This window comes from Malaya genurostris, chromosome 2, assembly GCF_030247185.1.
Source record: "Malaya genurostris strain Urasoe2022 chromosome 2, Malgen_1.1, whole genome shotgun sequence".
Taxonomy (NCBI): Eukaryota; Metazoa; Arthropoda; class Insecta; order Diptera; family Culicidae; genus Malaya; species Malaya genurostris.
Window position 1 is genome coordinate 351,540,665 of NC_080571.1, and position 111,660 is coordinate 351,652,324.

Here is a 111,660-nt window from a genome sequence, read left to right on the forward strand (position 1 = left end):
AGACAGTTTACGTCGCTTTAGTACGCAGTATTTTGGAATACGGAGTAATAATCTGGGCACCCTACCACAACGTCCACATCGATCGAATCGAACGAGTTCAAAAATGTTTCATTCGATTTGCACTACGACGACTTCCATGGCAAAACCGTCTTCAATTACCTAACTACGAAAATCGCTGCGCTTTTATTAATCTTCCTACACTACAAAACAGACGAATTTTCCTTCAGCGACTGTTTGTCTTCGACTTGCTTTCAAATAACATCGACTGCCCAGCGCTTTTGGAGAGATTGCATTTTAATATTCCTGGAAGATCATTGCGGAGAACAGACTTTCTTCGACGATCAGTCCATCGCACACAGTACGGTCAAAACAATCCTATGGATGTTTGTTGTCATCGCTTCAATAGTGTTTATCATTTATTTGATTTTACAATGAACAAAAACGCATTTAAAATTAAAATATTTATGTTAGGTTAATGATAGTAGTTGTATAGTAATAGTCTGTGCGATAATTTTATTTTAATCGAAGACAAATTTAAATAAATCAATGATATTGATACATCATGTAATTTTCATTGGAATTTCCAATAGTGCAAATATATTAGAATCTCTTATAATGTGAAAATGAGAATTTAGCTCAGTGTAGTGCAGAACCTAAAATTCATGTCCAGAATGCAGGAGTAAGTCGAGAGTTCAATATTAGGGCTCAGGTTCATAATTCATTTTCAGAATTCAGCTTTCCATTCGGGATTTCTGATGTAACACTCAAAAGAGCTACAAGTGTTTACTAAAATTGAAAATGTTGCTTGAAATAACCTAACAGGAAAATGGAATAATGTGTGTTCGTCTTTGTGGTGTTTGTTAAAAAATTGGAGGGGGCGATTATTTTTGAGTTTGCCTCGGGCGCCAAAAATGTTCACTACGGCTCTGTTTAGTGCCCTCACCACCCCCTTTCTCCGCTCGAAGAATCTGAATATGAGTACCTCGCTTCTAAAATTCAGAAATTTATCCGATATAAAAAATATGAAAGATCAGAATATTAGAGCATGTTTCGCGCCAGAAGTGGCGACATTTTGTGGAGAATTTACGACAAGGCGAAAAATCGTAATCGTATCGTGGGCGATAAGAACGATGAATATTCGAATATTGTACAATGATTTTGCTAAAACAGCTTTTCCAAAATATTGTTCCCGCTCTAAAAAAAGAAATCCGCGAGTTCCCAAAAAATAATGATCTTATTGACTAACCCGTTTTCAATGATGCATTTTTCATTAGCACTTTCGTCTTTTATTAGTATTGCTCCTGGGATGGACAGAAATAAATTTCATCATAATAAGTTTAGACGTTCGTACAAATTAACGGGACATTGCATTCAACTGACATCCAAATTGCTTTTGTTCAAATACAAATCAAATGAAGGTTGTGTCCTGCAATGACAGAAAATTTAACATTGTATTACAAATAAGTTGAATTTCAAAAATCAATCTGAAAAAATCTCTGCTACCTTTTAAAGTACACTCCTAGTTGCGAATTTTAATCATGTCTCAATCAAACACGGAAAATCTGATTTTGTGTTTTCAAGTGAAAATTTATCGTTCGTTGTTTTCGGTTCCAATACCAAAAATGTTTGAGTTGCAGAAGATGGTTTCACTTGCGAAATTAGCTGTAAATTGTGTATCAAATCAATTTAAATTTTCTCTGGCCTCCTCATATTAAAAGGAAACTATATCGATAGTCCCACGACAAAAAGGGACTAACTGCAAATGAGAGCCTTTCTTTGTTCACTTTCTCTTTTGATTATTACTGCAATTTTTCGACAGTTTGCAATATAATTCGAAAGATTGTGGTTTTACCTTGATATTTTTGCGAAAATTAAGTCGCTAAATATGAAATCAGTGCGGTAAATCGTGAAAGAAAAAGTAAACAAAGAGAAATAAACAGTTAGGTCCTTTTGTCGTGGAACTGTCGATATGATCAACAAAGCCAGCGACGGTTAAACGATTCAAAGAGGATTCGAAATCACACAATAAACAGCTTCATGCAAGGGCCACTAAAGTTGATACTATGACGTACAATTCAATGGTATGCCGTCCATGTAAATGTTTGTGAATCTAAAATCCTACCTTGCTAGAAAAAACTTTTACTCTTCTCTGTATTGGTAAAAGTGGCGCACTACACCAAATTCAATCTGTATGTGAAAGTTACTAGTGGTGTTCGTGTATGCCAGTGTAAAGGCGTACCGTCGGCACATGTCACACAACTGTCAGAGACAGTACCGTGTGGTGTGACGGTCGAATGGTATGCGTAACGACCGGTACGCGTCGCCACCGTCGCCTCGGTTGGCGGGTGTCGCTTTTTTTGACTTTTCATTAACATATATCGATTTTTTAGATCAGTGGTGCGCGAGTGGTGTGGCAGTGAAAAGTGGTGCAGTGATATTCGAAAGTTTGCTTTCCTGCGGGCAAAACCGAAACACGGGACAAGCACTGTGCTCCTCAAGAGTATGTCAAAATCGACGGAAAACGGCCACACCTTGCAGAATGGGACTGCCAATGGGCACAGTGCCGTGCGGTACCGGTTTCCAGACCATCAGCAGACAAACGGAAAGATCCCGGTGAGTAGCGAATTTTGCAACAATTCGGCAGGTGAATCATGAGCTGATAACTGTATCACCTCATACCACTGATATGTGTTTTAGGCAATGAAGCCGTGGAATGTGTCTCCAGTATTTTAGTTAACACAAACACACCCCTTCACGTAATTAATATCTTCTTCCATGTTCGTTAACTAAATGGCTTCTCTCTTTTCGTGTCTTTTTCACTGATTCGTCGCGCGTGCATAGAATGGTTTTAGCAAACATCAGCACTTCGAAGGGACTGCAAAAAATGATTGGGTCAAAGAATCCAAGTCAAAATCATCGTACGAGCAGGTGCCACTCCATACTGCCTGTTTCACCTACCTGGGATTTTATCTGCTCATGATACTCGGTTACATAAATCAGTTCTTCTTCACTCCAAAAGTGGCAACTGAGAAGCATCGTGATGTGAGTATCGATTGGCCAACAATGCGACCAATGAGACCCTTGTTGTTTTCGCCGTTCTGTTTCACAGGGCTACGTTCCGCTGTACGACGCTTTTGAGAAGTTCTATCTGAGGTACGTGTACAGGCGAGTGAAGGATTGCTGGAACAGGCCAATATGCAGTGTACCTGGCGCGGAGGTCACTTTAAAGGATAGAATAACCAAAGATTATGGGTGGTCTTTTGAGTGAGTGTTTATTGAGACGCTTTTGTTTTTTTTGTGACATTCGAGTAACAATCATACATCATTTTAGGTTCACTGGGACCGAAACGAGATGTTTGAATCTTGGTTCGTACAACTATCTTGGCTTCGCTCAAAACGAAGGCCCATGCGCAGACGAGGCTGAAGCATCCATCAAAGCCTATGGACTGGCGGCATGCAGTTCACGACGGGAAATCGGTAATGTATCTCTTTTCCATCGGACAGTGTTTTGATAATGCGCACGCCACGCAAATGAGCAAAGCAGGCGTGATGCTCAACAAAAAAAATACTGCTAGGTGTGATTAATTTATGAGTAATAGCAGAGTGGCCTACTGTGATCGTAGTAACGAACAGGTTTTCATGGATGTCAATCCGTAAAACAAAAATGTAACCTTGAGATTGAGCGACTAATTACTCGACTGCACTGATAACCGTCCATCGCGTGGGTACTATACTTAATTGACATCTTGAATATGACGTATCCGTTATCAGCTACATTTGCTGATTCAGCGAAGCTTGCATAATCGGTTTATTTACTTACAAGTTGTTCCGCATTTTTTTGAATTGTTGGTTGTTTCGAAACGATTTGAAGTCGATTTGTTCGATCGAAAAAAAATAAATAAAACCAATGCAAGCATTTTACCAGTGTGGAATTTATTGAAATAAATTCTAATGCACCGTTTCAACGATTTAATGAAATCTGAGATTGTTGTTTCTTGTTAAGGGGAGCTGCCGGTTGACTGCTGTTTCATTCGTTTATCGTAACACTTCGGTGTAGGTGGGATGTTATGAATGGCATAGAAAAACTTTCCAATCATGCGCGAACTGTTTCTAAAGTGTCTTACTTAAGAGGCGGGTAGGATCTAACACTTTTGAAAATTCATTTATAATTTTCTTTTTATTTTTTGAAATTAAAACATTTCAAGAATATTCTGTGAAATTTTCAAGCCTATCGGAACAAAACTCAGCAAGTTATGGGCCTTTATCTTTGCTTATCTCATACTGCAAAGAAGTGAGAGCTTGGCACATTCAAAACATTCTTCAATGATTCATTATAACAATTTATAAAATAAAAAAAAAGATTTTTCGAAAGTGTTACGGGCTCCCTTGAGTAATGAATTATTTCCATTGATTTTATGGACAAAAAACTTTAAACGCGTTTTTCTCGAAGGCAGATTTTGAAAGTCCGTGTCAATCGTCATTCAAAAACTACTGCAACCAATTTTTTTCAAACGTTGCACACACTTTCTACGTATCAAAATCCAGACTCCAACATTTTTCTTTTCGTTGTTTGTAACTTTGGGGAGGTTTTACAGCTACAAAATGGCGGATTTTTTTTGTGAAAAATGGTAGTTTTCACTTTGAACAACCACCAAAAATCGAAAAAAAATGAAAAAAATCAAACAGAAACGTTGGGGTCTAGAAAACCTTCTACTCTAACTATGCTGCGTTCATTTGTTCACTTCTGATTAGTTTGCGCTGAGATACAGTGGACACCGCAAATTATGATTTTTAAGAAACGTTCTCAAAAATACCTCTTCACAGACTTATTTCTCAATATTTTTCCACGAAAAAATTACAAAATGTTGTTCGAATGATGCTTTTTATCATACAAAACATTTGAATTTATTTTGTTGAACGAAAGTTCTGAAAAAAATTAGCAAAAATGGGGATTTCTTTCATAATTTAGACCCTACCCTCCCTTAACAAAGCTCATTTGTTTCGATGAAAAAGGGCGGGTGGGTAATGTCAAATGCATAACTGGAACATTTCCGAAAATCAATAATCGTTCGTATTCGCTTCTAGAATTGTAACGGTGTATTTACTTAAATATGGCTTTTTGAGGACAGACATTTTCTCTACAAGACTCGCTGAACAAATGATACACATTTGTGCAATACAAAAAAAAACAATGATACAGTTGTTTAATTTGTAGTAGATTTACGTTCTCAGCGGAAAAACTTTTCGTTTAGTTCCTAGGGAATATTCGAGTAATTTTTGCTACCATTTATTCATCTGCAACAGAACCTTGAATTCTGGACATTCAGGAACTGGAACTAAATTTAATACTAAAGTTCGGAACCTGGGATTGGCTCCGAATTTAGTTACAAAATTCAGGGCCGCCGAGAGAAGGGAGGGGGAGTGGAATGCTCGGATTCCCCCCCTGAATTCTGATAGTGAATTTTGAAATCAAATTCTGAAACTGAATTCAGGAAGTGAATTCAGATCTAGAATTCATATCTTCAACATTTTTCCAGAACTTTGAAGTTGAATTGCTGAATCAGAATTCTGGATACAAATTTCGAACTCAAATTGAAGCTGATGCCAGGTAATTGAGGGAACGTGCCACGTGAGCCAATTACACTAAGGTCTTTTTCATGCGGTCTTTTTTATGAGTTTTTTTTTGAGACTTTTTTATGCGAAGTTTCGGAGTTATGCGGTTTTTTTATGCGGTACGTAAACTCGCATAAAAAAGACTTCAGTGTAGTTCTGATTCCTGATTGCTGTTCCAAAAATCGAGTTCTGAAATCTAGAATTTTGAAACTGAATTTTAAAACGAAATTCTAAACCTTAAATTAAGTTCAGAATCCAGGTTTTGATTTCAGTCCCAAAATTCAGTTATAGAATTCAGTTCTCGAATCTAATTCAAATGAGGCTTTTTACCTCGCAGACGGTCTGTTTTGTCGTGAATACGACTTACTTTACTATGGGGCGCCTTTTCAAAATTAGCCATATGGAAGAATGGGCAGAACTTAATCGTGAATATCTCGACTTGCATTGATGGCAGCAACATGATTCTTTCACCATTCCATCAAAAATATGAACAGGAATTTAGGATAATATTTTGAACAGTGTGAGATAACCAAGAATTAGGTTTTCTGATAATTTTAAAACAACGCGTAAAACTACTTTTGCTTGAGTTTTTTGCGCAAGGACGACGATTTTGAGGTAGTCAGGCACATATCTTTAACTGAACGTTATAAAAGGGGAACCGTGGTCGAAAATCGATCATTTCTTCTTGTGCGTTGGATGGAAGCAGATGTCGGGGCGAGAAGACGCATTCAAACAGCAGCATCGGAGAGCGCAGGTTAAAAAACCGCAAGCGCTCAGGTCGTAGTTCTCATTTGCTTTCCGCTCGTCCAGGCGAGAAGACGCATTAAACCAGTTTCGCATCATTTGGCACTGCGAGCTTGTACGCAAAGCTAGTTTCAACTCAAGCAAGAGCGATTGCATCATACAACAGAGCTGCTGGTCGTTTGCAAAGGAGAGAAAGAAAACGAAAAACTAAAAGTGGATAACATTATATAAAATCAGCCGTTCTAATGGCTCTAAATGTGATCTAAAGAACTATTAAGATTACTTCTTTGCAAATTGAGGTTAAAAATCATCAGTTTAGTGAAAATCCAAAATAATTTGATCTGCTTCGTGCACTTTTCGCTGTGCGAAAATCGTTCGAGAAAAATGTTCCGAACTGCGCTAAATATCGAAAGTTTCGCAATTCACACAATCGATCAACTATCAATTCGAATTCGAAAGTGTAAAGGAATTGTGTCAGTTTTATTCGTCTTCACGACATCCAGTTATGTCTCTGACATTACACACCCGTACTTTTTCACTGCTGGTGATTAAAGGCAACTGAGACTACCTCGTAACCATCGTCCGAGTGCGAAGAAGGCAAGCAAGCGTGATGAATTTTTGAAGGGTAAATTTGGAAAGGCACACGATAGTAAAGTAAGTCGCATTCGTGACAAAAATCAGTTTTTCTTGTCTAACCTGCATTCTCTAATAAGTAAGAAAAGACTTCTTTCTACAAGTGTCTTAAATCATGGTAAAACTTATTGAAAGCATACGAAAACTATCTTATATTATGTAAAAAAGTCTGGAGAATCGAATGGAAAAACCCACACTGGCTGCACGAAACGTTCTGGTGACTATTTTACCCCATTTCTCCATTTCATGATATCTTATTGTAAATCGTCCTTAAATCTCGGTAAAATGATCACGAGAACGTTTCGTGCGGCCAGTGTGGGTTCTTCCATTTGATTCTCCAGACTTTTTTTTACATAAGAAAAGCTAGATTTAGCCAACTTGAAAGAAGTTTTACCAAGATTTAAGGACAATTTACAGTAAGGATCTCATGAAATGGAGAAATTGGGGTAAAATAGCCACCAAAACGTTTCGTACGGCCAGTGTGGGTTCTTCTAATCGCAAAATCAGCAAAATAAAACAATTTATCGTTAAATTTTCAGTTTTCATTGCAAATTTTTCATAGCAAGACCAGATTTACTCTCTATTAATTAAAGTTCACAGAAGTGTTCGCTCACCATCACGCGCCAGTGATCACTTGGATGTATTTAGGCGAGAGCACGTGAGAGCGATTCGTGCGAAGAGAATGTTATTCTCTCACACCAGCTTCTTTCAACACAGGCACGCACTCAAAGTCTGTCTGTCTGGACACTGAGAAGAAGTGCGCTTTCCTCTTTGTGTGGAGCGGAGCAAATGTATCCGCAGTGTTTAATTGAAACCTACGCCCTGGTGTATCACTCTAGTGAAATGCCATTTCTGCTGTGCAATGCTTGGGAGCAACGTGAAACACGATTTTTATGCTGTTACATACAATTGTTTCTAAGTACCAAAAAGACTGTGTAAAGCAAGGGTTCCCAAACTATATTGGGTCATGCCTTTACTAAAATTAACTTAGGCCTCAGACCCCCATCAACAAATCCCTTTGAAAATTCAATTTCTTGCTTTTTTAATATTGATGTAAAATACTAACCAATTTCTACGGATGATCAAATAAACACAACTTTTTTGCATGAATATTTCAAATAACAACCTATATCACGCAATAGGGGGTCGATTTCTAGACCTCGTCGATCCCCATAGTAAGTTTACGTTTACGTCGACCCCCGCAAAAAGGTTATTGACACCAAGGGGTCTATATCGACTACTTTGGGAACCCCTGGTGTAAAGCATCCTTCCTTATGACATTTTGCGTCCGACCAATTTTAGCACGGTTCGTTTTTGGCAACATAATCGTTCGAATATGAAATATGTAAACCAGATGATGGCAGAATTTTCGAGTAGAAAATAATTCCATAATTATATTGTTTTAAACTACTTAAGCAATAAATGCTAGAAGAACATAACACCCATATACCATTCGAATCAGTTCGTCGAGATTAGAAATGCGTGTGTGATAAATAATTTCACTCAATTTTTTTCGGAGATGACTCAACCGTTTTCTACAAACTCAGATTCCTATGAAAAGTCGTACCTTATGATAATAAAAAACCGGAATTTTATTAAAAACGTGCTTAATCCACCTAGCAGTGAGATGATACCTTTTTTTTTATCAATCCGCATGTGTTTTTTTACATGAATATTCATCGGTGTTTTTTGGTTCTCATCACATTATTTTAATGATCGTCGTTTTAGCCGGCAATTTGAGATTTCAATCGTAAATCGGATCGAAATTTATTCTAAGCTTGTGACAATCGATTGAACATTCCATGAGATGTTGAAGTTAGTTCCACTTTAGAGTTTTTCGCCATTATTCACGCACGGAACGACCGAAATTAGCTCTGCGCCTAATTCGTATTACTGTTTTTGAATTAGTTGATTTTAATAACAAAATTTCCAAAATAACTATAAAATTAGCTAAAATTGAGGATTTACTTTGCTGAAAAAACTCTTATTTTTAGAGAATGTGTTTAGTTGGTGAATATCCTGGACACAAACCAGCAATATTTCAATCCAACACGAAATTCTCATTGACAACTAATTTTGTTATTAAAATCAGAAAATTTGTTTCTATTTATCTATCACCATCATTACTGAAGGACAGCACAAAGAAAACAAAACTGAAATGGGTATTATTAACAAGTTTATTAGTCAAAAACTCATGAGAAGTGTCAAAGCAAAACAATCCATTAAAAAACTAAAAAGAACAGTCTTATTGAAACTGCTTGAAAATTGTTTTGATGTTTTTCGCATGTGTTCGATATATCTTTATTTAAATTTCTAAACCGATATGTAAAAATGTCGTAAACTGTTAGTGGAAATCGTATTTATTCAGAATTTGTGCGCACTTGAAGCGATTGTGCGTAATAATGTTTTTACGCGGAACAGTGAAGTGAATTTCGAATGTTTCACTCTAATTGTGATGAAGTTTTTTTGTATCTTCAAACCTTCCGAGCTGCGCCGTCCGGTGTACTACTTGTATTCGGTTTTTGTTTTCCGAGTGCTCAAAGTTTTCAGTGAGAATGAAGAAAACAGTGACTTAGAAGAAAAAAATTCAAAAAGATGTTTATGTTTCGTTCATGTCTTTTTCTCCAATACAACATCGTATTTATACCTGCCAATATAGAAAAGACAACCGCGTCTGAATTTTTTTCGGCAGTAGTGTGCCATCTAGTGGCTAGTAGTCATTACGGTGTTACCGTTTCGGTGACAGGGCGCCATATAGCTGCAGATTGCAGAAGCCAATTCAACCATTCATATTGGTTGAAAACAACATTTTATTTCTTTAATTCAACTAAAAAATTAGTTGAATGGAAATGAAATGTGCCTTAGCTAAGAAATGACAGCACGTTTAATTAGTGAATTCAACTAAAAAAATAGTCAATTCAACAAATACTTTATTATTATTAAGGAAATGAGAATAAAAAATCTAAATTAGCAAAAATAAGATTTTTTTAGTTGTCTCAAAAAATAACTAACTAAAATCAGCAAATCAACTAAATTTTTCGCGAAAATGCTGATTTCGGTCGTTCCGTGCGGTACTTCCAGAGCCGGTATTCAGCAACCAGCATAACCCGCAAAGATTCGTATGAACATAAATAAATATGACGAATAAATTGCAATAGTGAGGATCGATTCAATACTGTAACCGCAATTCGAAAATCGGTGTAGCCGAAGTCAATTAAATTAACCTGAGGAGCTGAAATGTTTACATTTAATTCAAAGTGTTTGAAAATCAGTGTAGACATCTTTGAGAAATCGTAGTGCGAATAAAATTGTTGGGATCGGAAAGTTGGATCTGACTAAAAACAAGATGTGTTATAGGATCTTGAGACCTTTCATTTGAATCTTAGATGGTTTATCTACGAGAAAAATGAGTTACACAGTTTTAATTTCGTTTCACATATCATCCTGTAGTTCCGAAACCAGGGGTGGGAACCAAACATAATTCAGGAACCTTGTTTGGGAATATACAACTTTTCATATGAATCTGAGTTTGTACACGGAACGACCGAAATTAGCTCTGCGCCTAATTCGTATTACTGTTTATGAATTAGTTGATTTTAACAACAAAATTTCCAAAATAACTATAAAATTAGTTAAAATTTAGAATTTACTGTGCTGAAAAAAACTCTTATTTTTAGAGAAAGTGTTTAGTTGGCGAATATTTTGGACACAAACCAGCAATATTTCAATCCAACACGAAATTCTCATTGACAACTAATTTCGTTATCAAAATCAGAAACTTTGATTCTATTTATCTATCACCGTCATTACTGAAGGACAGCAATGTCAAAGCAAAACAATCCATTAAAAAGCTAAAAGGGACAGTCTTGTTGAAACTGCTCGCAAATTGTTTAGATATTTTTCGCATGTGCTACGATATATCCCTATATAATTTTCTAAATCGATATGAAAAATTGACGTAAACTGTTAGTGGAAAGTGTATTTATTCAGAATTTGTGCGCAGTTAAAGCGATTGTGGGTAATAATGTTTTTACGCGAAACAGTGAAGTGAGTTTCGAATGTTGCACTCTAATTGTACACGTCAAATGATGTTTTTTTGTATCTTCTCATTCCGGGCTACGCCGTCCGGTGTACTACTTGTATTCGGTTTTTGTTTTCCGAGTGCTCAAAGTTTTCAATGAGAGAGTCGATTTCGCGAAGTCGAATGAAGAAAACAGCGATTTAGAAGTAAAATTTTCAAAAAGAAGTTTACGTTTCGCTTATGTCTTTTTCTCCAATACAACATCGTATTTATACCTGCAAATATAGAAAAGATAACCGCGACTGAAATTTTTTTCGGTAGTAGTGTGCCATCTAGTGGCTAGTAGTCATTAACGTGTTAACGAGCGCCATATAGCTGCTAATTGCAGAAACCAATTCAACCATTTATGTTGGTTGAAAACAACGTTTTATTTCTCTAATTCAACTAAAAAATTAGTTGAATGGATATGAAGCGTGCCTTAGCTAAGAAATGACAGCACGTTTAATTGGTGAATTCAACTAAAAAAATAGCCATTTCAACAAATATTTTATTATTATTAAGAAAATTAGAATTAAAAAATCTAAATTAGCAAAAGTAAGATTTTTTTAGTTGTCTCAAAAAATAACTAACTAAAATCAGAAAATCAACTAATTTTTTCGCCAAAATGCTAATTTCGGTCTTTCCGTGTAGAAAACGGTTAAGTCATCTCCGAGAAAATTGAGTGAAATTATTTGTCACACACGCATTTGCTGATCTCGGCGAACTGATTCGAATGGTATATGGGTGCTAAGTTCTTCCAGCATTTATTGCTTTAAGTAGTTTAAATAAATATAATTATGGAATTACTTTCAACTTGAAAATGCTGCCATCATCTGGTTTACATATGTCATATTCGTACGATTATGTTGCCAAAAACAAACCGTGCTAAAATCGGTTCGAAGCAAAATGTCATGAAAATAAATGCTGTACACAGTCTTTTTGGTACTTAGAAACAATTGTATGTTACAGTATAAAAAATCGTGTTTTCCGTTGCTCCCAAGCATTGCTTTTTCATACAGCGCTCAAAACTCCTACTACTGGAATAAGCCTTGCACAAAAATATCGATATCTCCGTTAAAAATGGACGGATTTTAACAATCTACGGCTTGTTGGATAGCTATTACCGTGCAAAATCTAAGTCTGAAAATATATTCTGTTTTCAATTTTGACATAAAACTTCGTATAACTCAAAAAGTAAACATCCGATCTCAAAACCATTCAATAGCGTTCTGGGTGACGAAGAGACCTTTCATTTGCGGCTAGTTTTATCAAAATCGGTCCAGCCATCTCTGAGATCTCGACCTCTTTGTTGACAACACACACACACACACACACACACACACACACACACACACACACACACACACACACACACACACACACACACACACACACACACACACACACACACACACACACACACACACACACACACACACACACACACACACACACAGACATTTGCTCAGTTCGTCGAGCTGAATCGATTGGTATAGGACAATCGATTGGTATAGGACATTTTTCTAAAGTTTGAGCGAATTCTATACCTATTTTTTATATATATAAAAAAAAGGTAAAAACGCAAAATTTCAATTTTTAAAAAAATTTTTTGATTATCGCCTTCAAAGTACTTTCCTCCTACGGCAATACATGCATGCCAACGCTTGATCCAATTTTCCATTCAAGTTTTATAGGCCGCCGAAGGTATGGCCTTTAGTTCACGCAGCGAATTCTCTTTTATGGTCTCTATGGTCTCAAAACGCGTTCCCTGCAAAGGCAATTTGAGTCTGGGGAAGAGGAAAAACTCACACGGGGCCATATCTGGAGAGTACGGTGCTTGGTTTATGATATTGGTTGAGTTTTTGGCCAAAAACTGTTACACAACCAACGTTGTGTGAGCCGGCGCATTATCGTGGTGTAAAATCCATGAGTTTCCTTCCATAAGTCTGGGCTTTTTTGCGAATGGCCTCACGCAAACGACGCATAACGGCCAAATAATATTCCTTATTAACCGTTTGAACGTCCGGAAGGAATTCATAGTGCACCACACCACGAATATTGAAAAAAAAAAACAGTCAGCATAACCACCTTTGAAGCGTTTATACCACTCGTATGCCTGTGTTTTTCCTAGACACGATTCACCAAAGGTCTTTTCTAACATTTTCAACGTTTCGGAACACTTAAATCCATTTGCAACACAAAATTTGATGCACGCACGTTGTTATAAATTTTCATCCATTATAAAAATCGCCACACGAAAATTTTTCAACTTCTTTGTATAGCCACCAAACAAAAACTAATCGTACGATATGCGTCAAAATTTGACAGAATGTGTATAAAAGTGTTGCCTATGTTGAGAGAATAAAAGTTTACCGATTGGACAAGCGCGGGAATTTTAAGATGAAAATTCCGGTTCTTTTTTTATCATAAGGTATGCTTCCAAACAAGGTTCCTGAATTATGTTTGGTTCCGACCTCTGGTTCCAGAACTACAGGATGATATGTGAAGCGAATTTTAAATTGTGTAACTCATTTTTCTCGTAGATGGCTGAATCGATCTAAGATTTAAATGAAAGTTCTTAAGATCCTATCAAACATCTTGCTCTTCAGTCAGATCCAACTTTCGGTTTCAGAGATACAGGGTGTTTAGTATAAAAATGTTTATTTCACATAAATTAATCAGGTTTATCGGGTTGGCAGATTTGGATAGTCGATAACCAAATTAACTTATTTCAGAGTTTTCGATTCGGAAGGTACCCAAAAATTTAATTCGCACTACAATTTCTCAAGGATGTCTACACTGATTTTCAAACATTTTGAAACAAATGTAAATTATACAGATCCTCAGGTAAATTTATCTGACTTCGGCTACACCGATTTTCGAATTCCGGTTCCAGTATCGAATCGTTTCTCAAAGCTCAATCGTTTTATCAAAAAAAGCCAAATCGACAAAGACAAAAAGCATTAATTTTATCCAATTCTGACTTCCGATTCTGGAATTATAGGGTGATGAATTTTTAAAATTCAAACCGACATAGAAGATGACACTCCCGAAAAGCTTTAAAGTTGGAATCAAAACTATTGCAATTTATTCGCCAAGTCAATTCATGGCCATACGAATCGGTTTGGGTTATGCTGGTTCCTGAATACCGGGTCTGGAAGTACCTTAAATAACCGTATACTCTAAAGTGGAACTTACTTTGACATATCATGGAATGTTGAAACGATTATCACACGTTTAGGTTCAAATTCGATTCGATTTGCACTTTCTACATTACAGGGTGATAAGTGATTAAGATCTTAATCTGCCGTTTAAAACGACGACCATTAAAATAATGTCATGAGAACAAAAACACCGAAGAATATTCATGCAAAAAACACACAATGCGGATCGATAAAAAAAGGTATCATCTCACTGCTAGGTGGATTAAACACGTTTTTATTATGAACTTACTTCGTAAAAAGAGGTTTTTGCTACTCTTCACATCCGTTCCGAAAATAGCAATATGATTGAGTGTTTCCACATTCATTACACAAAACTTCTTTTACGAACCAAAATCTAAATACCATAAACTTCTTTTACGAACCAGTTGGATTTACGAACCCCCTGGTTAGTTCGTAATTGGAGGTTTCGATGTGTTCGGTTATTAGATAACCTCACAATACTAATGGCCGACGATAGAATCTAATAAATGTTTTAATGAGACTACTATATAAATGGCAAGATAAAGGCTTTATTACACCACTAAGTCCGTTTTGTTACTCCAGGTATAACGTAACATTTATACCAGCAGCAAAAACATAATAATCATCTGGCATAATCTACTTTTGATTTTCTCTCAGATCTCAGATGATTGGAACAGACGCCAGTGCTGTAGTTGCAGTTAGTCACAGTTAGTCAGTGACTAACCAACTCTTGAAACTGCAACCGAAAAAAATTATTTTTGGAAATTTTGATAATGACTGATTCAAGTAACCTGAAGGGTGCAAAATAAATAATAATACAATTGAAAAAGGTGCTCATATAATTGCTCCCAGGGCGCAGGATGAAAGTAGTCTGGATTATAGTGAAATATCCTTCTGAGGGAGCAAATCATTATTTATTTTCAATCTAAATCAATAACACTCTTTTTTTACAACATATACTAGACATTAACATAATCTTACCGAACGGTGGCCGATAAAAATTCTTCGACTTTTGATTACTCTGCTCCGTATTGAAAATTTTATGATTTTCAGTATAAGACCGAGTTTCGACAACTATTTCCTGTGCGCATCAAAATGGTATGAACGTTGCTTAACATATTGTTGACAACAACGCCACCAAAACAAAATACGTTGGTTCAGGAACCAGCTTCCATAGCAGGCGGGTGGCTCACACTTGCTAACACAAGAAGCATGCGAATTGTAGTTTAATTTTTCTCGATGATGCTGAACATCAATCCGCTGATTTCATCAGAAGGTACTCATCGCTTTGGTAGCTTCGGCAAATTTCAAGAACTATTCGCTATCACAATTTTGTCAAAACTGTTTGTTTGAAGACACTAAAACTGTTACCACGTTACCATATGAAAACGTCACTATTTACAACATTAAAAAAAACAAGAATTTTCTCGCCTACTGCGCTCTCCGTTTTTACACTATAGAATAAAGCTGAGAGTTTGAAATTGCGCGTAGTTGACGTTACGGTTCACTTCCAGGCACCAACCCGCTGCACGCAGAACTGGAACAGCTGACGGCCAAGTTTCTGGGTGTTGAAGATGCCATCGTGTTCGGAATGGGATTCGCCACCAACTCGCTCAACATTCCAACCCTGATCACGCCCGGTTGTCTGGTGGTTAGCGATGAGAAAAATCACGCCTCGATCATCCTGGGCCTGCGGTTGTCTGGGGCCGCTATCAAAGTGTTCAACCACAACAGTATGCTGGATCTGGAGAGGGTCCTGTCGGATGCGATTGTCCATGGGCAGCCGAAAACCGGCAAACCATGGAAGAAAATTCTGATCATCGTCGAGGGAGTATTCAGTATGGAGGGATCGATCGTTAAACTGCAAGAAATCGTGACACTGAAGAAAAAGTACAAAGCCTACATCTACCTGGATGAGGCACATAGTATTGGGGCCACGGGTCCAACTGGACGTGGTGTTCTCGATTTCTACGGTGTCGATCCGAACGATGTTGATATTTTAATGGGAACTTTCACCAAAAGTTTTGGATCTGCGGGTGGCTACATCGCAGGAAATAAGGTAACGAAGGGCTATGATCCGAAATATTCTTTTGAAGGTTCTGATTTTTTTTTTACTTTTAGAAACTAATTAATTTCCTAAGGGTAAACAGTCACGCTCACTGTTATGCCAGCTCGATGTCACCACCGGTGACGCAGCAGATTATTACTTCAATGAAAATAATCATGGGCTTAGACGGCACCAACGAGGGTATGAATCGCATCGATCAGCTTGCGAGGAATACCAGATATTTCAGAAAGCGCCTTGCTCAAATCGGAGTCATCACTTACGGTCATGAAGACTCTCCCGTAGTACCGATGTTGGTGTATCTTTTCTCCAAAATTGGGTAAGTTCCTAGAAGCCTTTTCACATGTTTGAGAAATATCCAAAAGGTATATTATCTATCGATCCGCAGGGCCGTAGTCCGGACACTTACTGCACGGAATATTGCCGTCGTCGGAGTTGGATTCCCTGCCACGCCAATAATGGAGGGTCGCATCCGGTTCTGTCTGTCGGCATCGCACACCAAAGAACAGCTGGACTATGCGTTGTCCGTCATCGATGAGATCAGTGGAACCCTCGGACTCAAATATTCGCGCAAACCGCGGGATTTTAGACCGATAGAATACTAGTTCGCTTAGATTTTTAGAATGCATTGATATGAGAGGGGTAACTGAAAACAATACCACGCATCCCTACACTTATTAAATAGGATAGAGAGCAAAAGTATGCCTTATTAAGAATAGTTGCAATCGAACAAAATGCACACCAGCACTGGCACAGAAACACGCAAACATTTTGCTGTCGCATTTATTCGATAGGATGCTTTTTCTTTGTGTATTATTATTTATGAAGTTTTTTTTTTTGTATTGCCGTACGATTTTGTTGTAAAGTTGTTTCTTCGTTACAATCGAAACCATTTATTGTAAGACGCAGTACAGTTGAAACCAGAAAATATTATTGGAATGCTTTCCGCTTCATTGGAGAATGTGATTGGTAATTAGTTTGGTCCGAAAACTTCCTGAATAGACATTATTCTGATTTTTGAAAAATTAATAAGAGGTCCAAAATGTTGGGATGGCAATCATTGCTCAGTTTACCGCTACTGTTGTGCTACGGCACTGATATATACAAATGTCATTCCTTTCATTAATTCTGTAAACTAAACGCTCCACTGAAACGAAGACCATAGTAATCGTTGATATTTTGGAGAGTTACCAAGAGTATATCAATGAATTTTTGCAGACAACATAACAGGTTTATCGCGGATAATTTCTGTCACTTCTACCATGCCCATTCAGACACATGCACATGGTAAATTTCATTATATCATAGTACAATGATAGTAAATTTTACCAATGCTTCACTTTCAACAAATGATTGCAATTATTGTGCACATGGTGATATTTCATAATAGATTTGATGCAGTGCATTCGATTCGTCAGGTAAATGTTGCGAATAGGTCGTTCGTATGCTTGATAGCGTGTATAAAAAAACAGTTTAATTCCGTTTAGCTTTCCTTTCCGATGTAAGTATTGTTTGCATTCTATTTCTAAATTTGTAAATTGAAATAACTTTTCTTAGGGAAAAAAGATACAAAACACAAAGCACCAATTAAAGGCAGTATGATAAGCTCGTGGACGCATTGAGTGATCAGCTAGATATTGCCAAAGGCTTTGCGAAGTTTGATGTTAAGCCATTTTGGGAGAATCTTGCCACAGATTTAAACAGTCTTGGTCCACCTATGAAAGATTATGCTGGCTGGAAAAAAGTAAAAACTATTAAAAAAGTATCAAAACTATAGCAATATTTTTATTTAATTGAAATCATCAATTCTAGGTATGGTTTGACTGGAAATCAAATCTCAAAAGGAAAATGGCACACAACAAAAAGCCATCTACAGGAGGTGGCAAAAGTAAAATTATTGAGTTTACAGCGCTGGAAGAAAAAGTAATTTATTTGGTCGGACTAACAGCTGCGATCGAAGGTGTTAAGGATGCGGTTTCCTTTGGAATACCAATGGCATCAGACGAAAATAATGATGCTATGGAAAATTGCAATTTGGAAACAATCGAAAATCGTTCAGATGAAGACCCCCTGTTATCAAGACCAAAAAAGAGACAAGTAATGAAAAGTTTGAACTTGTTAGAAAAGCAAGTAGAACAGCAAGAGAAATTTCATTCGAACATGATTGATGCTGTACTTGCTAGACTAAGGAAACTATGCAGAAGAGCTTGGAACCACCGTCGCAGAAATGGGTCGGAGGCATTCGTGTTGGCTCGAAGGGCTTACAAAAATGCTCTTCGATCGTCTGAGCGAAGTGGTTGGAAAAGCCTCTGCACAAATGTCTCTAGTCTCAACGAGGCTAGCAGATTAAATAAGTTACTTTCGAAGTCTAAGGACTTTAATGTCAGTTTCTTAAGAACTTCAGATGGTGAACACTTGTCTGATGAAGGTGATGTACTTCACTATCTTTTTAACACTCACTTTCCAGGATGTATGGATCCATCACCGACAGCTCTTCCCGAGACTTTTTCAGGTAGTTACGATTCTTGGGCCCTTGCTCGAAGCGTTGTGACGATTGAATCGGTCAAATGGGCAGTTGAGAGTTTTGCTCCGTACAAATCTCCTGGAAAGGATGGAGTTTTCCCAGTGTTACTGCAGAAAGGGTATGAACATTTCAAACATGTTCTGAAGAAAATACTTACTTTTAGTCTTGCGACTGGATATATTCCAAGAGCCTGGCAGGAAATAATTGTCAAATTTATTCCCAAAGGCGGTCGCGACACTCATTAGGAAGCGAAGAGTTTCAGGCCTATCAGTCTTAGCTCATTTCTTCTTAAAACAGTGGAACGCATAGTCGATCACTATATCAGGAATGTTAGTCTGGGCGTGCAACCGCTACATGGAATGCAACATGCTTACCAGCGTGGAAAGTCCACTACAACCCTGTTACATGATGTTGTGTACAACATTGAAAAAGCTTTCTCACTAAAGCAATCTTGCTTGGGAGTTTTCCTAGATATTGAAGGTGCCTTTGATAACGTGTCTTTCAATTCAATTCTGGAAGCAGCCCGTGGTCATGGCATACCTTCAAGTATCACAAATTGGATACACGCAATGCTTAGCAATCGACTTCTTTGTTCATCGCTTCGGCAAGCAGAGATTAGAAAGCTAAGTGTCTGTGGATATCCTCAAGGTGGTGTACTATCCCCACTTTTATGGAACCTAGTCGCTGGTGGTTTGTTAACGAAACTTAATAACCTTGGATTTCCGACTTATGGTTTTGCCGACGATTATCATATATTGATGACCGGTATAAGCATTAACACTCTCTTTGATTTAATGCAGCAAGCCCTGCGATCTGTTGAACAATGGTGTTGTCAGGTTGGATTATCTGTAAATCCGAACAAAACATCAATGGTGCTTTTCATTCATCGTAGGATAATCACAGGAGCTCGACCGTTGCAGTTCCTTGGTTCAGAGGTCACTGTGGTCGATCAAGTTAAATACGTCGGGGTTATTCTTGACTCAAAACTGAATTGGTCTGCTCACATTGATTTCAGGATTAAAAGAGCTTTCGGCCAATGCAGACGAGCTTTTGGAAAATCATGGGGACTCAAACTCAGCTGCATTCATTGGATCTACACAACTATTGTTAGACCAATTTTAGCATATGGATGTCTTGTATGGTGGCAGAAAGGAGAAGTCGCGACAGTTCAGTCAAAGCTAAATCATCTCCAGAGGATGGTCCTAATGGCGATGACAGGAGCATTCACGACAACTCCTACTGCTGCTCTAGAGGCGCTACTGTGCATTAAACCACTACATGTGTTCCTAAAACAAGAAGCATTATCTTGTGCATACCGTCTTAAGGTTACAGGGCTTTGGAACAGTAACCCATTAGATTATGCTACCAGCCACACTCGCTTGTGGTCTCAAATGGTTACATGGGATGAGTATTTACTCGCTCCTAGTGACCTAACTCTCACATGCAGTTTTCCTTTCAAAACATTCCATGTGAGCTATCCTCTTCGTGAGGAATGGTTGTCTGGTTGTCTGGAATGACAATTTGATGAACACATAGTTTGTTATACGGACGGTTCTCTGTTGAATGGTCGTGCTGGTGCTGGTGTCTACTGTCGTGAAATGAGGCTGGAGCAGTCTCATTCACTTGGTAGATACTGTACTGTGTTCCAAGCAGAAATCTACGCGATTCTGTGTGGAGTACAATCGGCACTTCAGCAGAGGATCTGTGGTAAACGAATTTATTTTTGTTCCGACAGTCAGGCAGCCTTAAAAGCACTCAGTTCGAATGACTCACGGTCGAATCTAGTGATCGCATGTAGAACTCAAATTGAAGACCTCAGCATTTCAAATGCTGTTTACTTCTTATGAGTACCCGGCCATTCTGGTATTACTGGAAATGAATGGGCTGATGAGTTGACTAGAGCTGATGCAACGAATGATTTCGTTGGTCCTGAACCAGCTTTACCACTTTCAACTAGTTGGATAAAGCACAAGATTCGTTCTTGGGCTGCATCCAAACATGCCAGCTACTGGCGCAGCTTGCAAACTTGCGCTCAGACAAAAGCATTTCTACCAGATTTAAATCTGAAAATGTCAAAGTGTCTACTGCATTTCTCCAAGCAACATTGCAGTATTCTGGTCAGAGCTCTGACTGGACATTGCAAACTCAATTATCACAGGGCTACTATTCAACGTGCTGAGTATTATTCGTGTGATTTGTGTAAATGCGATTATGGTACTTCATATCATCTGATATGTAACTGTCCCGCAAAAGGATATTCTCTCGTTTCTCACCCAATGTGGTAAGGAGCTATAGTCAGAAGGGTTCATCGTTCTTCCTGGAGTGAATGAATCCCTTCTGTATTCACCTTAAATAGGGTTTAGCAGATTGTTTGGCATCCTTTAGGGGGTGCCGAATTTACTTCTGCTCGTACATACTGCGAATCGTTCTGCATTCTCCCGGGAGTTCAGAATGGTGTCGCTTTTGTAAGATCTCTAAATCCTCTCGGGGGTTGGAGGTTTTATTAACAGCAGACTGTTCGGGACCTCGTAGAGGTTCAGAATTTACTTCTGCTTCAACTAAATGTGATCCTCAGCAGATTGTTCGGCATCCCTTAGGGGTGCAGAATTTACTTCTGCTTTTATGTGTTTTTGTGTCGTCAATTTTTCCCATCCTCCTAGTCCAACCCTTACCATTTCCTTTCAATCCTTCCCTCTTATATATCGGGAAAATGATGCTAAAAACAAATTGATGGCAAGGCACAAATCTCCAAATATCAAGGGGAACGTGCCATTTGAGCCAATTTGTTCTGATTCCTGATTCCTGATGCATGTGCATGTGTGAAGTAGTTGAACCTGTTTTTGTTAAATTCTGTCATGTGAAATAAATTCGAATTGAGGCCCTTATTACCGTTCTCACTTCCACTTTCACATTCACTTCACTTACATTTCACATCACTTGATTTTCCCTATTACCAGTATCACGCATAGTGAAGTGATCAGTGTAGTGGAAAAAACAAATTTTTTCGACAAAATGTTGGTGGCGTGATGTTCATAATGACATCAAGTTCATCCAAGTAATTACTTCTGTCTCTGAAGCGGCTTCCGTAATAAGGACCAAAATTCACTTCAATGGATTTTCACCGTGTAGTGATACCGGTAATAAGGGCCTGATTGATTCTTTGATTATTTTTGTTTTAATCTATTTTCACATTACTACAAAATACTTAACCTACTGTAAACTATTGTCAAGATAAGTTAAGCAGATATTGTGTAAAGCACAACAAACATTAATGATTTTAGAGGATTTTGAAGGTGAATAATGCAATTGGCGGGCACCTAGTGTGCATCGAAATCTATTCTTTAATACACCGATTGTTCGCTCAATGATGCCTCTTCCCAAGCTGTGCCGTCTATTGAATTTACTTTCAGCGCTCCCATTTCATTTCATTTGCTTTCATTTTGCACAAACTTTTTTAGTGCAATAAAGATTGATAGTTTTTTTTACTTATTCGTTCAGAAACACACTTGTCGCCTTGGAAATAAGTTTTCTTAAGCATTGAGTAAAAGAAAACATCGATTTAATAGTAATTGAAGAATCTATAACGATATTTATGGAAGGTACGATCAACAATTGGTCAAATAGGTACAATTTTTTTATTAAAAAGGACAGGTGGGAGACATAACTGGATGACGTGAATACGAATAAAACTGATATATTTCTTTTACATTTCCGAATAACAATAACAATAATAATTAGTTGAATTGTAACAGACTATCTAAACTAAAGTATAAGTAATTGATACTAAATTCTACCAAATAAATAACCCTGCTCAAATGGGAGTATAACAACAAAACAAACAATATTATAGTTGTTGTTAATTTTTGTAGATTTACATAATCTGTGAAGGTGAACTTCGCATAGTTCTTTGGGAATATATAATTGGTTCTGAGTACTTTCTAACACTATTTATTGATCTACAGTTCAACCTGAATTCTGAACATTGAAGAACAGGACAGCCTCAGAATTCAGTTGCAAAATTCAGGTTCGGAATCCGAAACAGGAATTCGTACTGAATTAATGAATTTAGAGATTTACAATTCTGGAACTAAACTCAATTTCTGAATGCAGTTTCAGAATTTGGTTCTAGGGCGGAATTCTGATGTTGAATTTCAAACTTGAATAATAAAACTGAACCCAGTTCCAAATTCTAGTTCCATAAGCCAGGTTCCGAGTTTAGTTCCAGTATGCAGCATGTCTGATTTCTGAACTTGAATTCTTGAAATTCAGGAAATAAATTGCGCACTGAATTCAGGCATTCTGGTTCAGAATGCCTTGAATTTTGTTTCTGAGTTCTGATGTTGAAATCCCAAATTTCTAATTCCGAAGATAAATTAAGAAACTTTAAGAATTTAGTTCAAAAATTTAGTCAATAAACCACTTCCAGAACCCAGAACCAAAATTCGGTTCCAGAGTCTTAGTTTTAAATGTTGAACCTGTAATCTAGAATTAAGTTCTGTAACTGAATTCTGAAACTTAATTCGATTCCTAAAATTATGTTTGAAATTCAGATGAGGCGAGAGCATTTTTGGTATTAAATAAATGCCTAAAATGACCGTCTCAAACAACATGCACAAATGTGACTCCCTCCTACCGGTCAATCAAAAACACTCATGATTCATATCCATTCATAGTTAGTGCCTGTTTTACTAGTGAATAAAACGTGTCGTGTCGGTTTTGCGCGATACACTTTGTGCGATGACTCGTACAATTCATGCGGTTGAAATTTTGCGCACCATATTTTGGCACTGAATTTCAGCTTAATGCTCGTTCATACCAAACATTTAGGAAAACTACAATTTTGAGTTAACTGTGGTTAAATTACTGAACATATTCCCGATAGTATGGAGAAAAAATTATGCTACTATGTTAAACACAACAACATATGTTCACAACGAAATTTACACCCCTATTCTGTATTTCGATCGAATCGGAATATTTCGATCGAGGTATGCCTTTGTATGGAAAACTCGAACTCGATCGAGATACAGAATGCAAAATGTCCTGTTCGATCGAAACAATATCCAACTCGAACAAGATACAGAATCGGGATGTTAATTTTGAAAAGGCGTCCCATAGTAAAGTAAGACGTATTCACGTCAAAATTTCATTCATGTCTATATTTCATGTTCAACTTATGCACAATACAGAACTAATCAAACTTTATCAGCTTCTTGTGAGAACAACCAACATCGCACGATTCAGATTTTCAACACATTCTTGTAATTCGTAAACCTGCTAGATTTTTAGTGGACGACATTTCTGAACGCTGAAGTTGGGATTCCGCTTGTAACAAATATTCATTCTGCTGGACGTTTCGATTCCTTAATGATCTTCATAAATTCATCAGTTTCGACAACTTTTCGGGCGAGTAACAGTGTGGATTTTTGCTATGCACAAGCAAAATTTAGACGAGTCGCTACCCTGATTTAGATGCCGTTTCGACAAACGAGAAGCAAATATCACAATCCAATAGTAGACATGACATTGCATAGCATACTCAACAAATTTGTACTGTTATTTCAATGAAGTCACCTGGCAGTAGCGACGCGATCAATTTAATTAGGAAAAAAAAACTTTGCATACAAAATGTTGAAACCTAAACTCAATATGAGAAGCCGGAAGTTCACACATTCCTTGTAAGGAGTGGATCGAAAATAAGTTATCCACATACATTTGTGTTGTACGCATGTATTTGTGATGGTTTGTTTATGCTCAGATCGCAGCATGCTGTGCGTTTGGCTGTCAAAACCTGCCTATGCTTGCGGGAAAGGGTATAAATTTCGTTGAGAAAAATATCAATACACCAAATTGCCCCCAGCTTCGACCCATCGTATATTACTGGGCAATCGTGAAGAGGGTCTTCAAGAAGACTGGTTAGGCAGCTGGGAATATGCAGGAGTTCAAAAAAAATTGGGCTCAAGCATTCAAAAAATGCGATGCAACACTTGTCCGGAACTTGATGAAGAGCTTTCGATCAAAAGTTCGAAAACTCGTGAAGGAATAAATTAAATTTCATCCGGTTTTCTTTATGCTCAAGTTTAACCTCGTACAATATAGGATCTCAATTTTTAGTTTGTATAAAATATCGTTTGAAAGAAAAATTTGATAGTTTATTTTCGATACACTCCTCATCTCGCCCAATGACAGGCAAAAGATCTGCAGAAATAATGCGATTTTTTAGAATTTCATCAGAAGAACTCTCTCACGATTTTTGACGATATTCTAAAAAGGACCCAGCTGTTCATTTCCAAGCTTTATTCTTGCCTATGAAACATTGTTGTAATAAAATGTTATTGCGATTCATTCTTCATATTCTATCACACAAAGATTCAATGTAGTTTTGGCTACCCAACTACGCATAATTATTACTGAGTGGGAAGATTTGTGAGTTTTTCTGACAATCAAAGAATATTTGGTTCTTATTATTTGCTTAAGCAAACACCATGCTGTTTATTATGTGTTGAAGAGCGTCAAACTAGTCCAAATGATAAGTGGAGATAATAGTTAACAAAAAACTTCACCTATAAATCAGTTTTTATAATGGCAAAGTTATCCAATTTTTTCGCCAAAGAATTGCAAATTAAGTAATTTGCAAATAGAAACTACTGGCACTTTGCCTTTTTTCTCAGAATATCAAATAAATGTTAAATTAGTTGCGCAAACTAATTGGTTGTATGAAAACGGAAAAGCCAGCAATCGCAAAACAATGAAAATATCAGTTGTTTTTTGAATTTGATTGGTTAAAATTTGGTACAACTAATCGATTGTTGTTTTAACTAAACTATCATTTTTTATTTATAGTGCTGGAAGTTTATCAATGACAACCAGCAAACACACACACACACACACACACACACACACACACACCATAAATGAGTAATGAAACATTACAGTTTAGTAGTGACATGCACCCTAATCGGAAAATGAAACGTTTCAATGAGGTGTCACTCGTGCAACTGAGCAATGACACAATCCCAGCAAAGTTACCTTTATGCATGAAAGTAAAAAATGTCCCAGTTATTCAGTTATTTGAACTTAGGACGTCTATTACAATACATATTTTTTACTGCTAGTGCTTATAGCTTTATCACTAAACTCACAGATGATATAGAAATCAAACAAAAGATTGAAAATCCCGAGAGGGAATTCACCAGCAAAATGTTCACATGGCATTAAGAAATTTTTCCTCCACTAGCAGAATGGTTTGCTGGAGGAGCTTTTTTGATTCCGTTTCCAAGAATGTTGCTGATAAGCCTAATGCTACAGATGCACTTTCATTAAAATACAAATACTATCTTTTTACTTTAGCAGCTATTTTTAGGGGTTAATCGTTTTTAATTACATTTACATGAACTTTCCGAAAATACATTACTCGCAGATGAAATTAAAACATTTATACTGTTACTCTATATAATACTTGGAGAACTAGTTTTACAATTAACTGTCATATTCTTCTGCATACTTTCAATTACATTACGTAGCTGACATAAATGACGTTCATTTGCCATTGAAAATTTGTTGTTTATTGTGCGCAGAAAGCTTGCGTTCCCCGCTTGCTTTCTGCGTCACTTCTTACTTCTTGTGGTGAGATATCCTCTCGCCGTATTTTGTTTGTGCCGATGGCGATACACAAGCACATATTGCCAAGAATGACAAATTGACCGCTACCACGGATGAAATGTATATTTCAACACTTTCCCACAATTTGTACATTCAGCACTTTGAATAACCTTCTGTGCGTACTTTTTGGTAACCCCTTGGTGAATGCATCGGCTGGTTGATCGGTGCTTGGGATGTATTGAAGATGAACTCTTCCTTCATTGATCAGCTCCCTGATGATAAGATATTTGATGTCTAAATGTTTCATTCTCTGATGTGACCTTGGTTCCGTTGCAATATGCATGCAAGGGATGCTGTCGTCCATGATGACAAATGTTACCACTATGCCCAATTCGTTCAGAAGCTTTGTTAACCACATTCCTTCTGTTGCCGCTGAGCATAATGCAATTAATTCAGCTTCTGTCGTTGATAAGCTAATCGTTGCTTGCCGTTTCGTTGACCACGAAACCAAGTTTCCATATAACAGGAAAGCAAAACCTGATACAGATTTTCTATCATCAGTATCATTTGCAAAATCAGCGTCAGCATATCCTACTAACGGTGATTGATCATTTCCATGTGTATACACTATTTTGGTATGCATGGTTCCTTGCAAGTACCTTAATATACGTTTCAATCCTGACCAGTGCTCGTCTGTTGCACAGTTGTTATATCTGCTAAGTTTGCTAACTGCAGTGCATATATCCGGCCTTGAAGTTAAAGAGAGATATTGTAAACACCCTACTAGTTCTCTGTAAGGATGCTCAGTTGGCTTGCCACCATTATTTGACCATTTTGCATTTGCATCCAGCGGTGTCCCCACTGGTTTACAGTCATTCATTCCAAACCTTTTCAGGACCTTTTTCACATATTCTGCTTGTGAAATTTCCAACGTTTGTTTTCAATATCGCGAATAATTTCCATACCAAGGAAATGTTTCACTTCTTTTAAATCTTTCATTTGGAATATCCTTCCAAGCTCGATTTTTATCCAGTCAATTTTACCAATATCCTTGGAAATCAACAGTATGTCATCTACATATAAAATCAGAAATATTTCTTTTGATTTTTCCATGTAGATGCAGCAGTCACTTTTTAATGCGATGAATCCAAGTTGCTTAATTTCATCGTCAAACCGTTTATTCCATGATCTGCTTGCTTGCTTCAATCCATATATACTTCTGTGTAGACGGACAGGAATAATTTTTCCGATTTCATTCGCAGGTAATTTCATGTAAATTTCCTCTTCCAATTCTCCGTTGAGAAATGCTGTTTTTACATCCATCTGATGAACATGCATTTTATGCTCGTTTGCAAGTGCTAGGATTACACGAACACTTTCCAATTTGGCCACAGGTGCAAATGTTTCACTGAAATCAAATCCTGGACGTTGCGAACACCCTTTGGCGACTAATCGTGCTTTATATCTGCCGTCTTCCTTAATTGAGAAAATCCACTTTGAATGAATTGCTCTAAAACCTTCTGGCACACAGTTAACCACTGTCCATGCCTTGTTTTGATGCAAAGATTTGAGCTCTTCTTTGATTGCTGCTTTCCAATTTAGCCAATCATCCCGTTTTTTTAAATGTTCAATGTTTTGTGGAATTTCATCATCATAGGCTAATGTCAATTTAGTAACGTATTCTGAAAATCTTTCAGGCTTTCTTCTGTTTCTAGCGCTTCTTCGCAATTCCTGCTGTTCCCCAGCAGTGCCTTCTTCTGCTGTTTCATAATCTATATTGTCCTCATACGTACTTTCGTAGTCAGTTTCTTCTGTCGAATCAGCATTGTGTAGATTTTCTATTATAGTTGTATCATTTCCATTTTCCGATTCCGAGTTCTTCGTAGATACCCTCTGTCTGGCTTCTCTCGGATTGGATTACAACATCAATGGGGCACATTGTAACCTGTCCTTCGTCATTTGATGTTTCTTTATGATTACCCATCAATTTCTCATCAAATGTGACGTTTCTGGCAATTACAATTGAACGTGTTTCTATGCTCCACAATCTATAACCATTATTTGCGTATCCCACAAAAATTAACGGTTGTGTTCTTGAGTCAAGTTTATGACGTTTTTCTTTGGGTATTTGTCTGTAAGCTTTACAACCAAATACTTTAAGGTGGTTAACTTTTGGCTTCTTTCCAAACCACATTTCAAATGGTGTCTTAGCTTCTGTTAGAGCACTCGTAGGTGAACGATTTAATAGATATGTTGCAGCATACAATGCTTCACCCCACATATCTTTAGATAAACCACTAGAATACAACATTGCTCTAACCTTTTCCATCAAAGATCTGTTTAATCTTTCGCTTACACCGTTTTGCTGTGGCGTGTACGGTACTGTATACATTATTCGAATTCCCTTTTCTTTACAGAAATTCTGAAACTCAGTACTCGTATATTCGCCGCCATTATCACAACGTAGCATCGTCATGTTTTGACCAAAATATGCCGTTGCCATTGCTTCATATTCTTTCATTTTCTCGAGGACTTCTGATTTATTTTTCATGAGGTAAACTACCGCAAAATGCGTGAAATCATCGGTAAATGTTACAAAGTAGCGAAAACCATCATATGTGTCCTTTTCCATACTTCCACAAACATCCGTATGAACTATCTCTAACGGTCTTCTAGACCTTGGTAGTTCCATGTTAATAAACTTTATCGTTTGCTGTTTCCCAGCTAAACATCCATCACAAACTTCCCGTTCGTGAAAATCTCTAGGGTTCACATTGATACCCTCAACCATTTGCTTTTTAAAAAGCATTTCGATTCTTGACCAACTCAAATGTCCAAGTCTTTCATGCCATGTTTTAAGACTGACTTGTTTCCCGACATACGCTGCTGGATTCTTATCCACCAATGACGACTCATCGCCAATCAAATCAAGGTAGTATAAGTTCTCAATGAGACTTCCGACTGCAATGATTTCTTCATTAGATTCAAAGATGACCTCTTTATCCATAAAAGTAACCCTTTTTCCACAATGACTTGCTTTTCTAACCGAAAATAAGTTTTCTTCCAAATTTGGAACGAAAAGAACGTTGTACAATTCTAAATAATTTACTTTATTTTTACCAATAACTGAACAGAGTTTCATATTTCCTTTCTTCGTAGCCCGAAGAGTTTGGCCAGACTTTGCGGTGGTAACGGATACATTTAATGTTTCCACATCCTCCAGCAACGATTCATCATTCACCATGTGATCAGAAGCGCCAGAATCAACCACGAATCTCACTTTTTTGTTTTTCGGAAACCCAGCCATCATAGCGTGTACTCTTTTCTTCTGCGGTATCTTTGATTTTTCCTTCTCTGCAGCAATGAACTTTTTCATTAACGGACACTTGTTTTTATAGTGACCGGTTTCGTTACATCCGAAACATGTAACGTCCTTTTTCCTGCTAGCTAATGCTACATTTTTAATCTCTTTCCTTTCAGCTTCCCCAGCAGCAGCATCATAGAACATCCGTTTAATTTCCAATATCGGCTTCGCACATAACTCCTCATTGGATAACACCATCAGAGCACCTTTAACATGCCTATACCTTTCCGGTATGGCAATCAGCAATGCATGAACCTTTTCTGCCACTGTTAGTGTCGATCCCATGCGTTCTAGTTCACGAATGATGAGATCGTATTCATCAAATATTCTTGACAAGCTGCCAAGATTTCGCTGTTTGTTGGAATACAAACGATCCCGCATGTTCACCATCGCGGATGTACCGGCTTTTTGGTACATCCTCACTAGTGTGTCCATCGCCTCCTTCGCGTATTGCAGTCCGATCAGTTTGTTCAGCACAGTGTTGTCTACCATCATTACAATGGCATCGATGGCGTCGACGTCTTCATCTATTCTATGCTTTAGCTTCAATTTTCGTTGTTCGGCTTCGGCTGCAGTTTCCCCAGGGACTTCCTTCGCGTAATCTTCCTCCTCCGGTGTACGAAGAAGTGTGTGAGAGAGCTTCATCTTTGCCAGATGATGCTCTATACGCCATTTCCAGGTTGTGAAATTGGCTTCGTCACCATCAGAGACGTTTAAATGCCTCTGCGAGGAGAATACTGCATGGAATGGTATAGTGCGCTCGAGAGTTCCCCTCTTGTAGGCACCAGTTCTTCGCGATCCACCTTCTCCTGCTTCGCTGCCGTTGTCAGTCAGGGTTGACGAATCAGGTTGTCCTTGTCACCAGTGTAGCCTCCGCGCTGGATTATGCAAACTGTCCGTTTGCTTCAATCGATCTCTACGATTGTACTGTCCCGTAGGTTAACCACCTACTAGAAATGATCAAATAACCTTTGATCGAATAATCGAATAACTTTCAATTTCGGTTGTCAAGATGTAAGGAACCGAATAACCTTCGAACCTTATAATCCTGGGCCCATAACCTTGTTGAAGTGAATAGAACAAAATAAAGCAGAGTACTTCACTTCAGGTTAAATTGAGGTAACTTTATTTACAAGCTTAGCCTAGTTCTTAATATAATACATATTACTCAAGCGATGTTTAACTATACTACAATGATCGGCCACTGTCGATCATATGGTATTGTTCAGCAGCAGTGCGTATCGTATCCACACAAAGAGAGCTAGCTACTATTGTCTTGTTGTTTATTGTGCGCAGAAAGCTTGCGTTCCCCGCTTGCTTTCTGCGTCACTTCTTACTTCTTGTGGTGAGATATCCTCTCGCCGTATTTTGTTTGTGCCGATGGCGATACACAAGCACATATTGCCAAGAATGACAAATTGACCGCTACCACGGATGAAATCAGTCGCGTATACAGGGGGGTGTTTTAGGGGTTCAAACCCCCTCCGAAACTCAAAAAATTATTATATTATGTAAACTCTTTTTTTCAAATAAGTAAATAATAAAATGAATAATTTTCAACAAACGACTCCACAATAAAAAAATTTCAAATAATTATATAAAAAGTTCCATTTGTATGGAAAGTGATCAACATGTTCTGAAACACCCCCCGAAATTTTTTTCTGGGTACGCGCCTGGATGAAATGTATATTTCAACAAAATTTTCAATATAAAACGTTTCTGGTGAAATGAAGAGGATTTTTGTTCTGCATTTTTCCGTCCTCGTTCTCCGCCAAGTGAAAGCATTTGAATACAGCAATTTCGTTTACTTGAATGGTTATGAAAATAGCAACAGATATGTTAGTTAAATCAACAAAATGTTAATTGAAACAACCAGGGCGTGAAACAACAGTTGCAATATTGTAATTTTATGATCTGAGTGAAACTATCGATTTTTTCTTAAAACCGGAAAAACGAACTCTCAAAAACAGTTATTAATTCTAAACCTTCTCCGATCCGGGAAAATCATTCTATCAACTATACTACTGTGGAAAAAAACAGTAGAAAAGATCTTGCAAAAAAATCTGACTGAGGTCGCACCCCTATAATTTAATATCGCAAGTAAACACTTATCAAGCCTTCTATTTTTCCTACCCAATGTATCCTCGATAAGATATGTTATATGTTATTAATATCGTATTTAACCTTGAGCGATTAGAAAGAAATCACGTTTTTACGCCTAGTTCTAATAGACGGTTATAAATTCGCAAACTTCCCAATCAGAGGAAATCGTGCTGCCAATTGAACTACCGTGGATGTGATGAAACACAAGAAAAAAAACTAGAAAAGAACTACGGTCGGTATAGTTTAAATTTTATTCCCCCCGCTGTGATCTAATGACGCACGTCATACACAACAAACACTGCCCCCACCAATTGAATCTCTCTTCACTTCTCTGGCTGGGCAATGATATGTGAGATTTTGTTGAGTCTTTATTAGCCGCTATTCTGCTTACCCAATGTTTACTCCAGAGTTGGAAATAAACCATTCTCCACATTAAATGACAAAAAAAGTATTTAATTTCCATGTCACATATTTATTGTTGAAATATTAGTGACCCGAAACGAATAACTTATTCAATGATTTTCGATTAGTTCATTTATTTATATTTAGAGTTGAAATATGTTTCATAATTGTCATTATCTGACTCGGAATCCACAATCCGCGGACTGCCTTGAGCTTTAACAAATGACACAAAAATTTCACCTTAATGCTTGCTCATACCAAACATTTAAGAAAACTCCATATTTGAGTTATTTTCAGTTATCTCATACGACTGACAATTTTATCGTAAATAGCTGACCATATTTCCGATGAAATGGAGAAAAAAATTAAGTTGCTGCGACAAATACAACAAAATATTTTCGCGATTAAATTCTACCCATTCTTGTACAGGGTGAATAAAAAAGGGCCTAGTAAAAAAAGTCGTATTAACGACAAAATTGCAGATTTTTGGAAGCAAATGATATCTTACTGATAATAACCAATTCATGCATGGTATAATAGGGTTGAAAAGTCATAAACGAACACTTTACTTAAATCTCAATGTACAATAAATTCAATTCATATTGTCGATATAACGATGCATCGAGTGGTCAAAACTTACAAGAAAACCCTGAGAATGGAAAATAACCAATGGACCTACAAAATAAATGACATCAGGGATCGCCAGCTGCGAAGAAGAGGGCTGTAACTTTGAAATTTTAGTTAAAGTACTGTAAATTTTTTAAACTTATTTAATCACGAGTTATAGGTCTTTTTGTGCCTTCATCATTACGGGAAGGAAGCTGAGCTATTCTCGAATGACAGAAAATAAAAAAATAATAGAAAATGGAAGTTGTTCACTATAAATAGGTTCATAAGGCCGTCATCCGGAAATTCATCTTTTCATCCTCATATAAAATAGAAGATGACTGTATTCGATAATTTATTTTGTAAAGCATAAGTTAACATCTGAAATGATTGGTAGAATATTGTTCCAGCAGAAAGAAAAACTACATCCCGTGTAGGTAGGTATCATTCTCACGTGGTTTTTTATTATTATAATACTTTATTATTATTTTTGGTTTTGATTTACAATACCTTAAATATACATATTCTTATTATTTCACAATATTTTTTTTACTTGTTTGATGGTTAAAGTTCATTTTCCTTTGTATATGTCTAATTATTGTTATATTTGGTTTTACTTATACTTCAATTAACTTTAACTGCTTTTTTTTTCATTTCAATATTTATAAATTACAATCAAGTTTCTTCAGGTTTTCGCATGTAAGCATAATATTTTTTTTTGCTGAAATTCGACCGTTTTTAAAATGCTCGTCCTGTAACTCGTCCGTCAATCGATGATGATGTCCCGTCTGCTACTTCAGCCGTCAACCATCGCAAATAAAATGTCCTTCTCCTGTGACTTTCAAATAAGTATTCTAAAGCATACTCTCGGTTTCGTTCTGTTTTTTTTTTATTTTTTATTCTTCATGTTACGATTTACTCTGTTAAAACCCTTTCCATTTCTCAGTCCCCGTAATTTTTAACGATTGTTTGAATTTCGTGCGTTAGTTCTCTTCCTAGTTCTATCCTGATTACTTCATTGTTAGGAAGAGAAATTTAGTCTATGATTGAGTTATATGGAGACAGCGAAAGTCACGCTAAAGCATGCCATTTAAAAACAGCCTCTACGGATAAATGTCGTATGTGTGTACATATGTAGCTCGGCCTAGTAGTCACTGTAGTCGCTATGGTAACGCAATTTGTTCTACCGCTGTGCTATGAGGTGCATTTTGGATTGATTAGAAATAACAACAAGAGTGTGTTCTGCTTCAACCGCCTACTTTGCGCTCGACGTCTCTGTCTCTGTTTCTGTCAAACACCGCAACGGAAAAATTCGGAAAGACCCGAACTTGATAGAAATATTTACAGAATAAAAACGGGCCGTGTTCAGGTCAACTCGTAAACTAAAGAATCGTATTGGAACGACCAGAAGCGGGCAACAGAAGCCTACGTCTTGTCGGTTCAACATTATTCGAGAAGGCCTGTTAGTTTTCTACACTGAGAAAAAAAAAACGCAACAGAAACGGTTTAAACATTGAAAAAGGTATTTTAGTCTTGAGTTGAAATTACTAGAACTACATATCTAGTAGTTATGATATTAGCTGAATCACTAGTAAATCGCAACTATTCATTCGTTTTTTTTTGTTTGTTTGGAAAAGAACACGTTTAGGACGAAAAGGCTCCCGATCGTTGACTTTGGTGGAGTTTTACAACGGAATGCAGAGCTCCTTCTGTAAAACCAAGTCAACGTTTGGTCGCTTTTGAAGTTTTTTTTTGTTTAAGTTCTGAACTGGACTATAGATACAAAGATTTTCTTTTTTTTTTTGCTCTGCGGTTCAGATTTTACAGAGTTTATCTCTGCTAATGTCATTAGAATGTTTGAACTGATATAGCTGAGTGTACAAATACTGTATTTTTTTATGAGAATATTCGTATTCAAATTTGATCAACTTGATAATATGTATATATAATTTAATAGATAGATCATCTTATTTAACAGTAAATAGCTTTTTATAACTTTTTATATTTTTGTTTCAACAAGAAGTACAGCTTTCATAATATTTCCTCAAACTGATTAACTGTAATCTAAGGAATTTGGTGAACCTATTTACTTCCGACGGAATAAATACTTTGATAACAGTGTTATTTGTTGTGTATGCGTGAGTGAGTGCGTGTGTGTGTATGTGACTGTTCATGTGTTGGTTGTGAAATGCATCTATCGTGGTGAGTAACCTAAAGCCTGATTGTAAAACGTTTTGTTCTAAGCCTTATTTTTGTTCGTCGTTTGGTGAGGTGTTTCAAAACTTGAAAGCTCCTGTGTGTTTTTTTTTTACTTTTTACTATACGCCTAGCGTTTCGTTTGCTGTCACCTAGAAAGCAGAATTCAATAGGTTCGAATGGTCCAGTAGTTCTTGAAGTGATTGAATCTGCAAAGGCTTCTTCAGAATCAGAATCAGGATAAGGACGCATCACGCGAATGTACAAAACAGGCATATTGAAGAAACAATCAACCAATTTCCTTCCGCAAATGTCCGGAATTCAAAAAAAAAATTCTACACAAATACTCAAAGGCAATACGCATACTGTCGAAACTTTTTTTTTCTATGTTTGACTACCTCAGCATATTTTTTACATTCACTCACCATTCGCCACGCCTACTAGGACTTCTCGCGAACGAAGCAACCGCGTGTTTTCTTTCTTCTACTGATATATGTTTGTTTTTTTTTTTTAGTTTGTCGTTCGAAACCAAACACGAAAGCTATTCTTGTCTACTTAAAATGTTCTAACATACATTTATATTTCGTTATTTTGCCCATTGTTTTCTTCTTTGGTTTTCTTTCCTATTCACAAGTGTCGGTGCGACTGTCATCTTCGTAGCATAGTTTAGGCTATTATTGTGCTTCTTTTCTACAACATCAAAGTGGGATCATGTGTTATTGTTTGTCTGGCGTATTTCGGTTTCGGTTCTTTTTACTTGCTTACATTTTTCACTTTAACAGTTCTACAATTTTAAATTCTGTCGCGTTATAGAGCTATCTATTGATTTTCGGCTTCAGCTTCGGCCGTGAGTTGGAGACAAAAGGGGATCCCGGGATGGATCCTTGCCCCTTCACTAGTCACGGCGCTGCCAATGCATCGTTTGTGTAGAGATATGCAATAACTAGAAAAGATGCACAATAGGCGCACTTTTTTTTCTTGTTTATCAGACTGAATGCTTTTGCTTATCTGTTTAATGTATTAAGATCCGATCTCTTATTAATATGCTACGCATAAGAAAAAAGTGAGCTTTCGTGAAAAAAGTTTAACCGCATACTTAGTGTCTGGAACAATTCAGATTCGTCTTCCAGCGAGTTCTTTGAAAACAATAACAATTTTTGCAAGCTTCGGCAATTCAGTCAAATAACTTCATTTACTATCATTATGCTGTACTTTTACAAACTTTCGATCGGCCATTGTTTTGTTTATTAAAGTATCACCACATTCTGAACATATTTTTTTAGGAGACAAAAAAACGAAACGAACATTACTATTTTTTTACATAAACCTGATAGAGCTTCGTTACATCTGAATCGGTTCGAATGGTTGGCAATTTCACCTTGTTCCATCGCCGTTTTTTTTAAGTTTCGCTTTTCACTTAACATTTGCTCTATTCACCATTCTTTCCGTTCAGTGTGTTTTTTTTTCTATTTTTGTTTTCTTTATTGGTAATGACTTCACAATGATTCCTTTTGGTTCACGTAATCTGTCTCTATTCTCTCAAGTGTGTGTTTGGTTTTGTGATTTCTCTTCAACTTCTTTGTTCGTCAGCACTGGGCAAACAGTGGGCTAACGACGATCATCAACCCCAACCGGGTTTGGTTCCGCTTAGTCCTTCTTGTCGTCTTCGGGGTCCTTCAGCGTGTGCCATTGTGCGATTGGACGCCTCGGCGATGCCAGCATGTCGGACCAGTGGCGCAGCTCGGTACCACTCGCGTTGTAACCCAGGACGACCTTACCGATCGGTTCCGACGTTCCGATGCGATCGTAATCCACCACGGTTACCACCAGGTTCACTTTCTGTAAATCGCAGGACACGAGGATTGTGGTGGAGGGGAGAGGATTGATTTCGGATTGATTGCGAAGCGATGGGAAGACAACAACGGAATATACAAAAAAAAAAGAAAGTTACGTGATTAGTAGAAATACTTCGAATATTGAATGCTCGCGGAACATTCCGCGGTGATTGGTTTTACTGTTTTCTCATACATAATTGCCGATAACGAGAGCTTTACACCATCGATTAGGAAACATCTGGTACTACAACAGCTACGATAGAGCTTTTTTACGGTAGGAAGCATGCGGTGGAAGATTTTCCCTGGTAGACACGATCCTGATAAAGAAAAAAAACATCCCCCATCTGGTCCTAGGCGAAAGTTTGAACTGAACGCAGCACTCCGTGAGCTTGAAGAAATCGCCTACAACCATGCCAACTATGATAAATTCGAAAAAAACCGGTTACTTCAATCTGATTGCTAAAACTAAATTAAAGAGCGAACGAACTAACTGTCAGTAGCTGTTTACTAAATACGCTAAACTAGTCGAACTGGGGTATTTTTCTAGTTTAAAATTCTTAAAATGAAACAGAATAAATCGTTTTAGATTACTTTTATCTTAATCTTTACGAACTCGGAACGGAATAAATTCTTATTTTATTATATATTTATGACTGTTTTTACTGTCTTTTACATAAGAGCGTGGTTGGCGAAATGCATGAAAAAGTCGAAACAGTTTGTGAGTAAGTGGGTGAATCGTTTTAAAGAGGTGAAAAATGTCGACAACATTAGAAACCACGGTTCTGTCGGTGTATAGTCGGAAAAGGACAAAGAAGTGATTTGTGTCTTGTTTTTGAAGAAACCTACATTGACTTCACGCTAAGGTGCTTCAAACATGTGCAAAAACGCCTTGAATGGGGAAAGGAACAAAATGGTGTCGTGACCTTGGATTGGTCCTCTCAGTCGCCCGATGCCCAATCCAATTGAGAACGTTTGGGCTCAAATGAAGATGAAGCTTGGAAAGAACCGACCACACAATTTGAAACAGCTTCAGGAATCAGAGCAAATTGGCTCAAATGGCACGTTCCCCTTGATATTTGTAGATTTGTGCCTTGCCATCAATTTGTTTATAGCATCATTTTCCCGATGTATAAGAGGGAAGGATTGAAAGGAAATGGTAAGGTTTGGACTAGGAGGATGGGAAAAATTGACGACACAAAAACACAAGAAAGCAGAAGTAAATTCTGCACCCCTGAACAATCTGCTGGGGATCACATTTAGTGGAAGCAGAAGTAAATTCTGAACCTCTACGAGGTCCCGAACAGTCTGCTGTAAAACCTATTTAGGTTTGTTACTATGTGCGTTCTTTCTGATGAACGATGCACAGTTCATAAAACCCGACAGGATTTAGAGATTTTACAAAAGCGACACTATTCTGCACTCCCGGAAGAATGCAGAACGATTCGCAGTATGTATGAGCAGAAGTAAATTCGGTACCCCCTAAAGGATGCCAAACAATCTGCTAAACCCTATTTAAGGTGAGTACAGAAAGGATTCATTCACTCCAGGAAAAACGATGAACCCTTCTGACTATAGCTCCTTACCACATTGGGTGAGAAACGAGAGAATATTCTTTGATAGTAGCTCCGCATACACAGACTCAACCATGTATGGAGAACCAAAAACCCGAATACGTAGTTGCGTCAATACGGGACAGTTACATATCAGATGATATGAAGTACCGTAATCGCATTCACACAAATCACACGAATAATACTCAGCACGTTGAATAGTAGCCATGTGATAATTGAGTTTGCAATGTCCAGTCAGAGCTCTGACCAGAATACTGCAATGTTGCTTGGAGAAATGCAGTAGACACTTTGACACTTTCAGATTTAAATCTGATAGAAACGCTCTTGTCTGAGCGCAAGTTTGCAAGCTGCGCCAGTAGCTGGCATGTTTGGATGCAGCCCAAGAACGAATCTTGTGCTTTATCCAACTAGTTGAAAGTGGTAAAGCTGGTTCAGGACCAACGAAATCATTCGTTGCACCAGCTCTAGCCAACTCATCAGCCCATTCATTTCCTGAAATACCAGAATTGCCGGGTACCCATAAGAAGAAGTAAACAGCATTTGAAATGCTGATGTCTTCAATTTGAGTTCGACATGCGATCACTAGATTCGACCGTGAGTCATTCGAACTGAGTGCTTTTAAGGCTGCCTGACTGTCGGAACAAAAATAAATTCGTTTACCACAGATCCTCTGCTGAAGTGCCGATTGTACTCCACACAGAATCGCGTAGATTTCTGCTTGAAACACAGTACAGTATTTACTAAGTGAATGAGACTGCTTCAGCCTCATTTCACGACAGTAGACACCAGCACGAGCACGACCATTCAACAGAGAACCGTCCGTATAACAAACTATGTGTTCATCAAGTTGTCGTTCCAGACAACCAGACAACCATTCCTAACGAATAGGATAGCTCACATGGAATGTTTTGAAAGGAAAACTGCATGTGAGAGTTATGTCACTAGGAGCGAGTAAAATACTCCGCGAGTCGTGACGTTGGATTAGCCCTCTCAGTCGCCCGATGCCCAATCCAATTGAGAACGTTTGAGCTCAAATGAAGATGAAGCTTGGAAAGAACCGACCACACAATTTGAAACATTTGTTTGCCGAATTCACAAATTCGGAGGTCATTTTCAGAAGAATACGCGCAAAATCTCGCTCAAAGTGACAAGCCATCATTAACGCTGAAGGAGATTGGACTTGCTATTAATGTATTTGCATGTAAGTTTTTGATCTAATAAAACAATATTCAGAAGTATTTCATTTGAGTCTTTTCATTTTCTCACAACAGTGACCACGCTCTTATGCAACAGACTGTAATTCTACACTGAAATAATATAACCTACGAACTTCATAAGAACGAATTATTACTTTCAGACCGTAACGATCATTAATGTATTTCATTTGTTGGCGTTGTGACATGAATGAGAAAATTTTCTAATTCTATCACCTAAGTCATTTATACGATTCTTTTAGGAAATTCAACCATAAAATTGAAACCTATTAACTACTATAAAACCTTTTGGAAAATATTTTTTGTACAAATTAAGCCATAATGAACATTCACGCTTTTGGAGGTGGTTCGCCGAAAAATTCTCTTCGAAACCAATTTTAACAGTTTGCTAGAATCATTTATTATTTTATTCAATCATTTGAGTTGTCTTGAAAACATGAGCAATTTCGTCGTTTTGTCGTTTTAAGCAATCTAGATCAGAGTTTCCCAGACTTTTGAATATATTATGCGTTCTACTTTTGCTCATCTTGTGGCGCTCCTGGTGGACGGATTTGGAAGTTCTTGGCGCCCACGTGTCGGGAATTTTGTCAGCTTCGCGTATGATTTTTAACATTCCGCAAATCGACTGTACTTTCTAAACAATCAACATGGAAGCCGAAAAAAGGGAAAAAACTGTGCACAGTTATTTGGAAAATTCATTGCGGTCTGCTTCTAGGCTAGCTAAACAGCTGAAATTTCCCAGAAATACCGTATGGCGCGTTATCAAACGGTATAAGGAAACATTGACGACGATTCGGAAGCCTCAAGCCAATCGTCGGAGTGGAACTGTCGACTGGAAACTGCGTGGTAAGATTTTGAAGACGATTAAGAGGAATTCTAATCTGTCGGACCGTGATTTTGCCAGAAAATTTGGTGCTGCCCATAGTACCGTGAGGAGAACTCGACTCCGATAAGGAATCAAGTCGTATCGAGCTAGCAAACAGCCAAATCGGACCATAAAACAGAATAGTGTTGTGCAGATTCGTGCTCGGAAACTATATGACCAAGTTCGACGGGTGTCTTCTGATGGACGATGAAACCTAGATCAAGGCTGACTTCGGGCAAATCCCAGGTCAAAAATTTTACTTGGCAACGGCTCGGGGGGATATTCCAGCCAAACTTAAATCTGTTTTTGCCTAAAAATTTGCAAGAAAATTTATGATTTGGCAGGGCATTTGCAGCTGTGGCAAAAAAAAAAGAAAGTTTTCGTTACAAATAAGACAATGACATCGGAACTGTTTCCAAAAAGAGTGTCTCCAAAAACGAATTTTGCCGTACATTCGATCCCACGACCATCCCGTAATGTTTTGGCCAGATTTGGCAAGCTGTCATTACAGCAAAGTCGTTCAAGAATGGGATGCAGAGAAAGGGGTCCAGTTTGTACCGAAAAACCTGAAACCCACCCAACTGCCCCCAGTTCCACCCTATTGAGAAATACTGGGCAATCATGTAGATGAGACTCAAGGGCAAAGGGAAAGGTTGTCAAAGACATCAATCAGATGACGACCTGGTGGAATAAGATAGCTAAAACGATGGACGAAGAAGGTGTGCGCCGGCCAATGAGCCGTGTTACAGGGAAAATTCGAGAATTCCTTCGAAACCGTGACGAATAATTTTATCCGTACTTTTTCTTAAAAGTATGAAGAAAACGCTACATTTGTATAAAAAAAGATCTTGAATTCAATAGTAAATAACTGAAATACAGGCAATTGTCTTTGTTCCAATTCTATCTGAAGCAAGCTTCATTATTTTTGCAGTAAAAATTAAATATTAATTCAAGATCCTAAAGGACAAACATTGGGGAAGCAAAATAGAAGTCAATATATTACAACAAAATCGTACATATCACTACTTCACCAAACTTCTTTTCTACCGGGAAGTCTTCTAAGTTGTGTTTATCACATCCACAGTAGTTCAGTTGGCAGAACGATTTACCCGGATTTGAAAAAGTTGCTATTTAATAACTGTCTCTGCGAACTTGTGTCGCCTATATTCGTTATATTTTTAGTCTATCTTTTCCTTGGGTACTGGAGCAAATCTCTTCATTAGGTGTGGTTTCTTGTAGCTTAAGTGGACAAAACTGTGAATTTTTCTTAGCTGCTCGCCCAAAAGTAACTTTTTGATTCATTTCTGGTTTTGGTTTTACTTTTTGTGTGAGAGACAAAAACAAAAACATTCGAGATCGAACAGTTTATGTTAACAGTGATGGTTTTTCATGCTCAGATCACAGCATGCTGTGCGTTTGGCTGTCAGCTTTCGTTTGTTTACCTGTTTGTGCGGTTGAAATTTTGCGTTTTCAAAATGTCGCGTATTGAAAAGGAAGTGAAAATTAAGGTTTTGGACACATGGCTAAGTGAAAAGGGTATTACTATGCGAAAATTGGCGAAGCGGTTCGGAATTCATCATGCCAGTGTTAAAACCATCGGAAGTTTGCGGAACTCTAATCTTTGGATGAGCTACCAGAAACCAGAAAACAGCAGAAAATCCGGTTCTTCCAACCCGAAAATGGACCAGAAAGTGGTATCTCTAATCATGAAGAATAATCAATGTCAATACGGGATTTGGCCAAAAAAGCAGGAACGAGTGTCGGAATGATCCAGCGTATCAAGAGGCGAAATCACCTGAAGACCTACAAGAAGCAGAAAATCTCGAAACAAAGTGTAGAACAAGGGCTAAGTGAACTGGAGTTCAAATTTGATTTATGAACGGATTTCAAAATGGCGGAGCTCAAGTAGCTTGAAAATGTGATTGAATTCATAATAATTAATTAAGCTGAACCGATTTGCACAAGTTATAATATTCCCCCTTTAGGGAAACATTGAGATATTTCTAAATGTACTGATATATTTTCTTCGAGAATGTAGGTATTTGTTTGCAATACGCCCGAGGAACATTATTTTCCAATGATTTCAGTAGAAGTGATGAGCATTGATTGATACAAACACATTCTCCAAAACGACCACATTCTCAGTTGCTCACAACAAATCAGTGGTATGCTCCACAACAATGATGCAATATGCCCCTTGAAAAGTCGGTATAGAAGAAAAGCAGATAAAGAAGATATTCACTGATAACGGATTCAGAAATCAATTGCATAGTCAATTAATTACAGTTGAAAACCAACATTTTTTATCCTCCCAACGCTAAATTTTGTTCTAATAACCGTTATGAATCTTTAAAACAATATTTTAACTCGAAGCAAACTGTTGAATCGAAGGTGGGGCATAATGTCCGTTGAGTGACTGTTATGAGAAAATTCGTATGTCAAAGAACTGGCTTTGTCTCTCTGGGTTTTTTATACTGTAAATAAACTGCTAAAAGTTAATTACTAAGTAGCAACCGATCATTAGACGTTTTATACGGTAAAATGCTTATTTAGTAGAAGTAAAACCTTACATCGATAAGCTGCCTAATGATATTTTCAGTTTTTTCATATATTCCAGCACACGACAACTGCCAAACTTGCATAGTAGAAAGATCTTACGAAAAGATAGTGTTAGTGATAAAACTTTTGTGTCTTGAATACTTAAAAAAGGAAGGGGGGGCGTTTTGGCCAGCAAATGCGCTTTATAAAACTTTCCCCTAGGTTATGCTAGTTTACAACCGAACAACAAGTTTTTTCAAGAATACCACAGTAATATTTCTGAGAATATGTGTAATTTAGAAAGGCATCGTTATACCAGAGCGAAGCAAAGTCCTAGCATTTCATTCCTCGCCAAGTCAGTTTAGCGTATCATACTTTATAGAGAAATTGTTGCCAGCAAGAAATAGTTACTTGTTGACAGCAAATTTTTTTTTCCGATATACAAACTTTTGAAACCTTTTTGAAAATTTGATTAAAATATATTGAAACGTACAGAATTGTAAAGTAACTTTATGTTTAATCGCCTGCTCCAAATATGTGCATGAAAATATATGTAAATTCACAAAATAATTGAACCCTTACCACTAGGTGGATTAAAACAAGATTTTTTCTTAAACCTTTATAAATGTTGTACTCAACACTGTAGAATTTTCTAGGGAACTTTCTATATCTTTCTTTGTAGAATGATCTGATGGTCATGCAAAAAACGTAAGATTATCATCCTTCACAAGAAAAATTCATACGTGAATCCTAATCACATTCGTGAATTTATGAGTCGATATTCATACTTTGATAGTGAAACTTCCATTCTTAGTTCAAAATCAAAGCCGATAATTGTCACGTATTTTCAAAACATTCAAAACAAACGAAGAGTGACGAAGCGTTTTTGTCTTTCACTTCTACAAAAGAGAGTATCCAACGTCACTCGTTTTCCTTCTCCTCTGTGTGACGAAGAGCTATCAAAATTTCTCCCTCGCACTGAAAACTTCAACGAGAGCTCTTCTCTTTCAACTCGAAAATTTCGAAACTACTGTTCCGCTTTTGTCTTTCACTGGACCGTGAATATAATTCTCCTTAGCTTTATCTTTCGTTATTTCTGTATATTTTAAATCAATGAAAATGACTTTTATTGGCTTTGTTCACAAATATAATATACAAAAAAAAATTTGTGGCGAAAAATCAAAGTAGGACCAATAGTCATTTCATTAGTAGAGTCGTTGTATTAATTTACCGAATACTCGACTTTCAATCAATGAATAGTAATAAAATCGATTACAATATCTTTGCTTCAGCGCTAATAAGCACTACCGCAGGAAAAATAGTTCGAAAATTGTTCAGTAATGCTTTTATGGCGAAGCGATAACTCGAAACCAATGCACCTATTTTCATCTCACCCTTAAAGGGGGGTAGGGTCTAAATGATGAAAAAAATCATAATTTTTGCGATTTTTTTTTTCAGAATTATCATTTAACAGAATAGATTCAATTGTTTTGCATGACAAAAAGCATCCTCCGAACAATATTTTGTGATTTTTTTGTGGAAAATTTTGAGAAATAAATCGGTGAAGAGGTTTTTTCGAGAACGCTTCTTAAAAATCATGATTTGCGGTGTCCACTGTATCTCAGCGCAGGCTAATCAGAAGTGATCAAATCGAAGTAGCATAGTTAGAGTAGAAGTTTTTCTAGACCCCAACGTTTTTTTTTTATTTTTGGTGGTTGTTCAAAGTGAAAACTACGATTTTTCACGAGAAAATCCACCATTTTGAAGCTGTAAAACCACCCCAAAGTAACCAACAACGAAAAGAAAACCGTTGGGGTCTGGTTTTTAATATGTAGAATGTGTGTGCAAAATTTGAACAAAATTGGTGCAGTAGTTTTTGAATGACGATGGACACGGACTTTCAAAACCTGCTTTCGAGGAAAACGCGTTTAAAAGTTTTTGTCTATAAAATCAATGGAAACAATTCATAACTCAAATATTTTCAAAAAATCATATATTTTCTTTTATAATATGTTATAATGAAATATTTCAAGAATGTTTTGTCAAGTTTTTAAGTCAATCGAAGCAGAAGTCTTGGGCCTGAGCGACGAGCTCTTGCTTCTTCGCAGAATGAAATAGCCATAGATAAAGGTCCATAACTTCTAGAGTCTCGTTCCAATAGGCTTGAAAATTTTACAGAATATTCTTCAAATGTTTTACTATAAGAAAATATAAAGAAAATAATAAATGATTTTTCAAAAGTGTTAGACCCTACCCGCCCCTTAAGGTCAGTCTATCGAACAAAGACGGCAGACCAACTCTAACGATTAAGATATTGTATTTCACATGGTTTATCACAATCGAGAAAAAATTGTTTTCAAATTTAACTCCTAACAAGATCAATATTGGATCACAGAAGGTGTTGTAATTTTATGGAAAGCATTTCGATGAAAGTGTTCGAAGATGAACTTAATAATGACTTTTCAATCAATAAAAAGTTTCATCGCTACTTGGATATCAAGATCAACGGGACACCACTAAACATCTATTACCTTTTGAAGTATAATTTTGGTTAATTAAAAATCATTATTCTGCCATGGACCCAAACAGTGTAATTCGTAATCGCGGAAAGATTTATGGGGAAAATTTGTTTAAAATTTGGAAACTGCTTCAAAACTTATTTGGTATATTTAAAAAAAAAAATTAAATTTTATAACAACGACAGCCGAATGAAAGTTAAGTTTTTTGTTTTCGGTATTTTGTCATAAAAACATAGTGGAAAGCGTATAGAAAATTGCACATTAGCGTACCCCTTAGAAAAGAGTGACATAAAAATCCCTGCTGAAAACTAATCACATTTCAAATATTTTCGCTTTTGACTACGCGTTTGACTCAGTGCCTATGATAAGAGCAATATATTTTGATTTTAATCGAGATGAAAAAAAATTTTCTTGTCATTGTTATCTATTCTCAAATCGTGCCTAAATATCCTCTCATAATGGTTCGCTAAAAATCGTCTCCCAAATAAATTTTTCATCGTTAATTTCAAGGCTGCGAAGCGAAAGATATTTTATTTTCTAATTTAGATTGTTCGCATAAAAATGTTTGCACGTTCAGAAATGAATTCCTAATATGTATACAAGAAATACATGAAGTGAAAAATCATACTCTCCATAGATAGAAATCAAGAAGATCATAAACTCACCAAAGAAAATTAATTTTCGCTTTGTTCATAAGTCCTATTCTTATTGAGACTCTTGAGTACTTATAACCTCAGTGTCGTCCTGAAAGTTATCGTATATTTGAGAGAATATCGAATTCCGTTACGTTTGCTATCACTACTTTCCATACCTCGAATAAGATTATTTTTTTTACGGATTTAAATATTCTGCTATCGAAAAGGAACACGACGAGCTAAAGTAACAAAACGCCTTCACTGCTCAACTTGCAACAATCAAACTCTCGTCGAAACCTTGTTCACCCCCGGCCGCCTGTGAAGTCCTATACACATCTCTAATTCATTTATGTTTGTATATCAGGACTAGTCTACGACAGGACTAAACTACACTCATTCTTGCATTCATATACCATGTCGTTTTGAAGTTCCATCAGATCCACCAAAAACACACATATAAACAATCATGCAATCGACTTATGATACTTAGTACTAGAGAGCTTACTCAATTAATAGGACACTCTACTGTTTACGGTAAAGTTAGCTAAAACGTCATGCATTTATCTAACGGATGTAACACGAATCTGTCCCGGCTGCGGGCATTCAATCTAAGTAGACAGGGAAAATCTTCCACCGCGAGAAGGAAAGTGTGAGCGCTTCAAGTAGGTTTCAAAGGCGCAGCCTACTTGAAGCGCTAGTGCAGGAGGAAAGATTTGTATGAAGATCGGTTTTTGTTTTGTTTTTGTTTTTTTTTTCAAGGTGAATTTGGAAGCATTAATGTTTTGGTATGGGATTTTCGTCACCATCATGGCGAGTGCGTGTGAAAAGTGTTTGCATCAACGCGTGGTCATTTGCTTCTCACGTTTCTTTCCTCTACACGGTGAAGTTTTTGTTTTGAGGGTCGTGGGTTGAGACTGAGTCAGAGTTAGAGCGATTGGTGAGGTGGGATAAGTTTTGTTGTTCATGCAGACACTTTTGCGGTGGCACTTTGAGGTGTATTTGGTGGGAACCAGGGGTGGTGTTTTGCATACAGTTTTAAAATCTTTTTTTTTTTTCAATATTATTGTGTAAAGTAGTACTCGATTCGTTGGTGTGAGCTGAGAATTCGTGGTTTTCGGTTGTTTCTAGAAATACTTGTAAACGGAAATGTATTGATACTCGATCAAACTGTGTTATTTGGTAATTGTTGGTAAAGAAAGTGATTGGTGAGAGTTGGTAATATTTCCATTCCAAATGACGAAATATTAAAATATATTTGGCGCGAAGATCACTTTCGCTGGAATTAAATTCGTTTTCCGACCGTTTTCAGGATAGATGACGTATGAAGCGAAATAACGAAAAATAAAACAAACATGTTACATCGCCACAGACAAAAGGGAAACATGAATAATAACACTGTAGAAATATTTTAGATTTTCGGTGCAAAACACTCTCCTGTAATGGTTATTTGGCAAAGAGAAGGCTCAATAATTCGCAATAGAGAATAGGGTAGAAAAAAAAACGTTAAAGAATTATATTTTTTTTCTTAGCAATGGGAAATTGTATAATATAAATACTTAGTTACGCTTTATATTTTCATATTTGCCAAAGGATTGGAATATGCTCACGCTTCTATGTCCACACGAGATCTCCTGGATTTGGCAGTTTTGTTTTGGTGGCAGTGTGATCCTTCGGTGGTATTTTTTTTTTTTGATTTGATTTTAGGGAATGTGTAGAGTTTTGTTGTTGATGTTGAGATAGTATTTATCCCTCTCTGCTTGGTTTGAATTAGATAAAAGAAGTGTCTAAAAAATGTCACGCTTCTTCCTTTTTGATGGGGAGCTGTGGGGGGTGGGGAGGGGTTTTGTAGTATTTTCAAGTTAGTTGTTGGTGATAAGCTTGAATTGTCTGTCGGGATCCCATAACCCGAGGATACTTTAGTATGTTTTTTTTTGTATTGGAGTTTGTTGACTTTGAAGTATTATTGATGTTGCTTCGGTGGTTGTTTTGTTGGGTTTTTTTGTTTTGTGACAGAAAGTAGTGGGAGTACTCTAGAAGTAGAGATTAGTGAAACTTTCTCTAAATACACATAAAACTTACGGTGGTGGATTCAATGTTTGAGAATATTTATATACAGATAGACAAAGGCTACAATACGCGAGAATGGCTGTGCTGGGTTTGATTTTATCTTCATTGTTTTCAAACAATCATGTCATCATTTAGTTTAACAACAAAGCATTTCCAGTAAATGCACAGAAACGATAACACTTACAACTAGAGCAACACCAAAACTACAAGGGCACGCAAAACCTGGACACTGGAAGCATTGCGGCAACACAGTAGGCTGTGTCGAAGCAACACAAAACATGTGGTCCTGATGTCACCCTGGTGATTTACCAAACAAACGAGCAAACAAGACAGATTTTTTTTTGCAAACTACAACATAAAATGTGTTTCGTCACAGACAAACAGATGCAATTTTGTTCCTATAGTACTGGTTCGTTCTGGTTTTCGGATACCACACACTCTGTCATCACCAATGTTGCCACATACAGACCATTTCAAAATTATAAGGCCACCCTCGAATTTCAAGTTTTCGCGTGATTTTGATGGGACCACCCTAACTCAACGATGGCAACCGATGAAGAATGACACAAATACAAGCAAAACATTTTCGTATCGCATATTTTTTGACAAACAAAGCCGAAGCAGCTGAAGTTAGTAATTATCCCTTTTCAAAATTATAAGGCCACCTTGTATATCTGTCAGTTTGTGTTGAATATAGTGATTATAAATATCATTTTCATTCATTTATCAGCATTATGTGACTATGAGTAAGCGAAAGAGAATAAATCAACAAGAACAAGGACAAATTTTCAAGAAGGTAGGATGGGGGATCAGGAAAATTGCAGAAGAATTGTTGGTCGTAGCAGATGTGCGGTCGCAAATTTTCTGAAAAATCCAGCAAAGTATGGTCAGAATAAAACTGCAGAGCGCAAAAAGAAACTGTAGTAGAATTGTCAATATATCTTCGAATTCTACCTTGAGTTGTTCACAAATTCGCACTGAGCTTAAGTTGAAAGCTTCAGTTTCGACGGTTTGGAGGGCACTAAAACTTTCGCCCAACATAGTTCGAGCAAAAATTAACAGTTTTCCTCGTTTACTACCTTACCACAAGGAAGCTCTACTGGAATTTGCACTTCGGATCATACCCCAAGATTGGAAAAAAGGTATGAACATGTTCTGCAATATTAAAAAAAAAACAAACGCATTTAAACTATTTCATAACAAATGTGTTAAACTATTACAGGTGATATTCTCGGATGAAAAAACGTTTAACCTGGACGGACCAGACGGATTCAACGGTTATTGACGTGATCTACGTAAGGAATCACGATATTTCTCAAATTGAAACTTTGGCGGTGGATCTGTAATGGTTTGGGGTGCGTACTGTGCAACCGGCTCAAAGCTAGTCTGCTGCCAGTAATTAGAAGAAGACGCAAGTCAAAGCTCATTTTCCAGCAGGATAACGCCAGTGGCTAAAGTCCGAGATAATTGATATTTTGGACTGGCCAGCTTGCTCACCGGATTTAAATCCAATTGAGAAATTTATGCCGATAATCGTCAATCTTCATCATCACAAGAACTAAAAAAAGTGCTATTCTTCAGTCTTGGGAAGCTATTGAACTGGTAACACTGCAGAAATTGGTGCAAAGTATGCCAAATCGTATTTTTCAGACAATAAACCGTTCCGGTGGAGCAACGGATTATTAGATGCTTTTTATGTTGCTTATTTTATTCATACGAACCTCAATAAACTGCAAGTGGCCTTATAATTCTGAAAAAACATTTTTCCTTAAAAACGTTCTTTCACAAAAGCGAAATCAATCAACTCTTGGACTTTTGCAATCTAATTTCATGTTCCATCGAAAAAAAAGGCGGGTGGGTAATATCAGAGACATAACTGGATGACGTGAATACGAATAAAATGGATCGTTTAGTTTGTTTGACGTTAAAGATTCTGAATTCTTTAACTGGAATTCAGGAACCGAAGTTTTTGATCCGAATGCTAGAAATAAACTCATCATTCAACCTGTGTTGTGGAACTGAATTCAAGACGAGAATACTTTATCGGCTCTGAATTTTGAACCAGAATACTAGCACTGAACTGTGGACCTGAGTTTTGATCCACAGCTGAATTTTAGTTACAGAATTTCGATCCAGGATTTTGTTTTCATACTTGGATCCAGAGTTCTGCTCAGAAGATCCAGAACTTTGTTCAAAGATCTTCCGAATATAGTTCCTAAGTTCAGTTACTTTTATAGAATTGTAGAACTGAACTTTGGAACCAAATTCTACTACAGGGTCCGGCACTCGAAGTGTAACCAACTTCAGACCTTCGAGCCTGGCGTCAAGGTAAATGCGACATATTATCGGGAAAGTATTCTGGAGGTTGCTTTGAAGCCGTAGGCAGACAAACATTTCGGTGGCAGACCATGGACGTTCCAGCAGGACTCGGCACCGTCTCACAAAGCTCGAGTGAACCAAGAATGGCTGAAAAACAGCGTTCCGAACTTCATCACGTCCACACAATGGCTCTCGAATTCACCAGATGCGAATCCAATGGATTATTCTCTTTGGGCCATTTTGGAAAGCAAAGTCCGAACTAAAAGATACACCAGTCTCGAGGCGCTGAAAAAAGTTATTGTCCGCGAGTGGGCCAAAATACACCTGCAAGTCACATTCGGGCAGCTTGCGATTCATTTTTTGACCGTCTCAAGGCCATAGTCAAGGCAAAAGGTGGTCATATCGAGCAAAAATGAATTGATTCTGAATTTTGTATTATTTTTACACATTTTGTACTTTGAATTAAGTAAAAGTAATTTTCCAAACTGAATTTATGGCCTTTTTAATTGGTTACACTTCGAGTGCCGGACCCTGTAGAATAATATTTTAACATATCTACTATACTTGGTAGAATTGAATGGTGTTCAAATATTATTCCAGTGAAATTATTCTACTACACGTTCAAGTGACAATTTAGTGACCGAATTCTAGACTTGCATTCTGGTCTAGAATTCCCAACCTGGACTCTGGAATGCAGTGTAGAACTCAATTAATGAAATATCTGATCTGAGTTCTCTTCCTGGATTTCGGTCTGAAGATCCAGAATCTCAGGTTCAGAGTTCTGAAACTATATTCTGAATCTTAAATCCGGCCAGGAATTTCCGAACTGCGTTCTGATCTGAGCCACTGTTCCAAAATTCAGTTTCAAAATTCGGAACCAAAGACCCAGATTTCGGTTAAAAAATCCCGGTTTAGAATCAGGTTCTTAAATTCGGTTTCAGTTTCAGAACTATGGTACTTCATTCAGGCCTTGGATTCTGGGCGAGGAACCAAATTTTAAATCTGGGTTCTGCGAATGGAAAAAATATCAGGTATTGAATTCTGAAACTGAATTTCAGAACTAAACCCTAGAATTGGATTCTGATCTGGACTGATCGAGTCAACTGCGTAAGCAAGAATGAATGAAGCATCAATTAGAAGGGTTGATTTTGTACAAAGTTCCCCATTTTGCTCCAATCCAAACGACCAGCAGCAGGATGAGGTAATCGCTCTTGTTTGTAGTAAAACTGCGAACGGCCCGCAATTGATTCAATGTTGAACTGAATTTTTGATACTAGAACCGGAATTGAGCCTTTGACCTTAACCAACCGGAATGATGCACTTGCTTTACTTCCTGCTCGTGTAGTTGATTGACGTGTAGATTAGAATGAACGAAATATATCTAGTGTTAACCATTTTTTATAATATTTATTTTACCAGTTAACCTTTTATACCTACCCAGGTACGAGAAAGGCGTCATTATTTCATTGTCGTTGATACTATACATTTTAGAAAGCTTTAATTTTGAATAATTTGGCATAATGTCATACAACTGAAAATGTTATCATAAATTGTTGATCATATTCTCGATGGCGTGTAGCAAAAATTATGTTGATACGTTAGATACAACAAGAGATGTTCACGATCAAAAACTTATCACTCTCTCAGAGGGTAAATTTTGAAGAGGCGCCCCATAGTAAAGTAAGTCGTATTCACGACAAAAATCTTAAAACTATTCCTTTTTTGAATCTTGAAATTTATGGGTGGCCTTATAATTTTGAAAAGGTCTGTATAAATAAAAATGTTTTCGGAAATGTTTGAAAATGACACGCACCAAAACAAACCAATTTTGCAAGATACTAGTAAATAAATGAAAGCCATAGCAACGCCATTTTCGACCTACTAAGAATGTCGATTTAGTAGTAACTGTTGCCAGATTAGCTGGCAACAGTTCATCTTGTGCAGATATATGTGGCAACACGGGTCGTCAGGAGGTGTGGTTGCCAGTGTTTGCCGTGTTGTCGGGTTCTAGTCCTAGGGTTTTGTGGTTCCAATCGATCGTATTTTTTTCTCTTTCTCGCAAATGCTTCGTTGTTCCACAAAACCAAAGCCAGCACAACGGACGCTTGTGGAGTGGAGGAGTCGGCTTTGAAGGTGGGTGTCTTGTATTGCGGTCGTTTGACAATGGGAAGCATGCTTTTGTCATAAGAACAACATTGGTCGGTTGATTGTGTTTTACACATTGTGTGTGTTCAATGTTCAAGGGCCGAAGCGTTCAGAACAGTCTTGAACCGTAGCCGCCCGGGAAAAAAAGGGGAACAGTTGAAATATGGCGTGTTTCAAATTTGACATTGTATATCGGTGCGTTATATCAATGTTAGTTTTGTTGTTTTCTTGGTTAAAACATGTACATAAAGTAACTCTATGCAGGAGAAAACGCTCAATATATATACAATACGGCATGTATAGGAAAATGCAACACAACACAGAATTTTTATATGATAGTATAATACATTCTCGCATACTTGTATTTGTTCGAAAGGAACTTCGAATGAGAACGACTCATTGTAGTAGGGGTTTAGTGTGCATTTTTTGATACTAGTCTTTTTCTTTTTCAAACGCTTTCCATTCTGCATCAGCGCAATTTTTACGTATGGATCTATAATTGGAAGAGAACACAGAAATCGATTAGTAATCGACGCTTACAAACTAATTTCGCTGCCATGGAAACAAACAGTCTACGGTACCACGACATACAAGTTTACTGCTACGACAGACGACAACAAATACGGTGTCACTTCGTGACACAAAATGGCGCTCACCTGACAATCCACCGACGTCCATCTTCTTTAGGTTCTTTGCTTCCAAGATTACGACGGTTAATTTACCTGCAGTGGGCACATAGCGCAACGAGAAGCAGATATCTCCCAGCTTGTTATCCTGTACAGTCGGTTAGTTTTTTTCGGTTTTCATTTCGAAGACCACGATGATCATGGCGGAAAAGGAAAAAAACGACGGGAAACAGAAAACGTTATTGTAGAACATTTTTTTCCGAAAGATCACCTTCAGCAGCTTATGGGCAAGAAGCTAGTAAGTTTCTGGTATGGTTTAGTATTAAATATATATATATCGGTCTAGCAGCACAGTTAAGTATATATATAATAAAATATAATAAAAACCAAAAAAGACATCTTCAGGATTTCATGCTTTTTTGATTCTCTAAAACCAGCAGCGAAAATACAATATATGTATGTATATAGATTTTATATAGTTGATTTTTGTCTGTTATATCACTACGTGCTTCTAAAAGATAGCATTTACAGTTCTTTTGTTTTGGTTTATATGTTTTTTTTTAACAAACTGTTAGCGGAAAATAACTTGTCACATATATTTGGTACTGCTATTTCAGGTAGGAGCGGAATTGTTTTGAAAGATGGTTGGTCAGAAGTGATTTTTTTCTGATATTTTGAAGAAACGAGTTGATAATGTGGATTCAGAAAAAATGCAATGCAAATCTAGCCTGCTTTGATCTTCTGCGAACAAGTGATTGGACAAAACCGCAGCCATGTTTGCCGTGAATTTTTTTTGATGGTTGACCTTTAATTAATCAACTACCAGAGCCAGTGGAAGAATAAAAAAACATGGATTGCTGCGATTTGTTTTGTTTCTTTTTGCTTTTTTTTTGTTTTTTTTTCTGGCGAAACGTAACATGTCATGTTACTACCAAATATATAGCGTATACGAGGTGTATGTATGCCAACAAAATATATCAGCTTGTTTGTACAGCGCTTCAATCGAATACAGATATTTGTTTAAAATGTACTTGTTTGCATTCAACTATCAGTAACAACGAAACTTCTCTCACTATACTAAACAATGGGATAATACTAACTGGTTCTTATATAGGGGTTATATATGTGTGACACAGAAAACGCATTGGAAGGGTTATTATAGTATAGGAACAGCAAACTTATTCCGTGTGCCTAATGACAACAATTACAATACTTATGGGATGGCAGCATGGATATATCAATTAATATCAACTAGAGGTGGTGCAAGCATCTTTTATTTAGGTATCGGTTAGAGGCAATAAGTTGTTTTAGTTGTTATTGTCTTTTTTTTTTTTGAAATTTTGGCACACCAGAGTGTGGATCTCGATCGATCGAGATGACAATGACAGGCCAAAATGATTCTCACCAGGAAAATAGCAGTTTCCGGAATTAGCATTACTTCTATAGCAAAATTTGGTTGGTCGTTGTGTGATCAAACGTGACTCGCACAAAAGTCACAAAGAGTCTTATGCCGTGAATTTCTCTAAATAATTTAGGGCAATCTTCAATCAGATTCTATGGATTTTGGCATTTTATCCAGTCATTCGATCTCCCATGATGTAACTGTCCGAGTTGTAACACTTGTGGTTTTGTCAGCTTTCACCTGATACGAACTATTCAGTTGATTGTTTGCTTATCTTTCGGCGATGATTTAGTTTAAGTGTAGTCATAAAATTTGCAAAAGCTATCCGACTTGAAAATTTTGTTTCAGGAAAACACCCAGCTCAAATGAAATCTTTAAAAAATAACGATGGTCTGAAATTAAACAACGTCTTCAAACAAAGGATGAGCAACGTATGAATATTATGATTTTTTTTTTGTTTGGTTCGAAAAAAGTATCTGAAATGTTATCGTGGTTCTGTTACCGCAGAAGTTATACCTAAGATCGTGATGGCGAAACATTTGTGCGTCGACCCTTTCTCTCCGTGTTCGCTGTTTGGTGTTAAGTTTTATGCCATCTAACTTCCGCCAGGATTTTGGTATCACAAACATGTTTCTATTATGTTGGATCCGAAGACGTTTTTGGTACAATATTAAACATTTTATTTTGAAACACAACATAATAAAAAATAATGCGAGAAAGACTTCGTTTGACTCTGGAAGAGAAATGTTAACCATTCAGAAAGGGCCATTCGCCGCTTTCTGATTTCTGCGGTGTTGCAAATTGAACCCATGTAGGCTGCGTGAAAAGCGTTGGTCTTACCCATCACGCTGCGACCGTTCTCTTATCATATACATAGACCGTACGTTAAAAAAATACCGTAAATCAATACTGGTAAAATATTCGTAAAATGAATTCCATTGAAAAAATGGCAAAAATCCCAGTATCCGTTTTGTTTAAGATGTTCCAAAACTCGGACAATGCTAACAGTTTTCTACTGTCAACAGTTTCTATCAACAACGATCATATTTCCACCAAAGATAAACTAAAGATTACAATGTTCCATACGAAAAATGTTGGGTCAGTAATCGTGAACCGGTGTATTAAATATAAACTTGAAATAGAGTGGTCTTCGATTTTTCATGTACCCCTCGATGAACTCTAGTCTAGTCGCTCGATGCGCCGTAACTATGACAATGTTCTAACAATCTCACATAAACTTCAGCTACTCTTTAAACTGACTTCAAGTAAGGGTGATGTCAGAGTGAGCGCGGAACGCGGGTCGAAGCGAAGCGATTCGATGCGATGTACTGTTTGCGCTTCGTATTTACTGTGACTGGTTTACTTTGATCAAATGCAACTAGCTCGCACGCACTCCTCGACGCTTCGCGTGACGCTTTCACTCTGACAGCAACCTAAAAGTGATTCATTAGATTTATTTACCATAGTATTTGAAAATGTGACGCAGTTCGAGTAGCATTAGGAGCAACAGGGCCATTAAACTTTCGGTGCAAAACTATATCGATGGTATTCAAGCAGCGCTTTTCTTTGTTTTATCGACGCTTATCGATGAGGGGCAATAAAAGTACACTTAATAAGTTTTATGGTTCACGATTACTAAACCAGTATATCTTAATGATTTGTATGGGAACTAGTAATTTTAAGTTCATTTTTTGATAAACATACTAAAACGAAAGTAAAACACCATGGCAAGAAAACAAGTTTGGATGGAAGTAAACATATGTCAACATATGTTAGTAATGACTCGTGATAAAATAAATTAAAATGATTCTTTTTAATAATTCTAATTGTTTGTTATTTTAAATTTAAGGGAATCTCTTTCTTATTAATGTCGTTTTCTCTTGATGCCAAACCTAATCCAGTTTCCACCCTAACCGTTGTCAAACCGTTTGTTTGAAGCCAGTTTCGAAACTAGTTTCAATGTCATTGAACTGAAAATCCGGTCAGTTTTGAACCAGGCTCTTAGGTATATCGGGTATGCTCTCACCCCCGTTGCTAAGTGCGAACCCAACACAGTTGCGTGAAAAGTGTTTGTTTGATGAAACTACCCTGAGTCAGTTTCAGTTTTATCAAGCGAAAACGACATAAAACTTAAGGTATATCTAAATAAACATTGCCATAGTTACGGCGTGTGTAGGCGCTAGTTGATTTGATTCAAATAATAATTGAACTGAAACTGACAGTGATCCAAATTGATCGAGGGGTCCCCTATTTGAGTCAGCGTTGCCAGATCGTGCGTACTGAATTTTCGTATTCCATCTTGTGTCGCAGTGGTGGCAGAGGAGGAAAAATCTGTATAAATCCGTATAACTTATTTTACATCTATTATCATTTTCAAATCAATTGTTGCGTAATTTATGCAAGGGTGTTTTTTTGGTTTTTGAAGAATTTTTTTAAATACGAAAAAATTACAGGGTTGTGAACGATACACGACCGATCATGGTGACATTGAATTGCAATTTCACAACTCTCCCATTAACAGATTTAAATTTGAAAAATAGGCAAATAATTGTGGAACAACCAGTGAAGGCATATTTCCAAATTTACAAAACAATTAACAAAGATTTCTTATCCACTATTCATTACTTCTGCGATTTGGTCTCAATTTTTCTTTTATTTGTTTTCAGGATACACAGAAAGAAAAGATAAAACTTACACGGCAGGTAAACCGATAGTACTATGAAATAGACATCAGTTGAAACGAAAATCTGATTTTAAACCGTGATTGATGTAAAATTACATTAATATTCATTTAGTTTTTCATTGAACAAGACTGTATATTTACAAACCGCTTTGTTTTGTAATGTAACTTTCCATTCAATCGCATGCTCCAAATATGTGCATGAAAATAAATGTAAATTCACAAAATATTTTTATCTGTGTATAATTAGATCAATTTTATGGCAGTTTTCGTTGTTAAAGCGCATCATAATATTAAAAGGATTATTATTATTGTCTTATATTTTTTCCGAGAACATTTGACGACTTCTAAGAGGCGGCTAGGAGCATGAATTGTTAGTCGTGAAAGCAATAATTCAGTACTTGTTAAAAAAACAATGTCGTTGATAAAATAAAGCAGTAGCTTTGCGGTGTTCTTCGAGTGTTTGTAAGTTTATGAGCATGCAACGAGCCTCATATGATTGAAGAGGAAATGTAGCCCAGTTGAGTTTACGAAACGCATACAGTAGAAATTGTTTTTTGGATAGATTCGATGCGTTCTTCGTGTACGGAAGTACATGGGTTCCATACTATGTAGTATCCCAAATTTGGCATAAGTTGTATATAATAATTTTATTGTGTATAAGTGCTTAAATTTATGACTGAAACGTTTAATGAAGCCTAACCTACTATTTGCTTTGACAAATGTACTATAATGCTCCACGAAAGTAAGTTTTGAGTCTAAAATTACGCCTAGGCAGTGATGCCAACCCTACGGATTTATCCGCAGATCTACGGATTTCTGCCTTTTCTACGGATCTACGGATGAACCTCTTGAAATCTACGGATTTTGCATTATTTCTAAAGATATCTACGGGAAATAATTAAATCTGGGGGTTTTATTCTGAAAACAGCCAATGATCCATTTGTCAAAATTCACTTTAAAGAAAGATTCTGGATGACTTGGCGCTCACTGGTAGTCAGTTTTTACAGTAATTGAAAACAAAATGTTTTATCTTTCGTCTGACTGATTTCAACACTTCAGAAATTACTCTTAAAAGTAAATGTTGACAAATGACTTATTTACCATTCTCCGGAAAAACACTTAAAATATTATTACATCATCTCCATAATTATTGTTGGCCTGTCAAGTTATATAAGTAATCTATTCGCCACCGATCACTCATTTCTGGAAGCCTGTCTTTATGGCTCAGAGCCCCATTTTACGTGCGGGGTCAATAAACGACATAAAAATAATTTTATGCAAATATATGAGTATGAGTACACTTAAAACCAAATCTACGGATTTCACCTCAGGAAAAAGTGGCATCACTGAGCCTAGATCTCTAATAATTTTACAGTTTTCTACTGATTGGGTTCGTAAATATTTTTTTATAGAAGAAGACATGGTTTTTTCACTAAATGATATTGAACTAAAGCTAATTTTAGGAAGTTAGAGCCTTCAGTTATCAATATATAATCCTAAATTGTTCATTTTTATGAAAAAGAAGTATCTATAATTTTCTTTATAACACAACTTTAAATCAATTAATTTTTAAATTACAATATTCAAGTAGTGCTTTCGAATCAAGTTAAATGTGGCAAATCCATCAACAAATCACCGAGATACAAACGCGCTAAATTAGGTACGAAAAATCTATCGCCGATAGTTCTAAATTGGCCTGCTAGTTACTGGAGAATCAACAGCTGATCGGTGTTCAATATACCCAAGCGATGTGCAGCAGACGGAAAATGGTATCCATACACCGCGTAAAAGTGACTATCCAGCGAGCGATGTAACTCTGTTTTGTCACCCATTCACTAGATGAGCTACATATTTCGTTCGCAGGCAGCCAGTGACAAAAGTGACTAAAGGATAGCATCATTATGGCTTGCTGTGATTGGCTCGTGGGTGCATTCTTGAATTTCAAGAGTTATTTAGTTCTACTGAGTTCAACTTGTGCATGTTTTTAATGAGTGAAATTTGTCGGCCAGAATCTGCCCGATTGTCCAACCGATTGATCACGCTCCTCTATCATCATATTATGGAAAAACAGACTTCCTTTAAAATCCGTATATCTGGTAACCCTGATTTGAGTATCTACTCTAGTTATAAGAATTTCTTGAGCTTAAAGCTTTGCAGTTATTCAACTCTGAGTGTTTTTGAAGAATTCAAATGAACACTCAAGTTTCGAAAGTAACACGATTATATCGTCATTTGAGCTAGCAAGTATCATTATTTGTTATATGATTAAGAAAGTAATGTGATCAAACATGATTTTTTGCATGTTCAGAACTGTGAATCTGTTAAGTAAGAACGTGATCACGTTTTTTTCCGGGGATTTGTGCCTTACCGTGAGCGTTCATCATTTTCCTGGCGGAAAAGAGAGGAACGAAATGTGGTATTATGAAAGGGGTAGAGTTACAGGACGGCACAACATACAGTAGACAATTTAAAACTTACAAGAAGTATAAAACCACCTGCGATGTGTCCGTGATTTAAAAAATTAGGTATTAAAAGGTGATTTTTTGCTGGTATCTTTTCGATAACACTGTTTTTGACAGACCACGCGTTCATCGTGTCCTTTGTTATTCAGTTTGCTCTGTAATTTAATCATGAATCGACTTACGAACGAATAAGGCTTGCAATTATTGAATTTTGCTTTCAGAATTCATACTCGACTATCCACTTTTTTTTATCGAAAAATTGTGTTCAGCGACGAAGCGAATGCATCAACAAGCAAAATTGTCACATCTGGAGTGGAGATCAGTAAGAAGCATCCCAAAAAAGTCACTGTTTGGTATGGACGACGATGGGCGGAACGTCACTGTGAATGTGTGATGAGAGACGATTGGAACAAATGGAACAATTGGATATGCCTGGAATGTGGTTTCAACAAGACGGTGCCACATCCCACACGGCACGCGAAACAATCACCATCTTTAGCCTGTCGGTAGGTGAGATACGAGAAGCTTTTGAGTTTTTCCGAAAATTTCGAAGGATTGTTTGCAGCTAGAGCAAGAAGATTATCCAGAAAACAGGTGCAAGAATTTAACGGTTTGCTGGAAGCGATAATCAAGAAGTACGTCCTTGAAAACAAGCCACAAAATTTATTTAACTGCGATGAATCTAGGATCCAACTAATTAATAGTAACAACAAAATTGTAACTCCTAAAGGATCGAGAACCATTTACCAAGTGACCACTGGAGAAGAGAAACCATCAGTTCAAAGATGGTCTTTCTCCTGGTGCAATAGTATTCACGAATCAACAATCATATTATATAAAAAACGTCATTGTTCTTGAAATGGTTTGAAGAAATTTTCATCCCGCGGAAACCTCAAAATCACACATTCTCCCAAATAGAAATATCACCAAAAATTAATGTAAAAATGTAAGACACTTCAGTTATGCCAAAATAGAGCACCGATCGTCATCCCATCCTTTGAGTCAATGCACTAAACACTCTCTAATCGCTTAGACATAATAGACGTTTTCTCTTCCAGATGTGGTGTTTGCTTCCGGTAATCGATAAAAAAAGATCACTAACCAGAATTGGCACTTAACACAATGTTGAGTTTTTCTTATAGAGTTGTTTATTCGGTAGAGTAGAATATATTTTCCATTTGTATTGTGGTCAAGTAACCAAAAATTCGTTTAAAAACAAATTTGGTTTAAGCAGCATACGAAGCATTCTGAACAGCTTGTTTTTAAGCATTTTCCCATAACATAGAAGCAGTTCGTTTGTACAGCTTTTTAGCAGCGAGAAAGTTTTCTCAGAACTTTTCCTGTACGTTCAAGTTGCCAAAAAGTGTCACGCGTACTTTAGAGCTCTAATAAAGAGAATATTTTTCAGGTACTGTGGAGCTTTTGATTGCTTGGAGAATTTTATATTGATCTTACAAATTTGAACATTTTTCACTGAATATGAAATATAAAATGGCAGTCTCAATCTATGGTAATCATCTTGAACAATGATCTAATTGCCACTAAATATGTGCGCTTAGTGTAATCCAAATCATTCGATAGCAAAAGGCCAAAAAATCTCTTAGGTTGACCTTAGTGCTTCCACAGCACAATCTTTTCATTTCAAAAATTTTTTCACGCTCACAAAGACCAATGTTATTCAACTGACTTCATTACACACAATCCATCAACTGGTGAACAATATCAGAATTTTTTACTTTGCCAACAGCGGTATTTCTTTCCGCCAGTCATTTAGTAAGCAGTAATTTTCATACCCAATTAAGCACGTGGCTCGAAATGAAGAATCACATGGATCAAGTATGCATGTGAAATATCCACACAAAACAACTCGTTGCGCGCCAAATAATTTTTTCAACGATTGTAGTATTCTTTCCTTCGACGGCCGAACACGGCATTGATTTTGAAATGGTTCGAAGAAATTTTCAACCTCAAAATCATAATATATTATTCTTGGATGGACATTGCAGTTACAGCTTGTCTATCGAATTGATTAAATGTACTGTAAGAAATCAGGTTTCTCTGTTATGTTGACCATCTCACACAACTCATGTTCTCCAGTCACTGGACGAGGCTTTTTTTTTGGTCCTTTCTAGGCATTTTCAAGGTTGCTACAAATACATGGGATACTCAAAATATTGGACGAACTGTCTGCTTCGTTGTTCCAAATGCAAAGCCAGGTTCAATGTCACTTGCTCTCAATGTTCAACAATGCTTGTATAGAATGCGGAAGAAAAATTTTTAAACGACCTTCATGGCTTGAAAAAACAACGATTTTCATTTCTAATTTTCCTTGTTCTGTAAAAAACAATTTGTACGAAATTCAACGAATCAATCATGAAAAATCAAAAAAAAATTAATTTGATGCACGCGAACGGCCATCTACCCCAGGAAAATCCAAAATCAACGAATTTGAGCTTTTTCAATTTTTAATAGTTTTAAAAGTTGAATAGATAATTATCGAAAGCAATATAAGCATGATCGATGAAAAATTGAATTGGATTGCATGGATTTTCCAATGAATAAGACTGTATATTTCAAAAAATGCTTAGAACTGTATAGTAACTTTCCATTCAATTGCCTGTTTCAAATATGTGTGAATGCATGAAAATTAATGTTAATTCACAAAATACTTTTATTTATGTATATGAAAATTATTAAACTAGAATATCCCAACGATGTTTGAAAGTAGTTTACGTATTTTTTACACTCATATGTAAAGTGCAAAAAGCAATGTTATTTGAATTGGATAATTTTTTTTCATAAATACGTTTATTTCTTAAGGCAGTTTACATAAGTTTTTCTTCGCCGTAGCATCACTTTTACATAATATTATTATCCTAATTTAATTCTAACATAGTCACAACGTTTTGCATTTATTAAAACATATTCTCTTATTACTTAAATATCATCTTAGGTAACTCGTCATTAATTATGAAATCTACTCGGAAATATTATTTGAACCAAACGATTAACTTCTATAAATTATAAAATAAGCTGTTTTATTCAGACATTTTGTTAATAATTTCATAAACTGTTTCGAGTTTGTTTGTATCATTACATTATTTTTATTCTAATTTAGCTATTGGTTGAACTCATGGACGCAGCTGGGATCAGAACTAAGTCTTGAAGGGGGCCTTTATTAAATTGAAACTCCAGTTTTCTTTATGAAATGATAAATAAGTTTCATGTATGAAAGGTCACGACAAGCAAGAATGTCTCGAACTGGGATATTGGATAGTCTACCTTGGGTACGCAAAGAATTTATTAGTTGAGATCTGACATCACGATACTCCACGCATGTCCAAACGACATGATCAATATCTCGATAACCTTCGCCACAAGCACAATGATTAGTCTCGGAGAGCCCAATTCGAAGGAGATGTGCATCTAACGTGTAGTGATTGGACATGAGTCTGGACATCACACGAATGAAATCTCTACTCACATCCAGTCCCCTGAACCATGCCTTTGTCGATATTTTCGGAATAATTGAGTGCATCCACCGACCCAGATCATCTTTATCCCAAGAAGCTTGCCACCTGGCAAGTGTTCTTTGGCGAGACGAGCTATAGAATTCGTTGAAAGCAATTGGTCTCTCATAAATTTCACCCTCAATAGCACCACGTTTGGCTAAAATATCGGCTCTTTCATTGCCAGGAATGGAGCAATGAGCCGGGACCCAGACTATAGTGATTAGATAATTATTGTTCAATATGTCGTTCAGGCACTGTTTTATTTTGCCCAGGAAAAACGGTTCAGTCTTGCCAGTCATGTTTGAGCGAATGGCTTCAATTGCACTCAGACTATCTGTGAAGAGGAAATAATGGTTTGGAATTAATGTGACGATTACACTCAAACTATAATGAACTGCTGCTAGCTCTGCTATATAAACAGATGCAGGTTCTTGAAGCCTAAATGAGGCCGAAACATTATTGTTGAACATACCAAACCCTGTCGCTTCTTCAATTCGCGATCCATCCGTGTAAAACATTTTCTCAGAGTCAATATGCCTGAACTTACTTGAAAATATTTTTGGGATTTCCGTCGAACGTAGATGATCCGGGATTCCACGCACTTCGCGCTGCATGGATGTATCGAAAAATAAAGTTGAGTCAGGGACATTTAGGAGGCTGACACGGATAGGAATATATCTTGAAGGGTTGATTTCCTGTGACATATGGTTAAAATATACTGTCATGAATTTTGTTTGAGATCGAAGCTCGACTAGTCGTTCGAAATTATTAATTACCATGGGATTCAGCACCTCACATCTTATTAGCAAGCGTGATGAAAGCTCCCAAAATCGATCTTTTAATGGAAGAACTCCCGCCAGAACTTCAAGACTCATTGTATGTGTCGAATGCATGCAGCCTAAAGCAATTCGCAAACAACGGTACTGAATTCGCTCCAGTTTGATAATATGAGAGTTTGCAGCGGAACGAAAGCAAACGCATCCATATTCCATCACTGAAAGTATCGTTGTTTGATACAATTTTATTAGATCTTGCGGATGAGCACCCCACCAAGATCCTGTTATTGTTCGAAGAAAATTTACTCTTTGTTGGCATTTTGTTATCAGAAACCTAATGTGTCCTCCCCACGTGCATTTGGAATCGAACCACACCCCGAGGTATTTAAAAGTTAAAACCTGTTGGATCATTCTTCCCATCATATGGAGCTGAAGCTGCGCGGGATCATGCTTTCTTGAAAAGACGACTAACTCTGTTTTCTCCGCAGAGAATTCGATACCAAGATGAACAGCCCAATCGGAAAAGTTATCTAAGGTATCTTGCAATGGTTTATGCAGATCAATAGCTTTGGGTCCAGTAACTGAAACTACGCCATCATCTGCCAATTGTCTTAGTGTACATGGGGTTACTAGACAGCTGTCAATGTCATTTACGTAAAAATTATAGAGGAGCGGACTGAGGCATGAGCCTTGCGGGAGACCCATGTAACTATTTCTGAGTGTTGCCAAATCGCCATGTGAAAAATGCATGTGTTTCTCTGACAAAAGGTTGTGCAAATAATTATTTATAACCGCTGGGAGTCCGTTTTGGTGAAGCTTGTCTGAAAGAACATCAATGGAAACTGAATCAAATGCTCCTTTAATGTCTAAAAATACAGATGCCATTTGTAGCTTTTGAGCGAAGGCAATTTGGATGTCAGACGGAAGTAATGCAAGGCAATCATTCGTCCCTTTATTTCTACGGAAGCCAAACTGAGTATCTGACAACAAACCGTTCGTCTCGACCCAAGTGTCGAGACGTCGTAGAATAATTTTTTCGAACAATTTTCTGATGCAGGACAACATCGCAATGGGTCTATATGAGTTGTGATTGGAAGCTGGTTTCTCCGGTTTTTGAATGGCGATAACTTTCACTTGTCTCCAGTCAGGTGGAACAATATTTTGCTCAAGAAACTTGTTGAACAATTCCAACAAACGTCTTTTTGCGAGGTTGGGCAGATTCTTCACCAAGTTGAATTTAATTCTGTCCAACCCTGGAGCGTTATTGTTACAAGACAAGAGTGCTATAGAAAATTCCATCATTGAAAATGGGTTATTAATAAAACCATTATTTGGAGGAGATTCCCGTATAATGCTCTGCGTAGGAACAGAATCTGGGCAAACTTTCCTAGCAAAGTCAAATATCCATCGGTTCGAGTATTCATCACTCTCATTGCCCACGTTACGATTCCTCATTCGTCTGGCCGTGTTCCAAAGAGTGCTCATTGAGGTATCTCTTGACAAACCTTCGACAAAATGTCTCCAATAGCTACATTTTTTGGCTCGAAGTATGCTCTTGTACTTGGTTTCTAAAACCATAAGTTTTTCAAAATTCTGAGGAGTTCCTCCTCCCCGTTTTAGAAACGTCTTGCAAGCATTTTGTTTTGCGAGTTTAGCCTCTGAGCACTCTTTGTCCCACCAGGGGTTGGGAGGCCTTCTGTTAGTCGTTGGCCCAGGAAAGCGTTTAGTTTGGGATTGTTCTGCTGCCTCCAGAATCGAACAAATGAGGAAGTCATATTCTTCAAGTGGAGGGAGCTCTTCCATTGAATTCAAAATACTAGAGATACTACTTTGGTATTTAATCCAGTCGATATTTTTTGTCAAATCATATGGAATACTAGCGGAAGTAGCAATGCAATTGCTACTGCTAATTGAGATGATGATTGGTAAATGATCGCTACCGTGTAAATCAGGCAGTATTTTCCAGGTGCAATCTAGTCGAATTGATGTTGAGCAAAGAGATAGATCTAATGCACTTGGGCGTGCCGGAGGTCTTGGGATCCGTGTCATGCTACCCATATTTAATACCGTCATGCTAAAATTGTCACAAATGTTTTGTATTAAAGATGATCTGCTATCATTGTAAACGGAACCCCACATCATTCCGTGCGAATTTAAATCCCCCAGAATCAATCGTGGTGCAGGAAGGGCTTCAACCATTTCATTAAGCTGTTGCTGTCCAACTTGTGCTTTTGGAGGAATATAAACCGAAGCTATGCAAATATCTTTGCCTTTAATGTTTATTTGGCAAGCAACAACTTCTATACTAGAAGTTGAAGGGATGTTTAATCTATAAAAGGAATAGCATTTCTTAATTCCCAAAAGCACTCCACCATACGGAGAGTCTCTATCGAGACGTATAATGTTAAAATCATTAAAATTTAAAGCTATGTTTGAAGTAAGCCATGTTTCGCATAAAGCAAATACATCACATTTTTGACTATGCAATAATATTTTAAATGAATCAAGTTTTGGCATGATGCTTCGACAATTCTACTGCAGGACAGTGATTGTATCATTTGCGACGGGTGATAAATTATCCATCAAAAGATACAAAACCTGAGACAATTGGCCATTGAGCTGATAACTGCTTCAAAAAGGTTCTAGCTATTGGAAGGAATGCCATTAAGAGGGTCTTTAAGGGTTCAGATATATTGAATGCTGAGAAAATCCATTCAACAATTTCCGAAAACTTCAGTAATCCTGTTGGTGGCTGTGAAATAGAGCCCACAGGATTATTACCTTTTTCTGTGCTAGATCCTGGATTGGTTTGTGAATTTGACAAACCAGGAGGCACAGTCTTTGGTTTTGACTTTTTTTGTTTAACACGGGGATCTTTTTTTGAAGATGAAATTTTAGGTGTCTTTTTTGGTAATTTGGAGGAAGACTTCTTTCTCTTAACTGACCCTTGGGTAGTGATAAACAAATTACCTTCACTATTTTCGTCAGAGTCAGAGTCCTCTGGTTCCTCTAGATTTGAAAACCCGATTCGGTTTCCAAAGAGGGGACATCAATGACCGTTTTAAGCATTTCTGCATATGTGCGCTTAGACCGTGCTTTTAAAGAAAGCTTAATTTTGTCTTTGTGCACTTTAAATGCAGTGCATACTGAAATATCATCATGAGGACTATTCCCACAATAAATACATTTTTCAATTTCCTTGTTGCAATCATTATCTTTATGAGGCCCTTCACACTTAATACATTTTGGTTTATTACTACAGTAAGTAGCTGTGTGGCCGAATTTTTTGCAGTTCGTACAATTCATTACATTTGGAACAAAAAGCCGAACAGGGAGGCGAATTTTATCGACATAGACATGGGACGGCAACGCAGACCCGGCAAATGTCACTCGAAACGAGTCTTATGGGCGATAAACTTTTTTTTCCTCTTCATGAACTACTGAGTACAGTTGTTTGCACTCCAGTATTTTCACACCCTCAAGCATAGAGTTCTTGAAACGACCAACACCATGCTTGAGTAAATCATCTACCGAAAGACTCGCTTCGGTAACAACACCGTCAATTTCGACATCTTTGGAGGGTATGTAAACTTTATACTCTTTATTGAAATGTTCCGAAGAGACAATATCATTCGCGTGTTTCAAATTATTTACCACAACACGAATTTTATCGTTATTTACTTTTATGATCTCTTTGATTGAAGAGTATCGTGATGTCAAACCTTTATTAATTTGTAAAATGTTTAATGGCTTTGATATACGTCTAAAAAAGACTATCCAAGGCCCAAAAGAGCTCTCCTGATATTTTTTCGTTCGTGGGGGTATCGGATTCATGCTAGGATTTACGTCCATGGATTCATCCATTACATTAAAATTTTTAACTAAACTTTAAATAAAATTTGAAACCAACACTATACAGTACTCAATCAAAAGGAAAAGAAAAAACTTCTACCTTGAAATTGTTGTCTATCTCCGTTGCACTGCCGTGTAGATCCTCGTTGCTCTAGATGTTCTTGTTGGATGCTAATTGTTGGATGTGATGCTACTGCTACCTGACATCCAGCACCACTCGAATTCCGATTTGCTTTCGTCTTCGCCAGCTGTAACCAGCGCAGGTCACCGGTGTATACCTGCGTGTTGTATGGCAGTGGAAAGACCGAGTTGTCTTGTCTCCTTCTTCCTAGTGCTCCGCACCGATATGCTTCTGCACCGAAGTGCCTTCGCACCGGTGTGCCTTTGCACTCTCCTGCTTCTATGTGCCTTTGCACTCTTCCTCTTCGATGTGCCTTTGCGCTCTCCTGCTCAGCACTTGTGGCTGTATATTGCGGCCTGGGTAGAGTTTGGGAAACGCCTTTTTTTTTTTTTTTTTTTTTTTTAAATAACTATTTATTGGAATATGAGTTAAAATTAAATTATTAAGATTTAAATTGGGTGTTCAGCCACAAGGGGTGACTTTTCAGCCCTGTTATATATATATATGATTTGGTTATTACCATGAAGACATCATTTGCTTCCGCAATTCTGAGATTTTTGTGTAGGGAAAATTCTAAACCTACTTGTATTGTGTAATGGGGAAAAGGAACTTATATACTAACTTACTAACTAATACAGAGAGCGAATCGATTCAATTGAAGATTGCATCGATTTTTGTCGGAATTTGCTTATAATATTATGTGACATTACATCTAATGGTTCTATATTTGTGAGTCTGTGTAACTCATTTGTACTAAACCAGGGAGGACGCTTCAGAATCATTTTCAGAATTTTATTCTGAATCCTTTGAAGCGTTTTCTTCCTGGTGGAACAACAGCTTGACCAAATTGGTACCGCATAAAGCATGGCTGGTCTGAAAATTTGTTTATAAATTAACAATTTGTTTTTTAGACAGAGCTTAGAATTTCTGTTTATAAGAGGATATAAACATTTAATATATTTATTACACTTTGCCTGGATTCCTTCAATGTGATCCTTGAAAGTGAGTTTTTTGTCATACGTTAAACCTAAGTATTTAGCTTGATCAGACCATGTCAATTCCAAGCCATTCAATTTGAGAATGTGATTATTGTTTGGTTTAAGGAAAGAAGCTCTTGGCTTGTGAGGAAAGATAATTAATTGCGTTTTTGCTGCATTTGGTTTAATTTTCCATTTTGACAGATAATCACTGAAAATATTTAAACTTCTTTGTAGGCGACTGCAGATCACTCTTAGATTTCTACCTGTGGCTAACAGACTTGTGTCGTCACAGAATAGCGATTTCTGACAACCAACGGGTAGATTTGGAAGATCAGAAGTGAAAATATTATACAAGATTGGAGCTACACTCGAACCCTGCGGAACACCGGCTCGTAGGGTAGCAATTCAGATTTACGATTCTGATAGCTAACCTGAAGAGTACGATCAGTTAAATAATTTTGAATCATTTTGATCAAATAAATAGGAAACTGGAAATCAGACATTTTTGCTATTAAACCTTTGTGCCAAACACTGTCGAATGCTTTTTCTATGTCTAGAAGAGCAACTCCAGTGGATAACCCAGAAGATTTATTTGTTTTTATCATGTTCGTAACTCTTACAAGTTGATGAGTAGTTGAATGTTCACGGGAAACGCCCTTTGTTGTTTCCTTCACCAGCTTGGCCCAGCACTAGGGTTCTCTTATGCAGCACGATTTTACGTTTTAACGGCTGCTGCCAACAGGTCTCTACCTGTAGTTCAACCGTTGTCGTATTTAACGCGTGTAAACCAACCAGCGTTATTAAACTGTACGCTTCTATACACAACCTTCTCGGTTGAACGGCTATTACTGAATGAGAATTGGATAATATCACCCGGTTTTACCCTACTTGAAATTGAACAAAAAAAAACCGTTACATCGTATCAAGAAACTATTCGCTTTAACCCGGGTAATCTCAAGCCAAAATAATGTTAAAACTTCGCTGGAAATATGATCGTTTTGTTTTTTTGAGAGATTTTGATAAGTTATCAGAATTTCGAGAATGTGCTGCAAATCTTAAGGTTTGATTATTTTCCAATTTTTTTTTTCATGGTAGAGTAAGGGCGAGAAACTAAGCCGATCTGGTGACTGACAGCTAAAGAAAAAATGGAATTATTCGTTACGTATAATTTTATTACCTCCATGAACTCTACAGAGAAAAGAGGGTCTGAAAATCACGTTCTGCCATTAATCAATGCTCAAAAAGACCCTTTACATTATTGGCTAGATTTGGCTAATTGCAACACTTCAGTAGGATCGTGACAACTGAAAAAAAAAACGTTAACTTTCTTACCTAATCCAGCAATTGGGCACCCAAAAAAGATCCTTTCACTTAATAATCGGATGTTCATAAATCGAATCATGACGTAGAAAAAGTTTACGATGTTTGGTATTTTCAACAGAAAAAAAAGGTTTCCTTATGTATATTGTTGAATATAATCAAAGACATCATATTAACAAGATGTCCAGCTCTCACATTTCCCGAACAAATCGTTGGCAACATCCTTTTCTGCGAACATGGCGCCCTCAGGCGAGTCCGCATCGAATCTCGTACATAGAAGTAGGGGAGAGAAATGTCAAATTCGTGCGCACCGAAATAGCAGCACTGCGCTGCAATACAATTGTTCAATGTGATGCCGTGTGATGGCGTTGCTGGACTGAAGATTGATTTCGCTCCAAGCTGACAGGGTCTGTTATAATGTAATGAATGTTTTTATGTTTTTAGACCACACATGATCAGTACATTCCGGAAAAGCATGTTCTAAGTCGCTTCAATAGCCAAGATCGCGACTTACGGTATATCGATATTACGTATGCACGCTCAGTCGTCTTGATTTAAATAGTGAAAACCTTAGTTAGGGGAGACCGGAGCTAGACCGAGGGGCTCAACTGGACACATAATTTACGACTTGAAATTCTTAATTCTATATAATTTTTCTACTTCTTTCACTCATTCAAACTAGAGATCCTATAAATTTGAGCAAACGTTCCTTTTATGTAACAAAACAATCAGTCAAAATCAAACATTAATCGACAATAAAGACTCCAAGTTTCAACATCAATTATTTGGTACTGTAGGGTGTGAACTTTCGAATCAAAACCTATATTCCCGAGCAGGATTATGTTTCACGTAGCACGGTTTCATTTCTTTCGCTCTCATCAAGTTATAATTTGGCACCCTACTGTGTACTTCGTTCTTTGTTTTAGTGTTTATCTTTATAGTTCAATTTAGATTCCAAATTGGGAATTGTAGCTGATAGTATAGACCAATTGAGTGAAAAGCTAGGTGAATGGGTGTTTTATTTTTTCAATTTTCAAGAAATGTCCGGTTTCGCTCCGCAGTCTCTGAAATATTGATTCGCAGCTTTTCACGGAAACTAATGCATTTTTTCAAACCTCAAATTAGAAATTGTAGCTGAAGGTTTGAGCTACACAACGGTATAGCTAGCTTGGGTAAAAACCTAGTTGTATTGGATGCTTTTTTTCAATTTACAAGAAGTGTCCGGTTTAGCCCCAGTCTCCCCTACTCAACACATGGATCATTGAATCAAAAAGTGTTCGAATGTCCAGCCAATGTAATTTAGCATTACACTATACTTTAGGGTTGGCGGTTCAATGCATAGGACGCTGGTCTTATAAGCCAGTCGTCGTATGTTCGAGCCCCGACATGGAAGAATTCTTAGTGTCAGTAGGATCCATAGTACCTAGTCATGCAAAGATTCTGTACGCTAAGAATCGGTCTGTCTGTTGAAACAGAAAGGCCAAATTCCACAAAAGGAATGTAATGCCAAGACTTTGCTTTGCTATACTTTAGACGGGTTACAGTGAATCTTCCCTTCAGCAAGTTATGTTTTTTTTTTCAGGTGAACAACTTTAATTAGGTTGAAGCTGGGGTTAAACAGATAGATATAAAAAAAGTTATGTTATAAGATGTTCCACTCAACTTATCCAGTTATAAGTTAGCTTTTACTCTAGAATAAACCGAAACATCCTTTCTAGTATTTACTCGTAATTCTCATTCCGAAAGTAAGAATATTGTGAAGGATTCGAACAGAGATCCATTTTGTTGCGGTAGAGAAACATCAATAAACAGGAAGTCCTCATATTAGATTTTGAAACGACACGTTTGTTTTTAGATCACATGTTAAGAAAAAACCTCTTTTCCTCAATATTTGGGATTTACTTCGTAAAAAAAAGTTACGTAAATGGAGGTTTGGGTGTAGTAGTTTATCATTTCATTGAAACCGTTTCGCATTCGATGATACATTTCTTTAAAGCGTATACCAATTTCTATTTTAACTGCACGATTGTGTTAATTTACTAAAACAATCCCGTGATAGAGCTGAACTCTAGCATCAAGATATTAAGTGTATCAAACCTTAACAAGCAATGAACAATTTGTTGGATTGAAGCCCATCTGATTGACTAATGCCCAGAAAACGCAGGGTAGATTAATCAAACAAACACTTTTCACGAAACTGTGTTGGTTTTGCACTTAGCAACGGGGGTGTGAGCAAAACCGATATGAGAGTCAGATTCGAAAAAACCCGGATTTTCAGTTCAATGACGTTTAAACTAGGTTTGAAACTGACTTCAAACAAACGGTTTGACAGCAGTTAGGGTGGAAATTGGGTTAGCTTTGAAATTAAGCGAAAACAACATAATGCGCTTCAAGAATCAAGTTGACGTTAACTTTAATGTACAACACATCTTAGTAATCATTGCAATCGAATCAAGTCACTTCAAACAGTAGGATCTGGTGACAAATTTTGCCTACTATTTCATCAAAAGCTTTTTTATACCATTTAATTTAACCTCTAACTATGCATGAAATGATTTCATTTCGAAACAGAGGGAGATTGTATCAACACAGGTTTCAACCTCCCATTAATCGTAAATACAATGAACAATTGTTTCACAGCCTTTGAAAAAGGCTTTGAACTATTTGAACTATTAGTTATCACATTTCCATAAATGTTCATAATCATTTCGATATTAATCTACGGGATTAGCTAACAATTACAACACCAACCAAAAGTACTCTTTCTACAATTGACTTTTTTCTCTCAGCTGGGAGTGTTTTCAGAAGATTTGCTTATTGACCATCGTTGAGACAAATTTCTAATCGGTTCATTAGTTTGCATCTATTGCTTCGTAAGCACTTGCCACAACATCCTGAGTGATAATTGACTACACTTTCATCGATATGATGTAACTTTTGAAAGGTGACCTAAAATAAACCCCCCCTCCCCCTTCCCCTATTGTAAAACACCGAAAACTTTCCCGATCATAGTAAGCTTGCTGTTGTTTTAGGTAAATCACAAACACATAGCACTTTACAAAATTTGCTAATCAAAACAATATGCTAGTATTGTACACGTGGATAAAGTCTACATTCATCTAATGTTTGCAAATTATAAGAAGTAACTCTAAAAATTAGGCTTGTATTTAATCATTTTCCTTTACTTTTTTGGATTGGGGATCATCAGCACTACTACGTTTGGTGGGAGTATGGGTTTACGCGATTTTATGTGTATGATAATCAATCAACACACAGTTCACAGTAATCAGCGTTTTTTTTTTTGGAGTCTGCAGTCTCTTGGCATGGTTTCGTATATTCGCTACTCAATTGCATGTTCCATTTCCGAACTTATGCTGAACTTAAGCTGTGGCTTAGCATGTACATTTACGTCCAAAGTTTGTTGTTTTTTTTTCTTTTGGTATTAGTTTATTATTTTTGCATCGCTAGTGTCTATAGCTGGCACAGTCTACTTCGTTTTCTGTTTTTCAAACTAGCGCAGCATGCGGCTTTGACAAGGCATTAACTTTGATGGGCATTTGTCGTAGAATTCACTCGTCCCAAAATTAACATAGAAACTAATTTAATTGGTATAGCTACGGATTATATGTGATTGTGTAATAGTACATTTAATATATGCGTTAATGGTTTCTGTATTGTACTTTCCAACACGCGGAAGCAGAACTCAAGTCACAAAACAAGACAATTTAAACGGATACAGCTATCTCCAGGAGGGAAAGGGTTATATCAAGTCGCTACATAGTATTATTTTCGTGTCCAATTTTCCAAGTTAGCTAATTCAGATTTGGGTCGTACTTTTAGACAGGTTTATTGGTTCGTACAACACAAATGTTCGCTAAAACTTTAGGTCTTAGGTATAATTTCTCTCGGGGGTCTTTGTTTTCGTTAGATGGATGCTACTGTCTATTGATACTGCACTAAACGAATATAATGTATGTACAAATGTTACTAGTGATTTGTTTTTTTATTAATTACTTGAATTCTGGCTCAATATTTACTTCTACAGTCTACGAATTTGTCGAGAGAGAAAAACAAAACTACCAAACTCGTTTCAAACTCTAGATTAGGAGGATAAAGCGTTTTGTGGAGAAAAAAGCAGTTTTACATCACTATCTACACTATTTTCAACTATTATATCAAATGAACAAACTGTGCAAAACCTTTTTGTACACTGAGAAACAACTCGGGTAAATTGGTGTTAATGTCGACGAAACTAGAACAATGCCACTGAAAACTGTTCGTCCGAATTAGAATACGGAAAAACTCATAAACTGAATACAACAAACACAAGTTTGTGATTTTTTGTACACAATAAAAAATGCATATCTATATTACAAAGGGGCCTAAACAAAGTAGGCTGATTCGGGTGACAGAAGCCAAATCATACGGATAATAAAAGTACTGGAACGAAAGCTGTTTACCCAAAATCATAATCGTTTCTAGTGTTTTTGCTACATCTAAAAGCACAATCGTAAAACTAATATTTCAGTATGCTTGCTGCTACAAAACACTACATAGAAAAAAAGTTCGACCAACTGAAAGTGATTGTAAAAAAAACTGTAGTCAATGAGTTTTTTTTTCTTGTGAAAAAATTGTTTGTACCCTTTTGATTGGCCGGTGTGTGTAAAATAATTGTTCGATCTAAGCAGTCCACGGGGAAAGCAAAACCGATTCTGGTGTGGGTTCTGATTCGGGTAGAAGAAGCATGAACGGAAAACTGTGCATGTTTGTGTGTCAATTAATGAGATAAATTTGTTAAAGAATTTCAATCATGTGATTTGTTTTCTATTTCCCCGGAAACGAACAAAATCTGATGCAAATGTTAACCAACTCAACTACGTTAACAAGCTAAACATTGTTTACTCTAAGTAAATTGACGAAAAAAACGTTTTTTGGTGTAGGAGCGCCAATACTTTCTGGTTTCTATTCATACTGATACTGAATAACCAAGAACTGAACATAACGAATCTTGGACAACTGTTAAGTAACTTTTGGATGCCTTAAACAATTCGAAAGAAGTGAAAAAAAAACTTTTGTAACGCATAGAATGGATGATCTTTTTCCAATTTTTTAGTTGTATGCATAAGAAGAGTACAAACTTTTTTAGAATTAAGTAGAAAAAAAAGTATATTGTAGTAGTAACAAGCTAACCTTGATTTTAGGAATGTTTTTCACTTCACAACCTGTTAGCAACTAGTGAGATGGGGGAAGTCCGCTCAAAAAAATGCAGTGAAACATTCGTTTCACCATTGAAATGGGAAAAAAGTTTTCAGTGTGTGCGGTACATGTTTGATATTACTAAATTTGGCTGTTGAGTTATTTCTTTTTTTTTTGTTGTTGTTTGTGGTTTTTGTAGTTATTGATTGTTAATTTTTTTTGTTTACAATGAAAACAAAATAAAACCAAATTAAAAATAATCCTTTTCAATTAATAGACAATCCACAGCAATTCGCTATAGTCATTTGCAGTAAATACGGTTGTACAAAATTACATAAAAGCTATACAAAAAAGCCAATACAGTCAAACAATATACAGCGGCACTTTAACTTGGGTAATGTAGACTTTAAAATATGTTTCCTTATGAAAACGATACTTACGTGTAATGGTTTAATCGATTTTTAAGTTTGTTTTGAAGCAGTTACATGCATATAAAATATTTTTAGATATATTTTTTTGATGAAGACACAACCATTCACAGGCGTAAGCACAGCAGAGAAAAATTTGAGGAAAAAGAAAAAAATAACTTACGTCAATTAAATTAGTTTTGGAAAACAAAGTAATGTCGGACCACGATGAGGAAACTAAACGGTACAAGTTTTTTTTTTTCTGTGACGAATGAATTGTGATTTTATCGTGTTCGAGAATGGGAGGTGGGTTGGGCAGGTGTATGTGTATATGAGTGAGTTTTCAAATGATCTACTAAATAATATACCTTCAATTCATTGCCCATGGTCCGGTGTGAGTAAACGTATACCATAACGGCTTCACAGAAAGTTCCCCACACTAGAATGATGATACCGTTCGCACTTGTAACGTTCGCCAACTATCGATCTTTCAAGTTTCAAGAAGTAAAAATCACATTGAACCACACACAGAAAAATCCCAGTAGTTTACATCAACAAAACGATTAGTTGCTCATCATTCCAAAAAAAATAGTTGTTTCAAACCAAGATATCGCAGATTCAAAAAAATATGCTCACATTAAACTAGAATATAATTTTTATTATTTTTACGTTTCGTCTTTGACTCATCAGTGCAGAGCAGTTCAAATTGAACTGCTTAGTGCTAAACTCGGCAGTTCAATTTGAACCGCTAAGCAGAACTAAAGTTTCTGCTACTTACAGAACACTTTTTGTTTTGCAAAGGAATGCAATGTCTTTTCTGACGTGCCGAACGAAAACGTGTTTTCGACTATTTTTGGCCAATGCAGGTATGGTCATTTAGGGGTCACGTCAGAAAAGACATTGCACTCCGTTGCAATACAAAAAGTGTTCTGTAAGTAGCAGAAACTTTACGTCTGCTTAGTTCTAATTGAACTGCCGAGTTCGCACTAAGCAGTTCAATTTGAACTGCTCTGCACTGATGAGTCAAAGACGAAACGTAAAATTAATAAAAACGGTTATATGCCCAAGCACAAAATTTGGCTAACCCCTGAATGATAGTATATAGTTCCAAACAAATGTTGGTTGTTTCAAACAATATTGGTTGAATTGAACCAGAATTGTTGTCAAATTATTCAGAATTCATTAGACATTATTTAGAATTTTAGACCTAAACTCAACTAAACCAAACAGGAATACATATGTTTTCGTGTGTTTTGGACATAAGTTCTGATCCCAGACCTAGATACATAATCTATTCCTGACAGAAATTTTAGATCTGAACCTAAATTCTGAACCGGGAAGCAGGATTCTGGGTCTGAATTCCGAACATGAATCTGAATTCTGGATCTGACCTCAGGATTGAACAAGATTTTGGATCGATTTCTGAAAATCATTCTGACCATCTGGATTCTGTGCGTAGACCTGATTTTTTTTCTGTATTTTGTATGAATTGAATTTGGAATGTATAAAAGCCTTGGTATTACATTCCTGTAGAGGAAACATTGAAACTATTCACAATCATTTTTATTTGACCAATTCTTGGTCGAAACAGCGCTTAAAATTTTCATCTTCTTACTTTCGTTTACTTTCTTACAAATCTCACAAGAATTGAATGGTGCACTAACCACATCAACATTGCAACTGATAAATTGGAATGGAATTGCTTTTCACAATGATATATAACCCACATGTCATTTACTCAGGGCCTTTCTCAGAAAGATTTCTAAAGTATCGAAGCCCACTATTTGCGACTCATTGCCCACCTGTTAACAATTTTGAGTTTACTACCCACTGAAAATTATCTAATGCCCACTAGGGACCAGTTTGGGTATCACTGTGTTATAGATCAATGTCAAATAGTGATAGATAAAACTAATGGTTTGAAAATTTCTACATTCCATAAAATTCAATTCAATCACAAAATTCAATCAAATCAAATCTTTTTAAATCCGTCGTTGTATTTTTGAAGTAATGTAACCAGTATTGTCACTCAAAAAATCCTCTATCTCTAAGAGCTCACTCTTCTTGGTACAATAATCGATCGCATTTCAGCCATACTAAGAAAAATAATACACAGAAAAAGTGAGCCCCTTGTGACTTTCTGAGACACACTGTTATTGTTAATTTCATACGATATTTAATTTCATCGAGATCCAACTTCTTGCTCCGGAAATACAGCGTGATGTGTGTTTAAAATATCAAATCGTAATTAGAAGTAACAGTGCAAGAATATTCTCTACTTGATTCCAAACCGTTTCATTTTCATAGTTTCATCAGCTGGTTATTATCAGAACAAATTGGCTCAAATGACACGTTCCCCTTGATATTTGGAGATTTGTGCCTTAAAACAAAACACACATAGATTAACTTGAGATGGTTAGGCCGAGGTTTCAACCTATCAGAATTCAAATGAAAGGTTCTATCCGAATCCGGCTTCTGGTTCCAGAAATACAGAATATTGAGTGCTCAAAATCTTAAACTTTTATATACGTTTATGAGCTCTCGATCGATAATGATACTCACGTTTTCAGCAGACTTTCCCATTTGGAAGTGTCATTATTGAGCATTTAAATAAAATTGGTGACTGTGCCCGAGATCAGGTTACTATATTACATTTCACTGCATCACAAGGCTTCATAATGATGCGATAAATTTTGCAAGGTGATCGGAGATAGCTCCCTTACTCCGATTCGTGGAGAACGAAAAACATCTTCTAAATTTGTAGTTTATATTAGTTGCTGACCATACAAACTTACTTTGGCTATACTGACTTCGGTTTCAGGTTCCGGAAGTAGCGATCTAAAATTCCAAAACGAAACTCACATCAATTTCTCAAAGATGATTTGAAGTTTGGGAAAAGATAATAGTTCTAGGAAGCCAAACTAGGTGAACAAGGTGAATCTTTCCGACCCGTTGAGCCTCCTTTAAGGCACTCGTACCAATTTTAGTCCCTTGTCCCTTGGGTAACCATTCTTTTCTCTGGTGTATAGCAATGATTCCAGCCAAACATGTATTCGAAGTGGGCTTGCGTTCGTCTTTTTAGTTTCAAATAGGTGCGGGATATCTTTTTTTATTTGCAGAATCTTTCTGATCGTCCAGTACAATTTTATGTATTATTATCATTGTTGTTATTTTTGCTCCGGTTTTAGCGGTTTTTTTTAATGTAGTTTTGACACTGTCAGTGGTAGTACAGTTTTGGCCATCATGAAACTCTAAAACCAATATCTTACGGTGTAATCTGCAGAATCAACAGCCTGTAACATTTATTAAACTGTTATTGTTTCCATTTTTGATTTCGGGAGGGGTCAGTGTCCCTCGGGCCCCCCTTCTAGGTACGTGTCTGATCCGATCTTTCGAACCCTTTTCTTCCCCCGTGAATTTATAATGACCTATTATGCGAACATTAAGCCATGTTTCGTGTCGTTTACGGCGTGTTTGGACGTCTCAAAAAGAATGAAATGTTGACATGTTCTAATTGCGAAATTCATTCTTACAAAACTCCACTGTTCAATTATTTTGTTAAACTTTAAAACAAACGATAAGATTTCATCTGCAAGTTTCTTACTGTTCTCTTCTAATTTACGAATATTGACTTTGAAAATGAATTCTTCCAGTGAAGGCAACCAGTGAAAGGAAATTTCAAATCAAAACATCTCAGCTTGCTGAGATCTAACGCAGCATTCAATTTCGTTCCTGTGGGACTAGCTCTATCGATGACATTTGCATAAAAATTGCTCTGCCATGGTAAGAAAAAATAACAATCCCTGAAGAAACACAGACCGAATTTCACATGTTCCATCCTGTGCACAGCAAACACAAAAAAAACATTTTTCATCAGAAAAATGCTTTCCATCTGTGGCGATTATTTTAGGTGAAAAAACAGTTCATCAAAATAATTGGTTTAAATTCAAATATTTAAAACAAAATGAATTCTCAGTAGTCCTCAGAAAATTACTTCTAGAGAAACGATTCGTGGTAGAAAATCTACGAGCTGTTGCTAAGCAACCGTCGTTCGTCGCCTACTGTGCAAGAGTTTTTCAATTCTCTTGCCAGAGTAACATCCGTTCGGTAACGTTCACTCAACCATTTCAACGAGCTATGAATTGAAGATGACAAATGAGTTGGTGGTTTGAATGGTTTATATAATAGATGATTTAATAATTTTTATCAATCGTCACACAACCGGTAATGTATTAGCTTACTTTCAATCAACTAAAAGAATGAAACAAATCATATCTAAAGCCGTAGTTTTTCTTGTTGTTGTTATTGTTGTTGATTAAAATCAAAATACTGTGTACTTAATGAATGAATATTAGAGATTGATTTGTTTGTTAATACTTCTTAGTCTATACTTTTACGTCAAATAGTTAAAAGGAAAATATACTAACATGTAAGCAAATATATGAAGAATGAAAAAATGTAGTAAGATATTGGAAAAAAGTAACAAATTTCCTCGAGTCTAGTAATCATTGTAGCCTATAGTATAATACCAAGAAAAATCATTTACTGTTTTAATCGAATAGTAGAGAAATTAACTGGATTTGAACTGGGTGTGAGTTACTGGAATCGATTGCTTATAGTTTTCTCTTCTCAGTTGGACGATGGACCGAAACAATGCACAAATTTGTTTGTTTCGTGCTTTGTGCGTTTTTTTTTTTGGCTCGGAGCTGTGTAAACTTGATATTCACAACACGTTGAGTTCGTTTTGTTAGTTTGTTTGTTGTTTTGTTAGTTTGTTTTGTTAGTCAAATACTGCCAACAACACAGTTCGAAATGTTTTACGCGTTTTCAGTTTTCTTTTTGTTATGTTAACGGTAGTAGTAATAAGTGATAGTAGTGTGTGAGAAGTTGTCGATTGTCCACATTTGCTACATTGTTGTTGTTGTTGTTTATTAGAAATTGACCGTTGTCTCAAACGAAACAAAATCAAGAACCTGACCGGAAGTGGGAACCGTGTACGTACCTGACCACCTTCGCCTTCGACGCTCTGCAGTTCCCGCCATTCCTCGATGGTTTGGGCCAAATCGATCTGACAGAGGGGCACCTTCACTTCGCCGATCTGGTCGTGCTTGGAGAATCGATCGAAATCGAAGATGGCGAACACTAGGGTCTTGTTCATGGCCTCGGCATACGGCAGGCTCTGTGCAGTTCAGGACGAACGAACGAACGAAGTAGGCCAGACGAAAAGATAAGAGTGAGAGTAATGCTTGTTAGACTAGCTCCTGGAGTAGGAGTAGGCATAGATTTTGCACTTATGAGTAACAGTTACAGTAGTTTACCACACATACAGAGACAGATGGAGTGTTTCTAGCCTAGACACTTGGAGCTGTCGCAAGGGTTATATTGAAAAGATTATCTGTAGTTCTGTAAGAATATCTGAATCTCTGAAATTGTGTACCTAGCGGAAATAGTTGTGAGAGCAACTCAGAAAATTATTTATGAAAAAGGTGCAGTTGGTTACGAAATCCAAACGAAACAAAACCAAAACATGATTTATAATATTGTTAAATCATTTTCGTTGGACATATTAAAACTATCAAAGAGTGCAAGTTGTGAAAGTGAAAGTGAGAGTTGTAAAAGGACAATATCAAGTACCCTAGATTAGAGTGAAAGTATGACATGACACATTTGGACCAGTTGTGTGAAAAAAAAAATTGGAATTACCTTGAATGTGAACGATTCGTTAAATACCGGACTGAGAGTTTTCCTGTGGACTTTAGTTTCAAACTTTTTCTTTTTATCGGGTAATAGATAAACTTTTACGTAAGGATCAGAGGTGCCTCCCATGTCCAGAGCAGGTAGTTCTTCTGCCTGGATTACAGTTACAGTCAAGGCATTAGCGTTGAAATCGTATTCAAGCTGAAATGAACGTTTCGAGATCAAGCGATCTTAAAGGTACAAATATTTGATTTGATCAGGATACGTACCTTGTACTGCAGCTTTCCCAGCTTCTGCTCACTCTGTTTGCTTTCCCCTTCGTCGTTCTCTTCTGCATTTTCTGTCAGTTCTTCCATATCAGGTTGAACCTAAAAACGCGTGTTTGTTTATGGTTTTTACCCCAATGCCACAGGACACAAAAAAAAAGAAAAAATAATATTTGTAGTCAAAGTGTTCCGCACTGATCTCCCGCTCAACGATGGAACAGGTGAGACATCTACTAACATCGAAACAACAGTAGTATACTCTAGTAGTATATCATAATAGCATCTAGATTGGTTCAGCTTTAAAAGAGGGCTTACAACAAATGCAACAGATTTTTTTTTGGTTTGTTTTTTTTTTGTCTTGATTAAATTAGTGAACGCACATTTACAATGCACCTGTACACTGACACATTTAATGAATGAGATTCTACTGAATACCTTTTCTTTGTATGCTGAACCTAATAATTGTACCGATTTCATATCGACTCCTTTCATGCCCTTCTTGCCGTCTTTGGAGCGCCTCTTGCGGAAAAAGCGACGAATGCAGAAACCGCAGATCCCCAGGATGATCAGGAGGACAAAGATGATGATGGACACCAGGCCCCACGTCGGAATGCCCATCTCCTGTGCCAGATGTTCAGTCATTTCGGCCGCCTTGTCACCGATTTTCTCCGCCTCCCCCTTCGTCGGCAGTGCGGTACTGGAGAACTCTTCATTTTCTTCTGGAAATCAAAGAAAGAAACATAATTTACTAATGTATTCAAATTCCGATGTTTCGTTTATTTTCTATTGCGATGATACTTAATTACCGTGCGTTTCCATGAAAATTTGTACATTTAATGGAAACGCATGGTCGAACAAATTTAACTTATTCAGTGAGTCTGGGTTGACTTTCAGTTCGATTTTATCAATATATCGGAATTTGGTTGGTATTTTTAGTTGATTGGGAAACGCTGGCTACCAATCACAATCACACAAGTCGCACAATCTGTACAGTAAGTTGATTACGACTCCCAGCGGTATTTTTAAATATTAATGCAATTACATTGGAAACGGCACCGGTGGTTAACATTTTGCACACTATTGTAATAACGATGAAGCACGTTTCTGTCGGGCGTGCAGAAGCCGCCATCAAATTAAGGAACGGCTTTAATATGAAATAGAGTGAATACAGCTCTGAACAACTGAGTGCCGCCGGCTTGATAAGTTTTTTTTCTTTGAATAGCTATTTATTCACAAGGATAAATTTTTAAATATTACCATTTAATTCTGTTATAAGTATATCACGTCACTATACAAATTCACTATGTATCTCACGACACTATAAATCTTGTATAATAAACGTCACATCACATATGCACATTTCGAATACAATTTATATTCATCTTCAGTGTGATAGTTTTGTTTAGTTATTGGCTATTTATTGGAATATGAGTTAAAAATAAATTATTAAGATTTAAATTGGGTGTTCAGCCACAAGTGGTGACTTTTCAGCCCTATTATATATATGATTTGGTTGTTACCATGAGGACATCATTTGCTTCCGCAATTCTGAGATTTTTGTGTAGGGAAAATTCTAAACCTACTTTTATTGTGTAATGGGGAATAGGAACTTATATACTAACTTACTAACTAATACAGAGAGCGAATCGATTCAATTGAAGATTGCATCGATTTTTGTCGGAATTTGCTTATAATATTATGTGACATGTGACATCTAATGGTTCTATATTTGTGAGTCTGTGTAACTCATTTGTACTAAACCAGGGAGGACGCTTTAAAATCATTTTCAGAATTTTATTCTGAATCCTTTGAAGCGTTTTCTTCCTGGTGAAACAACAACTTGACCAAATTGGTACTGCATAAAGCATGGCTGGTCTGAAAATTTGTTTATAAATTAACAATTTGTTTTTTAGACAGAGCTTAGAATTTCTGTTTATAAGAGGATATAAACATTTAATATATTTATTACACTTTGCCTGGATTCCTTCAATGTGATCCTTGAAAGTGAGTTTTTTGTCATACATTAAACCTAAGTATTTAGCTTGATCAGACCATGTCAATTCCAAGCCATTCAATTTGAGAATGTGATTATTGTTTGGTTTAAGAAAAGAAGCTCTTGGCTTATGAGGAAAGATAATTAATTGCGTTTTTGCTGCATTTGGTTTAATTTTCCATTTTGACAGATAATCACTGAAAATATTTGAACTTCTTTGTAGGCGACTGCAGATCACTCTTAGATTTCTACCTGTGGCTAACAGACTTGTGTCGTCACAGAATAGCGATTTCTGACAACCAACGGGTAGATTTGGAAGATCAGAAGTGAAAATATTATACAAGATTGGAGCTACGCTCGCACCCTGCGGAACACCGGCTCGTACGGGTAGCAATTCAGATTTACAATTCTGATAGCTAACCTGAAGAGAACGATCAGTTAAATAATTTTGAATCATTTTGATCAAATAAATAGGAAACTGGAAATCAGACATTTTTGCTATTAAACCTTTGTGCCAAACACTGTCGAATGCTTTTTCTATGTCTAGAAGAGCAACTCCAGTGGATAACCCAGAAGATTTATTTACTTTTATCATGTTCGTTACTCTGACAAGTTGATGAGTAGTTGAATGTTCATGACGAAATCCAAACTGCTCTGGTAAAAAAATTGAATTCTCATTTATATGAGACATCATTCTCAACAAGATAATTTTTTCAAAAAGTTTACTGATAGAAGAAAGTAAGCTAATTAGTCGATAACTTGATGTTTCTGCTGGGTTTTTATCAGGTTTGAGGATAGGAATTACTTTAGCGTTTTTCCATCTTTTTGGGAAGTAAGCTAATGAAAAACACTTGTTGAAAATTTTAACCAGAAGTCTCAAGGCAACATCGGGAAGATTTTTAATAAGAATAATAAAAATTCCATCATTACCAGGAGCCTTCATGTTTTTAAGTTTCCTAATAATTGATTTAATTTCATCAAAATTCGTCTCAATAATGTCATCGTGTGATAACACTTGGGTTGAAATATGATCATATTTCAGTGAGACTTCATTTTCAATAGGACTCACAACGTTTAAATTAAAATTGTGCACACTCTCGAACTGCTGAGCAAGTTTTTGAGCTTTTTCGCCATTTGTAAGAAGTATTTGATTTCCTTCCTTGAGAGCAGGAATTGGTTTCGGAGGTTTTTTAAGAACCTTAGAAAGTTTCCAGAAAGGTTTAGAATATGGTTTAATTTGTTCAACTTCTTTAGCGAAATTTTCATTTCGCAAAAGAGTAAATCTATGTTTAATTTCTTTTTGTAAATCCTTAACTATGTTTTTCATAGCAGGATCACGAGAACGTTGATATTGTCGTCGACGAACATTCTTCAACCGAATGAGCAGTTGAAGATTGTCATCGATGATAGGAGAATTTAATTTAGTTTGAGCTTTGGGAACTGAAAGATTTCTAGCTTCGATAATGTAATGATTCAAATTATCAATTGCTGTGTCGATGTCCGCAGAATTTTCTAAAATAGTTTCACGATCCACATGATTTTCAATGTGAGATCTGTAATCCAACCAATTAGCTCTATGATAGTTGAATATAGAACTAATTGGATTAATTATAGCTTCGTTGGAAAGTCTGAATGTTACTGGAAGATGATCTGAGTCAAAGTCAGCATGTGTAATCGGTTCACTACAAATGTGACTTTGATCTGTTAGAACCAGATCAATTGTAGACGGGTTTTTCACGGAAGAGAAACAAGTCGGATTACTGGGATGAAGAACTGTGAAGTAACCAGCTGAGAGTTGATTATGAAGTATTTTACCATTACTGTTATTTTGCCTACAATTCCACTGGACATGCTTAGCATTTAAGTCCCCTATTACGAAAAATTTCGATCGATATCTTGTAAGTTTTTGCAAATCGCCTTTAAAGAAATTTAATTGTTCGCCGGTGCATTGGAATGGCAAATATGCTCCAGCGATGAAATAAATTCCATGAATGGTTTCAACTTCGATTCCCAAGCTTTCAATAACTTTAGTATTGAAAGAAGGTAAAATTCGATGTTAATTTGCCGTTGGACAAAAATGGCAACTCCACCACCCATTCCAGTAAACCTGTCAAATCGATGAACCACATAATGTGGATTGCTTTTCAATTTGACATTTGGTTTAAGAAAAGTTTCTGTCACAATGGCAATATGAATTTTGTGAACTTTGAGAAAATTATAAAATTCATCTTCACTCGATTTCAAAGATCGAGCATTCCAATTTAAAATATTCAAATAATTATTTAACATCACTGTTAAATTTTAAATTCATTATAATATTATTTGCGAATTGCCATCCGATTTGAAATGCTTCAAAAAGTAATGAAGTCGAATTCATTCGGATGATCATTTGAAAAAGTGTATCTTGTAGGTTGATCATTTTATTTTCAGTTATATCGCCTAAATCAACTTCATTTAAAGAAGCGAATGGCATTGAAGGAATATTTGTAGGTAGACTGCCATTACAAGAAAATGATTTGGCCGATCTACCTATGTTTTGATTATTTACATTAGAAGAAATAGGTGGTAGATTTCTACCTAATATACCAGCATAACTGACATTAGTAGAAGATGATGACGAGGTCGATCTACCTGTCAATAAATTGTTTTCGTTAGAAGACGAATTGACAGGCGTACCTGTTTTTTGTTTTAAATTCGAAGAAATCAGTGCCTTAGAAGAATTAGGCGTGGCACTTGTAACGGCCTTTTGATTTTCAGGTATGTTCTGTAAAATTAAGCTCGTTGATTTGACTTGTTGTCTAAGCGAACGAGCGTTTAAAATTTTTCCCTGACAGGACATTTCAAATAATTGGATTTATGATTTCCATTGCAATTTGAACATGAAAATTTATCAGTGGTTTCATTCACTGGACAAACGTCTTTCGAATGCGATTTACCACAATTCAAACACCGTATATCCATATGACAATTTTTGGTTCCATGGCCAAAGCCTTGGCAACGACGACATTGCGTTAAGTTTGCAATACGATTATGCCGTTTATAATGTTCCCAATGAATTTTAATGTGGGAAATGAAACGTACTTTTTCTAAAGTTTTCAAATTGTTTACATCACTTCGTTTAAAGTGAATTAAATAAAGTTCATTGGAATTTCCAGAGCGTGGTTTAGAAGTACCATTCGCTCTTTTTTCATAAGTATTACTTGGGAAGGAGCAAAACCAAGTAATTCTTTTAGTTCATTTTTAATTTCATCAATACTTTGATCGTTTGATAAGCCTTTCAAGACAGCCTTGAAGGGTCTGTCTGATTTTATATCATATGAATAAAATTTATGAAGTTTCTCGGACAAATATCGAATAAGACGTTCGTAATCTTCCAATCCATCAACCAAGACTCGACATTCTCCTCTCCGTCCGATTTGAAATGAGACTTTTACTTCCGGGAGAAAAGTAGAAAGCTCAGTACGGAATGCTTTGAAGTCGGAAATCATCACCGTCACTGGTGGCATAGATTGATGTTTCTTCCCAGAACGACAAGCGTCCATTTTGGGAATTTTTGAAGAATTTTCTTCTATGTCGCTACAATCGGATTCAGGAAGAATCTTGTAAATATTGTTAGACGGCATAGAATCAACGGAAGGGAAATCCGTCCGTTGTCTTTTATTTTTACATTCAGATTCTAAAAGATCGTGAATGTTAGTCGAAATATGTTGAATAACGGATTGTGATTTATTCCGTATTGAATTATTTTTAGCCTTAGGCTTGCTGCCTTTCCGGTTGGACGCAGGCATTTTTGAAATGAATGGAATTTTGAATTTTGAAGTTTGAATAATAGTTATTTGAATAGCTAGCCTTAAAAAAGGCTGATTAATTTCTTAATCACTCTTTGTATCACTTAGTCTCTCTAATATACCTTTTTGTATCACTTAGTCACTCTAATATCACTCTTTGTATCACTTAGTCACTTAGTTAGTGATTCAGGTAGCCTTGAAAAAGACTGAATCAATGAAACTCTAGGTAGCCAGAAAAAATTTCCAGGAGCCAAGAGCTATAAGCGTGCGGTGCGAACGACTGTTCAACACCGACTAGGCTTGATAAGTTTTGAAAACGTCCTTTGAATGAGATCAAGAGTCTGTTACTCTCAGTAATCAACTAACTATGACTGTTTGAATTTTGTCCAGTATCCAGTCAACTACAATCCGTGGTATGCTGCTTCAATTTCGCATTCTATCTATCTATCTATCCATTGTTTGGCGCGAAACGAGTAGTTCACTCCACTAGAACAGAAAAACTGCACCTTTTTTCATATAATTCTTTCTGATATTGACTCTCAAGACTCAACGCCATTCGTTAATTGTAGATCGAGTACTAAGTAAAATGATGGAGTGACTCAACTATTGATAACTGTTGTTACAATTATTTAACGAATGCAGTGTTCATGCTCATTTCTCATTTCATAGCTAAATTGTTAATCGAAAATTGATCCTGTGATTGTCATGCTACGCACATTCATCAAACAAGATTAAGTAATATCATCAGACTAGCGGTTAAGCAGCTTATGGACAACCCCTCAAACAGGTTTATTACTTCCGATAATCCATTGTTATTTACTATTGATTTTTTGAACGTCTTCAGTCTACAATTAAGCCTTACAAGGACAAACAACAAGTCGCTTTTGGAAATTTGCGGAATTAATTTCAAGTATTCATCTTGGTCATCTCTGCATCAGCGTTCATCTCATATGTCGAAACAATTAGTTGAAGGTCCTACAAACAATCTCCGGGAAACTGCCATTGTTGAAAAACGCAATGGCAGTTTTCTCCACTATTTCTTGATGAATCGAAGAAAATATCAGTTTATGCAGAAAAAAATGTACTAAACAAATTGATATTTCTGTTTTAAAATTCTGCTCGACGACAGCGAAGAAAACTTCTTTTGCGTTTTGCAACAATTGCTGCTTTCCTGAGATGGTAAATTGCCCCTTAAGAGAGATCTACAATCTCTGTTCAATGCACTGGCTCAAAGGATAAGATGGCGATCGGTGCATTCACTTTCTTTTTCCGCAACAAAATCTTTTAACATGTTCACAATATTTTTGTATGATATTTCTTTTTCGGACCGAAGTTAATGTGTTGGATACGAATTCGTCGTAATTCGTTTATTTTACATTACCGTTTGACAATTCTGCTGTCAGGAAAGATAAATTTAAAAAATAATTTCAAGCGAGACGAAGTTCGACGGGTCAGCTTGTCTCTATATATAAAAATGCAGAGGTCTTTTTTTGTAATCGCATCACGTAAGAACGGATGGACGGATATACAGGATTCTTTTTTTGTTTGATCAGTTTTTATCCCCACCGGGTTCGTAAAACAATAAAATAGGAAAACTTACCGGAAAAGTAGGAAAAATCCAAAAAGTTTTTTTTTTGTATGGACAATGGAATTTTCCACTGAAAATGTCGTCAATGATTGCTAGTTCTACGATTGATGTTTGGCGCGCAACGAGTTGCAATTTGGTCGTTGAAGAAAGGAATACTAGATCGTTGAAAAAATCTTTTGACACGAAACGAGTTGTTATGTGCGAAGTTTTCACATGCATGCTTGATGTGATGCGATTCGTCATTTCGAACCACGTGCGCAATTGGTTATACAAAATTATTGCTTGCTAAATGAATTAATGCCGGAATGCATAGCACTGTTCTAGCTACAATATCGATATACTATTCAAGCCATACCGTAAGCAGGAGCGTAAGTTCTGATTTAGTTTATCAGTAGTACTAGACGCAATGTGAGCCATGTAATACCATATAATGTGATATGATTCTGCTGGACAATGCCAAAGGGTGATTAGCGTAATAAATTGACATTGGTATTTTATGTTGCTTATTTTTGTAGTTTCGAATTGGTAAGATAAAGATCAAATTGAAATTATAGCGGATTTCTTCCAAGCAAAGTTTCACAGTATATGAAAATAATCATTTTATTGCTCCTTCAAGATAGATGAGTAACTTTTGATAACTTGAAGGTACAGAACAAGCTATTTTGCTTGCTGCGCTGAGCTAAAGTTCGTTCAGTTGTGTTGGGTGAGTTTTCAAATGTGGAATTATTACTTGAAAATGGGCGGCTTAGGATATTATTCATTTACTTTGAAAGTAGCTTAAGATAAGTCATTCCCTCTATTTGAACTTTGGGTTACTTGACCAATTACTAAATGCAAATCGTAAATATCATATCTGGATGAGATGACTATTTTTTTTCAACGATATATTTGATAAGGTACACTATCTTAGTTCTAAGATGTTGAGGGCAAAAGAGATGAGTTATGATAGTTAATAACATGAAATGCATCATTTGGATATTCCCTAATCTGTTGGTACAAAAGTTGATACTGTATACTGGATAGTGATGATTGACGATAAGTTGTCTCCAGTGGACTTTGCCCTTCCCCAGAAATTAATATAATAAAGAGAAAACATGGTAGCTTAAAATTGTTAGCTGTGAGATCGCTGACCCTGTTTAATGCATTGACTCAAAAAAAAAGACGAAAACTGGTATATTCACTCCACATATTCTCTTCGTTATTACAGATGTATTGCACATTTTTCATATAATTTGGTCTAATATTGATTCTCAGAAGCTAACTTATTCCCTAATTGTAGACGGAGTAGGGTAAAAGAGGTATTTTGACCACCTCATATATTTTGGTTCACCTAACAAACTTTATGGATTTAATCGATGTTATGTAATCCATGTTGCATCGATTTGAAGCTAATCACATCAAATTACCTATTGCGGAAGGGTTTTGAAAAGGTATTAAATTTGATGGATATTTTTAGAAAGTGAGCCAAAATAAAATAAATCCTGAAGTGGGCCAAAATAACTCTGTTACCCTACTCAGCAAAATGATGTGGTGACTCAACTGATGATATGACTATTGATATGATTATTTGACGAATTAAGTGTGCATGTACAAGTTGATGGACGCTACATCGTTTCAACTATTGAATATAAATAAATTTTATCGCTGAATTTTTATTTGATGATTGATCCTGTGATTGCAATGCTATGAACATTTATTAAACATGACTATGTAGAATCACCCGATTAGCGGAAAAGCATTTTTTTGGACAACCGATCTCAAAAAAAATTTCCTTCCGATAATCTTCATTTTTTTCAATGAATTTTAAACGTGTTCAGTCTATAAAGGAGCCTGCACAAGTAATAACGAACAAGTCGCGATGACTTTGAAGATTTACGGAATCAATTTAAAGTAGGATAATCGTACCCTGCATCATCTCAGGACAACCTCATATGTCAAAACCATTAGTTGTGAAGAGAGCTGCTATCTATGTTCAATGCATTCGAAGATGACAGATGAAAACTATTACACCGTCCAAAAATATTAATTAATATTTGTATAATATTTGATTTTTAAAGTAATTATGCACACAGTTTCTAAGCAGCGGGAAAGTTCACGTTGAACTTGTTCTGCACATTGTAGATGTTTTAAGTATTTGTGGAACTTCTGGCTGCTCGAGAGTAAGTCTCTAAAAGTCTTAAATTTTCTAGGGAAAACAGAATAAGTATGTATTTCCGACAGGGCGCATGAAAGTGCCGATACTTTTTTTACTCACGAAAATTATCCCGTTTTGCTGTGCTTTTATGGAAAGAGGACATTTATTTTGCACAGACTGATCTTTGAATCAAACACAGAGCGAATGTTTTGTTTCGTGCAGCTGGATGAAAATTACGCATTGGAATATGTGTGGGCATGAACTTCAATCGGAACGTTATCCGTAGGTTAAAAATTCAAATTATAGCTTTTTTCATTTTTTTCTGAATATAGCATTGGTTTGATTGGTAAATTGTTCAGAGTTTGTTCAAATTCGCAAAATTTATATGTAACATGTTCAAGGGTTGATTCTAGTCCATCCGACGATTTGGATCGAAAAAAAAAAGTTTTCCTTCTATAAAGATTCGAGATTTACTTTCAGCACAACTTCGAAAACTTGTGTACAAATGGTGCACAGAACGCGGACTGTCTCTGAGAAAGATACACGGAACGACCGAAATCAGCATTTTCGCGAAAAATTTAGTTGATTTGCTGATTTTAGTTAGTTATTTTTTGAGACAACTAAAAAAATCTTACTTTTGCTGATTTAGATTTTTTATTCTCATTCCCTTAATAATAATAAAATATTTGTTGAAATGACTATTTTTTTTAGTTGAATTCACAAATTAAACGTGCTGTCATTTCTTAGCTAAGGCACATTTCATTTCCATTCAACTAATTTTTTAGTTGAATTAAAGAAATAAAATGTTATTTTCAACCAATATGAATGGTTGAATTGGCTTCTGCAATCTGCAGCTATATGGCGCCCTGTCACCGAAACGGTAACACCGTAATGACTACTAGCCACTAGATGGCACACTACTGCCGAAAAAATTTCAGACGCGGTTGTCTTTTCTATATTGGCAGGTATAAATACGATGTTGTATTGGAGAAAAAGACATAAACGAAACATAAATACAGGGTCCGGCACTCGAAGTGTAACCAATTAAAAAGGCCATAAATTCAGTTTGGAAAATTACTTTTACTTAATTCAAAGTACAAAATGTGTAAAAATAATACAAAATTCAGAATCAATTCACTTTTGTTCGATATGACCACCTTTTGCCTTGACTTGATGACTTGAGAGAGCGAAGGAGTTGCTTCGTTTGGCCGAATGTGACTTGCAGGTATTTTGGCCCACTCGCGGACAATAACTTTTTTCAGCGCCTCGAGACTGGTGTATCTTTTAGTTCGGACTTTGCTCTCCAAAATGGCCCAAAGAGAATAATCCATTGGATTCGCATCTGGTGAATTCGAGAGCCATTGTGTGGACGTGATGAAGTTCGGAACGTTGTTTTTCAGCCATTCTTGGTTCACTCGAGCTTTGTGAGGCGGTGCCGAGTCCTGCTAAAACGTCCATGCCACCGAAATGTTTGTCTGCCCACGGCTTCAAAGCAACCTCCAGAATACTTTCCCGATAATATGTAGCATTTACCTTGACGCCAGGCTCGATGAAAACAATTGGAGAGCGCCCATCTGCGGTTACAGCGGCCCAAACCATTATCTTTTGCGGGTGCTGCCTCCTGGTGGCCAATCGATGACTCAAATTCTCGTATGAACGGTCGGTCAAGTAAACCCTATCGTTTTGAGAGTTTACGAATTGCTTAATTGGAAAAATTTTCTCGTCAGAAAATACAATGTTCGGAAATTGACCGCTTTCGGCCAAACGAAGCAACTCCTTCGCTCTCTCAAGTCATCAAGTCAAGGCAAAAGGTGGTCATATCGAACAAAACTGGATTGATTCTGAATTTTGTATTATTTTTACACATTTTGTACTTTGAATTAAGTAAAAGTAATTTTCCAAACTGAATTTATGGCCTTTTTAATTGGTTACACTTCGAGTGCCGGACCCTGTATCTTTTTGAATTTTTTTCTTCTAAATCACTGTTTTCTTCATTCTCACTGGAAACTTTGAGCACTCGGAAAACAAAAACCGAACACAAGTAGTACACCGGACGGCGCAGCTCGGAAGGTTTGAAGATACAAAAAAACTTCATCACAATTAGAGTGAAACATTCCAAATTCACTTCACTGTTCCGCGTAAAAACATTATTACGCACAATCGCTTCAAGTGCGCACAAATTCTGAATGAATACGATTTCCACTAACAGTTTACGACATTTTTACATATCGGTTTAGAAATTTAAATAAAGATATATCGAACACATGCGAAAAACATCAAAACAATTTTCAAGCAGTTTCAATAAGACTGTCCTTTTAGCTTTTTAATGGATTGTTTTGCTTTAACACTTCTCATGAGTTTTTGGCTAATAAACTTGTTAATAATACCCATTTCAGTTTTGTTTTCTTTGTGCTGTCCTTCAGTAATGATGGTGATAGATAAATAGAAACAAATTTTCTGATTTAAATAACAAAATTAGTTGTCAATGAGAATTTTGTGTTGGATTGAAATATTGCTGGTTTGTGTCCAGGATATTCCCCAACTAAACACATTCTCTAAAAATAAGAGTTTTTTCAGCAAAGTAAATTCTCAATTTTAACTAATTTTATAGTTATTTTGGAAATTTTGTTGTTAAAATCAACTAATTCAAAAACAGTAATACGAATTAGGCGCAGAGCTAATTTCGGTCGTTCCGTGTAGCAAAAATGGAAGGAGTAAGTGAAAAAGCCGTGCGAAATGCAATCAGGAAGTTCGGTGAGGATAACACCTTTGAGGATATACCGAAAACTGGTCGAAAAAAAGGTCCTGCTAACCCTCAGTTTGATAAACGTATACTGAAGGCATTCGAGCAAAAGAAGGAAGGTTTCAGTTTGGGATGTGGCCAAAAAAGTGGGCACCTCGAAGTCAAATGTTCTTCGTGCTAAAGAACGTTTGAATCTTCGACCCAATAAGAAGCAGAAACAACTAAAACGTAGCCCGAAACAAGAGACATCGATCAGGCCGAGGGTTCGAAAGCTGTACAATATGATTCTTGCTGGAAATTTGGACGACGAAACCTACGTGAAACTCGATTACAAATCCTTGCCGGGATCACAATATTATACGGCGCGAGAAGGGTAAGTGTTAAACCAGTCCGAGACATCCATCAAAATCGAAAAATTTGGTAAGAAAGCTATGGTCTGGCAAGCAATTTTTAGCTGCGGTAAGATTTCGAAACCCTTCATCACCGCTGCTTCAATGAACAGCGAAATATACATCAAGGAATGTTTACAAAAACGAGTTCTACCCATAATTCGAAGCCACAAGGATCCTGTTGTCTTCTGGCCAGATCTTTCTTCTTGCCACTACTCAAAATCAACGGTAGAATGGTATACTACGAAAAATGTCACTTTCGTCCCAAAAGACATGAATCCACCAAATTGCCCACAACTTCGAAAAATTGAGGAATTTTTGGCATTAACGAAGGCACATCTTAGGAAACATGTCTCGGCAGCCGAAACCATTCAACAGTTCGAAAAAGATTGGACAAAAGTGTCAAAACTTGTCGCCAAGAAGTCTGTACGGATTTAATGAGGAACGTTCGCAAGAAGGTGCGCCAGCTAGTCTACAAAGGCTAAGTAGAAAATGTTGAGAATAATATTCTGTTGTTGTAGTCTAATATTATCAGTATATCGAATAAAATTTGAATATCTAACACTTGTGAATTTTTTACAGCGAAATCAAAGTGCGTCCATACTTTCTGGGACAGTCTTTACTTTACTGTGGGACGCCTTTTCGAAATGTACCCTGTACAAGAATGCGTAGAACTCAATCGTGAATATTTCTTGTTGTATTTAACGCAGCTACATAATTTATTCTCCATGCTTTCGGTAATATGATCAGAAATTTATGATAAAAGTTTCAGCAGTAAGAAATAACCACAAATAACTCAAAATTATAGTTTTCTAAAATGTTGGGTAACAACGAGTATTAAAGAGAAAAACTAATGACGCTTGTTTGTCTTTCTCGTGCTTGGACGACGGTTTTGATGCAGAGAGCGACATTGTATTCTAGCGTTACCAACATTCGTAGGTTTAATTCGTACCGTTTGTACTTCTGCAAGCGAGCGTTTTATACCAATAAGCTATAAGCTATAATGTGACGAAAAATGTAAGATCAAAACAGCAACTTAGACAAAGAAACATAAAATTCTGATCGGAAATAAAAAATTTCTGCATTCGATTTCATATGGATTTGAATAAAATGAAACCAAGCTACCGGAAATGAACCCATTCCCGTCGTTTCGTGACAAAGCATTCCGTGGCCCATGAAATATGAACACTAGCAAAAGTTCGGCTTCGATGCAGTTCTTTCAGTCATCTTAACGAGCATCTCAGCTGCTCAGCACAGGAAACACACTACAATCCAATCGGAACATCTCCTTTACACGAACGAACGGCCGAAGACAAAAGCAAGTGGTCCGGCCAGCATCGCAGCATCCAGACGATGAAATACAATCGCAGCGATACCATCAACGCCCAACGAAATCTGAACTCGTTCACTGTCTTGATGCAGCAAATAATTGCTTCGTGGCGTCGAGCAGAATAATGATTAGATGCAGCCAGGACTGTCCCGTCATTGTGCGATGACGTGATTGGAAAGCGATTGCAAAATGTGGTCGCAGAAAAAGGAGCAGGCTTTCTGGCTATCTCTACTACATTGAGTTTTGTTCGCAAGGCTACTACAAACTTTTAATTTTTTCTATTTGAGAAATACTCGTATCAGGATAGACATCCTAAACTAGAATATTTTCCCTGCTTGAAAAGTCATTTACACATAAAATAATAATTGCAAAATTCATCACACTTTTCGAAATACCAAAATTTGTTAAAAGGTGAAGTGGTCAGATTGAGGTCATGCGCCTTGATTTTTTTCAAGACTAAATACTATTCTGCTGTTTGGTTTTAATTGCCGCACAATGTCTACTGTATCGATTTTGGTTGGTTCTTTTCGACAAGCATTAACTGGATGAAGCGAAAAATATGAAATGAAAAGACGGATAGGATAGGAATTCCATTCTTTCTTACGATCATGCTTATATGAGCCTGCCTAGACTAGCTTTTCCGTTCTTAAATTTATAACTGATTCAATCTAGAATACCTATTTGGCATTAAATAAATGACTTCGTACTTGCTAGGAATTCCGAAAGGCCCCCCAAAAAAACCGTCAATGTGACAAATTTGGTAAAATGGTTTAAGTAATAACTACAATCTTGCCTAGTGTTGTAAAGTAATTCCAGCCATAATCGCATTTCAGCGAATTTTATTTTGTTAGGTTCGTCAAAATCCAACTATATTTTAAAATCCATCCTACTACTATTTGGAGAAATGATGTTGCCAAATGAATTCTCATAAATGTAATATAGGACATCATTCTTTTTTGTTTCGATTGTTGAGATTTTAACCTTAAAGTCATTCGCCTCTCAGTGCAGGAGATAGTTGGCATCACTGGAAGTACGATGCTATGCTTGGGCATTGATCTCACAAAAAGTCTAATTTCAATGTGTATCAGGCAACTTATAGTAAAGTAATTGATCGGAGTAATGCAGCTGTGGCAGGTGTGGGTTGTTTGAAAAGAGTTATTATTGAACATTGCTGAATCGCGAAAATGAAAAATATTCCGACGGAAACTGTGAATTTTCCGCTCAAAATTAAACGAAGTCAACGTTGCGATTTGGCCTCCAAAAATTAAATGACATAAACCATCTGCATATCATTTTCGGGGTTATCAGATTTATATGGAATGTGTGATTCAAACTGAAAACCTAAAATTGTTCTGCAGCAAACCGATCCGCGAGTGTTTATTTTATTTCATTTTTGCTTTTCTCATATAGAAAGGTTATGCAATCACTGTGAAAACTGACTTTTGAACCGAGGCCCGGAGGGCCGAGTGTCATATACCATTCGACTCAGTTCGTCGAGTACGCAAAATGTCTGTGTGTGTATGTGCGTATGTGTATATGTAACGTTTTTTTGCACAAACTTTTCTCGGAGATGGCTGAACCGATTTTCACAAACTTAGATTCAAATGAAAGGTCTTGAGGTCCCATAAAAAATCCTGAATATTATCTGGATCCGACTTCCGGTTCGGGAGTTATGGGGTAAAATGTGCAAAAAAAAAAGAAAATATGTGTTCTAACTTTTCTCATAGATGGCGCGACCGATTTTCACAAACTTAAGTTCAAATGAAAGGTCCTGTGGTCTCATACGTAATTCCTGAATTTCATGCGGATCCGACTTCCGGATCCGGAAATATAGAGTAAAGTGGGTTAAAAGTTGTATACTATCACTGAAAATGGGGAAAAACCTTAGAAAAATTTCTAAATCGACTTCAAATCTTCTCCAATTGATAGTTTTTATCAGTAGACGGTCAAACAAACCGATTTCGGTTATTCTTTTAAGAATCGAAGAAAATTATTTTGAAGAATACTACAATATTATAGATGATAGTATGATTGATATGAGAAAGACATCATTACACCACTAGGTGGATTAGAACAGGTATTTTTGTTTTGGTTAGAGAGTAGATATTGACATTACTTCGTATTGCGTAAAGCGTTATTGTTCGATTGATGATGATCAAGTGATATCTTTCTAGTATTACGGTTGTCTATTGCAAAAAAAACAGAACACAATGAATTAAATGTTTGAATCGATAGCGAACCTCCCGACAGCCGGCTGTCTGGAGTTTTACGAGTTTCGGAAGAAATCTCGCATTCTAGTAGGGAGCACACATTAATACAAAACTCAATGAAATTGCAACGAATCCTCGGTAGCCGGCTACCCAGAACAATAAACACATGCTAATATTATAAGTAGTAATTAGATCACATTATCTATCAAGATAAGTCCTGACTGTGACACTTGTGATGATGCAGAGAATTCCAAAAAAACATGATCTGCGACTCCCCAAATATCATGCATTTGGTTCAATATGCAATTTCAACTGGTTTCTGATCAATCACGAGAAACTCACGGGTGCTCAACTAAGCTAAGATAAGCTAGAGTCATTCGACTTTATATCCTATGTGTGTGGTTGAGAATCGAACCCAATTGTGCGAAATTACTTACTTGTTGAGAAGGTATGGAATATGGTAATTTAATAGTTTTCTTTATCAGAATTCAATTCTGCAAAACTCAATATTCGAATCAAAATGTGTTTCGTGCGAATAGCATAACACTTGGCTTAAAAAGTTCCGGGACATTTTTCGAAAGTACCAACCTTCCGATGGCGTGTCAAATTTCACGTCAATCACACTACAGACACTTAGCCTACCGATGGTTTGAGAAGTGTTACCCATACTCGGATCGATTATAAACAAATTTTTGATTTGTGGTATTATGATTTTAAACATGACCAAATCAAGAAGTCATCCTGAAAAAATTATGTAAGTTTCGTTAATCGTGATAGATGAACGCAAAATCATCATAACGTTAACACATCAAGTGCTTTTACGACGTTACGCGAAAACATGGGCAAGAAAAATCTTTTCCAAATACGTACCGCGTTCCTCATAATCGAACAAAAGCAACAACGCATCAACTATCTAGAGCTGGTCAGCACTGTTTAGTTGCAATAAAAAGTATTTCTTACTTTGGGATGTAACAGTGGACGAAACATGGATCCACTTATTTTTTCCGGAGTCGTATCAGTATTCAGACGGGGACGGCCGCCTGGAAAACGGAACAGATAGCTGGTACAATCATGGCTTCAGTTTTTAGTTCCTCGAGGTATAATTAACATGGACTATCTTGGAAAACATTGAGTTACTGATGCGTTTGAAGTGCGAAATCGAAGCAAACGGCTTCATATGAATATAAAAAAAAAATACAAGTCAATGAAAACAATGGCCAAATTGAATGAATTGGGCTCTGTTTTTTCAGCTTGTCCTAGTTGTCCTTTGCTGAACTCAAAAAGATACTCCAGGAAACAAATATTCGGCTCGAATGTGAGAGTCATCGCCCTAACCGAACCATTTTTGGAGGCCATGGAAAAATCATTCCATAAGTATGGCATCGAAAAATTAGAAAAGTTCCAGACAATCATTCGGTCACCAATTATCTAATCTTAATCTTGTTATCTTAATAACAAAATTGTTACAAACGTTGATCTGTAAATAACAATACTATATCTAAATTTGTTACACATTTTGTACGAGTTTTCTACGGTTATTACCGTGAGATACACGGGGGAAACAGATTGAAAAATTGACATATGAACACAATGATGTAATGAAAACTGCGAAAATGTTACCGCAGAGACGGGACTCGAACCCGTAGCTAACTAATAGCCGGGGAAATTGTTTTACCAATTAAACTAACCTGCATATGAAAACACATGAAAAGAAAGTCCAACTGACTAGACGAAACTAAGCATGCTTCGCTGTACTTAGCCACCACAGTATTCACTTACAGAAAAAAATTGTTTATGCCAAATGTCTTAGACATGCATGAAACATCCAGACCTGGTTTATCTGAGAAATTTTATTTTGAAAAATATCTTTTGGAAATTTTGAGGATTCCGATATAGAATTTTTTTTAAATGCATAATGTCTTAGAAATGCATGAACGTCGAGATCTTTTTTTTTTTTTTAAATCGAAAATTTTCAGTCAAAGAGTTGATTTAAAAAAAATTCGGGATAACACCAGATCATGACGTTTCATGCATTTCTAATATAAAAAAAACTGGATAACTTTGAATATTCGCGTAAGAAAACCGCGTAACTTCAGAAAGAAATGCGTAACTTTGAAAACTTCCATAAAAGGAGTTTTTAAGGTTTTTCTTCTATGTATCCAGAGAACAGACTTTCATATTATATTCGAATCAATTCGTTCGTTTAAATCGATTCGTTCATTTAGTTGAAGTTGTAAATATGTGTCTCAATGGGGGAATTTTCTCGGAAATGGCTGAATCGATGTTTGTAAACTTAGATTAGAATAAAAGGTTGCATTCCCTTACACTATTGTTGAATTTCTGTTGTGATCTGATTGCTGATTTGAATGTTACAGGTTGATGTGTAGATAACATCAATTCGATTAGCAGGTTTTAATGATTGATAACCAATCAATGGCCCATTAGTCACATTAGTTTCTGTTTTCTACTTAATTTTAAAAAGTCATCGAAATTTGTTTGGTTGTTTGTGGATGTCTCATAAACCGGTTCGGATACTTAAAATTTTGATTAAATCCAACCGGATACGATCGCAATCACAACAATCAAGACCCAAACAAACCCCCGTTATTCTAAATCACAGCTCACAATTCCGTATTTAAAGCAGTCAAAATCAGAGCTAATAAAAGTCATTTTCATTGACTCAAAATAGACGAAAATGACGAGAAAAATAATGTAACTCACAGCTTCGCTTGCAAACTATGATAACGAAATCGATGTTCAGTCAGTGACATAAGCGGAACAGTAGTTTCAAAATTGTGTTCTTTCTTTTATTTGCCCTTTTAGTCGTTTGCTGTTTTCAATGAAAATCCCATAGTATGCTGTGTTGGTATTCAACCGAAGCTTTGAGAATCGAAAATGACAGAAAAAGGTTACGAATGAGGCAGTAAAATAATAAATTGAGAATGCATGACAATTTTAAGCTCTGGTCAAAATACTACTAAATACCACTTTCACAAATTTATAAGATATGGATAGATTGAATTTTTCAAATATTATGATGTCAAAAAAAGTGATGGTGGTCATATGGTGTTATTTTTTTATGAATCCGATTGTCTCACGTATGAAAAACAAATTCGTGCCATGATTGTATACGTAATATTGGCAATTTTTTCTATAATGATCCCGTCTACAAATCATACCAATCATAGAAATATATGGGAAAAACTTCAGTTCAACAATAGGTTGAATAGAACATATGTTAAATTAGAATCTCTAATACTATGGATTCTTGAGAAAATTTTATTTTACATATAAAATCCTCTGGCGGGATTCTCATCACAAATAGTCACCAAATATATACACTAATCATTCCAAGAATTACGTATATGTATAATTATGAGGCTTACAACTATATATGTAGTGAAGACCGTGGCGAAAATGGCCCCTCGCAATAATTCGAACACTAAATGTCACATTCCATCGATACAGCTGATCGTGTTAGACGAGTTTTAGTTATCATCAAGCTGTGGAAAAAAGACGCACCAGTGTTTTCATGTATAAAAGCAACGGTGAAATTGAATGTTCTGCGGTTACGGATTGGTCCACCATGCCCCGTTTACTCCAGGCCTGGCCCCCAGCGACTATTATTGTGTGGTAGAATTCTACGTGTACAGTTGGGAACCTCAGTTTCGTCCCCTTTTACGAATAAATCAGGAGTTCCACAAGGCAGTAATATGGGTCCCCTTCTGTTCGCACTGTTTTTCAACGATGCCGCTTTGCTGCTTGGTTATGAATGCAAGCTGATCTAAGCCGACGATTTGAAGCTGTACTTACTAATTCGTAATTATGAGGACTGCGTCCATCTTCAATAACTGCTAGACAACTGCTGGCACATGGTGTCGACGAAACCATCTTGTGATCGGCATAGCCAAATGTCAAGTAATTACATTTCACCGAATACTTCATCCATTAATCTTCGACTACAAAATTGATGGACAAACACTTATGAGAGTTGACCGTGTTAACGACCTTGGTGTTGTACTGGTTGCAAAACTCACATTTAATCAGCATCGTTCTGCTTTAATATCTAAGGCAACGAAACAACTCGGATTCGTAGCTAAAATGAGCAGAGATTTCAAGGATCAAGGATGTTCGAAGACGTTATACTGTTCCTTAGTGCGACCATTGCTGAAAAATACCAGTTTGGTATGGAGTCCATACGAACTCGTTTGGAACTTGCGGATTGAGCGTGTTCAGAAAAGATTTGTTCGGGTTGCGCTAAAAGATTTTTTCTTGCGAAATCCCTTGGTTCTGCCACCGTACCCTGATCGATGTCGCCGGTTAGGTCTTGACACCCTGGAACGACGAAGGAAGATTCAACAAGCTGCGTTTGTGACGAAGATTATCAACGGCGAAATCGACTCTCCAAAGATTCTGTCTCTCATCGACTTCCGGGTTTCACAACGAACTCTACGATCAACAGGTTTGCTACAACGAAGATTCCATCGGACATCGTTTGTAACCAACGAACCTATTGCAGCGTGTGTTCGAACTTTGTCCCTAGTTGAAAATTTATTCGATTTTGGAGAATCAGCGCATAAGTTTGTTCAGAAAGTGTCGCAATCCTTGATTTTATAACTTGACCTTATATTCATTAGGACTTTTATTGTCAGATGGAACAAGCAAACAAAAAAACAAATTTCTAAACCTGAAAAGGTATAGAAAGAAAAAAAATTTTTTTGAATGCTTAGGTCATTGCAAAAACGGAAGCCTATTTTGAAGACCTTGACAAATCTTTTGGAGTTTATACTGAAGAATAAAAAAAAATTCAAGTAAAAAATCGACATTTGCTTTATAAGACCCGAAACTTCGCACCTCATTTAGTATGTTTCAAAACGTTTCTAAAGCACTTTTGGCATCGGCAGCACTAAAGATGAGCGAAGATTGCGAACCATCGAATGATTTGGATGAATGCTGCGTTTACTGGTAAAAATTACTCTATTAACAGCACCCGGATTCTCTCCAATGAAGCATCCCCCATATTTCCTGGGGAAAATACGGGACCACTTGAGAGCTTTATCTCGACGGTCTTATCAAATTTCCTTAGTCCTGGTCCCTTCGCATTGCTCTATTCCGGGCAACGAAATGGCAGACTCGTTGGACAAGGCGGGCGCATTAGATGGTGAAATTTACGAAAGACCAATTTGCTTCAACGAATTTTTTAGTATATCTCGTCGAAGGACTCTCGAAAGTTGGCAAACTTCATGGAGTAAAAGGAAGCTAGGACGATGGTTACCCACAATAATCCCGAAGGTATCGACGAAACCTTGGTTCAGAGGGATGAATGTGGGTCGAGATTTCATACGTGTGATGTCCCGGGTTATGTCTAATCACCACTTTTTGAATGCACACCTCCGGCGTATAGGTCAGGTGGAGAGCGGTCTCTGCACTTGCGGTAAGGATTATCACGACATTGAACATATTGTGAGTATTGTGGCGCCAGATCGCAGCTAATAGACTCCCTTCGGGCCCGAGGTATATCACCCGGGGTTCCAGTACGAGACAATTTGGCCCATCGAGACCTTTCCTATATGTCACTCTTGCACCAGTTCATAAAAAACATCAACTTACAAATCTGCTCTGTGTTCTGCTATCCCCCGACGATATTTCAATTCAACCTCGACTCTAACATCCGCTCGCAACTTCTCATCCAACATCTGTTCACCATCTTCTTCGGAACTAACAAGATCTTGTGCTGACACTATTTTTTTTTGCTCCCCCTTCTTTCATCTCTTCACTATCTCGACGTGAACCAATTAGATCTTTTTGCTGACGTAAGTAATTTTGCTTTCTTCCCCTTTTTTCAACAAAATTTATTTCTCTCTGTTTCACTCCTTCTTTTCCGCAAAATTCACCACCACGGAGGGCCGCCCCAGTCGACGATCAACATGCGGGCCACCCACCGGGTTCTCGTTGCCCGGGGGTGTGTCCCGCGAACCCACACGAAGAAAGCGACCACCATCCATGCGTACCAACGTCACCAGGCACCAACGTCACCAATTCAGCATACAACCAGCCTCTATCGATGACAAGTTGGAAAATATGATCATGAAATTGAAGATACTAATTTACTCTAATTTTAAGTAGTTAAAAAATGCCCTCGGCATCTTATAGCTTAACGCAGTGTGCCTTAATATATGTTATTGAATAAAAAAAAAAAGCACCCGGATTGTGCGTTCAAGCGACAGCATTTTCACATGCGCGAATTGCTTTTCTAAGCCAGACAGTGAATAAGATTATGAATGAAATTGGGTCTTAGAAAACCAGAAATTTTAAAATGAAATGATATTTCTCATGCACAAAATAATTTTAAGATATCAAAAGTATTCAAAAATTTAATTTACACATACTATTTCGTCATGTCTGATCCAAATGGCATCCAAATGTGAATGGCCACTTTCTCCCCACCCATTTTGAGATTTTCAATTCCAAGGTTGGCTCCCTCCAAACCGTATTGCACCCATATGAGTGAGAATGTATGTCTCAAATCAAATGCGTTTTGTAACTGAAGGTTGTAGATTTCGAACAGTTTATGACATTCCTAGTTGAAACACTATTTTACGTACTATTTATTGCGCAAGACCAAAAGTAGCCACTTTTGCCCTGGTCTCCCCTATCGCTATAATCGGATGCTATTTTAAGATTCACTGATTCCACATATGAGCATATAGCACAAAATGATAGACTGCTGTTTTAATAGCTGTTTATTGTAAAACTATTGAATCTTCAATATTTCATTCTGTATATTCGTGTCAGTAACACCCGATGATTGTCAACGAACATGCTATCTTATTTACTAAAATAGAAATTCGGAGATCCACGATAGCATTATTAATCTTCAGAATCTTTCAGAAACCATATTTGTGATGAATCGCAGACACTCGGCGAAATGACCTCTTCGGTGAAATTATGTTCAGCTATTAGACCTTAAGTGAAAAATGAATCGCTCATACAACTACTTTGGGTATTTAAACAAATCAAAGTCCTCCCCATATTTCTTCCGGTTATTTCTCTGAATAATCCTTTAAATTGAGCTTCAATATATGTAGATGACAACAACTCAACTGCGTATCTGCATATGATCCAACAAATGATCAAATACAGAAACAACCTTCTTCTTTTTTTTTCGAAAGAGATAAAAGGATATTTTATAAATCTCGTAATAGATGAACTGTTACCCGAGTCGAGTATATCGCAATATTTTATTTCCACTCAGTGCCTTCTGCGTTGTAGCAGATATGTTATGTTATATTGCTTCTATTTTGTTCGCAATAGAAGAAAGAGGAAAAAGTTGCGTTCCTGGTATCCTATTTCGTTGCGCTTTCGATAGCCAGCAGCGTAGACAATCGATAACGAACGTTCGCCAGAGTGCTACGGTTTCCGATGTAATCACAGTACTGAAAAAGTCGATATAACCGTCATCCAATCTCACTCCCATGGTGGTTAAAGCAAATACATATGCAAGTCATCCGTTTGTTCAGCTACATTTTCGCCATTTTATCTTCCTTGAATCTTCAGGCTGGCAAAGCAGGCCATTGCAGTTCGTATCGAGCGGTTTCGATTACCGTACAGACATACGGTCGCTTCGCAATGCTCACTGTGATCAAATTTATCGATGTTATTTTTTCTTTGCTGGTGGGACAACAGAGGATGGACCAATGGACGAACAACAGCGGCACCGAAGGTGCTGATGTCATAGTCAGTCTCAAATCGAGACCGACGCCTTCTTGAAGACACTTTTCTTTCGCCTCCTTACGTACGCAATTACTGAATAACGCCCATGTTTATTTAAAATACTTCGCATTCTCTGCCTGCCAGTCAGTCACGGGTGGAAATGGTTGAGGGAAACGAACAGCATAGAAATTGGCTTTCACGTGGGCGGGTGGCTAACGGCGATAATTTTTCCTCTTCGTTACTCTGAATAAAAAAAAAAAAATGCTCGCACATAACCCTTATTGGAAGAATCCGTGGGTTTTAAATTTCATTTATCATTTTTTCGTCGGTTTCTTCTCGAAACCTCAGACACGTGAGTGCCCATGAGATGTACGAACCATGAGAAACGAAGCAAGCGAGAAAAGAATCCAGAGTGTTTTTCTTTTTCAACATTGGTTGCTTTGATCCTTCCCTTAGACACTATTAAGTGGGACATGAAAGCAACAAAATTACATAACTTTGGTTGAAGCAGTAAGCATATCGGTAATAAACAGGTGAACGATTCTGGAGAGAATTCTTTTGACTCACCCTTCGGATTCTATTTAAATTGGCATTCTCTTCGAAAACAAAGACTGTTCGCATAATTTGCTTATCTAATTAAGGTAATAAAAAGAGTCCTTTCCCTAAGCTAGAGCAGCTCAATACTGTCTCGATTGACGAAAGGTCACAAAGTATCACAGTTCTTTTCCTCCGTACTTCTACACGGCTTACATACCTGTTTCTAGCTCCGATGCCGTCGTCGTACGATGGTGATGCTTGTGTCCGAAGATTTTCGTCGCCAAAGTGGTCGCAGCTTCTGCTAAGTCCGCTGCATCGGTATCGGGTTCAGCCTCCCTTTTCCATATTCCCGGAGCCATTTTGGATTTCTTTTCGCTGCAGAAAGCACACACAATCACACGAATCAATTAGTTTGTCCGTTTTTTTCCAAGACGAAACTAAAATCAAAAGGATATTCTCGCATACATCGGCACTTCCCACTTGCAGTTTGTGTAATGAGCTTTTTTTCCTGTCACGAATTTACAATTAATTAGATGACCTACATGAATCGTGGGTCAGTTCCGAGTGCACAGTAATAAATTTTTTTCTACAAATTTTTCTCGATTCCCTCTTTTCAAATCCAAACACGCCTACTAGGTGAAAAAATCCTCCCCTGCAAAACGAAACAAATTCCGTACCAACTTTGCTGCTGCGAAAATTTTCGCTGATTACTGGGCTTAACTGCTCGTCACCCACTGCTATTTTTCTTCAGCTTGGTAACACTACTTTGAAGCACAGGAAAAATCCTCCTCAACAGCAACTACCCGCACGATTCATCTTTTGCTCGGTAGAAAATCAGCACAGTACCGTCCCGAGAAGCACGTTGAAGCACTTTTTCATTCGAACAGACCACAAATTGCAGCACAATTTTTCAATCTTTATCGGGGAACAGGAAAATTTTCACTCCATTCCCAAGATGGTAGCTTTTTCAAGTGAGTGGGAAAATCGATTGAGGAGCAAGCGAAACAACATCCAAAGCTAGAGCCTCACTCACTGGCTGCTAGGCATGGGATGGCAAAAGGAGCAAAGCATGCGCAGCAGCGCCCAACAGACAGTAGGCTCTCTGGCGCGAAAGCTTTTCCCCAGTGCCTGGTGCGTACGCAAACTCAAAGCTCGCGATTTGACATCCGTCGAGAGTAGGAAGAAGAGGGCTACTGAAGACCATTCCGTGTCGTCAATTGGTGGGCAGACGAATGTTGTCAAAAATATATGAACGAGCTTTCCATTCCTTGCTCGGAGAGAATCGCCAATGGTTACAAGATGAAGAAAAGTATGAATGAAAGCTTGCTTGGATTGCATGGATTTGACAACTGGCTGGCGATTGGTCGTAAAGTTTCATATGGAGAAAGATTGACATTTTCCTCAGGGCTGCGCTATATGAGAATCCTCCACAATATGGATTTTTTAGAGTTTAAACTATGCAGACGCTGTGTACTTTGTGATAAGTATTGTTAAATGTTGCAGTGCTATCAAGCCTTTAGGTCTCCAACCGAAACCATAAAGTTATACTGCACACGCTGTATTCAAAGCCTAATTCACATAAAATCTGTGCAACCAAATGCTTATTTTTTACAATGCTCCTACCAGTCACTTAAGTTCAACTTTCAAAGATTTTTTCACCACTTAATGTTCTTGGAGATGGCTGAACCGATTTCTTCAAGCTTAGATTTGAAGATCAAATGGTTAACATTCTGGCTCCGGAAATATAACGGCATAAGTGAGGTAAACGACGAAACGTTGATATCGGTAACCGATTTCTACATGCTTAGGCTTGTTTGAGAGACTCTATTGAGTCATTTATCAAGTTCAGATATTATGGTATAAGTGTCGTAACCGACTAACCGTACATTTTTCATCGATACGATTTTCTCGAAGATGACTTATTTAAAAACTACAATTTTGTCATTGATCGAGCTTGGAAAGGTTATGCTGAATATTTTCGGCTCATCACATGGAATCTTATACGTGACGTAACTGACGAATCCCAGTGTATTTATGCGCAAAAATTTCTCGATGATTTCAAACGACTTATACCATGTTCACATTAGCGCTTATATCACTTAATATACCGAGATGATATCCATATCACGTGGAAGTGTTCACATATGATCGAAATGATATCGTTTGACAATCAAGTTGTTATATTGAATGTTCCCATTGGGAGTAAGATCAATAATATTGCTTTTCTCTCCTACAATTCAATCAATAATTGAAGTCTTGCATTTAATGGTCTCCGAACACTAGTATTCGTTGAAAAAATCGAAATTATAATGATTGTTTCTTATCACTCTCGAAGTGACGTTCATAAATGAGTGCGTTCAATGCCATTATCCGTGTTGCTAGTTGCGATTTTTGACAACTCGACATGATATCGTACATATCCCGGATATCATGCCAAAATGGTGATACGCGTTGACATCAAATTGTATGGGATATCGCACATGATATCATCGGATATCAAGTATATCCGTATATCACTTGATATCAGCGCTAATGTGAACATACTGTTAGACTCGTTTGAAAACAAACAATAGCCTATTCGATAAGCTCACAATAGTAATAACCGATCGCTACTGATCTGCAAAAACCATTGCAAGATATTTTAAATAACTGGCCCGTTTGAGCTGTTCATCTGGGTATCGAATTCTCTGCGGAGAAAACGGAGCTGGTCGTCTTTTCAAGAAAGCATGATCCCGCGCAGCTTCAGCTTCATATGATGGGAAGAATGATCCAACAGGATTTGATTTTCAAATACCTCGGGGTGTTGTTTGATTCCAAATGCACGTGGGGAGGACCCGTTAGGTATCTGATAACGAAATGCCAACAAAGAGTCAATTTTCTTCGAACAATAACAGGATCTTGGTGGGGTGCTCATCCGGAAGATCTAATAAAATTGTATCAGACAACGATACTTTCAGTGATGGAATATGTCTTGAAGTTCTGGCGGGAGTTCTTCCATTGAAAGATCGTTTTTGAGAGCTTTCATCGCGACTGCTAATAAGATGTGAGGTACTGAATCTCCTAGTTATTAATAACTTCGAAAGGCTAGTTGAGTTTCAATCTCAAACAAAATTCAAGTGCGTGGAATTCCGGATCACTTACGCTCGATGGAAATCCCTAAAATATCTACAAGTAAGTTCAGGCATATTGACTCTGAGAAAATATTTTACACGGACGGATCACGAATTGAAGAGGCTACTGGGTTTGGTATATTCAACAACTAGCTGAATTACCCGGCGTTGCTCGAAAATGTTTCGTTCATGTTCAGATTGCGAATGAACAGTGTCCCATCTCAGATCTCACAATAATCATTATTTTCACGGTATTGTCGTAAAATTGGGTCAGTTTTATATTTGAAACCTTTTGTTAGAAACATTTAAAACACCTTTCTCTCTATAAATACCTTCTTAGTAACCTTCGGGTTTGTATATGTGCTTGTAACGTACTTGAATTATTATGTATATGTGTTTATAACGTACTTCCGTACTTTCTCGTCACATTCGATCTGCAATTCCTTTGGCTTCCATGGCTATAAACACTTCCTCTCTCTCTTTATTAAAAATTTTATGACATCATTATTTCCACGTAATCGCTCAAAATTTTACATCTCATAATGATTATTTTATAACGAAAGGCTGTTTATCATCACAACTACATTCGTACTATAGGATAACTTTTTTATACCATTTATTTGATTTTAACCATTTTGGTCGTTCACCGGGGAGAAGAACGTATAGAATAACTATTCAGTTAATACAAATGTTGTTGTAAACTTATTTCCATCACCTTGAGTCGAAAGTTTTCTCAATTTACATAAAAAAAATGCACATTGATTGCATGATTTCTTCGTCAATTCAAATCAATGTTGAGAATACTTATTCCTCCTCCCTCTTGTGAATATTTTTGTGAACCTCACTCAGTTGCTAGAATTATGCTGTACTCGTAAAGAAGTACTAATTTTTCGTAAAACCCGATAAATTTTCCCATACACTTTCCATGTTCGGGACACTTGCTACTCTCTCTCACCCTCAAAATAACCTTAAAATCTATTTTGACGTGAAGGAAGTTTCTGTATTAGTCAAGATTGTTTCTCATCGGATAAATTTTATATTGCACTTCCCTTTTGTTAGTGAACTTACTGCAGATCTCCTCCATGATTACCCTAAGTAGTGTAGAAAGTATCTGTGCTTTTCAAAAATATCGATTCCCACCTTTGGTACATGTGCCAAACTTAATGGTGATTCGTTTAGTTGTTTCGTAGCTATGCTGAGACTTAAATACACTCGCGTTGATAGGCAGATAAAGCATATTTTCCCTTAGTTCTTCGAATTCCTCGACAAAATGGAACCAGATCTTTTGAAATTATTTAAAGAAAATTGCGTTGCATTCAAATAAACAACAGCAATACTATCTACTACGACCTTGAAATTCTTGCCATTCTATTGTTTTATAAACAATGGGAGATGAAAATTTATTTTCAAAAATCTCTCTTTCTAGTCTAAATGTCGATTCTCTTCTAATTATATAAAATTCGTCATTGACCTCCTCCCCCCATATTAAGGAAAGTTATAATGATCATCGCTGAAGAGCAACCTGTACTACAACCTCCCCCCACCGAATGTCCTCTAAGTTGTGCAAAAAGCATCTATGGTCTTCATAAAGTACCGATTCTCATCAAATTAGATAATTTTTTTAAAGACCCCCTTTGTTAATGACACTTGCTGAGCTCCCTCCTCCCATAAAAATATTCTTATAACCATCTCTGAAGAGCAAGAAGTATATATGCCAAGTTTGATAGCAATCCGTAATTAGTTTTGTAGTTATGCCATTACACACATTACACCCCCCTTTTTAAAGACACTTGCTATATCCATCCCCCATATAATCATTTCTAAAGTATGCGAAATGCTTCTAAGGTCTTCAAAAAATATCAATTTTCGCCAAGTTGTACGAATTTTTTCATGACCCCTCCTTGTTAATGACTTCTTCTATAATCTATGAATCTTCTATAAAAATACCGTCTCTGAAGAGCTAGAAGGACGTGTACCAAGTTTGATAGCTATCCGTTCAGTAATTCCGGAATTATGCCAT

At 36.8% G+C, this 111,660-nt stretch overlaps 2 protein-coding genes across 4 annotated transcripts; one reads left to right on the forward strand and one right to left on the reverse strand.

Annotated features, from left to right (window-relative positions):
- Nucleotides 1-2,374: 2,374 nt before the first annotated feature.
- LOC131432140 (serine palmitoyltransferase 2) lies at nucleotides 2,375-17,261 on the forward strand. Its single transcript, XM_058598248.1, has 7 exons — nucleotides 2,375-2,613; nucleotides 2,842-3,042; nucleotides 3,110-3,264; nucleotides 3,332-3,477; nucleotides 15,750-16,294; nucleotides 16,357-16,619; nucleotides 16,689-17,261. Exons 1-7 carry the CDS (start codon nucleotides 2,503-2,505, stop codon nucleotides 16,903-16,905), a joined length of 1,638 nt encoding a protein of 545 aa, XP_058454231.1. The 5' UTR covers nucleotides 2,375-2,502; the 3' UTR covers nucleotides 16,906-17,261.
- Nucleotides 17,262-33,333: 16,072 nt separating this feature from the next.
- LOC131432141 (synaptotagmin 1) lies at nucleotides 33,334-107,529 on the reverse strand. 3 transcript variants are annotated; one of them, XM_058598250.1, is made up of 9 exons: nucleotides 107,208-107,529; nucleotides 106,748-106,905; nucleotides 82,541-82,824; nucleotides 82,109-82,207; nucleotides 81,846-82,040; nucleotides 81,145-81,321; nucleotides 53,462-53,570; nucleotides 53,165-53,298; nucleotides 33,334-36,936 (listed from the first exon to the last, which is right to left on the reverse strand). In XM_058598250.1, the coding sequence occupies exons 2-9, from the start codon at nucleotides 106,887-106,889 to the stop codon at nucleotides 36,745-36,747; spliced, it is 1,332 nt and encodes a 443-aa protein (XP_058454233.1). In that variant the 5' UTR covers nucleotides 106,890-106,905; nucleotides 107,208-107,529; the 3' UTR covers nucleotides 33,334-36,744. The 3 variants fall into 3 exon arrangements, with proteins under 3 accessions (XP_058454233.1, XP_058454232.1, XP_058454234.1); XM_058598249.1 differs by having other exon boundaries at nucleotides 53,462-53,579; XM_058598251.1 differs by having other exon boundaries at nucleotides 53,462-53,579; nucleotides 82,574-82,824; nucleotides 107,208-107,527.
- Nucleotides 107,530-111,660: the final 4,131 nt, after the last annotated feature.

Coding starts and splice junctions, on each gene's coding strand:
- LOC131432140 (XM_058598248.1), top strand. CDS start 2,503: ATGTCAAAATCGACGGAAAACGGCCACACCTTGCAGAATGGGACTGCC. Junction 2,614..2,841: donor AGACAAACGGAAAGATCCCG/GTGAGTAGCGAA, acceptor GCGCGTGCATAG/AATGGTTTTAGCAAACATCA. Junction 3,265..3,331: donor GATTATGGGTGGTCTTTTGA/GTGAGTGTTTAT, acceptor ACATCATTTTAG/GTTCACTGGGACCGAAACGA.
- LOC131432141 (XM_058598249.1), bottom strand. CDS start 106,889: ATGGCTCCGGGAATATGGAAAAGGGAGGCTGAACCCGATACCGATGCA. Junction 82,041..82,108: donor TGGGAAAGCTGCAGTACAAG/GTACGTATCCTG, acceptor CGTTCATTTCAG/CTTGAATACGATTTCAACGC. Junction 53,580..81,144: donor TCGAAGGCGAAGGTGGTCAG/GTACGTACACGG, acceptor CCGACTGTACAG/GATAACAAGCTGGGAGATAT.